This window comes from Lissotriton vulgaris, chromosome 9 (assembly GCF_964263255.1).
Source record: "Lissotriton vulgaris chromosome 9, aLisVul1.2, whole genome shotgun sequence".
Lineage (NCBI taxonomy): Eukaryota > Metazoa > Chordata > Amphibia > Caudata > Salamandridae > Lissotriton > Lissotriton vulgaris.
In genome coordinates this window covers 653,444,792-653,588,970 of record NC_141697.1, presented here as the reverse complement: position 1 = coordinate 653,588,970, position 144,179 = coordinate 653,444,792, and the positions used below count along the sequence as shown (strand labels likewise).

The following is a 144,179-nucleotide window of genomic DNA, read 5'->3' as shown; positions in this document are numbered from 1 at the left end:
ACGCTATGGTCCGATCTTTCCAGAGGTAAAAAGGGAGCAGCAGCCTGTGGTTTCCCCTGACCATTGAAGCAATTCTGTCGAAGATCTTTCATGCAATTGGCTGCTGCATTTAGGAAACTCTTAGGTAATGTTCTAAATGCAGCAGGGAATGCTGATCAGCATAGTATTATATCTATCAAGATGAGACAGTACCTGCACCTAGACGTTCATTCTGGCTTAGCTCTGTGGACATGGCACTAATGGTGTGTCTTGGAGTGAAGCCACACAAATTCATTTCTGACTGCTAGCCATTGGTATACTGGTTATTGTTTGGGATAATTAGACAAGAGAAATGCATATTTAATCTTGCTGGATGTATATGTGTAAAGCCATGGACATCTGTGCTTTAATGGTGTTAATGCAATGCTTCAGATGTCTGGTCCATTGAAGACCTTCAGTTAGAACGGGGTGTGGTGCGCATACCATTGCGTATCGATGTCCTTGTCGCCACGTGAGACTCAAGCCTTGATGGAAGCCGTAGGTTATAGAAATTATATTTAAAGTAGAGGAACTCCTTTGAACCTGGTTGCCTCTGTATTCCATGTATATGCAAACCAGTAAACACAAACTCAGTCAAAACCCTTACGGTGTGCATTGATGTGGATTTGAACGCAATTGTCCCCAGAGCTGAAGGTTGCCTAGGGATTGAGCATGAAAAGGAAACAAGGGTCACTTTTGTCCGATATTTGAAGTACTCCCACCTGGATGGTTCTCATCTGCACATTACACTGCGGTTGAAATCTGGGTGGCAGGCTTGCAGGAGGGCTCTGCTCTTGATCTTCTCATAAAGATGGTCAGAGACCGCTTTTGAACGATTTTCCTAGTAGTAGTAATTCTTGGTAATTTGGGAGGTCATCAGAGTCCAGGTCAGGTGCCCTCAGAAGGGGCAGCTCCGTCCAGTATTACTAACTACTAGGAAAAATGTGGAAAAGTGATCAGCTGACAATGTCGAGTGGAGGCGACTCAGATGGTTGATGCAGATGAGGGGAAAGAATCCAAAGTTGTTGAGTTGGTCCATTTCCCTACAGGGTATGGACTTTACGGTGGAACACCGCCCTGGCACAGAACAGGCCAATTCTGATGGTCTGTCCAGATTTTTCCGCCTTAGTGATGAGAACTTCAAAGTGGGTGGGTAGTTCTCCCCACATTTCAGCTGGAGGGGACATGTGTTAGACCTGGCACCATTGGCGTGGGTCTCCCTTCCATTTTTTCGCTTTTGTCTCCTCTGTGTTTGCTGGTGTTAGATGCTCTGGGCGCTGTGCCACTACCATTCAGTGCCACAGCACGAATGCTCCCTATTGTAAATTGACTGTATGAATTAGTATTATCCTAATTGACCCAAGGAACATGATAGGAGAGTCGAATTTAGTATGCCTGAGCTCCGAATATTAAATTGCATCTTTTAGTGATAATTATTTATATATTCTGTGATTGAAAATACCACTTTTGGGAAGTAGGTATTTTTCTTGCCTAAACCTTCCAAGGTGCTCAGCTGTTATATGTATTAGCTGTCTGGTTTTGGAGGGTCAGGGCAGGCTGAGCCCAACCTGGATTGAATAGAGACATCTGCAGTGGAGTATGGGGAGGGGTGACCCTTTGATCTGAGCAGGGCTGTGCCTGGCAAGGTGAATGATGGCTCCACCTCCCACGGTGCGTCTGATGGCAGACCCCCTCTTCCTGAAAGGCAGGATGCAGCCTTGTAAACAAAGTGCTCCAGGATGACATCAAACTGGTTCTGGCTGGGTTCAGTGATTTGTGACTTTTTGAGAACAAAGACTTTTGGGATATAAAGATCTGTGCTAAAACCCCTACACAGTGTGTTACTTCTAGATGTCAAGACAAACATCTGTCCGTGTAACTAGAGGGAAGGGCCTCTGAAACTTTCACCCTTCTTGCTGAAGCAAATACCCAAGGGCCTAATTTGAGCTTGCCTCCTGCTGAAGTCTCAGGGACATTAGACTTCACCCATCAGCCGTCCGGATTCCTATTTGAGGGGGATTCTACTCACAAGTGAGGCCTCTGTTGAGAATTCCAGAGCCTCTGGTTCTACTGCGGGGAACGCGGGCTGAAAGTCATTGCATCGCTATTGTGGGCCGCCGCAGCTGAGGAGCTGTTGCCGCTGAGAGCCCGCATTTGCCTGTGTTACCAAAGTCATCGTTATCGCCATTGTGGGCCGCCGCAGCTGAGGAACTGTTGCCGCTGAGAGCCCACATTTGCCCGTGTTACCAAAGTTATTGTTATCGCTATTGTGGGCCGCCGCAGCTGAGGAGCTGTTGCCGCTGAGAGCCCGCATTTGCCTGTATTACCAAAATCATTGCTATCGCTATTGTGGGCCGCTGCATCTGAGGAGCTGTGCCGCTGAGTGCCCGCATTTGCCGCCCTACGAGAATCATTGCTATCGCTATTGTGGGCCGCTACAGCCGAGGAGCTGTGCCGCTGAGTGCCGCATTTGCCGTCCTACGAGAATCATCGTTATCGCTATTGTGGGCCGCTACAGCTGAGGAGCTGTGTTGCTGAGTGCCCACATTTTCGGTCCTACGAGAATCATTGCAATCGCTATTGTGGGCTGCTGCAGCTGAGGAGCTCTGCCGCTGAGTGCCCACACTAGTCCCCACTTCGAGGATCTTGTCAACACCTGCATGTGCTGCTGGGTGCCCGCCTTTAAGCCCTGCCCCAGGATTATTGTGAGTGCACGCCACGGACCGCTATAGCTGGGAGTTGTGGCCCCATTTCTAACAGTATAGTTATGTTGACTGTGTGTTGTTGATTGCCGCGCATTGTGAATACATTAGTGGCAGATCCAGTGTAGGGCTTAATTGAATACCTCAAAAAGACTCCTTCTTCTTTCAGATTCTTTTTTAGTTATGTGATAAGCTACCTGCACGCGGCATAGAAACGTTTTCGGATTGTCAGTTCTTCTTGCATCTATGGTCTTCTCTACTTCTTCTCTGACTGAACATTTGCTAATAGTGAGCTCCCAGCTTTAAAGTGTGAGACAGGATCAAGGCATATGCAGCTGTTGTATTTGGAGGATGGAGTTGAAGTCTCCGAGAATGATAAGCATTTGTGGGTGCTTAATCATAAAATGTGGAACACTGGTTGGCCATAGCTGGACCTCCTCCAGCAAAGTTGGTGCAACCAAATGACACAAAAGCTACTCTGCTTCCCCAGGCCGGGCAACAGCCCCAACAACTACTAAGTAAATACTCTGTTAGGCATTAATCACCTCCACTGTAAACCTATACACAAATACACAGGTCATAACTGTGCTAGATGAAAGAAGTTGACTCACTCACTGCTGTCTAATTCATGTCATCCAAACACCCCAAAAACCAGGGGAAATGAGTGGATGAACATTTGTTTTTGAAACCTGCACAACCCCTCTTTGACAGAAAACAGGTTCTGTGCCTTTCCTTACTGACCTTTATGGTCACCATTTATTCCTTAATTGTATTCACTGTCTTCTGCCATGGTCTCTGAAAGGAGATGACACTCCGCTAACAGCGCAATTGCAATCTCTGCAAGTGTGATCAGTGTATAGTTTATTTAACCTGTGCTGTGTGGGTTGGGTTAGTGGCTCCCTGTCCTTGAGATGTCATTTGTTGTCTCCCTGTTGAGGGTCTTCTCTATGGTGTGGCTCAGTTTGTGGCACATCTTGCGTCCATTTACAAACCATTGACTTTCTGTTAATGGGAATGTATGTGCCGGTGCCTTGCTGCACTAAGTATGACTATTAATCTGCTGGTCGTAGGTTTTCTGTGAACATATGGACTCCAAAGATGAGACGTGTCTGCCACCTTCCATTAACTTGTGGTAGTTGAGTGGGTCTTGACTTTTCTTAGAAAGTACTTATACTGTAAATAATATGCATAGCTGCCTACTGATTGGGCGTCTTACAATAATTCTGTGGCTTCACTTGATGGACCAGTCATCTTTGTGACGAACCACTAACCTATGTGAGAGCTTTCAGCTGGTATTGTGTTATGGTGATGGTGTGCCGGCAGTGTTTGATTCCTTGGTATGCAGACTACTGTCCATGTTGCATCTGATCATTAATGCCTCTTATAAGTCTGCGCTCACTAACAACAAGCTCTATGAGACATCTCAACATCTGCCGGAATATGCTTTACCCCTTGTGTGGAGCATTCCCCACAAAGCTTCTCTACTGTGCTCAAGTACTACTCAACTTCACAGATGTACTGGAAGCAAACACAAGGCTAATGTAATGCATGCTATGGCCATAAGCAAGTCTTTTTACATTCTCCTAGTACCATTCCTATCACAGTATCAAATGGAGTCCATGCCACTGAACAGACCACTTGTTCAAGTTGTGGGGTGCAGCCTCATGAAGGTATCATGACCTATTCATTTGTCATCCTAACTGGTTTGAGGGTTTTCCTTTTGGGTTTACTGCAAAAGAAAAATCACGAATAAAGATTAATTCGTTATAAGGCTTTATGATAATATCATTCACAAAAAAATCATAAGCACTTAACCCACTGGCAATGGCATTATCACCAAGACTGAAAAGAGCTACATGCTTCCAGATTATCCCACTGTTTCTACCATATACATGTTACCTAAGATACATAAACCTCCTTTGAGACCACTGTTCAGGCCGATTGTATCTATACAGGGGTCTATCCACGAGAATACTGTCAAATTCATAGATCCTTATCTACAAAAGTCTGTGTAAAGAGGTTCCACTTACATACGAGACACCACTGACTTTTTTTTAAAACTATTTGGAGAAATTAACTGTAGAAACTCTTCAGGGTCAGCTGTTGTGTACAACTGATGTGAAGTCACTATATACATCCATTCCCCACAATGTGGGTTTATAGACCATTGAATGGGCTTTACTACATACAGATGGATTATGATGGAGACCTAAAAGTGTTTTTGTTGGAGTGGATGCGATTTACCTCATACCACAGCTTTTTCAAATGGGGCAACACTTTTGATCAATAACTGACTAAGACCAGCATAGGAAATTGTGCTGCCCTGGGCTATGCAAGTACCTTCATGATGAAGTTTGAGCAAGACCACATTTTATCTCAGTAACTTTGGATCAACCATTTATCTTTATTTTTAAGATACACTGATGACATCTTTTTGACATGGCAGGGATCCAGAGATACACTTGAGGAAGCCACACAGTTCTTAAACCAGGTGAACACAGGATTGCAGTTCACATATGAGATTAAAATAAAATATCATATTTGGATTATTAGTTGTAATGAACAATGGAAAAATTCATACTGAGGTGTATGTCAAGGAGACTGATTGGAATAATTTGTTACATTATCAAAGTTTTCATCAATCCTCCTTGCTATATCATCTACCATATTCTCAATTATTGAGGTTGAAAAGAATATGTTCAGACGCTGATGTCTTTAATCGACACAAAGAACAGATGATTGAGAAGTTTGTTCAAAGGGGATATCCCAGCAATACACTAAGAGAAGCAGAAGATAGAACATTGTCTAAGGACCTCAAAGCTTTACAAGAAAGTAAAAACATATGTACCAATACTCCCAAAAGATGTATGTTTGCTTCGAACCTCTCAACCAGCAGCTACACAATTAAATGGATCATACTGAAAAATGGTCTGCTTTTGAGCAAAGAACCAGAGTTGAACTACATTTTCAGCAACCCACTATTATTTGTCTATGAATGTTCATGAAACATTTATGAAATTTTGAAAACAAAGTCGATAATACAGTTTACAATACATTATGACAGCAAATCGTGTGGTAATTGTAACAGCATATTAAGAGGTACCAATATCTGACAACGATCGACTGGTAGCCAGATTAAAGTTACGTACTTGTTGAAATGCCCGTGAGGGCTAGCCTACGTAGGAATAATAGAAAGTAGAATTAAAACCAGGCGATTTGAACACAAAAGTGATATCAGAACTAAGAATCCTTCATCTACTGTAGCAGCACATTTTAATACAGCACGACATAACATCAGCCAATTGAAATATACCGTACTGGCGGTCATGTCATTGAAATCTGAGACTGACAATAGAAAATGACTGCTACGAAGAGAACTGTATTGGATCAGTAAACTGCAAACTGAGAAACAGAAAGGTCTAAATGACCACAATGAATACAGTTGTTTTCTATGATTTATTATGTGCCCGTGTTTAATCCTGGAATTATTTGTTTTCTGTTTGGCAATATGCAAACTATTCCTTTTAAAACAGGCACATTCATATCAGGATGTCTTGAACTCATTTACCTAGGGTTATCAACACCGTCAGTAGGTGTCTGTTTTGATACATTTTAGCAAAGTATAGAGAACACTCCAAAGCTGAGAACCCTATTTCTCCCCAGACACTCCATTCAAATATGACAACACTTTTTGATATGTCAGACAGATGAGGCAAGTCATGTTTCTATCTCCAAACAGGGAGCTATTAAGTAAGGGGGTCTCCTAGCAGGGAGTTTGTGTTTGGACACAGGAGTTTGGGAGATAAATTAAAGCCAACTTGTTGAGGGAAGTGAAATTAAGGGAATCTCTGTGGTTAGTTTCACCATCCCAGGAAAGGGAGAATTCACTGTTCGCCAGAATACATGTGCATATTTACCTCTAGGGTTGATACTGTATTATCCATTAGTCAAGACGCTGTTCTCACATCACCATGTTTCTCTATATGGGTTTACATCTTTTAGTTAGTCTTGTACTTGTAAAGGACAGACCAGGGTACTAACACGACATTTAGTCTGAGTCGGTGCATGAGTGTCTGTGAGTGGGTGTAAGAGTGTCTGAGTGGGTTTGCAAGTGCCTCTATGTGTGTGTGAGTCAGTCTGTGAGTGGGTGCGTGAGTCTCTTAGTGGGTCTGTGAGTGGGTGCTTGAGTCTGTGAGTGGGTCTGTGAGTGGGTGCGCAAGTGCCTAAGTGGGTCTGTGAGTGGGTGCATGTCTGAGTGGCTCTGTGAGTGGTTGTGTGAGTGTTTGAGTTCCCTCTGTTTTGCCATCTTTTGCTCTTTCGCCTTTTCTGTTTGTTTTTCTATGCTGTTTTGCCTTTCCTGCTCGTTTTTCTTCCCTCCATTTTGCCTATTCTGCTTGTTTTTCTGTCCTCTGTTTTGCCCTTTCTGCTCATTTTTCTGCCCTCTCTTTTGCCTTTTTCTGCTTATTTCTTCCCTCGTTCTACCGTTTCCTCAAGACCTTTTTTTTGACCGAGACCTCGGACCCCAGCGCCCAGATACTCTCAGGAGTGATAATGCCATGCTCTACAAATGCTGATTGATTTTGTTATATGGCCCTTGGGGGCATTGTCGACATTGCTAAGTTAGCATGAGTTTGCTGCCATGATGCTGCTTTTGCGCACGTTACTACAGACTCTGTTTATGCCTTTCAAATGAGAACCGTCTGCTTTTCACGTTCTCTGCTGCGTTCTTGGAGTTTAGTCTGAACATATTGTACAAGGTCGAAAAACAATGCCCCTTGTTATTCTGTTCTGGTCAGTCCCTAGCACCTAGACATAACATGCTAAATACAGCTGCAAAGCTGGAGACTCGTGCTTTGATATTACGGGGAGGCATGTTGTCTTTACACACACTTGGAGAAAGCCGTTCCATGGAGAAGAGCTACGCTGTTCCTATGATGTAAACCTTACATCCAGGCTCTAAGGTATGGGGTCTGCTGTCAAAGCCCAGCAATCTTTCTTAATATAAATAAACTTATTCCAGCCAAGGGGAAGGTGGTTAGGCCTTCTAGTCCATACTCCACTGTTTTTGTAAAATGACATCCCCCTTATTATTCTATGGAATTGTAACAATGCTAACCATTCTGAGTGTATGCATTTTGCTGCTGGTAGTGGCTCGTATACTGTATTGTAGAGAACAATAGTTAAAATAAACATTTTGAACTATTACCGTGACTCTGCCCATTCTTATTGTGGACAAGTGCGAGTGAGTGAGCAAAAGAGTATGTCTTGCTACCACGATTCCTGCGAGAGTCCAGAGTTTTGTGTTCTGGGTTGTCTAATCATTTGGAGCTTCGTGATTTTTAAAGAACGAATGAGACACTATAGCTAATCGGTTTGGGGATTTTGGGTACTAAGGTGATAGGTTGGTACACCCCTATACACCGAGGTCCTGTTTTCCTGTGTAAGAATCCCTGCAACAATTTATTGCACTAGTGTGTGCTGCACTTCAAGTTGTTGCTACACCTTGAGAGTGTAGATTTTGTGTAAGAGCACCAACTTTAACAGATTTGTTGCATCACCTCCAAGTAAGGCTGTTTTTTCAAGTTAATCAACTAAAATACAATATATTTTCACAACTTTAAATAGTCTATAACAATGAGCCAAACATATTCTTACCAAATAATAAAGGGTTTCATTTTGGAGCTTACTCATGTTTTAAGAAATAAACCTAATTCACAAAATGATGGCATTATGAGCTGAACTGGGTAGTTGACAACAAAGAATTTGATTAGTTGGATGGAATCGCAGGTAATTTTTTTCCTTCAAAGACACACCAGTACAAAGTCCAAATATTGTAGGAACGAATAGTGATTAGACTGTACAAAAACAAGGTATGGAATATAGAGATGGTGGCGTGTCAATACAGTTTTTGATGCAACTGGCATCCATCAGAAGAGTAAATATTAGGAGAGAATTCTCTTGGACATGCACAGAAATCTACCTTTAACTAAATATACAATCAACCAAGTTCGTAACCAAGTATACACTGTTGTATCACACATACAGATACATCCACATGGATAAAGACACAAAGCGGACCCCAAAAAGCAACCGTATATCACACAGAGATAGAAAACTCCAATGTATAACACAATCAGGGTTTATAAAAAATAATTTACACTACCAATAGATAAATGACAATAATTAAATACACAAATTCACACATTAAAAAACATTGAAAACATCATGAGAGACAAAGAAATATATGTGATTTCCTTTAGTTTCTCGACAACCAAATACCTGAAAGTGTGATCTGCTTAACCAAATCTACCTCTCTGCCAAATCCGGTGAAATTCCATCCTGCAGTTCCGGCTATTGTCCTGTTCAAATCTCCTATGGGAATTAACATGGGAAATGCACTTCTAATGACGCCCTACCCCCGCTTTTCTTATCCCCAGCTTGACAGATCACCCTGAACCTTTCCATGCGCAACAAGAATCACTACACACTTTTTTTCTTGAAGATTCGTCAAATTGCGCCAAAGATATAGGCAAGGAAAAAAATGCTTTTCCTATGTAAACAGGGTCCTAACTATAACTACCTACTGGCGACCACCAGTAGGTGATATGTATAATGTCCTGACATAATGGCTGGAATGAGAACAAGAGACATAGAGGTCCTGGCCCAACTATTTACCAGTAATCTTCATTACTCTTTGGCCAACGTATCCTCGTCCCAGTCATTATAGCCTGCCCACCCTCCCTGCTGCAGGTCTTTGACTTAGCTTGGCATAACAGAAATGGGGAATGCCCAGGTTTTTTTAGCACCTAGCTGAGGGTGGGTGGGTAGCATGAAGGACTTCTTGGTTTTTTTCTGTCTCTGAGAATAGACACAGATCCTCATAATGTAATGACTTGAATAAGGAAGAGTTGGACGGAGAGTAGTGAAGGTTACCGGTAAGTAATTTGGCCATTTCTAAAGATTTTAATAAGGTGTGAGGATTTACTAACCACATTTAACAGACTATAATGACTAACCTTTATCAATCAAAACTTCTCAATCATTTTACTATAGGCACCAGATTTGGTCATTAACCATGATTTGCAGGTCAAAGATAATCTCCTCAGATTTGACATTTTTCCGATAATGAAATCTCTATCTGGGGTCTATAGTTAGAGTTCAAAAGTCGTGTTGCATCCTTAGATTTACCACAAACAAATATGACTGGAAATGAGACCAACTCCACTGGCTCAGATGAGAGGAACGTGTTTTCCGACTATGCTGGTAAACAAATGAAACCCAAAAATGGATGTACGGTCAGCCAGTGGCCATGCATAATGGCTGAAAAGCACGGGGCAAAAAAAAACTGTGTGCTTCACTGAGATTCAGTCTCAAAAGGCTTCCACAGAGATAGAGAGTAGCCCTAAGGGAGCCCTGCCACTGTGAGCCTATGAAAAGCATGAATGTAGACCTATCATCCAATATGCAGTACCATATGTGTACGAGGCCACTCTTCTGATATGTCTGGCAGAATAAAAGTTACATTTACACACGGACATCATATGCACATTACATACCGCAAAGTATGTTTTTGAAAAGTGGTACACCCAGAAAAAGGCATCACTAGTTAATCTACAACCCTTTAAACTCATAGTTTCCTGATTGGAAGTTAGAAATTTTGGACAAAAATCATTGGACCACCTAAGTGTAGCCTTGCTCTTGGGTGCTGATGGAGTTCTCATCGGTGCGGTCCCGTGGTGGAGTGTGTCACCAGAGGTGGAGTCAGAGTGGGAGCCAATGGAGGCCCAGTGGTGGATTCAAAGGGCTCAGCTGGTGAAGAGGTGAACCCACCAGTGGTTCTCCAGATGGTACCTCGGCTCGCTGGGGACAGAAAATGTGCAAAAAGAAGTAGGTGATGATACGAAGAGTCAGAATGTGACCTCACGGTGCAGTTTGATCTGCCTAAGTGTTACAGAGGGCCCCAGAACCTCATGTCATGCCAGGACAAGTTGAGGGATAGGCTTAGACATCGATCAACTTTGGGAGCGAGATCGAGAGACATGATGATGCCCTTGCACCTTCTCAGGAGTGTGTGTGTGGCAGAATGTCCTGCTTGGTTTTTTCTTTGATTTAACGAAGACTTGGAGCATAAAGACAACTGACCTCGGGTATGACTCTTGAAACTTCAGGACAGAGAAAGGAACCAACCCTTCAACTTGGACTGGTCTCAACATGGAGTGTTCTGGTGCTTGATGGCAGATTTTTACCTTGCGTTCCCGTATGGCCTTTGGGTTCATCGATGTGCAGTCCCCAGAGGCCTTAGAGTCATGGCCTAATGAGGATCTGTCACAGACCTGTTTGTGACAGTCCTTACAAGGTTGTAGTCTTGCTGTCTTGGTTGGGAACATTTCCCTCCGATGCTGTAAATTGTTCAGTTGAAAACTGTCTCAAAGAGAAGAGAGGTAGCTCAGGATCTGCGCCTGGTGTCGCAGAAAGGAAGGTACTGACAGGGCGCAGGAGTGGTGCCTATATGGGCTTGTATGTCCCTTCTGGAGAGAACAGCATCAGTGGGGAGCCAGATGGCACCGCCTACAGGTAGAGCACAAACGTTTCTGGATCCAGTCTGAAGCCTGGGGAATATTCAAAAGGTGACGAATATGTGGTCAGAAGTCTCTACAGAAACGGTTTTTTGTTCCTCTGGTTCTCGAGCATCAACAGAGACCGCAAACATACAGACAATCAGTATCCACAGTGATGAGCCACAAATCTCCCATGTGACTATTCCCTGATTGCCCTTAAAATGCTCATACAAAGACTCACTGTGTTAGCTGCAATAGGAAGACAAATGGTGAACCAACCAGTCTGACTTGATCTAAGAGAAAATTATGCTGATTGTATATTCTCTCAACCCAGAGAGTTATTGGATACTCAATAACAACAGCTGGATGCAATCACTGAAACAGCTCACCGGCCAAGACCGCCAGCTCCAACCCGTCTATTAAGAGTTGGAGGCTATGATGAGATTGAACTCTCTAGTCTCTTCTTAGACCAGTAGCGGGTCATTCCTGGAAATAGCCACACAATTTCAAGGAGTGCATACCTCACAAGAACAAGGTCCTCTGCTAATATGTACAGGTGAGACCTCTTCCTCTGGTCGCCACTTCTACCCCAAGTACAAAGGCCATTACCACACCCCCGGCCTGCTTCTGTCTCAACCTTCACAGTCATTCTTAGAACAGCCTCCACAAATCCTTCAAGGCAAATGGTATTCTTGGAGGAGGCAGGAGCGCTGGGTGAGCGCAATATGTTTAACATCTAAAAGTCTAGTCTTCCCTGTAAAAGCAGTCATGCAAGAACTTACCACAAATGGCTCAAAGGTATTGTCTCTGGATAATAACATCTCAGAACTGACATCAGAGATGAAATCAGTTAGGGCGTACACATTCTCATTTCACAGCAACCACTCTGAAACTGAAACCTTGAACCTTGTAGATTGTCAAAAAACTGTGCTGGGCTGGAGTCAGAAGATCTGGTAGGTACAAAATAAAGATTATGGACTTGGAAGATTTGCCATAATGTACAAGTTATGCTTTAGAAGAATTACAGAGAAGATGAGGTAAAAGGGTTCCTGAAAGGGCTCATGCCTGAACTGTTGGGCATCCTGTTCTTGCTGCCACTTGAATCACAAGAAGTGAATTGGGCCAATATTCCCTGCAAAAGCTCAAAACCCATTACTGCCTACTTTATAAGGCATGAACAAGCCCAACAAGTAATATAGACAATAAGCAGAAATGGCCTTTTCACCATAGAAAGGCACGCTGTGACTATCACTGATGAGAAATGCCTTCATACCACTTCACCTGAAACTGCACAAATTGAACATAAAATATGGATGGGAGACAATGCGGTCTACTCACTCCGGGGCCTCCACAGAGCCCTGCCCCCACCACATCTACCGGAAAGCCGCAGACATCATCACCCCCAAACTTCAACGAATCATCAACTGCTCCTTCGAGACTGCCTCCTTCCCCGACAACTAGAAACGCGCTAAGATCAACCCTCTCCTGAAAAAACCTTCAGCGGACCCCATCGACCTCAAGAATTTCAGACCGATCTCCCTACTCCCTTATCCGGCCAAAGTCATGGAAAAAGCCATCAACCACCAACTGGCCGCCTTCATCGAAGAAAACAACATCCTCGACCCCTCTCAATCAGGCTTCAGGAAGAACCGCAGCACAGAAACCACACTCCTCGTAGCAACAGACGACATCGATGCCCTCCTCGACAAAGGAGAGACTGTGGCCCTCATCCTCCTTGACCTCTTCGCAGCCTTCGACACAGTCTCTCATCGCACCCTAGCCCAAGACTCCACGATGCAGATAAGGCCCTCAACTGGATCCTCTGTTTCCTCTGCGGCAAAACGCAACAAGTCAGACTCCGCCATTCCACTCAGAACCAAAAGCAACCACCTGCAGAGTCCCACAAGGATCCTCCATCAGCCCGACCCTGTTCAACATCTATATGGCCCCGCTCGCGGCCTTCATCAGATCCCACCGACTCAGCATCACATCATACCCAGACGAAATCCAACTCATCCTCTCCCTATCCATCAAACCCAACATCACCAAATGCAACTTTCAAGACGGAATGGACGCCGTCGCCAGATGGATGAAGAGCAGGTGCCTTCAACTCAACACGGAGAAAACAGAGATACTCATCATGGGGCCACACCCTGACACCTGGAACCACACCTGGTGCCCCCCTGCCCCCACGGACCACGCACGCAACCTAGGGCTCATCCCGGAATCTGAACTCAAAATGGACCGGTAGGTCAACTCCATCGCCTCTTCCTCCTATCACACCCTCCACCTACTCCGCAAGACCATCAAGTGGATCCCCACTGGACACAGGAAAATGGTCACACGCCCTCATCAGCAGCTGATTAGACTACAGCAAAGCACTCTATGCTGGGATCAAAAAGAACCTCACCTGCAAACTCCAGAACGTCCGGAACGCTGCCGCCAGACTAGTCCTCAACCTACCACGCTACTACCACATCAGCCAACACCTACAGACTTTGCACTGGCTTCCAGTCGAGAGGAAGATCACCTTTAAGCTTCTCACCCATGCACACAAGGCACTCCAGAACGCATGGCCCGCCAACCTGAACCCTGCCTTGTGTTCCACGCTCCCCAGCGCTCTCTCCGCTCGGCGCAAATCTCCCTCGCAACTGTACCTCGAATCAAGAAAATCAGAACAGGAGGGCGCTTTTTCTCCCTCCTCGCGGCCAAGGCATGGAACTCCCTCCCTCTCCACCTTCGACAAATTGCATCATTCCCCAAATTCCTAAAGGACCTCAAGACCTGGCTCTTCGATGAAACTCAGTGACCTTGCAGGTTCGGCGGAGCCGCCCCTACCCTCCCTCAGCGCCTTGAGAACCATTTTGGGGAACAGTAGCCTGCGCTATACAAACCTATGATTGATTGATTGACTAGAGAGGGCAGATCCTCTGGATACTGTGACCCCATAGAGCTGAAAGTTTTTTTGAATAGAGTGGAAATCACAGATATAGAAGTCTTCACAAATGGTCACCAGAATCTGTGCCGAAAAATAGCTCCCATGGATCGTATTTCTCATTACAAGTTCCAGCAGCAATGCACAGCACAGGGCAGACATCTAGGTATGGAGGGACTGAACAGAGTAGTAGAGGCACTGGTGAAAGGCAGAGAAACCTAGCTCCCCTCTGAAACAGAAAGAACTTGAGCCTTCATCATCCAACAAAAGTATTGAGCACATTTCTTGAACGGCTACTCCTCTCAGCTATCCCAAGTAAACTCACCCCGGCCTCGAAAAATGTTACAAGACCTGCAGGTCTAGTGACTTAAATAATCTACTCGACCTAATAATAATGCTCCTGACCCATAAATTGTTTTCAAATTATATGATCCTGGGCAAATATTTAGATTCACTGAGCTGCCATTTTCTTCTTTATCACATATGAGAGTTCCTTCAAATAAGCAAAAACCATTTTGTTTAATTTAATAGACCGTTTTTGCTGCATATATAATTCTAATTAACCACATATAGGATACATATGATTGCTGACTGGCCCCTTAGTTCATTAACAGCATTGCCATCAGAGCGGGGGCAGGCATGAAGTGGTAGCACACTCGTTTGCAATCAGCAGATTTTCCTTTGAAATAGCCACTAAATTTCCAGCTGACATGCTACCTACTGATACAACTGTATAATGTACAAACAATGTTTAGAAATCAAGTTTCTGTAAATATTTGTCATTTGCACCTCACCAAGTAAAGTGTTCTACTTTGTTTTGCTCCTATTTAAATCTTTGCTTGCGTCACACTTCTGAATTACAAAAGAAATATGCTTTCGTAATTCCGGATACATATTGAAATATTTGTACTATTAATTTAAAAGCTGTTTGAATGTCATGTGTGAAAATAAAACTGACATCGAATAGCCTTTTGTTTCAGAATGGTTGTCAGATCACTTGACAAAAACCTGACTGTTATAAGAGGAGAAAAAATAAGCACTATTTTCCAGGATAAGATAAGCAGCAATTAGTAAAAAGACAAACTGGCATTTTACCTCTGTCCTTGAACAGACAGCAAATGTGTCAAGATAAAAACAAGATCTAAAGGCGTGTTTATTGTGCATTATGTTTTTTAATGAACAGAATGCCTGTTCCTTTCCAGTTTAAGTTCACTCGCCAGAAAAGACGGGTAGGTCCTATAAATATCTCAACCTGATAATATCGGACTCGCCATAGCAAGAGGGCGAGTTGATTTTTCAAGGCCTGTCACCACTTTGTCTGACACATCATTGTAATATAATATTAAGAGAAATACTGTAGACTGCTGATAGAGGAACACCCGAATAAAGTACAGCTCAGCAAAAATAAGACCACAATTGTACTCAATATAATGGCCTCCTTTGGATTACTATCAACAGGACCCCCCTTTCTCCTCCCCCTGACAAAAATACAGTGTCTAATCATGTTGGTTGCAATCTGCACTTCCACAAATTCACTACTTTGCATTGACAACAGCCCTTCATGGACCATAGGACCCCAAAAATCAATCATGCCCTGTCCTGCATTCCCCTGCCGGTCCTGTTCCTACCTCCCCGTGCACCAAACCTAGCAAATACAAGATATCCGTGCCCAACTTCATTAACTTCATTAAGTACCCAGGATTCAGTCCCATGTAAGCAGAGTGCCATTCGTCTGTGTCAGCCAGGCGTCACTACCAGTTACCTAAAGATCTTGATCCAGAAGAACATTGTGACAGGTACCACTACCAAGGGAACGTATTTACACGCACTCAGGACCATTACTTCACCCCTTCAACCATCCATTTCCCAGAAACCCCACCCCATAAAATACCCTCAACCCAGATACTTCATTAGCTATTGTCATTTTCCTACTGACAGAGGCCAATCTCCCAAACACGCATACACTTTCGGTACTAACAATATTTGCAACACATAACCTTCAATAGTGGTCAAATTGCATCAGTGTTCATTACTGTTGTCAAGAGGTGTCCTCCAGCATTTTCTGTGTCAATCAGGGTGTCACATTATGTCAGAAGAAATGAGAGACCTTGAATCAAAGCACATCCATATACCGCTATTGAAGGAGATGCATCTATCCCCAACAGGAGCAGACAAACTGAAGAGAGGCCGTGTAGGCATAGTTGTACACAATAGCCAAGTGGCATATAATCCAGGATGCACTAAGATAGCCCCCATCATTTCCAAGAAGGGTGGATTTGTAATTCTACAAATGAAAATCACTGCCATACCAGATATTGACAAGCATTTGCAATGCAATAGGTCTCGCAGTTACGAGAGTTTCAGCTATTGGTATTGTAAATAACAATTACTTTTATTTATGTTTGTAAAACGAAAACAAAATAAAAGGCATTATTATTTGCAATGTCAATAGCTCAAACTCGCTTAACTCCTTAGCAGCGTCGAACGTTCAGCGCCCAGTGCTGAACGTTCGAATAACGGGTGCTGACCCGTCGGCCAACGGTCGTGCGCAGCACTGGCAAGGTAGTGCTCGCGACGACCGTTGGCCGACGGCAGCACTTAAAGGGTTAAATGAGAGACCTATTGCATGTCTGGCAGAGTTAACCCTTCGGTGGCCGGGCTGCCTGAGAGCCGGGAGGAGCCGAGCCCACTGGCTGGAGGCAAACGCGCAGGGAGGGGGTGGTGTTTGTAGCGTTCTGCACCCTCTTCTCCTACCAGGCACATTCCCTCCAAACCTGGGTGACCGGCACCTGTTCGAGGTGGGAGAAGCCGACTGCAGCAGCCAGAATAAAACGCGTGCCTCTAACTGTTTGTTGACTGTAGGAGAACACAGCGCATTTATTGGAGAACCGAGAATGAATGCGAGGCGCTGCAACCGGAGCTGGCCTGTGGGCACCCAGGAAGGCACACTGCTGGGTAAACTCAGGATAGCAAAGCAAAGAATGTAACGCTGAAACAAAACAGAACACGAACAACAGGAGGGTGGGGGTGCACATCTCCGGTCCGGCATGTGTCTGCCTTGTGTGAAGACGCAGCAAAACTGAAAGTTGAGATGGAGCATGCGCGAAAGTCAGAGCACGGTGGGAGCGCATTGCCATGAGCGTGCACATCTGGTGTCCCAGCACAAGCTGAGAACCCCAGAGAAGACACCCATCCTTGCCCGGGACATGGGCGGGGCATGGAGCATGCGGCCGGAAGTGTCCGGGGCTCCCCGTGAGCTGAGGGAGCCCCGAGTATTGCGGGCCGCGTGCAGGAGAAGCGAGGCGGGAGCCCACCCCGCACTGGCAAGCAGTAGAGGAAGTCCGGCAGGAGCCCACCCGCCTTCGTGAATGCCGCATGGTGAGGCCGGAGCAGGATTTCAGGCGGGGCTCGTGTGAACAAGACGGAGCCCCACGAGGAGACCAGCCGGGGAGCAGCGCAGAGTCCCCACAAGTGAGTGGGGTGAGGCATTCTGTACGTGGTAAGCGTGCCGCGCCTGGACAGGAGATGTGAACCCGTATGGTGTGAGCAGGAGTTGTGATAACGCAGCGAGTCGTAGGCGTGCACATCTCCTGTCTGTAAAGCTTCGGCGGACTTCTAAACCATTTACACTGTGCTAGTTGTACGTTGCTATACGCATGCCAGGAAGGAACTTAGGCCAGTTAATGCGCCGCAACCTGTACGCATACACCTTTTGACTCCTACCGTGCTCGTATGGGTAAAAATGTGTTATTTTAAGTGAGGTGAGCTGACTAATGTAAAGCAAAAGACATTGTGGAACTGCAACATAAAATATTTGCGAAGTAAGGAATTTTTGAGTTGCAGCACCAAATATAGGAAAAGCAGAACACAATGTTTAAATGCCGGAGGAATTTGTTTGCGAAAAACCATTAAAACAAAAATAGGGAAGGAAATATTTGTAGACTAATGGGTGAGTGACTTTAGGAAGCCACTAAGCAGAGCATACGATAACGGAATGCAGCAAAGGAGATGTTTTCATATGGCGTGCACTGTAAGCTGTTGCCTCCATATGTCCTGCCCTTGTTTAGCAAAGAAGCCCACACCATGACAACACTCCATAGGCTGTCGCATGCAAATGTAAAGTAACTTGGATTAATAGATCCATGTATGCTTATTAGCAAGAACGCGACATGTATGCCATAGGCTGTTACATGCATTTCTCCTATATATTAATTTGTTCATCAAGGAAGCAGTAGACGTTAACGCGCCGTAGCTGTTGACTACATATATGACGTGCTTTGACTTGTGTAGCAAAAAAACAGGAAAGAGGCGTATAACAACAGCACGTGGTTGAAGCTAGCCCGCATTTCCCCTGTCCTTGTCGACTAAGAAAGCCCACACCATGCCAACGCGTCATAGGCTATTGCATGCATATGTGAAATCCTCTTGCAGCGCTATGAGTTGTCCAGCAAAAAAACAAGAAGAAGTGTAATACAACAGCACGTGGTTGCATTTCTCCTATTTATTCATTTGTTGATCAAGGAAGCAGTAGGCGGTAACGCGCCGTAGCTGTTGACTACATTTATGCAGCGCTTTGAGTTGATTAGCAAAAAATAGGAAGGAGGCTTATTACAACAGCGCGTGGTTGAAGCTAGCCTGCATTTCTCCAATCTTTGTCGACTAAGCAAGCCCACACCGTGCCAACGCACCATAGGCTGTCGCATGCAAATGTGAAATCCTCTCCAATGTACAGCAATAAAACAGGAGCAGGAGATATATAAACATGCTGCACTGTGTAAGCTGGCGTGTGCATATCTCCTGTGTTTATTTAGCAATAAAGCCAGTCGTATACGCACCCATTTCCTGTCCTGGGAGTTGTTGCATAAGGAAGCAGGAGGAGCGTAAACACGGCACCAGCCATACACCTGCACATCCCCTGTCCTGCAAGTTAATCTAACGCCGTCGTATGCATTCACGGACGGCTTCACAATTGTAGTCCTTTGTGCGCGTGCACATGTCCAGTCCCCCTTCCAAAGCAAGTCAACAACAATAGATCTCGCTAGTGACAGCGCTTCGGGCTGCGTCGCTAGGCGAGACATAAATAGGTGGTCCAAATATGGATTACTCGCCTGCCTATCCAAAGTCATTATGGAGTTTGGGTCCACCCTTAAGCTGATAAGTGGGGGCTGATATATGGCCATTGAACCTACACTGGATAGAAAAGCCCCAATTGCCTCCAATAATGCAAATGGCGTGGTTTTCCTGTGGAATTTAATTTTATTGAAGATAATGGCCTAATAAATGTGTGGTGTTTAATAGACTTGACTGAGAAGAACTACTCCTTCCTTTCCTGTAACTGTGATACCCGCTTGAGAAGACTACTGTCTTGCTACATACAGTTGCTGCCCCATTTAGAAATATGTTATGCCTAGGAAACTTCTCTCTCGGGCCACTCCATGATCACAGTGGGCATCCCCTGTGGCCCTACTGTTCCCGCTAAAAAACTGTGGTAAATAAATGTTTGTTAGCCATTTTGAGTTACATGATGCTGATGAGATACAGCTATATACATAAAGAACTGCTAAATGGAGCAAACCAGACTAAAATCTATCAAAGATCTAGCAAGCACATACATTAAATAACTCAATAAATGATACAGCGGCATACTAGAACAAGAACAATTCTGCATAAGCCGAGAGTAACTAATAGCAAAAACATGGAAATTATAATTTCACCCGGTTAAATGCTGTTATAAATGACTGGTGATAATGGATAGCGAACTGAGGTTCCGATATATGGGCCGCCCTTTCGTGACCAGTTTGTCTGATTGTGATTCTAAGGAGGATATGTTTGCTAGTCAAAACAATAAGGTACAAGTTAGCAGTCAGAATGCACACTGCGATTCGGCGCAGATCCTGTGATCTGGCCACAGTTTGCATGGGGCGCGAGTGGACTTCAGCCTGTCATGGACAGATTTCAATGTTCAGCAGCTAACGCAACTGGTGCTATACCAAGCGCTCTCTGAAAATCTGATGTCAAATGTTCTTCATGTAAGACAACTAATGCTATGCTAGGCGTTTTTTAATTGGAATTTTTTAGTTCAATGTTCCTCACTTAATGGAACTAGTGATATGCTAGGCGCTCTCATTGATAGTTTTATTTCAATATTCCTCATGTGAATGCAACTGGTGCTATGGTAGGCGCTCTTAATTGGAAGTATGATTTCAATGTTTTTCACTTAATGCAACTGGCGCTATGCTAGGCGCTCTCATTGAAAGTCAGATTTCAATGTTCCTTATGTAAATGCAACTGGCGCTATGTTAGGAGCTCTCATTGAAAGTCAGATTTCAATGTTCCTTATGTAAATTCAACTGGCGCCATGCTAGGCGCTCTCATTGAAAGTCAGATTTCAATGTTCATAATGTAATACAACTGAGGCTAGGCTAAGCGGTCGGAATTTGAAAGTCTGTGATCAATGTAAAGTTTAAAAGCCCTGCTTCAGGTCAGCCAGCAAGGTATATATACGTTATATTACCCATTATCTCACTGTAGTTCCACAAACGAATTCTTACGGAAGCGAACATATCCTTGCTTGCTAAAGAGTGAGGCCAGCCTGGTTAGCTCGTTCTAAGTTCATGCCACATTTTGTCGTAGAACTTACTCGTGGAGTAAGAATGTGTCTGGTCATTCTGAGCGCAAAGAACACAATGCTACGTATCCATGGGGTGACCATTATTTGCCACAGAATGGTCAAACCATTGACGTTTTTCAGGTTGAAACATGACTGCTTAATATTGGCGTCACATCAAGACATTCCAAGCTGTGGTGAGGTCACATCAATATATTCCAAGTCTTTGAGGTCAGTCCTGCGAGGCACCTGCCTCTGTGAGGTCACTTACATACATTATCAGTACTTGTGTTGTAACATTAATACATCCCAGGCCTCATTGGCACAATTTTGAGAGTGCCATATGCACGTGTGTGCTGATACACACATGAATTTGGAGTCTGTTGTCAAAATAGCATCTATGCAACCATCGCAGGTACACGTATGCATTGGAAACTGGTTATGTCACACTCTACCTTTGCACCTGTGTGCTTGTACAGGTATGCGATATATGCCTGGGGATTGTCACACAGTTCCTATGCACTGTTGTGCTCGTACACATATAATAAGTTATGTATTGTATCACACAGTACCTCAGCACCCTTGTGCCTGAACGCTTATAAGTTGGATAGCCGTGTTGTCACACAGTAGCTATGCACCCTTGTGCTTGTGCAATCAAGCGTTATATGCCTGCGGTTCGTCACTGCCTTGGGTTCGTACTCTTATACTATTAATGTATTTTGTCACACAGTACCTAAGCACCCTTGTGCCTGAACACTTAGGCATTGGATGTCCGTGTTTGTGTCATGGTACCTATGCACCCTGGGACATGTTCAAATTAAACCGTATATTCCTGTGTTGTCACACTGTACCTCTTCCCTGTGTGCTTGGGCACAATTTGGCATTAGATGCCTAGGTCGTATCATACAGTACCTATGCACCTTGTGCTTGCACACTTTTGCACTAGATGCGTATGTTGATGGCACACAGTACCTAGGCATCGATTTCTTGCGCATTTGGTGGTCCGTGTTGTCACACCGTACCTATGCTCCCTGGGCTGAGGGTGTGGGTGGTAAAGGGGGGGTACAGGCTCATGATGTTGTCAATGGGTCACTCCTACTACATGGCGATGGGTCCCTCCTCACTATCTTTCAGTTCAAAACGAGTCATGGGTTTGGCCACCCAAGACGCAGGTCTGGATTCAGCTAACTTTGGCACCCACTCCTTTAGAACTAGGGCGGCCACAGAGGCAGGGGCAAGGGGTCTAGGGGAGGAGCAGGTCAAGAAGATCGATAGGTGGTCCTCTAACTGCTACAAGCGCTGTGTGCGGCTCCACATGCTTTAACCCATCGGCTCCGTTGCACACTTACCTGCAAGTTCTTCATTCTGCGACTCAGAGAGAAACTTGCGCAGGTACACTGTTACTTAGTGCTATGTGCTTTTGTGTATGTGTTAGCCTGCCAGTTGGGCAGTGCACTGACGATTGTTCTTTTCACGTTTTCCAGCAGTTTATTCACCCTGTGACTCGGGGGAGAAGTCTGCATCAGCCCATCATCGCAGCAGGAGGAAGTCACCATGTCACACAGATGGACGGCGATTAATAGTCCAAGAACGATTAGCTCAGGTGATGGCCCAAGTGCATTACTGGGCCCAGGACCAGCAGGAAATCTGGGTAGTGGGTCATTCATATGTCCATCGTTTAAAGAAAATGTCTTTTGAGAAGCCCTCGAGGCCAGGGTGCGTTAGTTAGGAGCAAAAAAAAATAGTGTGTAATGGATAGGGTGGATTGTGCGTGGGGCAATTCAGGGAGCTGGTGAACCGTGCTTTAAGAGAAAGTAAGGGACCACCAGCAATCTGGATCCTGCACCTAGGGGGGAATGACTCATCTAGATTACTGATCAGTGCGGGCGTTGAATCACGCGGTAAAGCGGATCAACAACAGGTTCGATAAGCTGTTCATGACCCAAAACTGAAGTCAATAGGGCATGGGTACATCGGGGGGAGCATTTTCTTTTTGCAAAACTGGGTTTCACTTATCATCCAAAGGGGATCAGGCATTTATGGAAGACATCTTAGCATGATTGGAGAGCACGAGATGCAGGGCATGACCTACTAGTGGGGAAGCCAGATAGTCAGGCAACTATGCTGGCCTGTGGCTGTAAGGTCATAATTGGTAAGCAATATGACCTCCATGAGCATTGTTTTGATCAGCTTAAGCTTCTCCTTTCTCTACCATGTCAGAAGGGAACCACTAAATTAAACGCCCCCCGTCAGAAATGGTACAATAAAAAGTGCAGGGAGGTCCACAGTCACCTTGTCAAAGCAGTTAAGTACCGGAACATGGGCGCTGTTAAGGCAGCTAGGGCGCAATACAAAAAAATCCAGTGGGAAGCCAAACGGGAGTGGGAGGATATGTACTGGTCCGATCTTTTGGATGCCTCTACTTCGAACAACCAGACTAAGTTTTGGGATTTAGTAAAATGGGGTAAGGACTCAGACTCCCGAACTCCCACAAATCATGTGCCCCCTGAAGCTTGGGTGAGCCATTACTCGGCCCAATTCAGTGTTGAGAACTCTGAACCCCCTTTTAGATTGGGTGAGGTGCCCTTGACACCTATTTGTGGGGAGAAACTTGCTTTCTCAAAAATTGAGGTAGAGCTAGCTCTTGGCTTGACTTGTTCAAAGCTAACCCCACCCTTTGGGTGCCTTACATAACTAAGATTGCAAATGCAATAGCTAAAGGGGCTAGAATCCCCAAGTCGTGGAAGGGGGCGGAGATACTCCCAATTTACAAAAAAGGCGACAGGTCCAATCCGGGCAACTATCGCCCGATTAGTCTTATTGACTCCCTCCAAAAAATTATTGCACGTATGGTTTTGGGAAGAGTCCAAGGTTGGATTGAACTAGAGAATATCCTATCTCCCATGCAAGCGGGCTTCAGATCGGGTACGAGCAGCATCGACCAGGTGTTCAGATTTTGTCTAATCTACTGGAAGGTGGTTTTGCTCGGCGGTGGAACCATCTTTGCAGCATTTATTGATCTGAAGTCCGCTTTCGATCTAGTGCCGAGGGATAAACTGTGGTGTGTCCTGAGGGATTTAGGATTACCAATGGAACTACTTGATCTAATAGTTAAAATGCATGAGGACAACTATGCAAGGGTGAGGTGGGGAGGCCAGGGACAAGTGACGGAATCCTTTGCCGTAACTCGAGGTGTCCGTCAGGGGTGCGTCCTGGCGCCAACACTCTTCCTGCTATTTATCGATCAAATAGTTAAATTCTTCGCACACACTCCCACTGATGCCCCTTCGCTGGAAGGGACAAGGTTCCCAATGCTCATCTTTGCCGATGACACCTTACTCCTCTCCAAAACACGTAGTGGTTTACAGCGGGCGCTGGACCGCTTTGAGGAGTTCTGTGTCATCAATGACCTTAAGGTAAATGTGGGTAAAACCAAGTTTATGGTCCTCACTAGGAGTCATTCTGTCCGGAGCTCTGTAAGTATGAGTGGAGTCAACTTGGAACAAGTTGAGACCATGACGTACTTGGGGGTTACCCTGGACCGTCGCTTGCGATGGAAAGACCAAGTAGGTGCTCAACAGCTTAAATTTGCCCGACTAACTGGATGCCTTTTGAACGAGCAAAAGAGATCAATCACAAAACGGGTTACCCCATCGCTAAAGATTTATGACACTAAGGTTAATACGGCCATCCCATATGGAGCAGATCTCTGGGGATACATGGATCTCTCAAGCCTATTCAAAATTCAGTGTAAGTTCCTACGGAGCTTGGTAGGGTTACCCCAATCATCCCCTTCTATACCCCTCTGCCAGGATCTGGGGTGCAACCCAATTAATGAGATGGCAAGATTTAGATTGGTGGCCTTTTGGAGGCGTATATGGACCTCCCCTGACCTTACCCTTTTTGCGAAGGAACTGGCTGAAGTTAGGTCAATTGGGGGTTCCGGGAGAATTCCATGGCTACAAACGGTAAAAACCATTCTGGTCGAAATGGGACTGGAACAGCTGTGGATATCTCCGAGTACCAATGCCTTTCCCTCTAAACAGGAAGTCAAGGCATTGTATTGGGCCACGGTCCGTCAATTATTAGTGACTGCTTCCAGCTCTGCCAGTCTAACGGGAAGGTTTCTGACTATTAAGTTGGATCCCTCCCGTGAGACCTACTGGGATATTATCACCAAACCGCTGGATAAGAAACTTTACCACCAGTTTCGGGTAGGAGCTCTGCCACTGAACTCCTTCACAAAAAATTGGGTTAATGGAGTAACGGAATTTTGCAGTTGGTGTCCAGGTCATAAGGAAACCGAGGGTCACTTTTTGTTTGCCTGTCCGATCTATATAGCGCCACAAACAAAATGGTTAAAGCCTCTGTTTCAGCACCTCCCTTTCAGAAGGTCCTCTGAGGCTATTTGGGTTTTAAAAACGAACACCTCAGAGGTGATCGTGGTAAGCATAGCCAAATTTTTACGGTGGGCTTGGGCCATTAGGGCAAAAAGCAGACAAAACCATTAACAGGGCTTCCCAATTTGTCCACTAAAGTATAACCGATTTTTCTAAACGTAGGATCATGTACATTGTAATAGGAATGGCTTTGCTTATTTTGTACCTTTTTAAACTTTTTTAATATCCTCTGGTCAGGTTGTCTTTGTATTTCTTGGATGTTTAATAACTTTCTTAACCTCAAAAGTGTTTTTAGCCTAGCTATAATGAATTATGTCAATGTTGCTGCTATTGTAAAATGCTATTACAAAAGAACATTGTCAAGCTGTTTAAAAGTCCAAAAGTCTTAAATATGTTTTAAATGTTGTCTTTTATGATTTTGATATCGAAATAAAGACTCTAAAACCTGAAACCTGGTAAGCATAGTCTTCGGCCATTAGCAGCCAGTACCATGAAACTCCAGGGGCAGTGACAGCTGGTCAGTAGGCTGTCGGGGTGCTGGGGCTAGGGGAGTCACTCTTTCCAGTAGGTCAGTGGCAACCCTCGCACGAGCATGCGCATAGGGCGCAAGTATGCAGAATTGCAGCCTCCGTTGAAGGAGTTTAAGGCTTAGGGCGTAGGGGGGCGGGGGAAAGTATCCATTCAATAAGCTGTACCCCCTACGCAAGCTTACTCTGTTGGAGTAGTATTGGTATTCCTACCGGGATCTGGGGCTGCCAGTGCCCCCGTTATGGAGTTTAAGGATTAGGGCATAGGGGGGGCCTAGGGGAAAGTATACGTCTGATAAGCTGTACCCCCTACGCAAGCTTACTCCGGTGAAGTAGTATTTGTAGTTTACCGGGATCTGGGGCTGCCAGTCATTGACCTTGCCATAGGCTCTAGAGGGGACACGCAGAAAGTAAAGTATCTACATTTGTAGATTACGTTAGGAGTGAAATTTGTATTAGAGCATGTTAAGGTTAGACAAGTGACATGTATCTATCAATTTATCTGGACTTTCTGCGTAAAGTGTACATAATAAAAATTAAATAATCAATGTTTTTAATATGTAATAAATACGGCCAGGGGGTCACTCCCCCTAATCCAAGAACAGTGTGCTTTGAAATGTTTGCCCTGGAGGGGAGTGGGTACCCATCCATCCAAGGGCGGATTTAGGAGTTTCTTCGTGGAAATGGGGTCTTAGATAAGTACCAGGCCATATTGCTTCTTGCAGAACTCAAGAAGACAGGAAGGCAGTTTGAATGTGTATTACAGTAATTAGTGTTGTGCTTAATTTTTTGTTGCAGGTATCTGTGATATGTTTCAAAGTAAATTGTGATGTGTTTGGCAATTTGGTAATAAAAGTGTGTTAAATGATGATTTTTTGTTGCAGGTAATTTTAGTGGAATGCGTTTGTTAATATGTAATGAAATATCAGTTCAATATCGTAGTAATATGTGAAGTTTATAGGTCTATGTTGCAAGTAATTTTGTCGTATTTTAGTAGTGTGTCCCTGGTCAGCGGTCAGGTCATGATTGGTAAGCCTAGTCTTCGGCCCTTAGCGGCCAGCACCCTGTAACTCCAGGAGCAGTGGCAGGCTGTTGGGATGCGGGGGCCAGGGGAGTCACTCTTTCCAGTAGGCAAGTGGCCACCCTCGCACGCGCATGCGCTTCAGGGCGCAACTATTTAAGGCTTAGGGCCTAGGGGGGGCAAGTATCTGTCCGATAAGCTGTACCCCCTACGCAAGCTTACTCCGGTGAAGTAGCATTTGTAGTTTACCAGGATCTGGGGCTGCCAGTCATTGACCTTGCCGTAGGCTCTAGAGGGGACACGCAGAAAGTAAAGTATCTACATTTGTAGATTACCTTAGGGGTGGAATTTGTATTAGAGCATGTTAAGGTTAGACAAGTGACATGTATCTATCAATGTATATGGACTTTCTGCGTAAAGTGTACATAATAAAAATTAATAATCAATGTTTTTAATATGTAATAAATACGGCCGGGAGGTCACTCCCCCTAATCCAAGAACAGTGTGGTTTGAAATGGTTGCCCTGGGGGGGATAGGGTACCCATCCATCCAAAAAAAAAATGTAAATTGATACTTGTATAGCGCACTACTCACCCGCAAGGGTCTCAAGGCGCTTGTACGAATACCGCTGTGGAACCCATCCTGGCTTTCCCTGTGTGGCGTCCACTCCTGAGCACCCCCAAGGTGGAGGCCAGGCATCCTTAGCGTTATGGGGGCCGTTGTGGAGATTAAGCAAGCTATTGCCCAGAGTTGCAGAGTGGGACTCCATGATTGGAATAGGCACCGAGGCGAGAATTATCAAGTCCGTGGAAATTTAGCCCAAGACTCGCCGAGGCGGGGATTTGAACCCTGGTCCCAGGCCAGACCTCTGCATCAGGGTCTGCCGCTCTAACCATTGAGCCATACTTCTCCACTCCACTCAAATCCAAGGGCGGATTTGGGGGTTTCTTAGTTGAAATGGGGTCTTAGGCAAGTACCAGGCCATATTGCTTCTTGCAGAACTCAAGAAGACAGGAAGGCAGTGCAGCCTATATGAAGGCTGCCAGGGGCCCTAATGCAAGCAAGGGAACAGCCCCCGCCCTCACAGTTAGGTGTAGGCCCGGGAAGATTAAGTGATTTGCCTATAATGACAGGATGTTGAGCTAATGGCTAGACTCAAAGATATGCAGGATGGCTCAGTGAGGTAATCACTTACTGCTGAAATATGCGATAATGCAAGAACATAAGTTCAAATTTCAGCAAAGCACACTGCCTTCAATTTAGTTCCATGGACGGTTATTTAAGCATCTTATATTACTTAACAATGACATCTGTTAGTCACAGTACTTCCACGCAACAGAGGAGCAGAATGAACTATTTAGTAGAATACAAATGCAGTTAACTAACTCACTCCCCCGTCACCCCTCTCCCTGTTTTTGATATTGTATCACTCTAACATTTGTCTCTGCTGCTGGCTCACTCCCATTATACGCAGCTGCTGGAGAACTCAAACCCGGCTGGGGAAAAGGAAGGGGGCAGGGATGTCTCTGACCTCCTGTAAAAAAGAAGATGGAGGTGGCCAGGGGGTTTGCTTTCCAAGGGCTCCAACAGCAACCCCAGAAATGAAATAGCAACACTTTTATCAGTGCACACATACACTTTATAAAATACTTAGAAAGTAAGCTATAGAAAAAAAGCATTGGCATAGCCAATAGGTCTAGCTTTTGGAACCTTATAAGTATTGTGATGCAGCACAATTTCCTTGGTGCAACAACATCAACTGTTGCATGGCTAAACACTTATAAGGTCCCAAAGGAGAGACCTATTGGCTATGCCAATGCTTGTTTTTAATCTAATGTCAGTAGATGACAGGGCTTTGTAACCAATGCGCCATGGATACATTAAATATCTGGATACTGAGAACACAAGATATTTCGTGTTTTCTGATCTAAAAATATGTATTTCCTCAGTAAAACGGTTCGTGCATATAAGCGGACAGATGGTATTATCCACCTTCTCCTGGTTTTTGCATCAGAAGGACAAAAAAGCAAAGCGTTCAACAGACTCCAGGGTGTGGTTACATACCAGACATCCTGGTGAAGTGGAACTATGTTTAGCTTTTACTGAGTTAACTGGTTAAACACTATATCTGACTTTTAAAAATAGCGTCCTAGCTACAGAAGGTTCTATACGATCCAGGAATTATAAATACATTTAATATCAATAAAGTAAATCGTCAAAGTGTCAAGTGCCATTGTAAACAACCAGCTGTGCAAGGTATGGGCCCAACATCTTTACTTCAATTTAGCCTACATGCCTTTGTCTGGTCTTCTGGGCAGACTCAAGCCTCTTCAAGGCCTAATTTAAGGAGCCTAGTCTTAACGTGTCTTAGCCATGGGATAAATGTCCTTGTATCCATTGTCAACCTTTGATACAGCTTGATAGCGTTCTGGGATTTCTCTGTCCAGATCCTTACCCAATACACCAAGGGCTTTAGTGTGGCAATATGTGTTATATTCTTTATACCCAAAGTAAGGCACATTAGTACAAGCGGAGCACTCTTCGGCATTGCTAATATAACCCTAATAAATGTGTTTTCTATTATTTCTAATCCTTTCATTTTGTCAATCCCCCAAAATTCTGCTCTGTAGATGGCAGCGCCAAGACCAATTAGCAATGTATATGTCTTGCAGAGGGGCTGTCGGATAATAATTATATCTATTTATTTTCTTCATAATTGCTGACTCAACATGCTGAAGAGCCATTTAATTCTTTTAAATCTCGGCTTTCCAAGAAAAATTACTTGACAGCCTTATTCTCAAGTAGTCAAATTCCTTGAGCTATTCAAGGATCCCTGGGCCAACCTTTATTTTCCCTTAAAAGGACTTATGGGGCAGAAGGTCATTAGTTTGTGTTTGGGCCAATTTAATTCCAATTCACATAATTCACACATCTTTGTAAACCGATTCATAGCATTTTGTAAACCCACAGGGATTTTTGAAATTAGCAGCGTATTATCAGCAAATAAAAGTGCAGGTATTTGTTGTCCTGCTAATTTCAGGTGAGTCAACCATTACACTTGTAAAGCATTTTTATTATCCCGTTCATATAAAGCGTAGACAGTGTAGGGGCTAAAACACATCCCTGGCGAAAGGATAGATCAATGCGTTCGGATAATTTGCCTTCACTGCAGCACCTTACTTGTGCAAAGTTCCTCTCATGCACATGAATTACTAGGCTTAACTACCATTGGCATTCCCATATCCTTCAATACAGTTAAGTTTTGCATGTGGTATCAAATCAAATGCAGATTTGAGATCCACGAATACAACATATATGTGACCTTTACCAATTAAAACCCACTTCCATAAAATCAATAAAAACCAGAACACTTGGCCTATGGTACTCATATGGGTCCTAAAACCTACTTGCAGGTGGGGGAAAATCTGTAACTCCTCCATCCATGCTTGTATTTTTGTTAACGCCTATTTGCAGAAAATGTTTTGTGCTGAATCTATTAAGCTAGTTGGTCTGTAGTTGGCTGTGTCCCCTTTATCTCCCTCCTTTTTGTATATGGGTATCATTTCTGACCCTTTCCACGTATCCGGAATTTCTGCCCCCCTTGCTATTGCATTTGAGATTCTGTTTAGTATATAGACCCTAATGGTTGGCTCTGAGCCATTTAGATCTCCCTGGATTTTCCCAGGATTTTATCTAAGCCTGGCGCCTTCCCTTTTTTAGGTCTCACCTAGGCATCTCCGCCTACTTCCCGCCTGTCCCTGTCCTTTGTAAATGGTGGCTTTTCATTGGTCATTAGGCTTTGTAGTCCCTCCTTGGTACCTCCTGGTCTCTTTTTGTAACCTCCCATGAGGACACCTCGATTACATGTGTTGTTACACCCTAGGTTTTAATTACAGGCTCAAGACACTATTTTCTTAAAGGCCTTCAAACAGGACACTCACTTGGTCCTCAGGGCCGGACTGGCCGTAGCGGGCACCAGGCATTTCCCCGGTGGGCCGCTAGGGTGGGGGCCGATTTTGGGCTCCTGGGGGCCGTTTTTGTTACAGGGCGGTTTTTGCAGCATAGCTGCAAAATCGGCCCTTGTAACAAAATCGTTCGAAACCAGCCCTGGCAAATAGCTCTGCCACTCCCAGGGGGGCCGGCCGAGCTCTTTGCCAGGGCCAGTTTTGGTTCCCAGTCCGGCCCTGTTGGTCCTAAACAAGGTTGGCAGCAGTTACTTTACTCGCTAGCACATCTCACAATTATATTAGACCTTCTATAAATTTCCCTTCGTCAGCTCCATACAACCTAATCCTGGTTTAATTTAATATAATTATTTTGTCACATTTCAAAGCTACTAACTGCATATATTGAGTGTACTATGGTACTGTCTTGCATGCAATGCATTATGGGTAGGGTGGATTTACCATATCTTCAAAGTTTATGATGATCACTAGGAACCTCTAGGCGCAACTTGCTGTACTGCAACTACACATCTCACATTTATATTAGACCTTCTGTGAATTTCCCTACATCAGCTCCACATAGTGTACAACCTAATCAGGAATTAATATAATTGTTTTGTCACATTTCAAAGCTATTAATTGTATATATGGACAAAGCTATTTGAATGTACTCTAGATACTGTCTTGCATGCAGTACATTATGGGAGTACCATATGTGACCAAAAGTTTGATGCTCACTAGGGATCTCTAGGCGCCGCTTGCGGTACTACACCTACACATCTCACATCTACATTAGACCTTCTATAAATTTCCCTTTGTCAGCTCCACATTGAGTACAGCCTAATCCGGAACTAACATTCAGATTAGCTTTATTCGATTTTGATACATAAAATCATAAAAGCAACATTCATTATATACACATCATTAAGAACCATTTAATTACAATAATTAATAATAAGTTAGGACATTATTAAATCAGTTTAAACGAATTGCTAATCACTGGATACCACTGCTAAAAACACTTCATGGAAAATAATTTGGGATGGGGTTGTTAAAACCATTCTGTATATACACACTCCGATCCGGCCGATAATTAATCTCTAAACTTGTTCTTTCTGGAAAATGGTGTTTTCTCTCTAGTCTTGTATTTAAGGGCCGAGGGTAGCGAGACCTAGGGTAGAAATCATGGAGTCCTGAGACAGAGATCGGGTCATCCCCTAATTGTGGAAGCCAAATTTGTAGATAAGGCACAACCCGATCAATCCAGAATCTAACTAACACCAGGTCGCCTGGGAGATCTTTTGGAAGGGGGCCGAGCCATCCCACCCTTCTAACACTTCGAATGGCACCATCAATGTTCACTGGCAAGGGTCGGTTCCTAGACAGCCAATAGATGACCTTGTGTTTTAGATCCTCTGATCTCTCGGTTTTTCCCTTTGTAATTGGTAAAACACCAGTGAGAATACAGACAAAGGGAGCGGCCATTGGAGGCAAATGTATATGTTTAGTATAATCTAGGTTAGTAGCTTTCTCCTCATAAGGTGTAGAAACGTTTGGCACCCCTACATCAGCGAAGATACTCTTGGTGGTAATTGGTTCAATGTCGGATGACGAGGAGATACATGGGCGGTTCTGTGGGACCGTAGGTCTGTTGAGAGGGATGCTACTTCTTTGAGGAGCTAACTTAGGAGCTAACTTAGAAACTACGGTAGTGGGTAAGGGCTGTGGTTGGCTAAGTCCTGCCAGGTTCTTATTAGGTTGAGTCGGTGCCGTAATTGAGGTCTCTATGTCCCTTAACCTATCCCCTAGGGAGTTGATTCTTGCAGTCAAAGGGGATATTAGAGAGGTGACCAGGCGTTCAATCAGGTCCAGAAGTGCTGCCTGGTAGGGGGGTGCAAAGAATTCAATGTTATCACAGGCCTGGGAAGCTGTAGGTAGGGTGCTGACGGACGGTGAGGAGCTTGTGCAAGGCTTTAGCAGTTTTGCTTCCCTCCCCATACAGTTATCCCCGGAACGCTTTCTTGTGGCCATAGGAGTTTTGGGATTCCCAGGTTTGCGTTCAATAATGAGCTAGACTGCAAATGTACGGGAGGTGTTGGGCTGGAAAGGGCTTGGGGTGGGTCTGCTGTGGTTTCGACTGGTGCATATCGAATGTGACATAGGGCGTTCAATTCCTCCAACCAGGACAAACTTAGTGCTGTGTCAGCTAGCTGCGCCTCGGGATGTTTGCAGGCTTCGCTATGTGAGGGCAAACGAGTTTCTAGATCCTCCAGAACATGAATAACGGGTAATAATACCCTGTCTACATAGCAGTCTAACCTACCCCTACTAGAGTCACTCGGGGGAATACTGGGTTTGGGAGCCCCCTTAGGAGGCATGGCGAACGTGCAGCAAACAGAGTCCCGCAAAAAGTCAATGAAAGTCCCAGTGTCTCGAGGCGACAGTAAGTGCAGAGATGTAGGACGGAGTTGCACTATACCTTGTTCAGTGGGAGCCAAGGGGGGGTGGCCTGTCCCGTCCTTCTCGGTCCTCTGAGGGCCACAGAGGGCCCGCCCTTTGCCCGGGCTTCGCCCGGCGTCCCGCCCGCGCCCCGCGAGGCGGGGGTCGCGCTGTTTTAATGCGCCTCCTGGCGCTGTTTCCCGATGGGAGGGACGCGCCGCCGCTCAGCCCGCCGGGAAATGCAGTCCCGGGGCCGCGGTGCACGTCTGACTGAAGATGGTGACTCTTGGCGGTGTTGGCATGTCTGCCCTCTCTCTCCTGGTTCCCGAGTCCTGGTAAGTGGCGACCCTCTGCTCTGCCGGGGTTGCGCTGTTTTAATGCGCCTCCTGGCGCTGTTTCCCGATGGGAGGGACGTGCCGCCGCTCAGCCCGCCGGGAAATGCAGTCCCGGGTCCGCGGTGCGCGTCTGACTGAAGATGGTGACTCTTGGCGGTGTCGGCGTGTCTGCCCTCTCTCCCGGTTCCCGAGTCCATAATAATTCTTTTGTCACATTTCAAAGCTACTAATTTAAAATATTGAACGTACTGTGATACTGTCTTGAATGCAATGCATTATTGGTAGTGTGGTTTTTTTTGCCCCTTGTCAAGGTGTTGTTTCTGGTTCAATCGTCACTGTGAGAAGGTGGCCTGATATGCAGTGCTCACTATTCTAGTGAACACTATGTATCAGTCCAGCAACCCTTATTGATGATTGGTTGTAAGTCAACCTTATAGACCAGCTATCCTAGTAGCGTGGATACGAGCAGTCTAAGGCTAAAGACTCGAGAGGGCGTGTTAAGCCAGCTGTTATACCACACATATACCCCTTGAACACCAAGTGAAAGGACACCACACAAGTGTTATGAAAATAAACAATATATTTATTAAGAATCACAACAGCCCTGTACTCTTTATGAGGACAGGGTACTAAGCACAAAACAAAACTCTTACGAAAATACTTAAGTTAGCACAGTATATACAAATGCCCGAGGGGCACGGAAAACCATATACTCTGGAAGTGGAATGCGAAATTACTAGCAGGTAAGTACAGTACTAATAGGCTTTGGAATCGCTAGATCTTGACTATAGAATCTTCAGATTACTTCTAGGAGACCCAGGGGACTCGGGTGCAGAGTGTGCCCTCTCACGCGTGATGCGGGACAAAGTCTATGGTAGCTAGATTTCACAGAGTTAGTGTTCTCGGGCGAACCCGACCTGGTAGGAGGAAAACAAAAGTGGATTCTGACCCTTGGATAGTGAGGCTATGCTGGGGCACCGAAATGCCGAAGTTACCTAGCCCAGGGGCTGCAGCTGCATAGGTCTCAAAAGACGTCGGGAATCCTCGGAGACGGACCAGGAGCCTGGAAGGAAGATGCTGGCAGGCGACCAGTGAAGAGAGTTCGAAGTGATCCGAGTCTGGATCTTGAAGATGGACGATACCTGAAAGCAGAGGGGACCAAGTTCGTGACTACTAGCCAGTAGTCAGGTGGCACCAGGAGGGCACCGGATGGTAGTCACCTCGACTAGGTGAGTGGGCGACGCTGGGCTCTGCAGATCTCACGGACCAGGAGGCGTTGTCGGCGACCAGGATGGAGGAGCGAGCTGTCCCACGATGGATGAAGCTGTCGGCGTCGCTGGACCCAGGATTGGGCAACAAAGCCTTGGCAAATTCAGGCCCACGCGGTGGACCTAAAATGGCGTCTTGAGTGGACCAGGAGGGTCCGGGGTGCTTCTCTTTTGGAAGGAAGCAAGGGCCAGTCTGGAGCAACCAGACCAGCAGCAGTGATGTCATCGGGCGTCGTTAAGAAGGCCACAAGCCAGCGGGCTAGTAGCCAAACAACGCGGTGAGTAGCAAAAAGCAGAAGGGCCCCACGCAGATCGTGGAGATGCTGGAGGGCTGATCTTCGGTGCTGGAGCTGCGCAGGGTCGGGGCTTCTCGGACCCCAAAGCACTCACCAGAGGGACACTCGGCGGGCTTGTTGTGAAGAAGTCGTGCAGTCTTGGCGATCGTCGGTCCCTCGAGGTCTTGTCGCACTCACGGTTCTCAGCTTGGCTGTAGAGGTGAGTAGAGGTCAGAGGTGCCAGGGAAGCCGGGTCTCGTCGAGCTGTGTCGTCGGATTCCTGAGGAAGGACTTGCAGCAGACCGCAGTGTTCTTGATGGTGCCTGCGGATGTAGGGTGACTACTCCTTAGCCACAAGGGAGAATCTTGAAGAAGAAATCTTGATGTCCTTTCGCAGAAAGTCGTGTCTTGATTCCAAAGATGGTCTAATTTGAACAGGGGGCCCGCTCCTATCTTTATACTAAGAAAAGGGGCTGACCCGGTGACTAGGTCCTGCCTATGGGTGGGTCTAGGAGGGGGGTGGTTACACCCCTCTCCCATGCCGGACTTTCCCCAGGCCAGGGGCTGGTGTGCCCCTGGAACTGGTTCTGACCGGCCTATGCGTAGTGAGCACCGGGGTGCCACTCAGCAGTCACCTTCCTATAAAGCCCTGCCTACCCAGGATACACAAAACCCTGTCTGGGATGGTGCTAGCACCGCCCCGGACAGGAAACCCTTTGTCCAGGCTCCCCTCGCTGGAAGGACTCCCAGCTGCAGGGGGTCAGACTCGTGTCTGTGGTGGCAGCATCCATTTTGTGGAGCTGAAGCTTCGTTTAACTTTAACCGGGGTTCACAGTTACATACATGTCGTGTCCCTCTAGAAGGGTGGAATGCTAACCCCGTCGCCAGAATTGGCGAGGGGTTAGTATTCCAATTCGTATGACACCTTACTCGACATGTTTTGATGAAGCAATACCAAAGATAGCATTTAACCGCGAGGATTATAATGCACTTAAGAGTATATGGTATGCGTTATCATGGAACAGCTATTAGGACAGGCTCAGCTCATGCCAGAGCACCATCTCACACGATTCCAAGCACTCTGCCTTCAGGATTGTCAAGGCCTGCCATAGGAGTGGCTGATAGGAATCTGTGTGTCCATTTTTAGGGTTAGATATAGGTATACTATATCTACAGCAAAGGGTGATTACACGACTTTGCCCCAGCTGTCATGCAGCCAGTTGTGTCAAATTTAGGAGGCCAGCCAGGGGTGGCATAATACATGTTTCAGCCCCTGGTACGCCCTGGGTACACCTATGCCCTGAGTTACAGGGTCTGATAAGGTGGCCCAGTACCAATTGGAAATGTACCTAAGGTACATGGAATCCATTTTACAGAGAGAGCAGTAGGCCTGGGGTCCTGATTGGCAGGGTCCCAGGTCGACTATGTCAAAAACCAGCTAAAACACAGGGTAAAAAGTTGGGGCAACCATAGTCAGGAGGTACCTTCCTACACAACCCCCCCCCCCCCCCAAACGAAAGGAGATAAGGCTATCCTTGTCCAGGTAAGCCTCTATTACCTAAGTGGCCATATAAGGAAGGACCAGCTCTGGCTTGGTTTCCCCCTGTGTCAAGGGCCACTAAGCAACCCCTCACCCTAAGGGTATCTGAGGGTCTCCACCATAGGGAATCTCTGTCTCTGGTGTGTCTTGGGAAAGTAAAAGGCTGATGCTGGGATGGAGTACTGAAGTGAGGCTCCTCTACCTTTGGGCTCAACTTCCTCCAATCACCATCCATCATGTGTGCCTTTCTTTCTTTAGCTGATATGCACTGAGCTCTCAGGGTCAACCTCTGGCTACCTAAAGCTGGAGGCTGAGTCCCTCTGTTTGGCTTACTGGAGGGACAGGTCAGGTCTGGGGTTTTTAGGCCCCATGTTTGGCTGTGCCCAACAGTGTCCAGCTGTGGGAGGTCCCTAACTACTTTTAAGGGGGATCCCTCAGGAGTCTGATTTATTTTCACTTGGCTAGGTTTACCAGCTTCAGTGATCCTAATCTGCTGATTAAGGAGTTCTTTTGGACAGGGGGCCCTTTGGGGTCCACCACTGGCCTCCCTGACCTCTTCAGCCCTGGGCTGACTGAGGCAGGGTAGAGAGGGGCAGGTTACCTGCTCCAGACTGGGTCCCACCTTGGAAGGGTCCACTGACATCAGGGGCTCTGCCAGGCTAGGCCTGACTACCTCTGGGGCAGTTCCTTCACAAGGGGTCAGATCAGTTCCCTGAGGAGGCTGATCCTTTCCTAGAGTCTGGTGGGAGGGAGATTTCTCTTCCTCCTCAATGCTCTCTGTCTGAGTGGAGTGATCCATAGTTTCAGGCTTCACAACACTGTTATCTGTCTGAGTAGAGGCTGAGACCATTACAGCCTTGCCAGCCTTTTCAGGGAGGCACTCAGTTTGTGTTTGGGCTGTGACTGTCACAGCCCTCCTATCCTGTTCTGGAAAGTCTGTCTGAGCCTGGGCAGTGGCTACCACTGCTCTTCCAACCTTTTCAGGGAGGAATGGTGCTTGGACTGGGGCTGTAGCTATTACTGCCCCACTAACCTTTCTGGGTAGGCCTATCATTCTGGAGTGAGTTTCTTGCTCCACCTCGGCCCATGCTGAGATTTCCAGGTCATTCCCCAGTAAGCAATCTACAGGTAGGGTGTCTGTCACTGCCACTCTCATGGGCCCTGTGACGTTACCCCAGCTGAGCTCAATTACTGCCATGGGATGCCTTCTTTTCACTCCATGAACGTCTGTCACCTGATAAGTGAAACCAGGGGTCAGTTGAGCAGAGGGGACCAGGTGGTCAATCACCATGGTGATGCTGGCCCCTGTGTCTCTGTATGCCTCAACTTTCTGACCATTGATAAGGGGCTCCTGTCTATACTTTCCCAAAATGTGGGAACCAGTAGTGAAGTTGGCAAACCCCAAGCCAGTCTCACAGACAAGAGTTGTTTCAGGGGACCTGGCTAGGCCATAGTCCACCTGGTTTCCCAAAGTAATGCCCACCACATTCTTGGGGGCACTCCCACCACCTGGGGGATTACCACTAGTGGTAACAGGAGGTCTGGGAGTATTACCTGGGGGTATGTTTTCCTTATTGCTATTTTTAGGGCAACTGACATCACTTTTGTAATGGCCCACCTGTTTACAGGTATGGCAATAAGGTTTCTTTTGGGTTTTGGGAGAAGTAGGGGACCCACCCTTGTCAGATGATTTTTGGGGCCCTGTTGTTTGATCAGCAGATTTATTTCCACCCTTCTCTTGAGGCTTGGTTGATTCCTTCTTTTGGTCACCACCCTGGTTCTTAGGCTTGACCCCGGTTCTGACCCATTTGTCTGCCCTCTTACCCAATTCCTGTGGAGAGGTCAGATCAGAGTCTACCAGGTGCTGGTGTAATAACTGGTTCTGACAATTACTTAAGATTTGCTCCCTCATAATTAGATTGTACAATCCTTTAAAATCAGTAACCTTACTACCCAGTAGCCAGCCTTCAAAAGCCTTAGTGGCACAATCAACAAAGTCAGTCCAATCCTGAGACTGAGTTTTCTGGGTGTCTCTGAACAGCATCCTGTATTGTTCAGTGGTTAAACCAAACCCATCAACCAGTGTATTCTTCAGGACTTGGTAATTGTTAGCATCCTCAACTCTAGTAGTGAGGAGCTTATCTCTACCTTTACTTTCAAAGGAGAGCCACAAGATAGCTGCCCACTGACTTTGGGGAACACCCTGCACAGTGCAGGCCCTCTCCAAAGCAGTTATCCATTTGTGGATATCATCCCCTTGTTTAAAGGGTGGCACATCTTATTCAGGTGCTTTGTATCAAAACTCCTTTCCCTATTGCTAGGTACAATGCTGCCACCAGTGGGGACTACCCCACTTAACTGTTGCTCTCTAGCAAAGGCAAGCCTCTCTTTGGCCAGGGCAAGTTCTTCCCTTTCAATCCTCAGATTGGCTGCCCTTTAGCTTCATACATTCTCCTCTGAGGGGAGGCCATCCTCCTCAGAGCAGAGTTCTGAGAGCCATTGGTTTGAATGGATCTGCCAGAGCCTCTTGATAGAGACCTAACTCGTCCACTCCCAATGTTAAGCTGGCCTGAAAGGGGTCCCAGGGTTCTCCTAGTACCATTCTCATGCCTGCTTAAGTTGTCCCTAGTTAGCTGACTAACTACTTCTGGACCTTTGTCTGCCTCATCCCCAGATGTCTCCTGATCATCATCCTCCTCACCTGAGAGATGGATGAGATCTGGGTTACCCCTGGTTCCTTCTAGGGCTGGCATGTCCCCTTCTGGATGAGAAGAGCTAAGAAGTTTCTCAGCTTTCTTGGCATCATAAGTCTCTAAGAGACCAATCAGAAATGGGATTGTGGGGTTAGACCCCTGTTTTAGCTTCCTGGTGGTACACACCTGTCTCATTTCATGGAAGCTAAGAGCTGCATATCTTGAAGAGGCCTGTGGAGGGTCCTCAACCACCAGAGGGGTCTCAGTAGACTCTCCGAGGTTAGACATGCTTCTAGTGTGGTGTAAGTGATGCACCTACCTACACTATGTGTTTGCCTACTGATCCCTTGCTAAGAGTTGTAGCCAAGGTGTGCTAAGCCTTGAGGAGCTACAACAGCTGGTTCAGTAGAACTCAGAGTATTCTAAGCTAAGTTATATGTACCTGAAGTACTTATGTGATCTTTCAACAAGATATTCTTAGGATGCGTGTGGTAGAACAACAGCAAGCTCAAATCCCAACCGCTGCTCACCAATGTGAGGAGGTGGCCTGATATGCAGTGCTCACTATTCTAGTGAACACTATGTATCAGTCCAGCAACCCTTATTGATGATTGGTTGTAAGTCAACCTTATAGACCAGCTATCCTAGTAGCGTGGATACAAGCAGTCTAAGGCTAAAGACTCGAGAGGGCGTGTTAAGCCAGCTGTTATACCACACATATACCCCTTGAACACCAAGTGAAAGGACACCACACAAGTGTTATGAAAATAAACAATATATTTATTAAGAATCACAACAGCCCTGTACTCTTTATGAGGACAGGGTACTAAGCACAAAACAAAACTCTTACGAAAATACTTAAGTTAGCACAGTATATACAAATGCCCGAGGGGCACGGAAAACCATATACTCTGGAAGTGGAATGCGAAATTACTAGCAGGTAAGTACAGTACTAATAGGCTTTGGAATCGCTAGATCTTGACTATAGAATCTTCAGATTACTTCTAGGAGACCCAGGGGACTCGGGTGCAGAGTGTGCCCTCTCACGCGTGATGCGGGACAAAGTCTATGGTAGCTAGATTTCACAGAGTTAGTGTTCTCGGGCGAACCCGACCTGGTAGGAGGAAAACGAAAGTGGATTCTGACCCTTGGATGGTGAGGCTATGCTGGGGCACCGAAATGCCGAAGTTACCTAGCCCAGGGGCTGCAGCTGCATAGGTCTCAAAAGACGTCGGGAATCCTCGGAGACGGACCAGGAGCCTGGAAGGAAGATGCTGGCAGGCGACCAGTGAAGAGAGTTCGAAGTGATCCGAGTCTGGATCTTGAAGATGGACGATACCTGAAAGCAGAGGGGACCAAGTTCGTGACTACTAGCCAGTAGTCAGGTGGCACCAGGAGGGCACCGGATGGTAGTCACCTCGACTAGGTGAGTGGGCGACGCTGGGCTCTGCAGATCTCACGGACCAGGAGGCGTTGTCGGCGACCAGGATGGAGGAGCGAGCTGTCCCACGATGGATGAAGCTGTCGGCGTCGCTGGACCCAGGATTGGGCAACAAAGCCTTGGCAAATTCAGGCCCACGCGGTGGACCTAAAATGGCGTCTTGAGTGGACCAGGAGGGTCCGGGGTGCTTCTCTTTTGGAAGGAAGCAAGGGCCAGTCTGGAGCAACCAGACCAGCAGCAGTGATGTCATCGGGCGTCGTTAAGAAGGCCACAAGCCAGCGGGCTAGTAGCCAAACAACGCGGTGAGTAGCAAAAAGCAGAAGGGCCCCACGCAGATCGTGGAGATGCTGGAGGGCTGATCTTCGGTGCTGGAGCTGCGCAGGGTCGGGGCTTCTCGGACCCCAAAGCACTCACCAGAGGGACACTCGGCGGGCTTGTTGTGAAGAAGTCGTGCAGTCTTGGCGATCGTCGGTCCCTCGAGGTCTCGTCGCACTCACGGTTCTCAGCTTGGCTGTAGAGGTGAGTAGAGGTCAGAGGTGCCAGGGAAGCCGGGTCTCGTCGAGCTGTGTCGTCGGATTCCTGAGGAAGGACTTGCAGCAGACCGCAGTGTTCTTGATGGTGCCTGCGGATGCAGGGTGACTACTCCTTAGCCACAAGGGAGAATCTTGAAGAAGAAATCTTGATGTCCTTTCGCAGAAAGTCGTGTCTTGATTCCAAAGATGGTCTAATTTGAACAGGGGGCCCGCTCCTATCTTTATACTAAGAAAAGGGGCTGACCCGGTGACTAGGTCCTGCCTATGGGTGGGTCTAGGAGGGGGGTGGTTACACCCCTCTCCCATGCCGGACTTTCCCCAGGCCAGGGGCTGGTGTGCCCCTGGAACTGGTTCTGACCGGCCTATGCGTAGTGAGCACCGGGGTGCCACTCAGCAGTCACCTTCCTATAAAGCCCTGCCTACCCAGGATACACAAAACCCTGTCTGGGATGGTGCTAGCACCGCCCCGGACAGGAAACCCTTTGTCCAGGCTCCCCTCGCTGGAAGGACTCCCAGCTGCAGGGGGTCAGACTCGTGTCTGTGGTGGCAGCATCCATTTTGTGGAGCTGAAGCTTCGTTTAACTTTAACCGGGGTTCACAGTTACATACATGTCGTGTCCCTCTAGAAGGGTGGAATGCTAACCCCGTCGCCAGAATTGGCGAGGGGTTAGTATTCCAATTCGTATGACACCTTACTCGACATGTTTTGATGAAGCAATACCAAAGATAGCATTTAACCGCGAGGATTATAATGCACTTAAGAGTATATGGTATGCGTTATCATGGAACAGCTATTAGGACAGGCTCAGCGCATGCCAGAGCACCATCTCACACGATTCCAAGCACTCTGCCTTCAGGATTGTCAAGGCCTGCCATAGGAGTGGCTGATAGGAATCTGTGTGTCCATTTTTAGGGTTAGATATAGGTATACTATATCTACAGCAAAGGGTGATTACACGACTTTGCCCCAGCTGTCATGCAGCCAGTTGTGTCAAATTTAGGAGGCCAGCCAGGGGTGGCATAATACATGTTTCAGCCCCTGGTAGGCCCTGGGTACACCTATGCCCTGAGTTACAGGGTCTGATAAGGTGGCCCAGTACCAATTGGAAATGTACCTAAGGTACATGGAATCCATTTTACAGAGAGAGCAGTAGGCCTGGGGTCCTGATTGGCAGGGTCCCAGGTCGACTATGTCAAAAACCAGCTAAAACACAGGGTAAAAAGTTGGGGCAACCATAGTCAGGAGGTACCTTCCTACACAACCCCCCCCCCCCCCCCCCCCCCCCAAACGAAAGGAGATAAGGCTATCCTTGTCCAGGTAAGCCTCTATTACCTAAGTGGCCATATAAGGAAGGACCAGCTCTGGCTTGGTTTCCCCCTGTGTCAAGGGCCACTAAGCAACCCCTCACCCTAAGGGTATCTGAGGGTCTCCACCATAGGGAATCTCTGTCTCTGGTGTGTCTTGGGAAAGTAAAAGGCTGATGCTGGGATGGAGTACTGAAGTGAGGCTCCTCTACCTTTGGGCTCAACTTCCTCCAATCACCATCCATCATGTGTGCCTTTCTTTCTTTAGCTGATATGCACTGAGCTCTCAGGGTCAACCTCTGGCTACCTAAAGCTGGAGGCTGAGTCCCTCTGTTTGGCTTACTGGAGGGACAGGTCAGGTCTGGGGTTTTTAGGCCCCATGTTTGGCTGTGCCCAACAGTGTCCAGCTGTGGGAGGTCCCTAACTACTTTTAAGGGGGATCCCTCAGGAGTCTGATTTATTTTCACTTGGCTAGGTTTACCAGCTTCAGTGATCCTAATCTGCTGATTAAGGAGTTCTTTTGGACAGGGGGCCCTTTGGGGTCCACCACTGGCCTCCCTGACCTCTTCAGCCCTGGGCTGACTGAGGCAGGGTAGAGAGGGGCAGGTTACCTGCTCCAGACTGGGTCCCACCTTGGAAGGGTCCACTGACATCAGGGGCTCTGCCAGGCTAGGCCTGACTACCTCTGGGGCAGTTCCTTCACAAGGGGTCAGATCAGTTCCCTGAGGAGGCTGATCCTTTCCTAGAGTCTGGTGGGAGGGAGATTTCTCTTCCTCCTCAATGCTCTCTGTCTGAGTGGAGTGATCCATAGTTTCAGGCTTCACAACACTGTTATCTGTCTGAGTAGAGGCTGAGACCATTACAGCCTTGCCAGCCTTTTCAGGGAGGCACTCAGTTTGTGTTTGGGCTGTGACTGTCACAGCCCTCCTATCCTGTTCTGGAAAGTCTGTCTGAGCCTGGGCAGTGGCTACCACTGCTCTTCCAACCTTTTCAGGGAGGAATGGTGCTTGGACTGGGGCTGTAGCTATTACTGCCCCACTAACCTTTCTGGGTAGGCCTATCATTCTGGAGTGAGTTTCTTGCTCCACCTCGGCCCATGCTGAGATTTCCAGGTCATTCCCCAGTAAGCAATCTACAGGTAGGGTGTCTGTCACTGCCACTCTCATGGGCCCTGTGACATTACCCCAGCTGAGCTCAATTACTGCCATGGGATGCCTTCTTTTCACTCCATGAACGTCTGTCACCTGATAAGTGAAACCAGGGGTCAGTTGAGCAGAGGGGACCAGGTGGTCAATCACCATGGTGATGCTGGCCCCTGTGTCTCTGTATGCCTCAACTTTCTGACCATTGATAAGGGGCTCCTGTCTATACTTTCCCAAAATGTGGGAACCAGTAGTGAAGTTGGCAAACCCCAAGCCAGTCTCACAGACAAGAGTTGTTTCAGGGGACCTGGCTAGGCCATAGTCCACCTGGTTTCCCAAAGTAATGCCCACCACATTCTTGGGGGCACTCCCACCACCTGGGGGATTACCACTAGTGGTAACAGGAGGTCTGGGAGTATTACCTGGGGGTATGTTTTCCTTATTGCTATTTTTAGGGCAACTGACATCACTTTTGTAATGGCCCACCTGTTTACAGGTATGGCAATAAGGTTTCTTTTGGGTTTTGGGAGAAGTAGGGGACCCACCCTTGTCAGATGATTTTTGGGGCCCTGTTGTTTGATCAGCAGATTTATTTCCACCCTTCTCTTGAGGCTTGGTTGATTCCTTCTTTTGGTCACCACCCTGGTTCTTAGGCTTGACCCCGGTTCTGACCCATTTGTCTGCCCTCTTACCCAATTCCTGTGGAGAGGTCAGATCAGAGTCTACCAGGTGCTGGTGTAATAACTGGTTCTGACAATTACTTAAGATTTGCTCCCTCATAATTAGATTGTACAATCCTTTAAAATCAGTAACCTTACTACCCAGTAGCCAGCCTTCAAAAGCCTTAGTGGCACAATCAACAAAGTCAGTCCAATCCTGAGACTGAGTTTTCTGGGTGTCTCTGAACAGCATCCTGTATTGTTCAGTGGTTAAACCAAACCCATCAACCAGTGTATTCTTCAGGACTTGGTAATTGTTAGCATCCTCAACTCTAGTAGTGAGGAGCTTATCTCTACCTTTACTTTCAAAGGAGAGCCACAAGATAGCTGCCCACTGACTTTGGGGAACACCCTGCACAGTGCAGGCCCTCTCCAAAGCAGTTATCCATTTGTGGATATCATCCCCTTGTTTAAAGGGTGGCACATCTTATTCAGGTGCTTTGTATCAAAACTCCTTTCCCTATTGCTAGGTACAATGCTGCCACCAGTGGGGACTACCCCACTTAACTGTTGCTCTCTAGCAAAGGCAAGCCTCTCTTTGGCCAGGGCAAGTTCTTCCCTTTCAATCCTCAGATTGGCTGCCCTTTAGCTTCATACATTCTCCTCTGAGGGGAGGCCATCCTCCTCAGAGCAGAGTTCTGAGAGCCATTGGTTTGAATGGATCTGCCAGAGCCTCTTGATAGAGACCTAACTCGTCCACTCCCAATGTTAAGCTGGCCTGAAAGGGGTCCCAGGGTTCTCCTAGTACCATTCTCATGCCTGCTTAAGTTGTCCCTAGTTAGCTGACTAACTACTTCTGGACCTTTGTCTGCCTCATCCCCAGATGTCTCCTGATCATCATCCTCCTCACCTGAGAGATGGATGAGATCTGGGTTACCCCTGGTTCCTTCTAGGGCTGGCATGTCCCCTTCTGGATGAGAAGAGCTAAGAAGTTTCTCAGCTTTCTTGGCATCATAAGTCTCTAAGAGACCAATCAGAAATGGGATTGTGGGGTTAGACCCCTGTTTTAGCTTCCTGGTGGTACACACCTGTCTCATTTCATGGAAGCTAAGAGCTGCATATCTTGAAGAGGCCTGTGGAGGGTCCTCAACCACCAGAGGGGTCTCAGTAGACTCTCCGAGGTTAGACATGCTTCTAGTGTGGTGTAAGTGATGCACCTACCTACACTATGTGTTTGCCTACTGATCCCTTGCTAAGAGTTGTAGCCAAGGTGTGCTAAGCCTTGAGGAGCTACAACAGCTGGTTCAGTAGAACTCAGAGTATTCTAAGCTAAGTTATATGTACCTGAAGTACTTATGTGATCTTTCAACAAGATATTCTTAGGATGCGTGTGGTAGAACAACAGCAAGCTCAAATCCCAACCGCTGCTCACCAATGTGAGGAGGTGGCCTGATATGCAGTGCTCACTATTCTAGTGAACACTATGTATCAGTCCAGCAACCCTTATTGATGATTGGTTGTAAGTCAACCTTATAGACCAGCTATCCTAGTAGCGTGGATACAAGCAGTCTAAGGCTAAAGACTCGAGAGGGCGTGTTAAGCCAGCTGTTATACCACACATATACCCCTTGAACACCAAGTGAAAGGACACCACACAAGTGTTATGAAAATAAACAATATATTTATTAAGAATCACAACAGCCCTGTACTCTTTATGAGGACAGGGTACTAAGCACAAAACAAAACTCTTACGAAAATACTTAAGTTAGCACAGTATATACAAATGCCCGAGGGGCACGGAAAACCATATACTCTGGAAGTGGAATGCGAAATTACTAGCAGGTAAGTACAGTACTAATAGGCTTTGGAATCGCTAGATCTTGACTATAGAATCTTCAGATTACTTCTAGGAGACCCAGGGGACTCGGGTGCAGAGTGTGCCCTCTCACGCGTGATGCGGGACAAAGTCTATGGTAGCTAGATTTCACAGAGTTAGTGTTCTCGGGCGAACCCGACCTGGTAGGAGGAAAACGAAAGTGGATTCTGACCCTTGGATAGTGAGGCTATGCTGGGGCACCGAAATGCCGAAGTTACCTAGCCCAGGGGCTGCAGCTGCATAGGTCTCAAAAGACGTCGGGAATCCTCGTAGACGGACCAGGAGCCTGGAAGGAAGATGCTGGCAGGCGACCAGTGAAGAGAGTTCGAAGTGATCCGAGCCTGGATCTTGAAGATGGACGATACCTGAAAGCAGAGGGGACCAAGTTCGTGACTACTAGCCAGTAGTCAGGTGGCACCAGGAGGGCACCGGATGGTAGTCACCTCGACTAGGTGAGTGGGCGACGCTGGGCTCTGCAGATCTCACGGACCAGGAGGCGTTGTCGGCGACCAGGATGGAGGAGCGAGCTGTCCCACGATGGATGAAGCTGTCGGCGTCGCTGGACCCAGGATTGGGCAACAAAGCCTTGGCAAATTCAGGCCCACGCGGTGGACCTAAAATGGCGTCTTGAGTGGACCAGGAGGGTCCGGGGTGCTTCTCTTTTGGAAGGAAGCAAGGGCCAGTCTGGAGCAACCAGACCAGCAGCAGTGATGTCATCGGGCGTCGTTAAGAAGGCCACAAGCCAGCGGGCTAGTAGCCAAACAACGCGGTGAGTAGCAAAAAGCAGAAGGGCCCCACGCAGATCGTGGAGATGCTGGAGGGCTGATCTTCGGTGCTGGAGCTGCGCAGGGTCGGGGCTTCTCGGACCCCAAAGCACTCACCAGAGGGACACTCGGCGGGCTTGTTGTGAAGAAGTCGTGCAGTCTTGGCGATCGTCGGTCCCTCGAGGTCTCGTCGCACTCACGGTTCTCAGCTTGGTTGTAGAGGTGAGTAGAGGTCAGAGGTGCCAGGGAAGCCGGGTCTCGTCGAGCTGTGTCGTCGGATTCCTGAGGAAGGACTTGCAGCAGACCGCAGTGTTCTTGATGGTGCCTGCGGATGCAGGGTGACTACTCCTTAGCCACAAGGGAGAATCTTGAAGAAGAAATCTTGATGTCCTTTCCCAGAAAGTCGTGTCTTGATTCCAAAGATGGTCTAATTTGAACAGGGGGCCCGCTCCTATCTTTATACTAAGAAAAGGGGCTGACCCGGTGACTAGGTCCTGCCTATGGGTGGGTCTAGGAGGGGGGTGGTTACACCCCTCTCCCATGCCGGACTTTCCCCAGGCCAGGGGCTGGTGTGCCCCTGGAACTGGTTCTGACCGGCCTATGCGTAGTGAGCACCGGGGTGCCACTCAGAAGTCACCTTCCTATAAAGCCCTGCCTACCCAGGATACACAAAACCCTGTCTGGGATGGTGCTAGCACCGCCCCGGACAGGAAACCCTTTGTCCAGGCTCCCCTCGCTGGAAGGACTCCCAGCTGCAGGGGGTCAGACTTGTGTCTGTGGTGGCAGCATCCATTTTGTGGAGCTGAAGCTTCGTTTAACTTTAACCGGGGTTCACAGTTACATACATGTCGTGTCCCTCTAGAAGGGTGGAATGCTAACTCCGTCGCCAGAATTGGCGAGGGGTTAGTATTCCAATTCGTATGACACCTTACTCGACATGTTTTGATGAAGCAATACCAAAGATAGCATTTAACCGCGAGGATTATAATGCACTTAAGAGTATATGGTATGCGTTATCATGGAACAGCTATTAGGACAGGCTCAGCTCATGCCAGAGCACCATCTCACACGATTCCAAGCACTCTGCCTTCAGGATTGTCAAGGCCTGCCATAGGAGTGGCTGATAGGAATCTGTGTGTCCATTTTTAGGGTTAGACATAGGTATACTATATCTACAGCAAAGGGTGATTACACGACTTTGCCCCAGCTGTCATGCAGCCAGTTGTGTCAAATTTAGGAGGCCAGCCAGGGGTGGCATAATACATGTTTCAGCCCCTGGTAGGCCCTGGGTACACCTATGCCCTGAGTTACAGGGTCTGATAAGGTGGCCCAGTACCAATTGGAAATGTTGGGGCAACCATAGTCAGGAGGTACCTTCCTACACAACCCCCCCCCCCCCCCAAACGAAAGGAGATAAGGCTATCCTTGTCCAGGTAAGCCTCTATTACCTAAGTGGCCATATAAGGAAGGACCAGCTCTGGCTTGGTTTCCCCCTGTATCATGGTCCACTAAGCAACCCCTCACCCTAAGGGTATCTGAGGGTCTCCACCATAGGGAATCTCTGTCTCTGGTGTGTCTTGGGAAAGTAAAAGGCTGATGCTGGGATGGAGTACTGAAGTGAGGCTCCTCTACCTTTGGGCTCAACTTCCTCCAATCACCATCCATCATGTGTGCCTTTCTTTCTTTAGCTGAGATGCACTGAGCTCTCAGGGTCAACCTCTGGCTACCTAAAGCTGGAGGCTGAGTCCCTCTGTTTGGCTTACTGGAGGGACAGGTCAGGTCTGGGGTTTTTAGGCCCCATGTTTGGCTGTGCCCAACAGTGTCCAGCTGTGGGAGGTCCCTAACTACTTTTAAGGGGGATCCCTCAGGAGTCTGATTTATTTTCACTTGGCTAGGTTTACCAGCTTCAGTGATCCTAATCTGCTGATTAAGGAGTTCTTTTGGACAGGGGGCCCTTTGGGGTCCACCACTGGCCTCCCTGACCTCTTCAGCCCTGGGCTGACTGAGGCAGGGTAGAGAGGGGCAGGTTACCTGCTCCAGACTGGGTCCCACCTTGGAAGGGTCCACTGACATCAGGGGCTCTGCCAGGCTAGGCCTGACTACCTCTGGGGCAGTTCCTTCACAAGGGGTCAGATCAGTTCCCTGAGGAGGCTGATCCTTTCCTAGAGTCTGGTGGGAGGGAGATTTCTCTTCCTCCTCAATGCTCTCTGTCTGAGTGGAGTGATCCATAGTTTCAGGCTTCACAACACTGTTATCTGTCTGAGTAGAGGCTGAGACCATTACAGCCTTGCCAGCCTTTTCAGGGAGGCACTCAGTTTGTGTTTGGGCTGTGACTGTCACAGCCCTCCTATCCTGTTCTGGAAAGTCTGTCTGAGCCTGGGCAGTGGCTACCACTGCTCTTCCAACCTTTTCAGGGAGGAATGGTGCTTGGACTGGGGCTGTAGCTATTACTGCCCCACTAACCTTTCTGGGTAGGCCTATCATTCTGGAGTGAGTTTCTTGCTCCACCTCGGCCCATGCTGAGATTTCCAGGTCATTCCCCAGTAAGCAATCTACAGGTAGGGTGTCTGTCACTGCCACTCTCATGGGCCCTGTGACATTACCCCAGCTGAGCTCAATTACTGCCATGGGATGCCTTCTTTTCACTCCATGAACGTCTGTCACCTGATAAGTGAAACCTGGGGTCAGTTGAGCAGAGGGGACCAGATGGTCAATCACCATGGTGATGCTGGCCCCTGTGTCTCTGTATGCCTCAACTTTCTGACCATTGATAAGGGGCTCCTGTCTATACTTTCCCAAAATGTGGGAACCAGTAGTGAAGTTGGCAAACCCCAAGCCAGTCTCACAGACAAGAGTTGTTTCAGGGGACCTGGCTAGGCCATAGTCCACCTGGTTTCCCAAAGTAATGCCCACCACATTCTTGGGGGCACTCCCACCACCTGGGGGATTACCACTAGTGGTAACAGGAGGTCTGGGAGTATTACCTGGGGGTATGTTTTCCTTATTGCTATTTTTAGGGCAACTGACATCACTTTTGTAATGGCCCACCTGTTTACAGGTATGGCAATAAGGTTTCTTTTGGGTTTTGGGAGAAGTAGGGGACCCACCCTTGTCAGAGGATTTTTGGGGCCCTGTGGTTTGATCAGCAGATTTATTTCCACCCTTCTCTTGAGGCTTGGTTGATTCCTTCTTTTGGTCACCACCCTGGTTCTTAGGCTTGACCCCGGTTCTGACCCATTTGTCTGCCCTCTTACCCAATTCCTGTGGAGAGGTCAGATCAGAGTCTACCAGGTGCTGGTGTAATAACTGGTTCTGACAATTACTTAAGATTTGCTCCCTCATAATTAGATTGTACAATCCTTTAAAATCAGTAACCTTACTACCCAGTAGCCAGCCTTCAAAAGCCTTAGTGGCACAATCAACAAAGTCAGTCCAATCCTGAGACTGAGTTTTCTGGGTGTCTCTGAACAGCATCCTGTATTGTTCAGTGGTTAAACCAAACCCATCAACCAGGACTTGGTAATTGTTAGCATCCTCAACTCTAGTAGTGAGGAGCTTATCTCTACCTTTACTTTCAAAGGAGAGCCACAAGATAGCTGCCCACTGACTTTGGGGAACACCCTGCACAGTGCAGGCCCTCTCCAAAGCAGTTATCCATTTGTGGATATCATCCCCTTGTTTAAAGGGTGGCACATCTTATTCAGGTGCTTTGTATCAAAACTCCTTTCCCTATTGCTAGGTACAATGCTGCCACCAGTGGGGACTACCCCACTTAACTGTTGCTCTCTAGCAAAGGCAAGCCTCTCTTTGGCCAGGGCAAGTTCTTCCCTTTCAATCCTCAGATTGGCTGCCCTTTAGCTTCATACATTCTCCTCTGAGGGGAGGCCATCCTCCTCAGAGCAGAGTTCTGAGAGCCATTGGTTTGAATGGATCTGCCAGAGCCTCTTGATAGAGACCTAACTCGTCCACTCCCAATGTTAAGCTGGCCTGAAAGGGGTCCCAGGGTTCTCCTAGTACCATTCTCATGCCTGCTTAAGTTGTCCCTAGTTAGCTGACTAACTACTTCTGGACCTTTGTCTGCCTCATCCCCAGATGTCTCCTGATCATCATCCTCCTCACCTGAGAGATGGATGAGATCTGGGTTACCCCTGGTTCCTTCTAGGGCTGGCATGTCCCCTTCTGGATGAGAAGAGCTAAGAAGTTTCTCAGCTTTCTTGGCATCATAAGTCTCTAAGAGACCAATCAGAAATGGGATTGTGGGGTTAGACCCCTGTTTAGCTTCCTGGTGGTACACACCTGTCTCATTTCATGGAAGCTAAGAGCTGCATATCTTGAAGAGGCCTGTGGAGGGTCCTCAACCACCAGAGGGGTCTCAGTAGACTCTCCGAGGTTAGACATGCTTCTAGTGTGGTGTAAGTGATGCACCTACCTACACTATGTGTTTGCCTACTGATCCCTTGCTAAGAGTTGTAGCCAAGGTGTGCTAAGCCTTGAGGAGCTACAACAGCTGGTTCAGTAGAACTCAGAGTATTCTAAGCTAAGTTATATGTACCTGAAGTACTTATGTGATCTTTCAACAAGATATTCTTAGGATGCGTGTGGTAGAACAACAGCAAGCTCAAATCCCAACCGCTGCTCACCAATGTGAGGAGGTGGCCTGATATGCAGTGCTCACTATTCTAGTGAACACTATGTATCAGCCCAGCAACCCTTATTGATGATTGGTTGTAAGTCAACCTTATAGACCAGCTATCCTAGTAGCGTGGATACAAGCAGTCTAAGGCTAAAGACTCGAGAGGGCGTGTTAAGCCAGCTGTTATACCACACATATACCCCTTGAACACCAAGTGAAAGGACACCACACAAGTGTTATGAAAATAAACAATATATTTATTAAGAATCACAACAGCCCTGTACTCTTTATGAGGACAGGGTACTAAGCACAAAACAAAACTCTTACGAAAATACTTAAGTTAGCACAGTATATACAAATGCCCGAGGGGCACGGAAAACCATATACTCTGGAAGTGGAATGCGAAATTACTAGCAGGTAAGTACAGTACTAATAGGCTTTGGAATCGCTAGATCTTGACTATAGAATCTTCAGATTACTTCTAGGAGACCCAGGGGACTCGGGTGCAGAGTGTGCCCTCTCACGCGTGATGCGGGACAAAGTCTATGGTAGCTAGATTTCACAGAGTTAGTGTTCTCGGGCGAACCCGACCTGGTAGGAGGAAAACGAAAGTGGATTCTGACCCTTGGATAGTGAGGCTATGCTGGGGCACCGAAATGCCGAAGTTACCTAGCCCAGGGGCTGCAGCTGCATAGGTCTCAAAAGACGTCGGGAATCCTCGTAGACGGACCAGGAGCCTGGAAGGAAGATGCTGGCAGGCGACCAGTGAAGAGAGTTCGAAGTGATCCGAGCCTGGATCTTGAAGATGGACGATACCTGAAAGCAGAGGGGACCAAGTTCGTGACTACTAGCCAGTAGTCAGGTGGCACCAGGAGGGCACCGGATGGTAGTCACCTCGACTAGGTGAGTGGGCGACGCTGGGCTCTGCAGATCTCACGGACCAGGAGGCGTTGTCGGCGACCAGGATGGAGGAGCGAGCTGTCCCACGATGGATGAAGCTGTCGGCGTCGCTGGATCCAGGATTGGGCAACAAAGCCTTGGCAAATTCAGGCCCACGCGGTGGACCTAAAATGGCGTCTTGAGTGGACCAGGAGGGTCCGGGGTGCTTCTCTTTTGGAAGGAAGCAAGGGCCAGTCTGGAGCAACCAGACCAGCAGCAGTGATGTCGTCGGGCGTCGTTAAGAAGGCCACAAGCCAGCGGGCTAGTAGCCAAACAACGCGGTGAGCAGCAAAAAGCAGAAGGGCCCCACGCAGATCGTGGAGATGCTGGAGGGCTGATCTTCGGTGCTGGAGCTGCGCAGGGTCGGGGCTTCTCGGACCCCAAAGCACTCACCAGAGGGACACTCGGCGGGCTTGTAGTGAAGAAGTTGTGCAGTCTTGGCGATCGTCGGTCCCTCGAGGTCTCGTCGCACTCACGGTTCTCAGCTTGGCTGTAGAGGTGAGTAGAGGTCAGAGGTGCCAGGGAAGCCGGGTCTCGTCGAGCTGTGTCGTCGGATTCCTGAGGAAGGACTTGCAGCAGACCGCAGTGTTCTTGATGGTGCCTGCGGATGCAGGGTGACTACTCCTTAGCCACAAGGGAGAATCTTGAAGAAGAAATCTTGATGTCCTTTCGCAGAAAGTCGTGTCTTAATTCCAAAGATGGTCTAATTTGAACAGGGGGCCCGCTCCTATCTTTATACTAAGAAAAGGGGCTGACCCGGTGACTAGGTCCTGCCTATGGGTGGGACTAGGAGGGGGGTGGTTACACCCCTCTCCCATGCCGGACTTTCCCCAGGCCAGGGGCTGGTGTGCCCCTGGAACTGGTTCTGACCGGCCTATGCGTAGTGAGCACCGGGGTGCCACTCAGCAGTCACCTTCCTGTAAAGCCCTGCCTACCCAGGATACACAAAACCCTGTCTGGGATGGTGCTAGCACCGCCCCGGACAGGAAACCCTTTGTCCAGGCTCCCCTCGCTGGAAGGACTCCCAGCTGCAGGGGGTCAGACTCGTGTCTGTGGTGGCAGCATCCATTTTGTGGAGCTGAAGCTTCGTTTAACTTTAACCGGGGTTCACAGTTACATACATGTCGTGTCCCTCTAGAAGGGTGGAATGCTAACCCCGTCGCCAGAATTGGCGAGGGGTTAGTATTCCAATTCGTATGACACCTTACTCGACATGTTTTGATGAAGCAATACCAAAGATAGCATTTAACCACGACGATTATAATGCACTTAAGAGTATATGGTATGCGTTATCATGGAACAGCTATTAGGACTTGGTTCCGCAAGCTGCAGACAGGCTCAGCTCATGCCAGAGCACCATCTCACACGATTCCAAGCACTCTGCCTTCAGGATTGTCAAGGCCTGCCATAGGAGTGGCTGATAGGAATCTGTGTGTCCATTTTTAGGGTTAGATATAGGTATGCTATATCTACAGCAAAGGGTGATTACACGACTTTGCCCCAGCTGTCATGCAGCCAGTTGTGTCAAATTTAGGAGGCCAGCCAGGGGTGGCATAATACATGCTTCAGCCCCTGGTAGGCCCTGGGTACACCTATGCCCTGAATTACAGGGTCTGATAAGGTGGCCCAGTACCAATTGGAAATGTACCTAAGGTACATGGAATCCATTTTACAGAGAGAGCAGTAGGCCTGGGGTCCTGATTGGCAGGGTCCCAGGTTGACTATGTCAAAAACCAGCTAAAACACAGGGCAAAAAGTTGGGGGCAACCATAGTCAGGAGGTACCTTCCTACAGTCACCTTCTACAACACCCTATTTATTCGTCAGTCGTTGATAACAAACTTGGCAACAAGTGTACAAGCTTTTACCTGTGAAAGGAAAAGGTCATGTTAGTCAGATATATATAGTAAATAACTACATTTACTGCACCTGTCTTTATCCGCCTTCTCTCCCGTCACCAATCCGTTCCTGGGTTAAAGAAATAAGGACAAAAACAGGTTATGGGCCCCTCCAGGGTCCCCCCTGTGCAAGGGTATAAGGGGACTCCTTTGGGTACTCAGTCATCATCGTCATCTGTTCCGTCCAGTGCATCGTAGTCACGCAGGAGGCTGTGGATCATCTTATGGCACACCAAGATCGATGTCTCCTTCTTCCCTTTTACCAGGCGGTTTCTGGAAAACAGAAGCACATCTTTAAAACAGCACAGGCGCTTTCAGCAGCCCTGGAGGTCACCTATTGCATGTGTCCGTCGGAACAAACCATACATCACAGAGTCCGCGGTGATGCCTGAAGTAGGTATCCAGGCCCTAAGCTCCGTGCCTAGGGCCTTCAGCAGGTCCTGTGCGTTTGTGCACTTCCAGAAGGGAGGGTATGTCATCTCGTCCATGGTGCATGCTCTCGGGCAGGACCTGTATCGGTTGAGTCCACTTGCTTGCATGAAGGCTCTCACAGGAAGTCCTCCTTGGATGGCCATCTAGGCGATGTCTTTGTGCTGGTTTGTCAGGTGCTTGAATGCGATGTTTCCCCACGCAGGGCGGCAGCCTCCAACTCGAACTTCTTAACAAACTTCTCCCTTTCTTTGTATAACTACGGGGTCTCCTAGTTGTACAGGACAGCACTCACCCACTCTGATAATAATTAATTATGTATTTGTATAGCGCACGACTACCCGGAGGCATCTCAGCGATTGTACGAATACCGCTAAGGAACCCTTCCTGGCCTTTCCCTGTGAAGTGCCCACTCCTGGGCACCCCCAAGGTGAGGCCAGGCATCCTAGCGTTGTTGGGGCCATTGTGGAGATTAAGCAAGCTATTGCCCAGAGTTGCAGAGTGGGACTCATGATTAGAATAGGCACCGAGGCGAGAATTATCAGGTCTGAGGAAATTGAGCCCAAGACCCGCCGAGGCGGGAATTGAACCCTGGTCCCGGGCCAGACTTCTGCATCAGGGTCTGCCGCTCTAACCACTAAGCCACACTTCTCCACTTCTCCCCATCGAGGCGCCTCCACAGTGGCAACAGAAAGAAGCGTGCCACCAGAAAGCCGACATGGCTTTCATTTTCAGTCCTAGGGGGCGTTCCTCACGCATTGGCACACAAAGATTCCCCTAAGGATGGTGGCGATGTCCGGCACTACCTTGAATCCCTTGTTGTGGGTCTTGAAGAACATCACTGCCCTCTTCACTCTGTCCATGTTCAAGCTCCAGATGAAGTAGAAGAACATTCTCATGATGGCCTTGGCCATTCGGGTCTGCACAGGCCACACTTGAGCGACGTACTAGAGCACTAGCAGGGTCTAGTTCTGTAGGACCGAGGACGTCCCTTCGATCGTCAGCATACGGGGGCTCCAGAGTCCAGGCTTCTGCCTCGTCTTCGCCAGTCTCTCTTCTCATGTCTTCTCCGCTGCACCTTCTCCGCCGAACCAGACTCCAAGGATCTTCAGAAAGTCCTGCTTGATGGGGAATGGCAGAGAGTCTCGGGTTGGGGTCCAGTGTCCGACTATTAGGGTGTCCAACTTGGTGCTGTTGATCTTTGCTCCTGACACTTTCCTTAACTCTATACAGGTCCTCTCCAGCTCTTTCACAGATGGTCCGTCCTTGCAGAAGACTGAGACTTCATCTATTTAGAGGGAGCACTTCACTTTGCCTTGTCCCCTGCTTCCTGGTGCCTTCACTCCTCTGATGTTCTTGTTCTGCCGAATGCGTTCGACAAGGTGCTCAATCACGCAGATGAACAGGAGGGGGGAAAGCGGGCAGTCCTGCCTCACCCCTGATAGGATGGGGAAGGGGTCAGTTCTCCAGCCATTTGCCAACACAGTGCTGGAGATGTCTCTATGTACTGTGGTAACTACGTCACGGAAGAAGTCCCCCAGTCCCAGTACTCTAAGTGTACGGCCCATTAACTCATGAGAAACGCAGTCAAACTCCTTTTCCTGATCCAGGCTTACCAAGGCCGTCAGGACCTTTCAGCCCTTGACGTACTTGATCGTGTCCCGTACCTGGGCCAGACTGTTCGTGATTTGCTAACCCAGTATCCACAGGACTGGCCAGGGTGAGCTAACTTCACTACTAGTTTCTTTAGGCGGTTGGCCATCACCTTCGTGAGCATCTTGAAGTCCACATTGAGGAGAGATATGGGCCTCCAGTTCTTGATGTCCTCTCTCTCTCCCTTCTGTTTGTACAAGAGTGTTATCATACCATCTCGCAGGGATTGTGGCATATTGCCCTTGCCCACCATTTCCTTGCAGAGATCCAGCAAGTGCCGCCCGATCAGGTTCCACAGTTTGACATCAAGTTCCACTGGGAGACCGTCATTCCCAGGTGTCTTGCTTCTCTTGGAGGTAGTGGCGGCAAAATGCAGCTCTTCCAGGGTGAAGTGCTTGTTCAGGCCCTCTCTCTCTTCTGGACCCAGTGTTTTTGAGATGCCCTCCAGGAAACTATCTGCCTGGGCTCTCTCCGACACCTTCAGTGAGTAGAGTTTGCCATAAAAGTCAGTTACGACTCTCATGACTTCCTCCTTCTCACTTTGGAGGTTGCCCTCCGAGTCCCGAAGCTCTATCAGCAGTGTGTGGGCTGAGTGAAGTTTCTTAAAGAAGAACGATTTGCATTTCTCGTCCTTCTGTAGGTTCTCGGTTCTGGTCCGGAAGATGATTTTCTTGGATTCCTCCCTAAAGTGGTCCGTGAGCCCTTTTTGGGTTTCCTCCAAGTTATCATTCACGTCCCATCCCCTTAGCTCGAGTTCATACAGTTGCTGCAGTTTGCTCTGCAGCTTCCTGAGCGCCCGCTTCTTTCCCCATGCAGCAGCTCTGCTTGTATCCTGGGGTGGATTTACCATATCTTCAAAGTTAATGATGCTCAATAGGGACCTCTAAGCACAGCTTGCTGCACTGCACCTACCTCATCTCACATTTATATTAGACTTTCTATAAATTTCCCTTCATCAGCTCCACAGAGTACAACCTAATCCGGAATTAATATAATAATTATTTTGTCACATTTCAAAGCTACTGATTGTATGTATGGACATGACTATTTGAATGTACTTGTGCTGTCTTGCATGTAATGCATTATGGGAGTACCATATGTGACCAAAGGTTTGATGTTCACTAGGGCCCTCTAGGAGCAGCTTGCGGTACTGCATCTAGACATGCAGTGCTGGTGTTTTGCTCACTAGGGACCACTAGGAGCAGCTTGCTGTACTGCAACAAGACAAGCAGTGCTGGTGCCTTGCTCACTTGGAAAATCTAAGAGCAGCTTAGGGTACTGGCAGTTCTGGTTCCTTGCTCAATAGGGATCTCTAGCAGCAGCTTGTGGTACTGCACCTACCACATCTCACATTTATATTAGACCTTCTATAAATTTCCCTTCATCGGCTCCATATAGAGTATAACCTAATCCGGAATTAATATAATAATTATTTTGTCACATTTCAAAGCAACTAATTGTATATATGGACATAGCTATTTGAATGTACTCTTAGTACTGTCTTGCATGCAATGCATTATGGGAGCTCCATATGTGACCAAAAGATTATGATGCTCACCAGGAACCTCTAGGAGCAGCTTGCGGTACTGGCAGTGCTGGTGCCTTGCTTAGTAGGGACCTCTCGGAGCAGCTTGCGGTTCTGGCTGTGCTGATGCCTTGCTCACTAGAGACCTCTAGGAGCACCTTGCGGTACTACACCTACCACATCTCATATTTATATGAGACCTTCCATAAATTTCCCTTCATCAGCTCCACATAGAGTACAACCTAACCTAATCCGGAATTCACTTAAATTATTTTGTCACATTTCAAAGCTACTAATTGTATGTATGGACATAGCTATGTGAAAGTGTTTGTGGTACTGTCTTGCATGCAATGCATTATGGGTAGGATGGATTTACCATATCTTCAAAGTTTATGATGCTCACTAGGGACCTCTAGGAGCAGCTTGAAGTGCTGGTGCCTTGCTCACTAGGGACCTCTGAAAACAGCTTGCAATACTGGACCTAGACATGCAGTGCTGGTGCCTTTGCTCACTAGGGAGCTCTAGGAGCAGCCTGCGGTACTGCACTGAGACATACAATGCTGGTTCCTGGCTCACTATGCAATCATTTGCAATGCACTAGGTCTCGCATTATTGAAAGTATGAGCTATTAATGTTGCATTATTATTTGCAACACCAGTACCTCAAACTATCAGTAATGTGAGACCTATTGCATTGCAAATGCTTGTTTACACTTGCAATTGCTGCCAGAGTTTCTTCCACTGTGAACGAAACAGAGGGGATCCTATCCTGAATTTGGGCTAGTCGTATTATCACTTATATTGTCTTGTAGTCCCTACTTGTACAGAGTACAATTTGTAAAAATGTTGCTCCCAGACATGTGAAAGTCGTCCTCGCTTATGGTATGTGGTATTCCTTCAGCAAGTAAATACCAGAAGGACCAACTATCTTTTAGAATTGCCACAGTAGCTAACTCATGCCATGTTTCCTCCTCCCATCTATTTTTTGCATATAATTGACTTTTAGTATATAATCTTCTCCCTTCAGCTATAGCCACTGCTCTATCCCCAGTTTTTACAACCAGCACTAATTTCCTTTTGGCAAGCTCAAAGTCCTCATTGAACCATTCGCCTTCTTTACCGTTCACTACGTTGAGCCTGAATGTTTGGTGAAAAATGTTCCTGACTGAAATGATCAAGTCAGTAAGTGTTTGCCTTAGAGCTTGCTCATTTTGCGCTGAATTCCAAATCAAATTGAGGGCATAAATGACTAGTGAATACAAACACAAAAGAAGTTCATTGTTCATTTATACTTGGGGCCATTTACCTGTCTTCCATCATTTGATATTATAATGGTTATGATTTTTAGGTTGATGAGGGGTATTTTTTAATGTAAGAACTCAAGCATTATGGTCACTATCGCTTCTTTCAAGGACCATCAGATCATGAAGTTAGGCCACAGATCTAAATCAATTAGTATATATTCAATTCTATTTTTATAATTTTTACTTTAATAAGTATACTTAGCCCCTCTCTCCGATTTGGTGTGCCTGTTACATGCGCGCAATCCACTAGTGAGGGAGAACACTGATCATTGCAGAGCTACCTCAAACTTTCTTTTCAGTAGTTTAGCAACACCCCTTTCTTCATCTTCTAACATTAGATCCTGTTTATACTCTATAGGTTCAAATGTAGTATTCATATCAGCAGTTATAACAAGATGATACTTTGTGTTATCCCTTCCTAAGAAATCTGCTAATTTTATCATTGTTTCTGAATCATAGTTCGAGTTCACACGGCGGTTATACAGGTTTATCAATCTTATTCCTAATTGCTCATTTATTGAGTTTATGTGTAAATCCAGAACGTCAGGACAAGTTATATTCAATATTTTTATATTACAGGCAGCAGCAGTCTTGCCCATATTAATAGGCCACCCTTTGGTTGCCCTTAAGCTGACGGTCTCGCTTCACCAATAAAGTTTGTGTATCTTACCATAAATAATGGGTTTAGGGCCCAGGACTCCTAGAACACATATATGTAACTTGTCTTTATAAGATCCCCATTCTGGGTCTATTATTTTGGATCTAATTCCCGCTATATTCCATAATACCATTCTAAAATGTATATTGTCGTTTTCCTGTGGTGCCTAGCAGTAATGGTGTTTGTTAACTCGTTTAAGGTGGCCCCCATTTTTCCTATGAACATCTGGGTTGGTATTAGCCTGATTTTTGGATAATATTGGGAACGTGTACTGAAGCTGTGGTGGAGTCTCCCTTATTAGCGCGGCACTATTGTTCCTGAGTCAATCATTTTCATTGCAGTCATCCCCATCTTGCTAATACCAGTAAGACTTGATGGGCTGCTAACTTGCTCCCGACACAGTGAATCCTTCACATTAGTGACACGAGTAATAGTAAAGTATATTTAAGCTGAATTCGGGAACCCTCTGGGGGCAGGTGCCTAGATCTAAGTTCACCAACCCTGCTGTATATACTCCTCTGCTCAAATCTACAATTATGTAGTCAAACTGCGTTTCACCTCCAGCAGAGCATGTCTAATGAAGGAGTAACTGTGTCGGAAACTCCTAAACCAGTGAATGACCGATTTTTGGGGATTCTCAATTCTCTTTAAATCACTTTTCTAATTTGAGAACGTTGACCATGCATATACGTTTTGGGGAACTCTAATTTGGTTTCGAGACAATTTCCCTCCTTCCGGTTATCCCGTTTCTCGTCATCCACCCTTGACCTTGGGGACCCATAGGTTGCAATATTTTCCTATGCCAGCTATGATAATTTCTTTGTGTATATTTACTCTCTGAGAGATGACTGGTGTGTCTGTAGGAAGGATTGTGGGAGGACTAGGTACCCCTATCTACCCCATTTCCTTCCCCTTTTTAAGTTCCATTCTGATGCCTTGTTGTGCAAGGTGTTTTTTTCCTTTCGTAGTTTAAGAGCCTTTGCAACCCTGCCGTCTCTTGTTGAACTAGTGTTGTACAATTTATGTCCTCATTACCTTGTGGAGAAGCTATACCCACCTTCTCAATCACAGAACGCAATTGTCCAATTTGTATTGGCAAACAACCAATTTCACCCATCATTTGCTCAATACGTTTCCTTAGTTAAAGTACTGAGTCTTCAACTTCCGCTGAACGCTTTTGGCTATCCATGTGGATTAATCCATCCTGATTGGTCAGTTTACTGCCAGCAGCAGACACACAAGCCAGAGGGCTATAGCAGTTAGTACAAGGCATTTCGATAATAAAATTAGCTCCACTCCAGTGCCACTGACATTTTGACCTTCTGCGCTGGCTGGCACCCGACTCTCCGTGTTATCTCGAGTCATGGACTAACCTAGGACGTTGGGGACTTCCTTCCCTTTGGTGGCCTCAGTTTTTTTTCCGGATATTGGGCTTTAGGTTTGTCTGAGATTCTGCCTTTTCAAAAATATTTCAGCGATTTATGGACTAGTAGCTACACACTCTGGTTTCTTCCCCCTATTCAGAATAACTTCATAGAAGAGGTTGAAACTATCAATCTCATCAATAACACAATTTCCTGCAGCTTGTTGTATCACTAATTTCCTTTTTGCAACTCCTTGTGGACTACACCACGCTTTTCTTTCCCCCAGAATTCTCGTAGTTTGGCAATAAAGGAAGAGCTTGTATTAAGTCTGTGTAAGGGGGTACATTTAGAATAAAGCATTTCATGATCCCCCCATTATTCCAGCAAATCACATAAAATAGAGAGTCAGCTTCCGGTTTAAAGCCAACGGACCAAAACTAAAACAAGGAAACACACTTCGAGATACAAATCGATGTGTTTACCAATGAAAATGTTAGCAGATCAATATTGGGGCTAAGGGCTGTGGCCCAGCCTCCTCAGGGCTCAGACAGGTCCGCCCTTGGCCCGGGTGCTGCCTGCGCGTGTCCTGTGGCACAGGAAGTCTCTAAGAGCTGTATAACGTGAAATGGCAGCAGCGGGAAAGCAGCTGGATCTAGCCCCTCCTCCTTGGGCTAGTGCAGTCTGGGGTATGGGGTCCCCTAGGCAGCAAACAGAGCGTCCCCCCACTGCTGGAAGACTATGCGCTTTATAGCGCATGAGGAGGCGGCAGCGGGAAAGCTGCTGAATCTAGCTCCTCCTCCTTGGGCTAGTGTAGCCTGGGGCATGAAGTCCACTTTAGGCAGCAAACACAGTACACATCATCCCCAAGAGAGATGTATAACTCATACCTAATTGCACAGACAAAACAAGCATTGGCATGGCCAACAGGTCTCGCTTGTGCGAGAACTATTGACTTTGGCAATAGTGGAGTAGCTTGGAAGGGAGTAGATTGGGGTAGATTGTTGAGAAATGGAGTGGGGTGGGGTTTATTGAGGTACACTCGAGTGGAGTGGGGTAGATTGCAGTGAGTGGGTTAAGTAGTGTAGAGGGGCGTCGATAGGAGAGACGTAGAGCAGAGTGTCATGTTGTACAGTGGAGTGTCACAGAATGGAATGGCATAGCGTGGAGTCTAGTGGCGTAGTGTGCCATATGCGTGGTATGTAGCGCACTGCCATTACAGACAACACATTTTCAACTGAATGACCATTACATTTGCACCAAAATATGGTTTTACTGCACACAAATTATGTGTGCAAATGTCATCACCTAGTGTATTGATGTCTTTTGATTGTATTCAAATATTTATTTCAACCAAATTTCAGAATTACAACACAAGGTGCCTCATTTCTACTAGTTCTGAAATATTCTGAAACATCAGCAGTTCTTTTTTTTGTTGTGTGCTAGAAAAATACACTACACCCTCTCCTCTTACATGAATACTCAGCAGGATTGTCACATAAATGTTCTCACTTTGAAGCCAGAGAAAGAAAAGTAAACACCAAGCCCCCGCATAAGAGACAGCTGGACATTTGACCTCTGTCTTTGAATGCACAGCAAATGTGACACAATGTGAACAAGATTTAAAGGCTTGTTTACAGAAAGTGAGTTAGTGGAAGATTATAGTAAACAAGGCTTGGGCAACAGGAGGGACAAACTAAAGCTGGACAGCCTAAAGCAAGTTAAGCCAGCAAATAAAAGCCAGATAATGTGAGTTACAAAGCCAATGGAAGCAAACAGCGGAATGCATTCCTAGGTTCAGCTTTCTGAATGTCCCCAGGATGTCTTGGTAAACCAGACAGCTGTGCTGTCTAGTAGGCTTCAACCTAAACATGATAATTCGAGGTACCCACATGCTCTGGATTATGTCAAATTATTGTAAAATGTTATATAACTAATCATTTGAACTACTATTGCATTATATGGTAAGATTTGAATTAATCACCAATAAGTTTTCTAAAATTATATTGAATCCAAAGTTTAAAAAACTGAATATAGTTAAACATATTTTTGATTCTGAAAAAGCCTCAGAAACAAAAGTCAAGTACTGTAAACCATACCAGAGAATTTTAGAAATAGTAATGGACTTACGCGGAGTAAAGAATAGTAATTAAACAAAACCGATTTATTTAATTTTATGCTAGCTTACAGTAATCGCGCTTTTAAAAAACAAATGAGCTCAGGGATGGATCAGCCAAATGGGAGTGACAAGCTGTCAGGAGAGGGGGCCTTTGGGAAGGATTTAACCATCTAATACCAATATATAATAAAGCAAAAACAGAAACGTGTTGCTTTTGGTGTGCAATATGTTTGGGCACAGCAACATTAATGAAATATATATGAATGTATACTCACATATGTCTTTTTAAATTGAAAATAAAGTGAACATAGAAAAGTTGCAAATGTCACCTACAGGAAAACAAAATATATCAAATGTCTGGAGAACCATAAGTAGCAAATTCCATAATAGCGGCCAGCATGTGGCGAAACTCTTCCATACTTGTGGATAATGTAGATTTTCCTAGGTATTATGACGGAAAGTCTAAATTATTTTTAAAGACACAGAGGTGAGTATTAAGCTTTCTTATCTTGCACTTATTAACACAGCAGCCAAGATAAGTGAAAAACTACAGTTCCCAGGGGCCCAGGTAAACAAACTGGCCAATGGGAATACAAGAAAAACGATACCTCATAACCAATCATAACATAGCAACCTATAAAACGTCATATCTGACTGCGTAACATCCTCTTTTTGCTGACGAGCAGTTCAGATAAAGTCACAAAACAGTGGAACAATTGCCAATATAACCGAAAGAGCCAAAGTCCAGGAGCAAAGTTCTTGAGCCACATTCATCCAGGGGAAACGAGGTACAGGATTCATCGTAGGAGACTCCAATCGAGACGGAGAAATGAACTGCCGTGGAGGAGACCAAATCCTTTGAGGAATAGAACCCTTACAAAGATGCAGACTTCAGGGCCGGATTCGCTGAAGGGAGGGAGAACACAGATTAGTAGTGTAGAGGTGGGATAATACTCTCCTCTGTCTTTTTTTTTTTTTTTTTTATATTTTGAAAACCTTTATTGAAATCAGAACACACAGCTATTCAGCCTGACATCCCGGAGGCAAGGCAGCAGGAATAACAGGAGAGAAATAGTGTCAAACAATTAAGACATAGTCGTCGAAGGTTGATTTTATATTAAGATGAATACAACAACAAGGCGCCCGCGGGCGCGAAAGTGGCAGTGTGAATAGTGTGACGCTGGGTGTCGGGGATGGGTAGGGGAAAAAGGCAGGGAAACGTGCATCAAGGATAGGTTGCAGAATGGGAAGGAGGAGGGAGGGGGAAGGTGACAGGAGAATACAGTACAATAGAGCTCAGTTGGCGTCACAGGCTAGGGAGACATATTATCATGCAGGCTGATTGATTCCGGTGGTAAACACACATCTCCCCTGTACTCATTCCTTGCTCCCCAAATTTTAGTCCAAGTTCGAGGTCTCCCTCTGGCCACATAGACTGTCTTCTCCCTGAACATGCACCAGTCCATGTTGGCCTTCCACTGTACCAGCAGGGGGGCCTCGGCCGCACCCCACTTCTGGGCTATGTCCCTCTTAGCTACCATGTTCCCAAGGGTGACCCACCTAGTCTGCGCAACGTTGTGATCGGAAGGCTCCCATACGTTTAGAAGGCATCGACGGGCCTCAGCGGTCACCTCCTCCATAACGTGGTGCACTCTTCTCCAGTAGGAGGCGATCACCGGGCAGTCCCAAAGGATGTGCAAGAAAGTGGCAAGAGCTCCACAACCCCTACGACAGAGACCGTCAGGCGAGAAACCCATGTGCATCAATCGGGGTCCTGTCATATACACCCGGTGCAGGATCTTAAATTGCACGAGGCGAAGACGGGAGGAAATGGCAACCTCCTTAGGGGAGGAAACTGCGCTCTGCCAATCCTCATCGTCCAATTCAAGGCCATCCGCCACCCACTGGTCTCTCAAACTAAGGAGGAGGTCCGTGCGCACATTGATCAATTTTTTATAGGAGAGGGAGATTGCGCTGTCCGGCATGTGCCCATCCAATATCCTGTCTTCCAGAGGGGAACTCTCGGGAATGACGCCGTCGGGCGGAGAGGCCGAGAGCAGCGCGTGTCGCAGTTGAGCGTAGCGAAAAAACTCCGTCGCGCCCAGCTGGTATTCGGTTTGTAACTGGGGGAAGGTCTTAATTGAGCCCTTGGAGAGCATATCATCAACCCTGCTGATGCCGATAAGGTCCCACTTATCAAATCCCTTGGTGTGCCATAGTCTACCCAGGATGTCCGAATCAAAGAGGGGAGTGAACCTCGTGAGTCTGCCCTGCCACCCTTGTGCCTTATTAACCGCCCGCCAAGTGCGGATCGCCGTACGGGTGGGGCCCGTCAACCGTCGGTCAAAAGACTTCGAGTATAGGGCCCGATAGTAGTTACCATCGCCCATCAGCCATCTATCCATGGCATAGCCGGGGCTCTCCACTGGGCCATAGAAGCCGTGGTTGAGGGCAGCTAGATGCGAAGACCAATAGTAACGGCGCACATCTGGGAGGGCGATGCCACCGTCGTACCAGGGGAGTGTGAGTTTGTGAAAGGCAACGCGGGGCCGACCCTCCCAGAGGAGGGTCCGGAGAAGGCCTTCAAGATCACGAAAGTAGCGCGCCGGGACCGGGTCCTGAGAGTTTTGGAGCGCGTATAGGAACCTGGGCAGGGCCATCATCTTGAATAGAGCGGCAGGGCCAAGGAGGGAGAGCGGCAGTTTACGCCAGCTGTCCACATCACGCCGTAACCGCTGAAGAGGAGGGAGTAGATTATTGTCATGCCTCAACTTGGGATTACCAGAGATGTAAATGCCCAGGTACTTGAAGCCGCGCGTGGCAATCTGAATCCTGCAGCCTCTAAGGGAGACGTGGAGTATCCCCTTTGAGGACATAGAGGGAGGACTTGGCCCAGTTGATAATCAGGCCAGAGTACCGCCCGAAAAGTCTGATCACATCACAGGCCACAATGAGGGACCTGCAGGGGGAAGTCAGATAAAGCAGGATATCATCGGCGTACAGGGAGACCCTGTCTTCGAAGCCAGGGGCCCATGTAATGCCTCGCAGGTCAGGATGCGCACGCAGTAAAGCCGCAAGCGGTTCAAGGGCCAAGGCAAACAGAAGGGGCGACAGGGGGCAACCCTGTCTAGTACCCCGACGTAGGGGGAATGGCGCCGACAGGCGACCATTGACCGTAACATTAGCCATCGGGTCCGCATACAAGAGCTTCACCCAGCGCACAAAGACAGGTCCGAACCCGAGTTTGGACAGCACTGCCCAGAGGTATGGCCATTCGAGCGAGTCGAAGGCCATAGTGGCGTCGAGAGACGCCAGGACAGCCGGTTCTTCGAGAGTGTGGGCCCTGGCCATGACACCATGGAGGCGTCGCAAATTGAGGGCAGTGTTTCGGTGGGGGATGAATCCCGACTGGTCGGGGTGCACGAGGTCGCTAATGACGCCAATCAAGCGGTTGGCGAGCAGCTTGGCGAGGACCTTGGGCTCCACGTTAAGGAGTGAGATAGGACGGTACGATCGACAGACGTCCCGTGGCTTACCCTCCTTGTGGATGACCACGATGGTAGCTAGTCGTTGATCCAGGGGGAGACAGCCTCTCTCAAAGGACTCCAAGAACATTTTACGGAGGTGCGGGGAGATCGCGTCCGAGCGGATTTTATACAGTTCCACCGGTATGCCGTTAGGCCCGGAGGCCTTTCCGGTCCGTAGGGAGCGGATCGCAAGGTCAATCTCGTCAGCGGTGATGTCTCTATCCAGGTCCGCTCTCTCTTCCTCGGAAAGGCAGGGTAGGTCAATATCAGAGAGGAAGGCCGACGAGTCCGCTTCCGAAAAGTCCGAGGCAGACTCGTAGACCCCCGGAAAGTAGCCAGCGAATGAGTCAACGATAGCACTAGGATCCGTAAGGACCAAACCGTCATCTCCGAGGAGCTCGGGTACCACACGGCTGGCCATCTCCCTTCTGTCTAACCAAGCCAGCAACTTCCCGGCCTTATCGCCCACGTCGTAAATGCGGCCTCGCTGTTCCTTGGCCAGAGCGAGGGCGGCATTAGTGGCCAAGGCATGGTACTCCGCTTGTTTCAGCGAGAGGGTATGCAGGACAGAGGGGTCCGGCTCGGGCCCCAGCTGGGCCTCGAGTCGCAGGACCTCCTGCTCAACAACCAGCATGTCAGAATCCCTAGTCCGGCGGGTCTCAGCGATGAGCGCCTGGGCCTCGCCACGGAGCACCGTCTTGAAGGCTTCCCAGAGTGTAAAGGCCGATCTCACCGAGCCCACGTTCTCGGAGAAGTAAAGATCAATTGCTTTGGCCAGGAGGGAGCGGGTTTTGAAGTCACGGAAATACCACGGATTGACCGCTGCCGGTCGTTCCGACAGGACCACCCAAAAGTCAAAGGAGACCCATAACGGGGAGTGATCAGAAATGCCCCGCGCCAGAAAGCGGGCTTCGGAAACGGCCAGTGTGTCCGAAGCCAATGTGAGGACATAGTCAATGCGAGAAAGACTCCCGTGTGCACCCGATAGGAAGGAAAATTGACGGAGCGTGGGATGCAGAAGTCGCCACCCGTCTACCAGACCCATGGACTCGAGAAAGGATGGCAGCCACATCTGCGGGCTACGTAGGTCGCGGGGCAGTTGGCGATCAAGCAGACCAGAGCAAACTGAATTAAGGTCACCCCCCACTATCAACCGGCCAGCCGGCATAGACAAGATGGCACCACCAAGGTCCTGAAAGGTACTAGATTGGAGCCCCGGGGGGACGTACACAGAGAACAACGTGAGGGAACGCCCTTCCCATCTACCAGCCACGGCGGCGTACCGCCCCCTGTCATCAATCAAGGTGGTCTCTATCTCCAGGGGAAGGGACGCGCGCACGAGGATGCCCGCCCCCCGGGAGCCGGAAGAGAACCCCGAGTGTGCCACCATTTTGTAACCCTTACGATTCAGAGCTTTACAAGCGTTGCCCACCAAGTGCGTCTCCTGAAGAAGGACAATATCTGGCATGTGCCGTTTAATCAGTTGTATCACCACCCCTCTCTTGATTCGGTCACCCAACCCGTTAACATTCCAACTGAGAATTCTTAACATCCTACCCCCCATCCCCCCACTGCCCGCCCCACCCAAAGCCCAAAGACACCCGCATCAAAAACAGTTCAGGAGCACCAATGTCCCATTGCCACACAAGAGAAAGAAAGGAAAAAACAACACACAAAATAACTGTACCCAACAAACCCCCCACCCTGCACCCCTGCAGTAGACTAAAAAGCCCCCCCAACCAGCAGTGTGCCTGTCGCCCCATTAACTACTCTACGAAAGACCCAGAGGAGTAAGGAATCCCCGTGAAATCGTCCCGCCACCCACCATGTAAATGAAGGAGAGATCATTAAGTAGCAAAACACCAGTCCAGCGGTCATTCGAGGCGGGGGTAGCATCAGCTCCTAGTTCAGTCTTGCCGCTCCGCTCCGCCGAGGCGCCTCCAACTTCATCTTCTTGCTCGTCACGAGCAGGCGAAACAGTGTCCAGCCATTCACTGACATTCTCAGGATAGTCAAAAAAGAGGGCACGTCCCTTGTGTTCAACACGGAGTTTCGCGGGGAACATCATGGAGTACTTGAGACCCAAGTCTCTGAGGCGTCTCTTCACCCCCGCGTAGCTCAGGCGCTGTCGCTGCACCATCCTGGTGAAGTCCGGATAAAAGTGCACCTCCGCATTTTGGTAGTGAAGTGGTCCATGCGATCTGGATGCTTGGAGGATCGCGTCTCGGTCTCTGAAGTTGAGGAGGCGCGCCACAATCGGTCGCGGCGACGCTCCCGTTTTCGGCGGGCCCCCCGGTACACGGTGGGCACGCTCCACTGAGAAAAAATTACTCAGTCCAGAGGGCGCCAAATGAGTCTTAACCAAGTCCTCCACAAATAGGTCAGCTGCGTCATTCTCGGATCCCTCCGGTACCCCTACTATGCGGACGTTCTGCCGCCTGGCTCGCCCCTCAAAGTCCTCCAGCCGCCTTGAGAATAGATCAGCGGTCGTCCGCAGGTTGCGGACCTCAGTCTGCAGCTCGGAAACGTCCGAGGTTAGGCTGGCGGTCTTGATGTCGAGAGCCTTCACACGCTCGGCCCTAGTGAGGGTGATATCAACAGCCATGGAGTCCACTTTATGAGTCAGGGTCTCGTGCTGCTGCTGCATGTCGGCACGGAGGCTAGTAATGGCACCCATGATGTCCACGAGGGTGGGGTCCGATCCATCCGGCGGGCTCGTCGATGGGGTCCCTTTAGAGACGGCCCCAGATGTAGGTGGCGACTTGAGATTCACATATCGCTCCATGCGATTGTTCTGCGTCTGCGACTTGCCCCGACCACCTTTATTCGATGCCCTGTCCGGATCACCTCTGCCCGCCATGATGGGTACGTGAGAACAAAGGCGAGGTGGCAACAGATATGGGTCCACAGCCGAGAGGCAGACGGATCAAGAAGGCAAGACCAGGGTGGCGAAGGCCCAAGCAGGAGCGCAGTTACTTCACCAACGAAGGCGGCAGGCGGGCACTACGCAGTCCGATCGTGCGAAGTGACGAAGTCCGGAGGGACAATGGCACCGTCACGGAGCGGAGTTCAGCTCGACGTAACTTCGCTCAGGATCCACCGATTCGGAAGCCGATTGCAGTCCCCACCTCAGTAGGCCACCAGCATTACAATTCCACCAATGTGGACCAGGATTTCAGGCAGGATGGTTGCGGTGGGTCGGACGGTCCACGGAGCTCCGAGCTTACGCGGCCATCTTGGTCGCCCGCGAAGCTCCTCCTCCTCTCCTCTGTGTCTTTAATAAAATTATGACTTACCGTCATAACTAGGAAAAACTGAGGCTCCTATTATGCTTGTTCAAAGCATATCATCCACCAAAGAAGCCACAGTATCAACAGGTTTGCAGTAAAACATTCAAAAAACACTGTCATTAGTCCAGACTGCTGATCTCAGAATGCCCTCAAGACGGGAGCCAGCCCAAAAGGCTTTAGAAGCCATGGCCCCTCTGGTGGGATGAGCTCCAAAAACGGAGCCGCCAATTCCCACAAGAGACATAATCCAACGCACCCACTGGGCCAGGGGTGCAGAAGAGGCAGGATGATGGGGTTTACCGAAAGAAATTAGGAGTTGGGAATGTGAGGGCGCTCTGAGATCAGAAGTCCGTTGTTCATAAACTTTTAGACATTGACCTATGCATAACTTGGGATGAGAGGGAAAATAAGGTTAAAACACAGTATTCAAATTAGTCTTAGTTCGTCTATGAACCTGGAACACAACCCCTGTAGGAGAAAATTGACTGGAGGAAATATCCAAAGCTTTAACATCAGACACACGTTTAATGGAAACCAAACATAAATGCATGGTAAGCTTGGCAGACAACATCTTTAAAGAAAATGCAGAATTATCTGGCCAATCAGTAAACAGTTGAGAACAACAGAAACACCCCATAAGCTAGAATACTTAACCAACGGAGGTTTGAAAAAATGAACCCCTTTCAGGAGACGACAGATTAAAGGGTGGACACCCACTGGCTTGCCATTGGATCGGGGAGTGATTAAGGGAAATGGCAGACCTGTACAAATTGACTGTCCTATACCTGGTGAAGCGATAAGTCACTCCCAACCATTGGAACTGAAGAAACTTGGAATGAGAAGGATGAATGGGAACGGTGAGATATATGTCCTGCAGATCCAGTCTGATCATCCAATAGTTTTGACGAAGGGTCTCTCTTAAGTGGATGATCGTCTCCATCTTGAAGTAGCGATACACCACAAACTGGTTGAACCATTTTAGATTTATGACTGGACACAGTTTTTGTTCTTTTTCTGAACTAGAAAAATTGAACTTGGGAAGCCTGACGGATCGAAGGGAGCAACTAGAATAGCTTGCTTTTGGAGTAGGGCTAGGACCTCCGAAGAGATTAATTGGGACATCTCGTTTGAAAAAAGCAGAGGAGAGGGAACACAGTCAGGGAAGGCGGAGCATAAAGCTCTATAAGATAACCTTGAACGGTATTTAGTACCCATGGGTCTGAACTAATAGTCTGCCACTTTGGAAGAAATAACTTTAAACGCCCGGCAACTGGAGGGAGAGTAGAAAGACGTACCTTGCTGATTGTTGTTCTTGGAGCAGTAGTTCTTTTGTCCCCGACCTCTGTATCCTCTGCCCCGTTACAGATAAAATTGGGGTTTGTAGTCCTGGGTTTTGGAATGGAATGAACCTCTGGAGCCTTGATTGATGTAGGGACGGCCGGAAGAGAGACCCCAACCTCTGTCGGCCCGGCCAAATACCCGGGGCGAGAAACAATCTTTATGGATTGTTGTGCTTTGTCTAGAGAGGCGAAGGTGGACACAAACCTGCTAAGGTCTTTGACCAGAGAATCTCCAAAGAGAAGACCACTAGCCTTATTGCCCAGAACTTGAGGAGCCAAGTTGGCTAACTTGGGGTCTAATTTAATAAGTAGCCCTTTACGGCATTCATGCGTGATGGCCGCATTGGCGTTGCCCAGAAGGCAAAAGGCTCGCTGGACCCACATTAAAACATCTTCCGTTGAAAGGTCAGAACCATCCAGCCAGGCAGATTGTGCCATATCAAAAATACGCGCCAATGGGCCTACCACATCAAGTAGCTTATTTTGACAAGTGGACTAAGCCTTGTCTACACCCTTACAAGGGTCCTTTCCAAATTTGGAGAAAAAAGTGAGGAGAGGTTGGTCTATAGAAGGAACCATGGCAATCTTCTCCGCCAAGGAGGGTTTAGGACATTCGGACTTTAGCCGTGCCTGACCCTGGACTCCAAGGGAAGACGTAGTCTGGCTGATATGTATTCGCCCACATGAGGGGCAGGAAATCACTGAGTGGAATTAGGGTGGCGTATGGAGGAGGGGTCAAACATCGGCACGCCCTCAAATCCATAACAGGGACAAAAGTAAAAAATCTGACCTGGATTTTTTTGACGGGGGAAGGAGGGTCTGAAATATCAAAAAGATCAAAAAGGTGATCTGCGCCATCCAGGTCGTCATCAGTGTCCATTATGGTGGAAGCAACCAATTTCTTTGGTAAATCTGTATGTTTAGATTTACATTTACGTTTGCCCTCGGAACCTAACAACCCCACCTCAGCAGGAGGCCTGGGATGCACATGGTCCTCAATCAAACGTGAGGGAACCTCGCTTGTCACAAAAGACGCAGTTATTTTAGCGTGAAAAAGAGCAGAGGAAACAGCCTTTCTTTTTCTGCTATCCCCCGCAGACTGGACCAGTGCTTTGGACAAGAGACTCAACATGGAGTTTTCCATGCCCTTAGACAAGTGCTTCATTGACACCTCCACAGCATTCTCAACAGAAGAATTGATAAATTTACTTAAATCGTGTCTGAAGGCTTTGCCTTCTTCATTCATTTGAATGCGCTCTGGAGAGCTATCTATTTCCGTGACAGAAGCCCAAAAAACGAGTGTGGGAGGAAAGAAGGGGTTAATAAATTAATCGGAGGGAGGGAACACCAGACAAATACTCCCAGAAAGGGCCTGCCTCAGCCAGAAGACGAGCAAATGCTCAGTGCGACGAGCGTGAGGACTGGGCAGGGAGCGCTGCAGCTACGTAGGGTAAAAGCCTGTGCAGCGCGCTGAAACAGAGAAGGAGCCTTCGCGCAACAGAGGATAACCAAGTACCGGCACCTAAGACGCTCAAAGAGCGCAGAACGGGAACTGCGCCACAGGGGCGAACCAACAACACTGCACACGCGGGGGGAAAAGCAGAGCGGGTCAGCGAAAACGCGGTAAACAACTGCATGAAGGCGGCAGAAACAACTCGCAGTAAGCAATTGAAACAGTATAAATTACACTGTAAAAACAAATATTCAGTTAACCATTAAAGAAAAACAATGGGAGCACAAATATAAACCACTTATCTGACAGCGAGCAGCAAGAAAAGAGGATGCTACGCAGTCAAATATGATGTTTTATAGGTTGCTAGGTTATGATTGGTTATGATGTTTTGTTTTTCTTGTATTCCCATTGGCCAGTTTGTTTACCTGGGCCACTGGGAACTGTAGTTTTTCACTTATCTTGGCTGCTGTGATAATAAATGCAAGATAAGAAAGCATATTAGGAGCCTCCGGTCTTGCCATAAAATGTAACAGTGATGCAGGCACTAGAAATGTACGGGACGTCAATGCACCGGAAAGGTAGCAACTCAGGCCATGGAAAGGTGTATTTTGTATTCAAAATGCCCTTCTGAATAGGTGGCAAAGAAACCATGTCTGCAGTGAGGTGCTGTAGACAAATCATTATGTACATTCAATCTTGCACCATTATATTCATGCTGAAGAAGCCTACAGAGATCCTTTTAAGTTCCAAGGCATATATTGTTGGAGTTTGTCCTTTTAGATTTTTTTAAGTAACATAGATGAGAGCCTAGTGCACTTAATACACTTGGGGTGATGCCAACAATTATAGGGAAGGCAGGAAGATTGTATGGTTAAATTAACTGCAAATGCTTTTAAAGGATTTTTAGAATTAGGGTAAGGATTCAATTTAGAAAAATGACAATAAACCCTTTTTGAAATTAAAATAAGCTTAACGATTAAATATTCCTACACTACAAGTACGATTCATAGGAAAATATATAATTACAGTTCACTACAACTATTCTTTAAGGGGCTCATTACAAAGGGCCTGGCATTAGGAGTATTAGTAAGGCACCCAATAAATACTGATATCGCAGGGTTCTGTTTCTCCCATTCTTAATTTTGCCACTCGGAACAGGGGATGATTCAGTTATACCAAATGTTCTCCTCCATTCTGAGTTACAAAAGTTAGAATGGTCAGGCTTTTTTTCCACATCACAAATTCTAGTATATTCACATTTCCCGCAATGGAAGATTACCGAGCAGTGAAAATTCAGCCCAAAGGATTGGATTCCAGCAATTGAAAGCACGGACACAAAAACAAAATTTTAACAGATATCTGATATATATGCTGTGAGGGGGGTATTTCCCAACATGATGAGCTTTCATACAGAATATCCCACATAGCAAACATATTGATAACATGGACTGAGTCATGCCACTATTGAAAAAATATATGCCCCCGTTTATTTATTGACACCTTTGGAAATGTGTATTCCATGTTGAATTAAAGAAGAAAAGATCATTGGACTATTCGGTTTTAGAGCTGTAGACGCCTGCAGCAGTGAAGTGTAAATGCCTCCTTCTGTGCCATGGAGACCTTAGCTAAGCCTTGGGAAATGCCTGGAAGTGTCTAGAACACCTCTCTATCAGACCACGCCTTTGGGATCCCAACAGTAATGCTTGTCGCAGTGCAATGCATCCAACTCCTCCAGATCTTGTAAGGACAGTTCAAAGTCAAAAAGTTGGAAGTTCTCAATGATGCGTTCAGGGTTGGTGGACTTGGGTATCACACCAATCTCCCGTTGCAGGGCCCAGCGCAAGAGGACCTGTGAGGCTGTCCGGTTGCACCTTGCTGCCACTGCCTGCACTTCTTGTCGCTGTATCAGATGCCCACTCCCCAGAGAAGTGTAGGCCTGTAGGTGTATGCCGGCTGACTGGCAGAAGCGCAATAGGTCCCACTGTGCCAGCTCTGGGTGGTACTCCACTTGAAGCACGGCTGGTCGCACCTGGCACACAGCGAGTAACTCCTTCAGGTGTTCCTCAGTGTAGTTGGACACGCCAATGCTACGGAGAAAACCAGCTGAGTTCAGCTTCTCTAAAGCTTCCCAGGATTGGCGCCGGGATTCTGGGTTACGCGGGTCATCACTTTTCCATCCCTGTTTGCCTGGCCAGTGAATCAGGTAAAGGTCTAAGTAGTCTAGGCCCAGGGCTTGCAAGCTACGCCGGGCTGCATCTTCTGCCTCTTCACCATGGTCTCGTGGTGCCAGCTTACTAGTCAGGAAGATGTCCTGACGGGTTAAGCCATGCAGGGGAAGGAGCTCCTTTAAAGCCCGCCCGATGTCTGCCTCATTACCATATACGGCTGCTGTATCAATGGAACGGTAGCCACATCCTAGGGCTGCATCCAATGTGCTGTAGATGGTGCTGTAACCCTGGATGCGGAAAGTGCCCAGTCCAACGAGGGGCATCCGGATGCCATTGTTAAGAGTGACACTCTCCATGACAGGCAGTGAACAGGCCAGCTATAAAGAAAGTAACATTTTAGACAAGTGGGTAAAGCATTAAGAAATACAATATATTTTTTTTTAACACAAGTAGGTCTGATCTAGAGATAGCTGTACTGACTTGCTTGCCTTACGTTTTCTGAAAAATTCATAATAAAAGATATATACATAGTTCAAGAATTCATTCCATCACAAGGTCTTGTTCCAAATACTTCTTTTTGTTCTTCGAAGTCTGATATCACATCAACAGCCAACATGTGTTTCAAGACAAAGACCCTTCTTCAGGGCTATGCTTTTGGAATGAATCCTTCCCAGCGTCTAGCAATACAAAGTAGTCAAATAAACTAATCTTTCCAGTACTCAGTCCAGGGATGCTCCCTCTCATACCAACCCATAAAAAGGTTGGTATAAGAGGGAACAAACCTGCACCCCATCACTGTAACCCTTTGCTGGTGATACAAATCATTTTGGTATAGGAACAAATTGTTATTAGTAGAGTCTCCACCATGTCAAGAGGCATCTGTGGATGTAGAAGAACACGGACTGACTTGGTAATAGAAAGTATCTGATAGCTTTCAGTCCAAATTTGGTGTTCTATACTAGTGTATAAGCTGTTTGCATCCATGGTCACCATATAGAAATCAGGATCCCATGCAATGTCATTTATTTGTTTTAGAAAATCATGTGTGTCTTTATGTATGATGGCAATGTTCTAACAGAGAAAACTAGGAACTGTCAATGTATTCAGAGATATGCTCTGACAGTCCACCAATACCTTCAATAATTGGGCACCCTGGAGGTATGGTGCCACCTTTGTGGATGACTAGCAAAAAATATCTTACGGGTGTATTAGCATTCTCAATCAATAGTTATATTCTTCAGTATCAATTGGCTGCTGATCAATATAGCTTCTCAATTAATTTTTGATCAGAACTTTAGATTTTTACAGCTCTACTACTTCTACCCTGGCAAAGCTGGATCTGGCGGTGTGGCTCAAGGTCATAACCTTTGCAATTCATTATCATAACATTTCTGCCTTTACCGGCTTCTTTGATAATAGTAGACTTGTCACTCCTTAGATCATACAGTGCTTTCAGCTCATATTAATTTAAATTGGAATTGTTAAACAGTCATTTTATGCCTATTAAAGTTATTGATAACAAGGTTCTGAAAAACATTAATTAGATTATCAACCTTAGTTGAAGGAATAAAATTAGATCTGGGCTTCAAGGAACTAGATTCATAACGTCAGTGTCAATTTACGATTGTAACGCCAAATCCTTAATATTACATTCCTGTTTATCTTCCAAAAACTCCTAATTACTGCAATGTTAAACAGATGATTGATTGAAATAGGACTAACATCTTTTTCAATAGGTACATCCTCTTTTTTTTTTTTTTTAGGTTTTTCAAGAAAGTTTTTGTTAAGTTGAGTTGACAAATTTCACCAGATTCACCTTAGCCAAGAGATCATTATATCTGTTAGAAGGAGCAAAACGTAATCCCCAATTTAGAGCAGATTTGTTTTGTTTTGGTCAGTATTCTATCAGAAAGATTCACAAGTATGCTCTCTATTTTTTGGTTTTTCTTATTTTCTGGGCCCTGGTCCGGACTCCTCCTTTTTCCTTGTTTTCTATGTTGGTTTCCTGATCTTCCCCCTTCTGTCCTCTAGTTCTTTAAGTTTCTCTTTCTAGATACCTCCCTTCCGTTTGGATTTGAAGCATCCTTTACCATCGGAGTTCCCTTAAAAAAAGAGGATGATCTAGATTTATTGGGTTGCCTGGACGTAGATGGGTTCGCCATATTTGATTCACTGCTACTAAGTACTACTCTAGAAGCACTACATACACAAGAGACCCACCTCAGCCGATGGGATGGTCTTCACTGTGAGTGACAGCATTTTGATCTTGCACATAGGTCAATCTCAGCTTTAATTTCTACTGCCATTTAATTTTTTTTATGTATTTCTGCTCTGGGTCATTCTAACTTACCCTTTCTTTTAGTGCAAAACAGATGCACACTACCTTAATATGTTGGCATTTTTTTATTAACATTTTATTTATTTTACACATAAAGGGCCTCATTACGATGAGACTTAGAATGCCCTTCTGAGTCAGACCGTGAGTTTCACTTCTGACCGGCGCATTCCAATGGACAGTGGAAAGTGGAAAGTGAAACTGGACGGTCATTCTAGCTGGATTCCGACAGGCTCAAGGGGCCAGTCGGAGGCCTGACCATAATTCCAATGGACGGCGTTTCTGCCGTCGGGATTACGATACTGATTTCATACAGGCTTTCTATGTCGGGCTTCCCGACATGGAAGGTCTGTCAGAAAGCGACTTTAGGGGCCTCTAGCAGGGCTCTCTATTCTCTGCAGCCTCTGGTTGGGGGCGGAGGGGTGTTAATCCGTGCACCGTGTGGCAAGCACCTTGAGGTGCCTGCCACACGGTGCAGGGATGAACAGATTTTCACATTTCTCTATGAGAGCTAGTACTAAGGCCGGTTTACAACCGCACATTTCTACAAAAACGTAATCAATTAAAAAAAACACAATAGGCCTACCAATATTTGTTCAATAGCTCAATGTTACTATCAGGCACTAACGTGACGATTTACGTAAAACAGAAGTAGGACCATAAGCAAAACTTTTTTGTTTTTTTTTTACATATGAAAAAAATGTAACCTTACACCTTAAACATTCCAAAATAGTGAGCATGAAATAGCTGGAGAAGGAAATGTAGGGACATAAAATAGATATACAAAATGAGACTGGAATTAGATCATGTGAACGCGGATTAGGTGTGTTTACAGCATTTTCCCAAAAATAAAGGCAATTTGGCTGGAACCTTAGAACTGGAAGGAGGGAGTTTCCGAAGATGGTTGCACCACCAGAGAAGGTCTATTTCACCATGAACAGGGACACTGGAATTATGCAATAGTGTGACTGCGGTATTATTTGCTTAATTATAGATTTGCTGCATTTGATACATTAACCATCATCTGCTGCATATTCTGCAGGTTTTAACGAAAAAATGTGTTTCTAGCTGAAATGGTTCAAAAGTACTAAAATGCAGTGACACTTGTTGTTGCAGAGTGGAAGGCCCATTACAAATATTGACTGGTCACCTTTCTGTTATTAATGGGTGTTAAATTGGTACTAAGGAGGCACAACCAATACCCAGACAGTGTAAAAATTACTCATCATCATCATCATCATGGTTTATTGTTCGATTAATTAAAATCTTTACAATGTATACAGATAATAAAAGCAATGCTGCAACAAATTTTAATATACGAGTTAAAAAATGTTGTAGAGTTTAAAAATTGTCTGTCAATTGTCTTTACGGTTGTCACGGTCCTTTGGCCACAGCGTGTTTAGTCTATTGGTATCGGTTTAATCATTATGTGTTCATTGAGGCTGTTCCTTTTCTAGTATCAGCTTTGTTGCCATGGACATGAATTTGATTCCCCGGCATGAGAGTATGGGGGAGGCGCCGCTTAGCCACCGTATGACCGCCTGTCTGCATGTGCGGATATTCAGTGTGTTGAAGATTGTCCGCAAATGTCTCCTTCTTAAGACTTGCAGCGCAGGGCATACACATAATATGTGCGGCACTGTTTCGTTCTTGTATCCGCATAGTCTGCAGTTTGCACTTTCTGTTTTTCGTTTCCAAGAGGGCATTAGATCTTTTGTAAAGTGCATCCCCAGACGGTACGCTATTAGAGTTTTTTTAGGTGTTGACTGAAGTGTTGGGCTAAGTAAACCTGCGGTTTTTGGTTGGAATAGGTGTTTAGTACTGTCCAGGCATGTCTTCGTTTACTTAGGGTTTTGTTGTCTTTGAGCACAGAGATCTTTTTTGCCGAACCATTTGCTATTTTTCAAAACTGCCTGTGGTCAATGTTTTTTTTCCACGTTTCGTGTAGTCCAAGTGTTGACAAACTCTGGTTCAGGAATTCCCCCTAGTGGGTGATGTTCAGCTTGTCTAATGAAAAATGTATTTCTTCCCAGCACATGCTGTCCAAGGAGTCCCTGGGTGCGTGTCGGATCTTGTGGCAAAATTTTACAAATGTGGAGTTTGACCGAATGTCTTGATTTTGTAAGCCGAATTCTAGTCTAACTTGGTCTGCCGATGCTGCTTTTGGCAACCCAAACACCACTTTGTATATTTTGTTTTGAAGGCTGTTTAATGTTGCTGATTCGCTCCCAAGCCATCCAATTAGTCCATAAAACAAGGTCGGGATTATTTGGGCGGCCATGACTTTTAGTAGGTGGGAGTAGTTTGGACCGTCCACTGTCTTTTGCAGTTGTTTAAATGCGTATATTAGCGATTGCGCTTTTCCTCTTAGCACTTGAATGTACTTCTTTTTTGTGTTACCGCACTCAATGGTCATCCCCAGGTATTTATACGAGTCCTGTTCTTCGAGGAGAGAGTTGTTAATTGTCCATGTGTATTTCAGTTTCTTACACTCCGTGATTCGAAGCACTTTGGTTTTGTTTTTGTTCAGCTCCAGATTTTCCTCGGTTAAGTACGAAACCAGCGTGTTCACTAGGCGTTGCAGTCCGACTGGTGTTTTACTTAGTAAAACTATATCGTCGGCGTACTGCATTATTGGTACAGGAATGTTGCCTAGTTTCGGTGCGTGGCTTTCTATTACGTCTATTTTTCTTCCAATGTCGGCAAGGTATAGGATGAAGAGACTGGGTGCAAGGACGCAGCCTTGTTTTAGTCCGTCCTGTGTTTTAATTTTGTTGGTAAGGGTGCTACCGTTCCCTTGTTTGACCTTGGCCCATGTCTCACTGTATAGTATTGACATTGCCTTTATTAGGTATTCCGGCGTGCCCCACTCTCTTAGTTTCCTCCACAGCCTGGGCCTGCTTACATGGTCGAATGCTGATTTTATCTCAACGAAGCAAGCATATAGATGTTGTTTTCTTTTTTTGGCGTTGTCGGATAGTGAGCACAGGGTAGCCAGGTTGGCAGTTGTCCCCATACCCACTCTGAATCCGATTTGAAACTTGGGTATTATTTTTGTTGAGGTTTCCCAATCCTGCAGCTCTTTCAGCAGGATTGAGGTGTACATCTTTGCTTCTACGTCTATTAATGAAATTAGATGATAGTTTCCAGGCTCTTTCCGGTCCCCTTTCTTATAGATTGGGTGGATGATGTTTCCTCTCCAAGTTTTCGGAATAGTTCCTTTTTTTAGGATGCCATTAAATAGTATGGTTAAGGGGTCAGCCCAGAAGTCCGTGTCTGTTTTATAGACTGCGGTTGGAATTCCATTTGGCCCCGGGGCCCCTTCTGATCTTAACTTCTGAATTAGCCTTTTTACTTGGGCATGTGTGATCCTTGGTTCTTCCTGGATAAAGTTTGATTCTGTGATGACACTATCGGGTCGGTTTGTACTCCCTCTCCCTTGTTCTTTTTTTTCGATTCTTTTAGTGTCCTTTGTTAGGTACAGATTCTCCACGTAGGTCTCCCATTTCGTGTTGCTAATCCCGGGATCCTGTTGTAGTGTCTGTCCCAGGTTTAGTTCATTAATAATTACCCAGAACTCTCTGGAAGATGATTTTTTTTGTTGAAATCAGTAGCCTTGTCCATACCAGTTCTTTATGTTGACATTTTGCCGCCCATAGTTTTTTTTCGGTAATCCTTTCTCATTTTTCTGAGATCTGCTCTGTTTGTGTGTTGGCTCTTTGCTGCCATTCGCTGGGCCCTTGCTAGTTTTTTTTTTCTTGATTTAGTTCCTTATTGAACCAGGGCGCTGGTTTTCTTGTTTGGTTTCTGTTACCTCTTGATTGAGCTGAGTGGTTTTCAATTAAAACCTCCAGCAGATTTTCCCAGATTTTTATTGGATCACCATTGTCAAGGCTCCCATGTTCCAGCATGAAATTGGAGGCCGTAGTCATGATTTCTTTTGTGTCCTTGTCCCTCCATTTTATTTTTCGTAGATTGAATTTTTCTGTTTCTTGGTTTAGTGATCTCGTTCTCTCCACTGTGGGTGCAATAATGTCCAACCTGAGGATTTGCGGGGTAATGGTCACTTTCCAGACGCTGGACTATTGTGTATTCCGCGATTGAGTTTGTAAGGTTCTTTGTTACTAGTGTGAAGTCCAGTGCTGATTTCACGTTGCTACTCACATAGGTGATGCACGGTTGTGTCAGACCTTCCTTTTTATTATTGTTAGGCCCATTTTTTCTATTTTCCTCTGATTAGTTTGAGTGTCCGCTACTACTGACCTGTTGTCTCTGTTTGTTCTACTCGTTTTGGTGTTGAGTAAATTTTGATTGAAATCTCCTGAGAAAATCATAGAGCATGGTTTGTTGGTTTTTTGTAAGGTTTTGACTAGGGTTAGCAATGTTTCCGTTTTTTCCTTTTTTGTTTTCTGATCTGGATGTATGTAAATATTTAGTATTAGCAGTTGTTGCCGGGGCTGTATAGTGATTTTTATAGCTTGAACCCAGTTTAGTCCGACATCCATTATTTCTTGGGTCCAATTATATTTCTGAGTGATGAGGATTGATAAACCTCCCCGTGGATGACCATATTTTGCATGTTTTTCTGCTAGTATGCGGTGGTCCGTGAAACCTGGAATTCCTAGTTGTGTTAAGTTCCATGTTTCTTGTAAAAGTATTATGTCCGACTTGTCAAAAAATGTTAGAGTTTCATGGTCCTGCTCCATGGAATTAAATCTGTGCACATTCCAAGAGCATAGTTTGATTTGCTCCCTTGTTATCTTGTCATTTTGTCTACAGGTTACTTGTTTTCTGTTTCTGAGTGCGGTTGTTTTGTCGGTTCTAGGAGCCCTTTTTGCTTAGTACGGTTGGGATCCAAGACCAGTCTTGTTTACCACCTTGGTACCGGTATGTAGGTGACTGACTTTTCAATCTGTCTTTTGTGTCTGTTCCTTTTTCTGGGGAGGTTGCTCTGGCTGCCTGTAAACATGATTTAGTTTGGGGCCTTTTGGGCTCCTTGTCCTTTTGATAATCAGAACCGTTATGTAGTGGATAAGGATATTTCGGTTGCTTGTGTTGAAGTATTTTAATTCCCAGTTCTCAAATATTTCTTTGTGTGCGTAGATTTGTGCTGCTAACTCTTTCGATTTCCAAGTGGTAACTGAGTTTTCTGTTCCTGGCCTTGCCCTATTTTGATGGAACTCTACTGCTTCCAGGTCCTGTGAAACAATTCCCTTAAGGGCTGGTATTTCCTTAAGCAATTTTAAGATGTTTCCTCTGTTGAGGGTATCATGTTTTCCCTGTTTCAAATTGTGGCATAAATCTTACTACTGGATCGATTTCCTCTGATGTTGATCTCAAGTTGTCTGATTGAGAATTTGTGGTGTTTTTTTTTTTGTATTTGAAAGCCCTAAGTTAGCGTCACTTTCGGTTTCGTGGCCGATTAGTGGCTCCCTACTAATTTTTTTTCGCTTCATAAATCTAATTCCTGTAGACTGAGCTAATTCCACAGGTTCAGCAGATCTTGTTTTATTATGACACTCCTGCCTGTTGCGTTAGGCGTAATTTTTAAAGCTCTCTGTTCGTGGTCGTATTGTAAGTTTTTTTGTTCTCTTGTGACCGTGCTTACATTTTTGTCCAGTTTACTCATTTCCTCCACCTCTTTTGTTTCGGATACGAACAAAATGGGGTGTAAGTTACTAGTGAGGGTGTAAATGTCCTTATCTTTAGCCCCAGCATTTGGACCGTGGTCAGCATTTGAACTTTTTCGAGGAGTTTCTTTGGTGTTACGTCTGGGTTTTGTTTTGTCTTCGGTTGGTTGTTTGGTTTTTGTTAGCCCGTTGCTAGCGATGGCTTGGCTGTCTTTGTCTTTATCCCCACAATGTGGACCGTAGTCAACATAAGATCTTGTTCGGGGAGATTCTTTGATGTTACGACTGGGTTTGATTTTGTCATCGCTTGATTGTTTGGGTCTTGTTGGCCCGTTGGGGGTGTTTGGTTCTGTTTTATGTATTTCTTCCGTCTGTACAGAATTCTCAAAAAGAAAAACTTACCCTCTCCAGGTTTTGTTGATCCTGAGTACTGTCCATGTTTCTACGCCTGTATTTATGTTCGTCAGGATCTTGGCTTAGACTCTTTCTGAACATTGGAAAGATCTGGTCCGGATCACAGATAGGTTTTTTGTTTTGTTTGGGCCGGGCCTTCCTTGCTCTTTTTCTTTGACGTTTTGTTAGTTTGTCCTTGTGTTCGGTCAGAAGGGTGGGCAAGCCTTCGTTAACTTGCTCTTCTTGGCTTTCCAACAGCCCTTTCTCTTGGCCGTTAACATTTTTCTTCTCTACCGTGTTAAGGGGTTGATCCTGTGTTCTTCTTCTGGATTGACCGTTTGAAGTTCTTTCCTGGTTTGTGGAGTTCGTTTGTTCCCAGTTTTTGTTTAGTTCGCCACTAGATTTGACTACACCCAGTATATCGGTTAGAATCTCTGGAAGGGTGGCCAGTTTTTCGATTATACTGCCACAATTGCATCCACTAGGTTTTGTTTGATTTTTTGGTTGAGGTCCGATACCTGAGTTTGTGCGGTTCCTACTTTTGTTTACGATGCTAACCCCATTTTCCTTATTCGGTAGTGAGGTTAATATTGTGTCAACTTTAGAGCTTATTTTGGAAATGTGCTCAGCGATAATGTTTATCAGATCTATTTGTACTTCCATTTTGTGTGATTGGAAGTTTAATGCCTTTATTGCCTGGTCCAGTGTGCTTATTAGGGATTTCCCCCAGTTTTGACTGTGCTGCGGTTCGGCTCGATTTCCTATAATCTCACTGGACTGTTCGATCCTGCTTGTCGATGAAATTAGAATATGATCCGTCTGGACGTGGTTTGTAACTTCGTTACTGGCAGTACTGATTTCATCAATCAAAATTATTCGGCTTATGTCGTGGGTTTTTGTGTTTCGTGGTGTGGAGGCCTTCTGTTCACGTGTGCTTCCCTTTGTGGCGGGGGATACGGTTGTCGGTTGTTCAAAGTCTAATGATCTTTTTGTTTTTTTCTTATTTGTATAGGTCGGCTTTGGTGTTTGTTTTGATGAAGCGGGCTTTTCAGACTCTTTCTCCCGGATGAGTTTCTGGCTTGGTATTCCTCCCATGTCCGCTCCTTCTGCTGGGTTCTTGTTGGTGTGGTCTTTATGGCTTGTATTTTGTAAGCTTGATTTGGCGAAAAGGTTTTCTAGCGATTCTTGTTCTTGCGTTGTTCACAAGTACGTTTTGGAGTTCTTTTAGGCCTTTATTTCTTGAACATGTGAGCTAGTTGTAGGTTTGTAGTCGCCTTGTTGATTGAGGTCCGTTTTCTCAGAAGGACTGAAAGCGTTGTGTACTTGAACCTGGAATGTTTCTGTCTGTTTTTTCATGATATTGTTTTTCCCTGTGTTTACGGGATTACCTTGCAAGTTTTCTTGTGTACTTTGATTTGTTAGCGCTCTTTCATTATTTGGACCCCTTAATGCTGTAAACGATTTAGTTGGCTCTGGAAGTATTGGGCTCGGGAGATTTTGCGACTCTGCCGTAGCAGAGAAGATTGCTGAAACTGGATCTTTCAAGAAGAAAAATGTGTTAATTTTTTGCTGCCCTTGCTTGCGTGTCGCTGAACCAGGGTTCTCCGGTATTTCCACCAACTTTCCCGGGTCTTGCCTCTCTTACTCTTCGTCTGATGGCGAAGTTAAGGACTCATTGAGGGTTGTTTTCGCGTTAAGATTTTTTTTTGCTTTTTGCTGGGATTAGTTTGCCTTTTAGTGCCGGATCTAATTTTATTTCCTGATTGCCGCGGTCCTAACCTGTCGGACCGCTTGTTGCTGGACTTGATTCTTGAAGTCGGAGTCCTTACCTCCCTTGGTCGACTGTGTATTTGATGAGAGCCGATGCTCTTCCAGCGCTCACACCTGGCCACCCGACCGCTTGAGCGTGCTTGGCTGGATCCTGATCTCGGTTCCTTGCTCCTCTTTGCCGGTTTTGTCGGTTTTAGTCGGTGTCTACTTTGTGAGGGATTTAGTACGCTCTTAAGTGGTCTTAGGTGGACTTAAGTGCTCAAATTGCTTCTCTTATCTGTGGCTCGTGGCTGGTCCTCAGTCTGTATCCCTGTGATCGACAGGAATTGTTTATGCCCAAAGCTACCCTAACTTGACCCCTCGGAACTTGATGGCTCTCCCTCTTCCTTCCTTGGCAAGTGGGTGTGTTGGTGTCTGGTGGGTATCCGGTGGGTCGGTGGGACGGTAGGACGGTGGGTGCGATAGGTGTGCTGTGAGGGGCACTGTTGTAGCTGTCGTACAGCACTCGGTGATCGCACGCTCCCACACTCCCCTTCCTCTCCCCCTCCTCTCCTCCTTCCCTCGCTCCTCTGCTTGCTGCCCCACCTCTGTCGTCGTTTGGTGGCCAGAAGTGGCTGGGTTTAGAGGAAAGTTCTTAATAAGAGTGGTTTTGTTGCCTGTTTTTTTGTTGTTGTTGTTGTTTGCTTCTTCCTGCGCCGGGCTGCCCAGGGCACAGGGCTGCCTAGTGCTCTACTCTTATGCCTTTTTCTACAGTTTTCTGCCGTTGTCGTTGGAGGGTCGCGAGTGGCATGGTTTGGTTGGCAGGAGCGGGCGGCGTTGTTGTCGCAGCGCTACTGCAGCGCTCACACCGCCCACCTGCTCACTCGCTTCCCCCTTCTGTCTGCCCGCCCTGCAGATAAGTATTTCGTCCCGGCTCACGGGCACACAGGGATTGTGGCACCGGCGGCGGGTGGGGGGGGGCAGAGCGGCGCTGGTTTCACAGCGTTACCGAAGCGCTCACACTGCCCGCCTGCCCGCTCGCTTCCCCTGTCAGCCCGTCTACCTGCCGGTCCCCCTGTATCTCCTTACCGGCTGAGTTCTGGCTAAGTCCCGATCCGGTCCGGGTCTTGCCTCCGGTCCGTGACTTTCAGCTTACGGGGGCGGGCAGCAGGGCTCTCAGCACCGAGGATGGCTGCTCGTCGGTGCGTTCACGGTTGGGGTCAGAGGTCGCGGTCGCTTGGTCCGCAGCGCGAAAGCTGAAACAAACTTCACATGATTAGTTGAACGTTTCTCATTTCGTTCATGATAGCTTCATGAACGAAATGAGAAACGTTCAACTAATCATGTGCACAGTGGACGTGTGTTCACTCTACACCTCCATCCCTCATGATGGAGGAATTGAAGCCATCGAACAAGTATTAGCTTCATCCGATTTGGATCCGGATTTAAAAGTGTTTTTGATGCAACTCACTATTTTCACCCTCTATCACAGCTATTTCACGGAGCTGGACAAATGGATATTGCAATTGAATGGCACGGCCATGGGAAATTCGGCAGCTCCTTGCTACGCCAACATTTACATGAAACAATTTGAGGAGTCACACATTTTATGCCAAAACAGCTGGCGGGAACATGGAAAACTATACCTTCGTTACATAGACGATATTTTTAAACTATGGGATGGAACCATAGATACCCTCATCACCTTCCTTGGAACTTGGAATAACATCAACCAGAGAATCCAATTCACCTGGGAATACAGTGACAAATGTGTCCATTATCTGGACGTTGAAATACACAGAGGATTGGAAGATTGGTCTACCTCAATCTTCCGTAAACCCACGGATAGAAACTCCACCTTACATTACAAAAGCTTCCACCGCGTTGGCTTAAAGAACAACTTACCTTATGCCCAACTCCTCCGAGTCAAACGCATTGTCTCCAATAAAGAAGAAAGTAAGAAAGAGATCATGATCACATTGGATCGATTAAAGGCACGGGGATACCCTACCCCCATACTTGACCTGGCAGTTGAGAAATGTGAGAAGAGTATTAGGACTGCTTTACTGCAACCCAAACCCAAGAAACATTCTGACCGCATGGTTGTGGTCTCCAAATACTCCAAGACATCTAATCGCTTTCAACATATCATTCGCAAACACTGGCCCATGTTGACCATGGAACCTGACTTCAAGGGACTGTTTAACCAACCTCCCATGTTTGCTTTCACCAGAGGCAGGAATTTGAAAGAAATCTTAAGCCAACCCAGTAAACTTGACACACAGATCACCTACATGGGTTTAAAACCTTGTTTCAACTGCAGTAACTGCAACAATTGTATTCTTGGTAACACCACAAATCACCCGATGAAAGGACATCCGATCAAACTTCGGGTGAATGCAACCTGCAACAGTAGCAATGTCATCTATTTATTGAAATGTCCCTGCGGCAAATGTTACATCGGCCACACTGAAAGAAAGATCTGTGTCAGGATCTTAGAACATAAGAGTAACATTCGTACCCAAAACCTCAAATCCACTGTAGCTACTCATTTCCTTGAGAACAGACACACTGTGGCACAGTTAAAATACCAAATATTGGAGCAAGTCAAAGTTACTTCCAACAACAAGAACACCCTATTAAAAAGAGAGAACTTTTGGATCCGTTTCATGTCCACGATGGTGCCCAATGGGCTCAATGACCGCATGGAATTTCTTTGCTACCTGTAACCATTATCATGATTTTCCTTTCTCATTCTTTCATGTATCTTGCCTTCACTACTTTTTTCATTACCATGTTTTGAAAACGTTTGTCTCTCTGTTTCCTTCTGCATGAACTTTGCCTCCTTTTGACCCACTCCAATATGGCGAACCATTACTCGGCTTACTCACCCTCCACTCTTTCTATGAGCATTTACCTTTTAGTCCTCTTTCCATGTCTACTCTCGCTGGACGCTTTTAACCCTGTCGACCAGCGGTTCACTTGGTTGATCTTTTCCCGCTCGGAACTCCGCGGAGTTTGAGTGTAGTCACGCTGATGTAAGTACCCTACCTGGGGACGCTTTTTGAATCCGTTATCTGTGCATGTTTTACCTCGTCTTTGCCCTCACTTCCGTCACGCCACCGTCATTTTAATGTGTAAACGCTCCTACTCATTTTTCATTTTTCTGTTACCGCTTGTATATCACGGAACTTTGTTTCTGTCTCACGATGGCTGCATACACTGGGTGATTCCGGGCTAACTCGCGATACAGCTGATTTCATTGACTCTACCCGCACTTCTCTCTTCTGCTCATTCCTTATGATCTTATGTTGATTTTTGTCCTGTTTATCATGTTAATTTAAAAATGCTTACAGATTTAGCATGTTACTAGCAGCCCATCCCGACCTTCTCTGGGAGCAATCAGGCTTCCCTGACCCCGGCCCGCCCCGACATTGTCCAGAAGCCCGGGCCCCGCCCGGCCCGTCCCCCACCTGCCCCGACCCCCACCTGCCCCGACATTGTCCGTGGGTCCCCTTACCTCAGCCGCCGTTCCTCAGTTTACCGGTCCGCCGCCCCTCGCTCCTCACTGCCGCTGGGCACCGCTCCTCCCGCCTGTCCGCTGCTCGTCACCTCACCGCTCCTCCCGCCTGTCCGCTGCTTGTCACCTCACCGCCGCTGGTCACCGCTCCTCCGGCCTGTCCGCTGCTCCTCACGTCACTGCTCCTCCCCCGCGCCATGACCGCCGCTTCTCGTCACGCTCCTGGACGCCGCTCCTCCCCGCGCTCCTGACGTGAGCACGCACTTGGCGGCCGGTGCTACTTCGGAGGGACAACTTTTTTTTTTAATGTACATTTTTTAAATAACTTTTTAAAATTTTATTTATATAGCCTATAACCATCTGCACACCCTGACGATTACAACGGTGTATCAGGTGTGCGGATTGGCGCTGTCGTTCCCGAGTTTACCCGCCTCAAAGCCTCAAAGTTCTTCCTTTATTATAGTAGTATAGATTAGCCGTTTGTCACAGGAACAGTTAGTGAGTGATTTTTTCTGATTTTCTTGTAGAGTAATCCCCTGACGAAGGGCGGAGCCCGAAATGCATCGGGATGTGTGATTTATTTGTTACAACATGTCAATGACCAAGACATTCTATGAACTCAGTTAATTCAATGATTTAAATGAAAGTATGCACTGAATACCAACCTAATAAATCTTGAAAGATGGATGAATAATTTTGTCGCTGTCGCATGAACTTTTGATCAATCTTCATGTTATGGAATAAGACCTGTTGGTCCCCCCTTGTTGTGCTCAGAGGTGCTCTCTCCCCAGAAGGGGGAGCTTTGTATTAGTTCCTTTGGATGTTTCACTGCCAGGCCAGACAGTGATTTCCTCTTGGCAGCACACTACACTCCTTTACAACCCTTTACCTTTGGACAATCAGCTGTGCGAGTTCCCTCCCACTTCAGTTAAACAGACTTTTCACCAATATTCACAGCCCTTTAAGACCTTACCTATACACTAACTACTCACCTGCAGTGACTGTCCCGTGATTACTACTCCGTATGCAGACTAACTACCTTGAGAAAACTCACCTTTGGTGATTGCAACGAGACCATTCATTTACATGGTTGCTACTTTGTGACTTTTCATTTAGAGTGACTACTCAGTGATGGATGGATGTCACTACTTCATTGACTGACAAATCGGGAGTAATTGCATAAGAAGTATCATTACATAGTATTTTCATAGGTAAGTGTAAACATTTTTTCAATGTTTAATAATATGTGTTTGGTTGTGCACTCACAAACACCCATGTGCTATTTATATTTCTTTGCAAATTAATAAAATCTTTTTCAAATCCTCACACACACTTTTTTCAAAACAATATCCTTTCAGGCCTAGACAGCCACATAACTTAAGCAAGAAAGGAAGGAAGAAACTATGGGTAGTTCCCAAGTTTAGGTGGTGTGTAGTTGCTATTGAGAGCATCCTACAACACAAGTGATGCTTTGAATCTGCTCACCTCAAATGTCAGTTTTAGCAGCAACGTTTTAGGCATAGGATTAGTGTAGTGCCAGCCACGCCAAGCTAGTAAGGGGCAAAGTCTTTTGCCACTTGTACAGCAATATTTCAGAATTGTATTAGCTAGTGCCATCCATGCTGAGCTGAAAAATGACAAAAGCTTTTTCCAGGCATATCACAGCTTTGGATTGGTAAAATACTCCATGGTAAAAGGTTTTGGTAATTTTTCAGCTCTGCACGGACAGCACTAGCTACACTCATGGCCTCTTTGACGCTTTTGAAGTCTACGGACGAGCACTGCCATCAGTTGGTAACGGTCACAATTTAACACACATATGCTTTTATATTGTTAAATCAATGGAAGGATAATCCTACCAACAGTATTAACCCATTTGAATGGTTTTAATGAACTATCCAATAAAGGTTTATAAATGAAAAAAACTACCTTCATCTGACCTCCCACTTATATATTGAAAACCTGTGACATCACTCAAAGTGGCTTACATGACCTCATCTGTACAGAAAAATGCCCTCTGACATCTTTAAAAAATATGTATTCTTTATTGATTTTCACAGGATTTGAACACTGTATCATGACTGAGAGTAGCAGCATTCATACAATGTTATAATACCAATAATAGATACCTTATAAACGATATCCCCACCTCTCCCCACCCCTCATAGCTGCTCATATTTTAGGACAAAGACTTCAGTTGTCACTAATGTCAATCCCTAGAGTTCACGTATCTATATGTTCGGCCTTTTGCCCATTCTACTGAGGTCCTTCAAAAAGACACTTTCTTCCAGTCTAACAAGTCTTCAATCATCCTTCCTTACTCACAGCATTTATCTATGTCCTATACTCCTGAGTCACTTTCAACAACTGCTGTGTCCTGTAGGTTAGACGACATCTGTGCCCAGGCTGCCAAGTCATACCCCAGATGTTCATCCCTCCTCACATGCTGCAATCTGACTTCTTCTGCCACCGCTCATTCAGACATGTCACACAGCCAATCAGCTCAATCGGGAACTTACGGTCTCTTCCACTTCATAGCAATTTGCCGCTTTACAAGCAGTAAAACCCAGCATCAAGTACTTACTGCTACATTTCTTTAGCGACAGGTACAAAACCAGTCCTAATAGTATCGCCCGTGGGGTGTGTTTGGCCTCCCAACCCCATTTAATCTTTGCAACACAACTTCCCAGGAAAGCTCCATCAAAGGGCAACTCCACACCACATGCCCGAAGTCCACGGCAGGGCACACCAGTCTGCAAGCGTGGCATATATTCTATGTAAAGTCTTGGGTGTGTGATACACCTGATGTGTTTAATTATATTGCATTAGTTTAAAGCACTCGTTGGAGCTCACTATGCGAGGGTTTCACCCAGCATCTCTTCCCAGACGCCAGGAATCCTGCATCTATGCCCCCAGAGTTAGGCCTCTTATTAAGGAAACATTATGATAGTAATACTTTAAGAAAGTTTAGGACTAGTTGTTTGCACTGTTCCCCTCAGCCTTTGCTTTGTCGGGAAGGGCCATTTTCTTGCTATAAATGCAAATTCTCTAGCTCCAGTGGAAAAGCAACCCTGCCCCAGCGCTGTGTGCTGTCCCTGCGCTGCCTCCTGCCCCTGCGCTGCCTGCACCAGAACCACTGCCAGGACCACAAATGGAGGCTGCAGCACAACCATGCAGTGGACATTCAAAGCGGGTGCACTGCCAATGCACCGCAGGTTGTACAATTTCCAGTGCTAGAACCCCTAGGTCACCCGACGGTACACTGCCAAGGAACTCCGAATGTCGAAACAGCTGTATTTCATCCTCCCCGTAATCTACCCAAGGACCATTCACCTGCCAACACTGCCACTTCCCCGTGACACAACTTACGAAAGATCCCACACCTCTCTGGCCCACAAGATCAAGACCACTCCGGGACACCATCACCACCCTCTCCATGGACAATGCCTTCGGCCCAGAAACATGGCTCAACCCATCCTCGAACCCCGACATCACCACTGCCACACCTGAAGGCTACAAGATGATACACTGTGATCGCACCAACAAACAAGGCATAGGCATCGCCATCATCTTCAAGGAAACCATCAGATGCACCATCACGAATGATGATCCCACACATCTCATGGAACACCTCAACTTCCTACTACAGACTGATTCAAAGTCCACAATAAGAGGCATCCTCGCCTACAGACCAGAGACCCTGAGCAACATTCTTCGACACCATGCCCAACCTCATCGCACCCTTAGCAATCGGCTTGCACCCCTACCTCCTCTGCGACCTCAACTTCCACATCGACAAACCCTACAACACCAACTCCATCATCCACCTGGAGAACTTGAACAACATCTGCCTCACCCAACTGGTCACGAACCCATGCCCAAAGCCGGACACAGACTCGACCCCATCTTCACCTGTAGTAGCAGAATCAAATTCAGCCACACCATAGAACTCACCTGGACTGACCACACCCTCGTACACTTCACCATCACCGACGCCCAACAGACCATTACCAGGCAGCAGATCTCCAACCACAGTTGGAGCAAGGTCAACGAAACTCAGTGGCCACAGACCCTCACCGCCTCGCGTCTTGACGCCTCAACAGACCTCAACCAGGTCATCCAGAACTTCGCTGCCTGGATCACCGAAAGAGTCGCCCTGCTGAAACCTACAAAAACCAACAAGAGCCCCAAACATGCCAGCTGGTACACCCCAGATCAGGAGCACCAAGTGCAACATGGACCAACTGGAGAAACAATGGTACGCCACCAAGAACCACCCCTACAGGCCGCTCACAAAACAGCCCTCATCAACTATCATGTGCACATGAAAGAAGCCAAGGAACCTGCCATCACCACCGCTATTGTTACTCGGACACCCTCCAGGGACCCATGAAGTTTACATTTCGAAAATCTGAGAGTATAACTCGAGAGTAAATCCTCCTCTTACAGTTAGAGCACCTTAGCAAGTGCTACACATTGGAACACATATACGTCATATGTAGCTCCTTTTTAAATCACATTTGCACATAGGTCCTGAATAAAGCCAGAGGGAGGGCCAGACAGATAAGAAACAAGCCTTCTTGCCAGGGTGCCTGCTTCCCAAAAAAAATGCAAATGTGCCCAACTTGCAAATTTGCAAATGTAAAGACTAACTGGAAGCTGATATAGGAATTAATTGATGGTGTCACTTGAAGCTTCCTGATGACAGATATATTTTCTTTTTGAGTGGCACTGTAAGGGTGTTTCACGTTGAGCTGTGGAGTGCTGCTTTTAATGGACAGTTATAAAAAATGTGTGCACTAGGTACAATCCGCATTTTACTAAAATCTTTACTTTAGATGCACATTTCATCTTTAACCTAAATGCACATTTTGTGGTAGCCTATATTATGCTGTGTTTAAAACAATGACTTCTACATTCACAGTGCTTTCAGGGACCTCGTAGCACTAAAAATACACAAGTCACTTTTCCCTGCTGCATCAAACAGGATTCAATTCAATGGGCCTCTGATAGCGCACATTGACATTTGAAGTGATTGTGTTGACCAGTATAGGTTTCATAACAGACAATAGTGCATTTCCCACTGATTAGTTTACCTTTTATATATTTTTCATTCAAGGTGTGTGTTATTTTTAGGCTATCATGTCTACTTAGGTTTAAACCTGTAATAACTGATATAACCCCACCGAAAGGGAAATAGCCCTCACCAGTGTAATCATATAAACACTGATAGGCACGTACACAAGCACAAACTAAAGGCCATTCAAAGAAAGGAAAAGGAGAGTGAAAGTCATTTTCTTTTCTTCCTGAAGGGGCCAATACAATGCAACTTTGTTACACAAGGTGACAGCAAGAAAGACTGGACTAACATCATTCCATACTCTACTCCGGCATCACCCAGAAACAGCTACAAAAAACTACAAAACGTCGCAACCAGACTGGTCCTCGACATCCCCTGCCACAGCCACATCACGCAACACCTCCAACAAGTCCACTGGCTCCCAGTCAACAAGATTATCACCTTCAAGCTCCTGACACACGCCTATAAAGTTCTCCATGACGAAGGACCAGCATACCTAAACAACTGCCTCGCACTCCACGTACCAACCAGACAACTCCGCTCAGCCCAATTCACCATAGCCTTTGTCCCCAGGTTCCACAAGACCAAAACCGGTAGAAGTTCATTCTCTTACCTAGCCACCAAGACCTGGAACACCCTGCCCCTCCACCTCGGGCAATCCACTTCGCTGACCCAATTCAGGAAGGACCTCAAGACCTGACTCTTCGAATAATCCTACTCCCAGAGGGACCAGCAGCCCCCACCCCACCTCCTTGAGACCCCCACAGGTGAGTTGCAACAAATTACAAGCTATTGATTGATTGATCAGGGATGTGGCATTCATAGCCCAAAGCCCAGGACATATTGCTTGGGGTCAAGGGCAACACGTTTTCATGTGTATTTTGTCCTTGGGACAAGTAGGCGCAACCTCCTACAGCACAAATCCTTAGGCTGCCAGTTCACAGTACCACATTATGGATCAGGGAAGGGCATAGTGTGCAGTTAAGGTAATATTGTGTCCATGTGCTAATGCTGATCAAACTTGTATTTATGGTTCATGAATGCATATCCATTATTATTAGGGTGAGCACTATTACTAAATGTTGTAAGCTCGGACTGCACTACTGACATTGGCTCCAGTATAAAAATGTGTACACACTTTTTCAAAGTTTAGCAATATGAGGCTATGTATAATGCTCCCAGAACGCTCTCTGATTAGATGCAACTATTTGCAGAAGCTTGAAAGCAATTGGAAAAAAAACATTTATCTAAACTACTGTAAACTTTTAGGTACCATTTCTTTGCAGCATTGTTTAGTGAAATGTGTTGATGTGTGCTAGGAGTTCTGAAAAATATTCATAATGGAAAATCAGTGTAACCAGTTCCAATGAGATTAAGGGAAACAAAAATAAATAATCACTGGCAAAGTCCGTAGGTCTGAAATTAGTGGTCAATCTTTTGGTTTTGTAAATGTGTGTCTTGTTCTGGCATGATTTTTGTAATACATTATTGGTGAGGGAGCTGCGCGCGCCCTCACCTTTATAACAAACATTGGCAAAAGCAAAAATAGTTTTTGGTCTCAAAAAGCACACATTGCCATAGTAGTTTCTTGCACTGAACATAACTACTTTGTGTGCCAGTATGCTCCTTGTGAAAGATCAGAATACTGTCACTCACAGTAAAGCCAGCCAATAGACAGAGAGACCAAATGCTAATAAACACAAAAGGTCATGGTTATGCCAGACTAAATTAGGGGCCCAATTATTAAAGTCTCAAAAGTGCACTCATGGTATAGTAGTATGGTTTTATTGTTTCAATTAATAAAAATTGTTACAAGAGACCATTCGTAATGTGTTTTTCCAAAATCCTTCTTCGACCATTAATAAAAACATCATTTCAATTAATTTCAAACATTTCAGAGCCGTATTGAAAGTTAATAAAAACAATGCCATTTCAATACATTTCGTGCATTTCAGAGCCATATCGAAAATAAAAATAGAGGCCCACGGATAACGATATATGCTCACGGATTTTGGACTTCGAGTCTTATGTTAAGCCAAGACATCTTTACTTAAAAACTCTGAGTTTTCGTGCAAATGTAGCTAATCTGGCCAGTTCCATGGGGATCTCTAAATTAAAAAGCTTCATGGCGTGGGGCGTGGCCAAGATGACGGCGGAGTAGGACGTGCTTTTGAGTCCCTCCGGCGCCGGGCGTTGTATAGCACCCTGCTCCGGGCTAGTTTGTGACTCTCAGGGACCCCCTGCATCTCCTGGGGGCCGTGTCCAACTATCGACCCCAAGCTGCCTGCGGAGGCACCCCGGGAACGGCGACAGGACCGGAACGGGCGAGCCGCGCAGACGAGAAGTAGCGCTGTGCGTTCCCCGGAGGTCGCAGCCTGATCAGAGGGAGTTGGGGACCGGGGCTGCCCTAGCAGTGTCGATCGGGGCCGCCCGGAGAGGAGAGGAGTCTCCGGGACACGTCTGCGGACCCTGAACGAAGTGCGGTGACAGGGATCGGGCGCGAGGGGGACTGCGCCTTCCGGCCCTACTACTTACGCGAACCCGAGGCTTGCGGCCTGGATACAGCGGCGGCACGGAGCGTGCCATGGGGCCGGCAGGAGACGATTCCGACCGCCCAGTGAAGCGGAGGTCTACCCAAGATACTTCGACGGACCCTGGCGGGAGTGAGGTGACACGGCCCAGCGTGAGGGGGACTGCGCCACCCGGCCTCACGGACTACGCGAGCCCGAGGCCTGTGGCCTAGTTGCCGCGACGGACAAGATCGTGCAGTGCGGCCCACCCTGCTGCTGAACTTCCTAAGTTCTCGGAGGGACTGGAGGTGGTGAAAATGCACGGAGCAGCGCTAAGCGCAGTGCGGTGAGACGGCCCGGAGAAGCGGGTGACCGCCGAAGAGCCCCTGGGCCACGTGGCGGACTGCTGGCGGACCGGTCGGCCCTCTTGGGGTGACCCTCGTTCCCCCGCCGCTGTGGAAGGAGGGACGGCTGAATGAACTGGGGGAACAGTGCTTTGGCCCAGTAACGGGGTGGAGCTCGACACAGGAGGCAACTGCTCAGAAATCGAGCCCGGGGCCTACGGGCCTACTGCGACAAGGGACCGATTTGTGGCATCACGAGGTGTGGAGGGCCCCTGAACATTGTGCTTCTCCCTGCACTAAAGTATTGCCACCACTCGAGCGAATGTGCGGCTGAGGCCCTTGGGACTTCCACTGTTGGCCCAGGACCGCCCTATCCAGGGTTTTGCACGACCGAACGAAGAAAAAGCAAGGTGGTGGGCGCCATATACCACGTGGGACTCCAGAACCTGCCGAGGGGCCGTTTGGGTAGACTGTGAGCTCTTGGGCCGTGACCTGGACAGGGAAGGTGAGCAGTCGGATCGACGGAGCTGCATACTGGTGAAGGGTGATCCCCCGCCCTGCATACCCGAATGAGCAGAGGTGCCGCGATGTCTTCCACACAGCGCAAAGGGAAGCCCGGCAAGGATGCCCCCCGAAAGGATCCCAGCAGCTGGCATCAGCCTGACCCAGCGCATCGCCCAGGCAGAAAGATGATGAGGCCCCCGCGACCAAGGCCTTTATGACTGAACTTTTCGCCTCTATTAAGTAGGATATTTCTGAGCTCCGCTCTCAGCTGGCGTCGGACCTTCGCGAGGTGCGGAGGGACGTGGATGGTATCGGAGAGCGGGTGGCAACTCTGGAGGATCACGATTTAAGCATGGCGAACGATGCCCACCAATTGCAGCAGGATGTAATTCGGCTCACGGAGCAGAATTTAGACCACCATGCACATGCAGAGGATTTGGAGAATCGTTCCCGCCGGAACAACATCCGCATACGCGCGGTGCCGTGGGACGGTGAAGCAGGCGACCTACGAGGCTATGTGCAGGCGCTTTTCTTGCAGATCCTGGGCGAGGAGGATCTACATGACATTAGGATGGACAGGGTCCACAGGGTCGGTCTGCCTAAACGGGGAGGAGGGCCACCTCCTGACATCTTAGTCTGCGTGCATGACTTCCAGCTAAAGGAGCGTATCCTGCGGAAAGCTCAGGACATTCCATCACTGCAATTCCGGGAGCACCGTCCCCAACTTTACCAGGACTTAGCGGCGACGACGCTCCAGAAGAGACGCGAGTTCTGCCCGGTGACCACCTTTCTGCGAGAACGTAACATTTCCTACTCGTGGGGACACCCCTTTCGCATCATCTTTAGGTGGCAAAATAGACTAGCGCAAATCCGTTCTCTCCAGGTGGCGAAGGAACTTCTGGGCCTTGATGACACGACTCCTTCGCCGGAGGGTGGCAGTTCACCATCGCGGAGGCGACGGCGGTCCTCCTCGTGGCACAGAGTGGGTCCAGAGACGGATCAAAGAAGACCTGATTGTACAACTAGCCTAAAGGAGAGGGGAGAGGCGGTGGAATCTGTGGCCTCAGCGACATTGGCGTCTTCCCAGCAGAGCTCCGGAGCGGCCTGAACTTTGAGCTGATGGCCGTATGGTGCCGGAGGGGCCCGTGAACTCCGGTACCGTGGGTATATTTGTACTTTTTGAGAAGACACCCCGGACTGTGGCCCTGGGGGACCCATCAGTGGTGCCCCGTCCCCAGCCCAGGAGGAACTCTACGAAGTACTATCCACTGGGACTGTTAGGTACATTGTTCTTGTTTGTTTGTTGGGGGGTGGGAACTGGAGGGCTCTGGGGGAGGATTGGGGTGGGGGGGTAGTAGGGGACCGGGTTGGGGCTGGGCATGGTGGTGGTGGCGACCGATGTGTGCTTGCTGTGAGTTTTTATCCCCTCTGGAGGTATGACACATGGGCCTCTGGATACCGGGTTCTTGAGCGAAGGCGACCACTGGTTTTGTACTGTGGCTGAAAATACTCTCTTGCTGATGTGGGATCGGGCTTTGAGGGGCCTTGGGGCTTGGTGCGGGGAGTGGGGTGGTGGGGGGGGAGGGGCTTGATGGTGGGGTACGGGGTGTGGGCGGGGAACGAGGGGACGCCTGCTTACCTTTAGCGGGGAGGAGGCAAGGGCATGTTGACAAAGAGAGAGCAAAGCGGTGGGTCCTAATGTTTCTTCATGCCACTTAGTATCCGCACATGGAATGTGAAAGGCCTCAACTCTCCACAGAAAAGCCCAAAACTTTGGAAGTACTTGTCTGACCATCACTTAGATGTAGTGGGTCTCCAGGAGACCCACCTGGCGCGTAGAGATGAGCTCCGGCTCCGACACAAACACTTCCCCCTTATCTACAGGTCTTCTGCCTCCACCAAACACAGGGGGGTGGCTCGTCTCTTTCAGGCATCCCTTCACTTCCAGCCTATGGGGGTGTGTTGTGATAAGGAGGGTCGCTGGTTGATGGTCAAGGGGTTGCTACACAGCAGATTATGCACTTTCGTGGTGGTATACGTTCCCAATACTAGGCAGAATGGCTTTCTCCAGGGCTTGCTGGATAAAGTGGGGAATTTTGTGGAGGGGTGCCTGTTTTTAATGGGAGATTTCAACATGGTATGGGACAAGGACCTAGACAGCTCCCGAGCCCAAAGGGCGGACACCGGTGTGTTCTCCGCTGAAACGCAACGCCTTTGTAGGTGACTTGGGATTGATTGACAGCTGGCGCTCTTTGCATCCCCAGGCCCAAGACTATACCTTCTTTTCCCACGCCCACCATTCCTATTCTCGCCTAGACCATATCCTGTTGGCTTGACATTGCTCATGATTCATGCCCCCAGGTAGTTATATTTAGTTAATGTTTTCAGGTTGCCCATTTTCCATAGATGTTCAAGTTTGTTGGAGTATTTTCCAAAGATGACTACCTTTGTTTTGCTGGCATTTGCTGTCAATTAATTGTCTTCGTTGTAAATGCTGAGGGTGTCCAATGTTCTCCTCAGGCCTGTTTTTGTGTGGTCCACTAAGACCATGTCGTCTACGTATTGCATTAGGAATAGTCTGGTCGACCCAATTTTGGCTGCTAACGAGTTGGCTTTTGATATTGTTTTGCTAATATCTGCAGTGTATAATTTAAAAAAGTGAATACGCAGCCTTGTTTCAGCCCTCGTCCATATATATCTTCTTTGTGGCGCTGTTCCCAGTGAATTTGACGTGCACCCAGGTTCTGGTGTAGAGAGCTGTAATGGTGTTCAGCTCAGCAGACTGTTTGGAATCCCTACATTTTTTCGTTTTCGCCAAAGTAGACTTCTATTGACACAGTCAAACGCCGCCGAGTAGTCAACAAATCAGGCAAAGAGGGGACGCTGGTTTTCCCGAATTTAATGATCTACCAGATAGGCTAGGGCTAGAATGTCGCCCAGTGTTGATGCTCCTGTCCTAAAGCCAGATTGATAGTCTGGTAGTATTCCGTTCTCTTTATCCCAGCTTTGTAGATCTTGTAGATGCAAGACTGCATATGACTTTGCCTCAATGTCCGGGAGGGCTATCATCCTGTAGTTAGTTGGATCTGCGGTTTCGTCCTTTTTTATGTATTGGATGGAGCAGGGATCCTTTCCAGGCTTCAGGTGAGTTGGTCATGCAGAACTTGCATAATGGGGTGAGGATTGTTGCCCAGAATACAGCGTCCTCTTTGAACAGTTGTCCAGGGAGGGCATTGGGCCCCAAGGATGCGTTACTTCTCATCTTATTTAGTATTTTTAACACGTGATTGTACACGTTCGGGGATTCATATGCTTCCTCCGTGTTTGTTTGATTTACCCGTTTTTTAGTGTCAGTGGCTTTATGCGGGCTAATGCAAATAACTGTTGTTGGTGGTTGGGGAGGTTATGAGAGGGGTCACCGTAGAGTGTTTTCACGTGGTTTACCCATGTGTGCCCTGGAACTCTGTTTCGCCTATCGTGACCATGTCCAGACAGCCTGTTGATGCATAACCAGAAATCTGCTTAGAGTTAGAAGACTATGGATGTACAGCCATTGGGAGTCTTTTTGTTGCCTTTTGAAATTCCATATATTTCTCCTGTGCGTGTCCCTGGCTATCAGCCATATTTGGCAAGTGTTTTCGCCCCTCGCTCGCTTGTAATTGCGGTTGGCTAGCCTCAGTGCTGTTTTACTTTGTTGGATTATTTTGCACCGTGGATTGGGTTGGCAGCACGCCCTTGCTTTGTGTTTGGGCTGAATCTTAAATTTTATGCCTGGCAATAGACGGTGGAGTTCTGCAACCAGTTTCGTTGGTATATTCCCTTCAGTATAGTCACTGTTCAGTGAAGGCCAATTGTTTTTCCAAGCTGACAGGCCGGATGTGTTGATTTTATTCCATTTCAGTCAGCTTAGGAGCGTGTGGGTTTCCTCTCCATTAGGTGCGACCAGAGGTGTCGTGTACCTAAAAGTAACCGTTTGCATGGATGTAACCGTAAACAGTGGTGGTGGTGGTAACTGGTTAATTGTACTGGCTTTTGAAAGTCCACCACTTGTTCGTGGAGGCAATGGCTCAAAAAATATAGTCTATGGTCGGTTTGGGTTTTCTCTGGCGGTCTCTGGGCATGTCGTGATTTGCTAGTTGTGCCTCTTGTATGGACCTTAGACTGTGAGTGTTTAGAAATCTATTGAGCAAGTTGCCTGCACAGTCCCTGGTGCAAGAGGCATCCGTTTCCACTCCCAGATTAAGCGTGTTGCAGACGCTGGCCATTATTGTCCCGCATCTTGAATGATTGCAGGGCAGTGCCTCCAGTGTGTTGACCAGTTCTCTCATCTTGCCATGTCTCTGGCTGTCTTTGCAGTTAAAGTAGATGTTCAAGAGTAGGATCTTTATGGGGATCCGTTGTACTCATGGTATATGTACTTTAAGTGCAGATTTACAGCTTTCATAAATTTACAGATGTAGGACAAGCAATAGTACTTCTAGAAAATATCGGTCAACTGCATTTAAAGCTGAGAAAATATGCATGTGTAGATTTTCTCATGCGGAAATCTGTTGAGTGTTTGGAAGTCCACTTTCCCTCCAAGCACGTTTTTCCCAGCCTTGGAAGACCTTTTACATCTGCCATTGTCAGAAATGAATTGTCAACTTTTCTTAGTAAAGGAAAAGATTAAAGAAGAGTTGGTGAAAACCCTTGAAACATGCAAGTTAAAAGGATTGTATAGATTCAACAGGGCATTTAAACTCTGGCACTATTGCTTACCCTACCTTCAGCCCCAGTATGTAGATCTGCGGAAACATGGCAAAATAAGGGAATTGATAGTATTCAAACTCTACTATGGTATGAGTACTGGCATACTCAGACAGGCTATATCAGAGCTCTTGTATACTGAGATTGCTGTTTACTGAGATTGCTGTTATAATTTGTTGTCGCATTACATGGCACAAAATGGACAAGTGGGTTTTGTTATAGTACAAGTAGATTTATGAAGCAACTTGCCCCATGGACAAGTAGCTATTTTATTAAACTCCACACCCCAGACTGATTGATTCTGCATGAGTTTTGTGGTTTAGAAAGGTCACCAAAATATTGTTTCTTCTACCTTTTGCTTTTTTCAGTTTTGTGGTCTTTGTTCTACAAATGCAGGGTATTAGGTCTTATTTAATTATTCTAAAAATTGTACAGAATAAGGAAATATCAAAATCATATTTGATATGTTTGCTACATTTTGTTCTTTTCTGATAGGTAAAATGGCTGGTTTCATAACAATCTTTCCCAATATGTACCATCACATTTACCCACAGACAGAGAATCTGTCCCCTTTTCTAGCATGTCAGTATTGATAGTAGGTGAATAGCCAAACACCTAAGGCTTTAAAACGTTCAATGCAAAGTGAAGTGATAGGTATATGTGAAAACAGTGCGGTCATCAAGCATCTGAGATAGTGTTGAAACACGACACCAGACTTTTGGAAAACATGTAGCGCAGTCTCACCAAGTTCAACACAGATTGGAGTGATATTGTTTGTATTTGCAGTGATTCAGCTAAGTATATGAAAATGTCGTGTGATAACCTGTCAAAATCAATACCTGAGCTAAAGTGCTACCCTGTAAGAGATCCTTGTCACTTGCTAGATAGTATGCTGAAAGCATCTTGACTGACTGACTGAAACATTTATAAAGCGCTCGAATGCCGCGGCGTCTTTACAATCTTCAGAGTTAATGAAGAATGCTATTGACTTTGTAGTCCATTCTAGTGCACTGTTTAGTTATGCGCAGGAACTAATATGCAAATATTCTCATTTTGTCCTTTGTGTGGCATCAAAGAAAGATGTGTCATTTAGCTGGTGGTTCTCAATCCTAGAGGTCGTGAATGCTATATTATCCATGTGGCAAATATTTAGAGAAGTTTTGCTTAGTGATGATGCCAAAGGCAAGAACTGTGAGGATCTTCGGTCGCATATTGATAGTGTTGTGAAAAAAGTACACTCTACAGCATACTTACAATAGTCACATATAAACATCAGCGCAATACTCACTGCTGGTTTGCTACTATGGCAAACAGCATAGAAGGCATTCATATTTGCGAGCATGTACACCTCTGTAATGTTACCATATTCCTTAAACACCGGTCAACTGACCTTTTGTTTTACCACCGAATTAAGGCTTAGACGTGGATGCCAGGCTCCTGCACTCCATACTGAGACTGGCACCGATGTTCTAAGCCTAAATGTTGAACAACACTATTCAAATTTTTTGCATTACGTTGCAGACACCCGTACATTGGATCAGATGCTGTATATTTATGGGTACTGCCTTAGATACATCACTACCATGCATTATGGGTTTGTGTCGTAGTGACAACGTTCTCTGCGGACATCACTGCCACAGCACAATATGTATGTTACAATTGTGTGTTTTGTTTGAGTCTATCTTGTTTCCTGGTAACTTGCTGACAGCGAGCTCCTTAATTCCTCAGCCTTGTCTACCGGGGTGGCAGATACCCTATCACACCAGAGACTTAGTATCCCTTCTTCCCGTTCCTTGTATTACATACTGTTTTTTAAAGTGTTTCGTTTAAATACCCCATATCTCTTTGTTATATTTCTACAGGTTGGATCTCGAGCCATACACTAAGTAGGTAGCACTGTTAGGGGCACCATAGTTGTGTGGGGGAGTTTATCGCTATATGTTTTGCTGTCCTGACGAAGCGCCATGGATCCTTATGACCACATGAAAGGCGCAAAAACATGTTGTCAAATTACTGAGCACGCGACCAAAGTTAGGTCTCTTGCTCTCAACTAGAGGGACATTTCCCTTCCTAGTCTTTACATACTGACTACCCCGGTTTATTTAAATAACCTTGAGGGAGCAACTGCCTGTTGTAGGCCCTTTTAACCCTGACACGGCAGCCCATTTATTAACAGATAACCCACGACCTCCCTGATCAGTTTTAATCCGCAACCACATTCACTCCTCCATTCACACCTCACTTGCACTTATCATATGGCATTTTTATTAAAAAGATCTCTGCCAAAGAGGACCCTTCGGGGGACCCGTAGGGCACTGCAGCGCCCTATGATGAAGCATGACATCTCCTTGGGGGTGTGTGAAGGCCACATGAGACAATCACACTGACTGTCTCTGTCTTGGTCTGACTATACCTGTATAGAAATTGTCTTTCTTCTTTCTTAGGAACAGCAGCCCCATTTGGTTGAGTTTTCCAGTACGAAGGGAAGCCCCAACGTGGTCTCCATGTTGCAGGAAAGCACTGCACACCCATCTTACAGTTTCCCACCAGTCCCTACGGTGTAGAGCATTTGGCTCACCTCATGTGAGGCTTGTGTTGGGTGGAGTACATGAAACTGGGCATTTAATGATTGTTTAAGGTGTTCGTAAGTAAGAAGCAGACTCAGGTGAAGATTGTAGTCTGTCATAAGAGTTTGGAAATCAAGTATGTCACCGTTAACAAATCCCCCAATTTTGAGAGGCCTGCAGCATGCCTCTGACTGAGTAACCCTGGGCTAAGCTCCTGTGCACGTGGGAAGGCATAGCAAAGGTAATGCAGGAGTATAGGGATTCCTCATGTTAGTGAATTTATAGGTTCTAGTAAGGCAAAGGAAAGCTGATTGGAATAACCCTGGGTGGCGTTTGGTAGAATGGTGAGTAGGAAACATTGAGTAATGGTTTGAACTCTCCTTACAGTGTTTACAGGTAACCCCCATTTCATGCAGGGGGCATCCAGAAAGTCACCCATTGGAGCTGTCCAGCTAAATAATAGCGTTCTATGTCCAGAAGGGCTAACCCACCCACAATCACATGTAACTTTATAGAGGAGAAAGAGCTGCCCAGCAGCACCCTAGACCCCCAAATCTGATGTGGGACGTATCTGAAAAAGAAACTAATGATGAGCAGTGGAAGGTTTGAAAATACAAAAACGGTAAAGCACTACCATCTTAACTACTGCCATGTGGCCCATTACTGAAATCGGAAGAGAAGACCAACATTTGGCTTGGAGGGACTGATCCTACAAATCAGTGAAGAGAAAGTAGATATTAATCCCCAAGTATAGAAAGGTAACTGATTCCCAGTTCAATCTGGGGTCTAATTGTTTATAATGGCGAACACTACTATATATTAAAGACTTACATTTTAAAATCTTTATCAAGTTCTTACATTTTATTTATGTAAATACATTCCAAGTAGTTTGAAGATTCTATGTGTACTTTGAAACTTAGGGATAAGTCAGAACACTGGTTTTGCCTTGGCTCGACAGCAAAACAATTTTAAGACATGGACAGAGTGGATAATTATCCAATACAACCTTCTAAGGGGTCTGGCCTCTGCTCACCATTCACAAGCATGACCGGAGGACCATTGCACTTCTGGTGCAGGGTGGGTAGGTGCTGCTTGTCCAAACGTTTGGCAATGCCCCTTCTGTTTCTCTGATCTCTGCTGAGACAACTCGATACGCAATACTTTCTGATACTCATAGCGGACCGATCTTGTCTGATTTTAGGAATTGTCCCACTTTGTTCTTCTCTTCCTTATGTATCCAATTATGAGCAACAACCCTTTGATTCGGCTGCTGTGGAGCTCCCATCTGATCTTAACCTCATCCTCTGGTTTAATTCTTTGATTGTTAGTCTGGGCTCCACAGTTCTGAGATAAATGTAGAGTCCTGAATGCACACTCTAGTGCTGTGAGACTAAAGACAAGTTGTGGATACCTCATATCCTGACATTAGGAGTGAGACTGTCACCCACACCATCTGCTCTGCTTAATTAATTTGTTTTAGGTTTAAAGTCCACTTGAGGTAGTGGTGAGCGAAATATTTTTGTTCAACATGTTTAAGCTAGCAGAATGTCACTTATCTTAATGTTCCCCAAACTGTTTACCATGGGATTTAAAATGTTTAGAAAAAGAATCAAAAGTTGCTGATGCTTTCTTTTTAAGAAACATTGGGCACATATGGGTAGAGGTGATGGCCTTGGCACCATGCTCAAGGGCATTAGTTTACCATTGAACAAGGACGTAATGTACCACCTGAATGTAGCATACCTAGATGCAATCACAAAAAGACCATAGTGAATAAATAATGCTATGTAGTAAATAGTACACAAATGCCCTAATAAAGTAGTGGAGTATAGCCTTTCTGTGGATGTGTCCGTAAAACGGACTTTGTCCTGACTTTTGACCTTTTGTCCTGAATTTTAGTCCGGAATTTTGATCCCTTGTCCAGAATTTCTTTTACAGCCCGGTCCAGAATTGCCTCAATGACAGGTGGTCACCCTACACGTTGATATTGATTGCTCTTCAGCAGGGTTTTACATGGACCGTGTCTTATACCTTGTAGTAATGTAGATTTTCTTAGTAATTTATGAAGGAAAGACTTAATTTTATTAAAGACATGGAGGAGAGTATTATGCTTTCTAATCTTGCTTTTTTTTCTATAGCAGCAGTCAAGAATGTTAAAACTACAAATCGCAAAAGGCTTAGCAACAGGCTAGCCAATGGGAACAAAAAACGTAATCCTCATTATAACCTATAGTATCACAGTACTATGTATAATGTCACACTTGACTGCGAACATCCCTCCTTTCTTGTGCGAGAAGTTAAATAGAACCAGAAAATGAAGGAAAAATGAACAACACAATAGAAAATGGCTACGTTAACGTATAAAGTTCCTGGCAAAATTTCATAAAAGTTACGTTCCAGGACGGATCCAACGAAAACAGGGAAATATCCATGTCAATGCACTGAAGCAGAAGACGAAGTGGAAGATCATCTTGAACCATGACATCCTTAAGAGGAAGCAGGTGGCAACGCTGATGTCGATGTCAGGGAGGGAAACAAACACAAATGACCAAGTGTTGACGTGGGATGATACTCGCCTCTGTGTCTTTCACAAAATTAAGATTTTCCATAATAAATTACTAGGAAAATCTACATTTTATGACATGACCAGAGGCTCCTATTATGATTGTTCAAAGCACATTAACTACCATTGAAGTTGCAGTATGAAGAGGTTTACAATAAAATGTCCAGAAGACATTATTGTTCCTCCAGTCGGCCGATCTCAGAATGACTTCTAGTCTGGAACCTGCCCAAGAAGCTTTAGAAGCCATGGCACCCTAGGAGGAATCAGCTCCGAACACAGAGGTATCAATGCTTGCCAAAGACATAATCCATCTAAGTCAACAAGCCAGGGTGGCAGCAGAAACTGGACTGTGGGTTTTCTGAAAGGAAAAAAGGAGTTGGGAAAAAGAGGACGTTCTGAGATCAAGCGTCTGCTGTTTGTATACTTAAAGCACTGGCTAACACAAAGTGTGGGTGGATACAGAAAATAAGGGTAGAAAAACAAGTTTAAATTAGCCTTAGTACATTTGTCAACAGTGAACATAACCCCAGTAGCAGTGTACTGGTGATAAAAAACATCCAAATCCTTCATATCTGACAACTGTTTGAGAGAGACAAGGCATAACAAGCATTGGAAATGCAATAGGGCTCGCATTAGGAAAGTTTGAGCTATTGGTGTTATAAATGAATTATTTTTATTTGTGTTTTTTTTAAAATAGCTAAATTAATAGCTTTATCATTTACAATGCCAATAGTTATAACTTTCGCAAATGTGACACCTATAGCATTTGCAATGCAACATGTTTTGTATTTACGTGACTTAGATGTATTGATATTACAAATAACAATGGCTTTTAATTTTTTTAAATAATTAATACTTAAATAATTTATTTAATTTGTAATGGCAATAGCTTAAACTTTTGTAAATAACATTTGTGAAGATTATGTTCAGTGTTTTTTATTGTGACGAAAATCCAAGAACAGAAGTGAAATATTAATTTTTTTTTGTGATTTGTAATAAAGCGTGAAAGCTTGAAAAATTGAAAGAACATATTTGAACCAGTGATGCTGTGGTTGCGCTGAGTGGTGTGTGCATCGGTGTAGCTGTTTGGTGGGTGCATTGGTGGAGCTTAGTTGGAGCATCGGTGGAGCTGTATGGTGGGTGCCAGGGCTGAGCTGTGTGGTGGGTGCATTGGTGGAGCTGTGTGGTGGGTGCATTGGTGGAGCTTAGTTGGAGCATCGGCAGAGCTGTGTGGTGGGTGCCTCGGCGGAGCTGTGTGGTGGGTGCCTCGGCGGAGCTGTGTGGTGGGTGCCTCGGCGGAGCTGTGTGGTGGGTGCCTCGGCGGAGCTGTGTGGTGGGTGCATCGGCGGAGCTGTGTGGTGGGTGCCTCGGCGGAGCTGTGTGGTGGGTGCATCGGCGGAGCTGTGTGGTGGGTGCATCGGCGGAGCTGTGTGGTGGGTGCATCGGCGGAGCTGTGTGGTGGGTGCATCGGTGGAGCTTTGTCGGTGGAGCTGTGTGGTGGCTGCATCGCTGGAGCTGTGTGATGGGTGCATCGCTGGAGCTGTGTAGGTGGAGCTGTGTGGTGGGTGCATCGGTTGAGCTGTGTCGGTGGAGCTGTGTGGTGGGTGCATTAGTGGAGCTGTGTCGGTGGAGCTGTGTGGTGGGTGCATCAGTGGAGCTGTGTGGTGGGTGCATCGGTGGAGCTGTGTAGGTGGAGCTGTGTGGTGGGTGCATCAGTGGAGCTGTGTCGGAGGAGCTGTGTGGTGGGTGCATCGGTGGAGTTGGGTGGAGGGTGCATCGCTGGAGCTGTGTAGGTGGAGCTGTGTGGTGGGTGCATCGGTGGAGCTGTGTGGTGGGTGCATCGGTGGAGCTGTGTAGTTGGAGCTGTATGGTGGGTGCATCGGTGGAGCTGTGTGGTGGGTGCATCGGTGGAGCTGTGTAGGTGGAGCTGTGTGGTGGGTGCATCGGTGGAGCTGTGTGGTGGGTGCATCGGTGGAGCTGTGTGGTGAGTGCATCGGTGGAGCTGTGTGGTGGGTGCATCGGTGGAGCTGTGTGGTGGGTGCATCGGTGGAGCTGTGTGGTGGGTGCATCGGTGGAGCTGTGTGGTGGGTGCATCGGTGGAGCTGTGTGGTGGGGGCATCGGTGGAGGTGTGTGGTGGGTGCATCGGTGGAGCTGTGTGGTGGGTGCATCGGTGGAGCTGTGTGGTGGGTGCATCGGTGGAGCTGTGTGGTGGGTGCATCGGTGGAGCTGTGTGGTGGGTGCATCGGTGGAGCTGTGTGGTGGGTGCATCGGTGGAGCTGTGTGGTGGGTGCATCGGTGGAGCTGTGTGGTGGGTGCATCAGTGGAGCTGTGTGGTGGGTGCAGCTGTGGAGCGGTGTGGTGGGTGCATCTGTGGAGCTGTGTGGTGGGTGCCTCGGTAGAGCTGTGTGGTGGGTGCCTCGGTAGAGCTGTGTGGTGGGTGCCTCGGTAGAGCTGTGTGGTGGGTGCCTCGGTGGAGCTGTGTGGTGGTTGCATCGGTGGAGCTGTGTGGTGGTTGCATCGGTGGAGCTGTGTGGTGGTTGCATCGGTGGAGCTGTGTGGTGGTTGCATCGGTGGAGCTGTGTGGTGGTTGCATCGGTGGAGCTGTGTGGTGGTTGCATCGGTGGAGCTGTGTGGTGGTTGCATCAGTGGAGCTGTGTAGGTAGATCTGTGTGGTGGGTGCATCGGTGTAGCTGTGTCGGTGGAGCTGTGTTGTGGGTGCATCAGTGGAGCTGTGTGGTGGGTGCCTCAGTGGAGCTGTGTAGGTGAAGCTGTGTGGTGGGTGCATCGGTGGAGCTGTGTCGGTGGAGCTGAGTGGTGGCTGCATCGGTGGAGTTGGGTGGTGGGTGCATCGGTGGAGCTGTGTCGGAGGAGCTGTGTGGTGGCTGCATCGGTGGAGCTGTGTGGTGGCTGCATCGGTGGAGCTGTGTGGTGGCTGCATCGGTGGAGCTGTGTGGTGGGTGCATCGGTGGAGCTGTGTCGGTGGAGCTGTGTGGTGGCTGCATCGCTGGAGCTGTGTGATGGGTGCATCGCTGCAGCTGTGTAGGTGGAGCTGTGTGGTGGGTGCATCGGTGGAGCTGTGTGGTGGGTGCATCGGTGGAGCTGTGTGGTGGGTGCATCGGTGGAGCTGTGTCGGTGGAGCTGTGTGGTGGGTGCATCGGTGGAGCTGTGTCGGTGGAGCTGTGTGGTGGGTGCATCAGTGGAGCTGTGTGGTGGGTGCATCGGTGGAGCTGTGTTGATGGAGCTGTGTGGTGGGTGCGTCGGTGGAGCTGTGGCGGTGGAGCTGTGTGGTGGGTGCATCGGTGGAGTTGGGTGGTGGGTGCATCGGTGGAGCTGTGTGGTGGATGCATCGGTGGAGCTGTGTGGTGGATGCATCGGTGGAGCTGTGTGGTGGATGCATCGGTGGAGCTGTGTGGTGGATGCATCGGTGGAGCTGTGTGGTGGGTGCATCGGTGGAGCTGTGTGGTGGGTGCATCGGTGGAGCTGTGTGGTGGGTGCATCGGTGAAGCTTAGTGGATGCATTGGTGGAGCTGTGTGGTGGGTGCATTGGTGGAGCATCGATGGAGCTGGGTGGTGGGTGCATCTGTGGAGCTGGGTGGTGGGTGCATCTGTGGAGCTGGGTGGTGGGTGCATCTGTGGAGCTGTGTGGTGGCTGCATCGGTGGAGCTGTGTGGTGGCTGCATCGGTGGAGCTGTGTGGTGGGTGCATCGGTGGAGCTGTGTCGGTGGAGCTGTGTGGTGGCTGCATCGCTGGATCTGTGTGATGGGTGCATCGCTGCAGCTGTGTAGGTGGAGCTGTGTGGTGGGTGCATCGGTGGAGCTGTGTGGTGGGTGCATCGGTGGAGCTGTGTGGTGGGTGCATCGGTGGAGCTGTGTCGGTGGAGCTGTGCGGTGGGTGCATCGGTGGAGCTGTGTCGGTGGAGCTGTGTGGTGGGTGCATCAGTGGAGCTGTGTGGTGGGTGCATCGGTGGAGCTGTGTTGATGGAGCTGTGTGGTGGGTGCGTCGGTGGAGCTGTGGCGGTGGAGCTGTGTGGTGGGTGCATCGGTGGAGTTGGGTGGTGGGTGCATCGGTGGAGCTGTGTGGTGGATGCATCGGTGGAGCTGTGTGGTGGATGCATCGGTGGAGCTGTGTGGTGGATGCATCGGTGGAGCTGTGTGGTGGATGCATCGGTGGAGCTGTGTGGTGGATGCATCGGTGGAGCTGTGTGGTGGGTGCATCGGTGGAGCTGTGTGGTGGGTGCATCGGTGGAGCTGTGTGGTGGGTGCATCGGTGGAGCTGTGTGGTGGGTGCATCGGTGAAGCTTAGTGGATGCATTGGTGGAGCTGTGTGGTGGGTGCATTGGTGGAGCATCGATGGAGCTGGGTGGTGGGTGCATCTGTGGAGCTGGGTGGTGGGTGCATCTGTGGAGCTGGGTGGTGGGTGCATCTGTGGAGCTGGGTGGTGGGTGCCTCGGCGGAGCTGTGTGGTGGGTTCCTCGGCGAAGTTGTGTGGAAGGTGCCTCGGCGGAGCTGTGTGGTGGGTGCATCGGCGGAGCTGTGTGGTGGGTGCATCGGTGGAGCTGTTTGGTGGGTGCATCGGTGGAGCATCGATGGAGCTGGGTGGTGGGTGCATCTGTGGAGCTGGGTGGTGGGTGCATCTGTGGAGCTGGGTGGTGGGTGCATCTGTGGAGCTGGGTGGTGGATGCATCTGTGGAGCTGGGTGGTGGATGCATCTGTGGAGCTGGGTGGTGGGAGCATCTGTGGAGCTGGGTGGTGGGTGCATCTGTGGAGGTGGGTGCATCCGTGGAGCTGTGTGGTGGGTGCATCGGCGGAGCTGTGTGGTGGGTGCCTCGGCGGAGCTGTGTGGTGGGTGCCTCGGCGGAGCTGTGTGGTGGGTGCCTCGGCGGAGCTGTGTGGTGGGTGCCTCGGCGGAGCTGTGTGGTGGGTGCCTCGGCGGAGCTGTGTGGTGGGTGCCTCGGCGGAGCTGTGTGGTGGGTGGAACGGTGGAGCTGTATGGTGGGTGGAACGGTGGAGCTGTATGGTGGGTGGAACGGTGGAGCTGTATGGTGGGTGCATCTGTGGAGCTGTGTGGTGGGTGCATCGGTGGAGCTGTGTGGTGGGTGCATCGGTGGAGCTGTGTGGTGGGTGCATCGGTGGAGCTGTGTGGTGGGTGCATCGGTGGAGCTGTGTGGTGGGTGCATCGGTGGAGCTGTGTGGTGGGTGCATCGGTGGAGCTGTGTCGGTGGAGCTGTGTGGTGGGTGCATTAGTGGAGCTGTGTCGGTGGAGCTGTGTGGTGGGTGCATCAGTGGAGCTGTGTGGTGGGTGCATCGGTGGAGCTGTGTAGGTGGAGCTGTGTGGTGGGTGCATCAGTGGAGCTGTGTCGGAGGAGCTGTGTGGTGGGTGCATCGGTGGAGTTGGGTGGAGGGTGCATCGCTGGAGCTGTGTAGGTGGAGCTGTGTGGTGGGTGCATCGGTGGAGCTGTGTGGTGGGTGCATCGGTGGAGCTGTGTAGTTGGAGCTGTATGGTGGGTGCATCGGTGGAGCTGTGTGGTGGGTGCATCGGTGGAGCTGTGTAGGTGGAGCTGTGTGGTGGGTGCATCGGTGGAGCTGTGTGGTGGGTGCATCGGTGGAGCTGTGTGGTGAGTGCATCGGTGGAGCTGTGTGGTGGGTGCATCGGTGGAGCTGTGTGGTGGGTGCATCGGTGGAGCTGTGTGGTGGGTGCATCGGTGGAGCTGTGTGGTGGGTGCATCGGTGGAGCTGTGTGGTGGGGGCATCGGTGGAGGTGTGTGGTGGGTGCATCGGTGGAGCTGTGTGGTGGGTGCATCGGTGGAGCTGTGTGGTGGGTGCATCGGTGGAGCTGTGTGGTGGGTGCATCGGTGGAGCTGTGTGGTGGGTGCATCGGTGGAGCTGTGTGGTGGGTGCATCGGTGGAGCTGTGTGGTGGGTGCATCGGTGGAGCTGTGTGGTGGGTGCAGCTGTGGAGCGGTGTGGTGGGTGCCTCTGTGGAGCTGTGTGGTGGGTGCCTCGGTAGAGCTGTGTGGTGGGTGCCTCGGTAGAGCTGTGTGGTGGGTGCCTCGGTAGAGCTGTGTGGTGGGTGCCTCGGTGGAGCTGTGTGGTGGTTGCATCGGTGGAGCTGTGTGGTGGTTGCATCGGTGGAGCTGTGTGGTGGTTGCATCGGTGGAGCTGTGTGGTGGTTGCATCGGTGGAGCTGTGTGGTGGTTGCATCGGTGGAGCTGTGTGGTGGTTGCATCAGTGGAGCTGTGTAGGTAGATCTGTGTGGTGGGTGCATCGGTGTAGCTGTGTCGGTGGAGCTGTGTTGTGGGTGCATCAGTGGAGCTGTGTGGTGGGTGCCTCAGTGGAGCTGTGTAGGTGAAGCTGTGTGGTGGGTGCATCGGTGGAGCTGTGTCGGTGGAGCTGAGTGGTGGCTGCATCGGTGGAGTTGGGTGGTGGGTGCATCGGTGGAGCTGTGTCGGAGGAGCTGTGTGGTGGCTGCATCGGTGGAGCTGTGTGGTGGCTGCATCGGTGGAGCTGTGTGGTGGGTGCATCGGTGGAGCTGTGTCGGTGGAGCTGTGTGGTGGCTGCATCGCTGGAGCTGTGTGATGGGTGCATCGCTGCAGCTGTGTAGGTGGAGCTGTGTGGTGGGTGCATCGGTGGAGCTGTGTGGTGGGTGCATCGGTGGAGCTGTGTGGTGGGTGCATCGGTGGAGCTGTGTCGGTGGAGCTGTGTGGTGGGTGCATCGGTGGAGCTGTGTCGGTGGAGCTGTGTGGTGGGTGCATCAGTGGAGCTGTGTGGTGGGTGCATCGGTGGAGCTGTGTTGATGGAGCTGTGGTGGGTGCGTCGGTGGAGCTGTGGCGGTGGAGCTGTGTGGTGGGTGCATCGGTGGAGTTGGGTGGTGGGTGCATCGGTGGAGCTGTGTGGTGGATGCATCGGTGGAGCTGTGTGGTGGATGCATCGGTGGAGCTGTGTGGTGGATGCATCGGTGGAGCTGTGTGGTGGATGCATCGGTGGAGCTGTGTGGTGGGTGCATCGGTGGAGCTGTGTGGTGGGTGCATCGGTGGAGCTGTGTGGTGGGTGCATCGGTGAAGCTTAGTGGATGCATTGGTGGAGCTGTGTGGTGGGTGCATTGGTGGAGCATCGATGGAGCTGGGTGGTGGGTGCATCTGTGGAGCTGGGTGGTGGGTGCATCTGTGGAGCTGGGTGGTGGGTGCATCTGTGGAGCTGTGTGGTGGCTGCATCGGTGGAGCTGTGTGGTGGCTGCATCGGTGGAGCTGTGTGGTGGGTGCATCGGTGGAGCTGTGTCGGTGGAGCTGTGTGGTGGCTGCATCGCTGGAGCTGTGTGATGGGTGCATCGCTGCAGCTGTGTAGGTGGAGCTGTGTGGTGGGTGCATCGGTGGAGCTGTGTGGTGGGTGCATCGGTGGAGCTGTGTGGTGGGTGCATCGGTGGAGCTGTGTCGGTGGAGCTGTGCGGTGGGTGCATCGGTGGAGCTGTGTCGGTGGAGCTGTGTGGTGGGTGCATCAGTGGAGCTGTGTGGTGGGTGCATCGGTGGAGCTGTGTTGATGGAGCTGTGTGGTGGGTGCGTCGGTGGAGCTGTGGCGGTGGAGCTGTGTGGTGGGTGCATCGGTGGAGTTGGGTGGTGGGTGCATCGGTGGAGCTGTGTGGTGGATGCATCGGTGGAGCTGTGTGGTGGATGCATCGGCGGAGCTGTGTGGTGGATGCATCGGTGGAGCTGTGTGGTGGGTGCATCGGTGGAGCTGTGTGGTGGGTGCATCGGTGGAGCTGTGTGGTGGGTGCATCGGTGGAGCTGTGTGGTGGGTGCATCGGTGAAGCTTAGTGGATGCATTGGTGGAGCTGTGTGGTGGGTGCATTGGTGGAGCATCGATGGAGCTGGGTGGTGGGTGCATCTGTGGAGCTGGGTGGTGGGTGCATCTGTGGAGCTGGGTGGTGGGTGCATCTGTGGAGCTGTGTGGTGGGTGCCTCGGCGGAGCTGTGTGGTAGGTGCCTCGGCGGAGCTGTGTGGTGGGTGCATCGGCGGAGCTGTGTGGTGGGTGCATCGGCGGAGCTGTGTGGTGGGTGCATCGGTGGAGCTGTTTGGTGGGTGCATCGGTGGAGCATCGATGGAGCTGGGTGGTGGGTGCATCTGTGGAGCTGGGTGGTGGGTGCATCTGTGGAGCTGGGTGGTGGGTGCATCTGAGGAGCTGGGTGGTGGGTGCATCTGTGGAGCTGGGTGGTGGATGCATCTGTGGAGCTGGGTGGTGGATGCATCTGTGGAGCTGGGTGGTGGGTGCATCTGTGGAGCTGGGTGGTGGGTGCATCTGTGGAGGTGGGTGCATCCGTGGAGCTGTGTGGTGGGTGCATCGGCGGAGCTGTGTGGTGGGTGCCTCGGCGGAGCTGTGTGGTGGGTGCCTCGGCGGAGCTGTGTGGTGGGTGCCTCGGCGGAGCTGTGTGGTGGGTGCCTCGGCGGAGCTGTGTGGTGGGTGCCTCGGCGGAGCTGTGTGGTGGGTGGAACGGTGGAGCTGTATGGTGGGTGGAACGGTGGAGCTGTATGGTGGGTGGAACGGTGGAGCTGTATGGTGGGTGCATCTGTGGAGCTGTGTGGTGGGTGCATCGGTGGAGCTGTGTGGTGGGTGCATCGGTGGAGCTGTGTGGTGGGTGCATCGGTGGAGCTGTGTGGTGGGTGCATCGGTGGAGCTGTGTGGTGGGTGCATCGGTGGAGCTGTGTGGTGGGTGCATCGATGGAGCTGTGTGGTGGGTGCATCGGTGGAGCTGTGTGGTGGGGGCATCTGTGGAGCTGTGTGGTGGGGGCATGTGTAGTGGGGGCATGTGTGGTGGGTGCATCGGTGGAGGTGTGTGGTGGGTGCATCGGTGGAGGTGTGTGGGGGGTGCATCGGTGGAGCTGTGTGGGGGGTGCATCGGTGGAGCTGTGTGGTGGGTGCCTCGGTGGAGCTGTGTGGTGGGTGCCTCGGTGGAGCTGTGTGGTGGGTGCCTCGGTGGAGCTGTGTGGTGGGTGCATCTGTGGAGCTGTGTGGTGGGTGCATCTGTGGAGCTGTGTGGTGGGTGCATCTGTGGACCTGGGTGCATCGGTGGAGCTGGGTGGTGGGTGCATTGGTGGAGCTGTGTGGTGGGTGCATCGGTGGAGCTGTGTAGGTGGAGCTGTGTGGTGGGTGCATCTGTGAAGCTGTGTGGTGGGTGCATCGGTGGAGCTTAGTGGGTGCATTGGTGGAGCTGTGTGGTGGGTGCATTGCTGGAGCTTAGTTGGAGCATCGGTGGAGCTGTGCGGTGGGTGCATCAGTGGAGCTGTGTGGTGGGTGCATCAGTGGAGCTGTGTGGTGGGTGCATCAGTGGAGCTGTGTGCTGGGTGCATCTGTGGAGCTGTGTGGTGGGTGCATCAGTGGAGCTGTGTGGTGGGTGCATCTGTGGAGCTGTGTGCTGGTTGCATCTGTGGAACTGTGTAGTGGGTGCATCGGTGGAGCTGTGTGGTGGGTGCATCGGTGGAGCTGTGTGGTGGGTGCATCGGTGGAGCTGTGTAGGTGGAGCTGTGTGGTGGGTGCATCTGTTGAGCTGTGTGGTGGGAGCATCTGTGGAGCTGTGTGGTGGGAGCATCTGTGGAGCTGTGTGGTGGGTCGTTCGGTGGAGCTGTGTGGTGGGTGCCTCGGTGGAGCTTTGTGGTGGGTGCATCGGTGGAGCTGTGTGGTGGGTGCATCAGTGGAGCTGTGTGGTGGGTGCATCAGTGGAGCTGTGTGGTGGGTGCATCGGTGGAGCTGTGTCGGTGGAGCTTTGTGGTGGGTGCATCAGTGGAGCTGTGTGGTGGGTGCATCAGTGGAGCTGTGTGGTGGGTGCATCGGTGGAGCTGTGTCGTTGGAGCTGTGTGCTGGGTGCATCGGTGGAGCTGTGTAGGTGGAGCTGTGTGGTGGGTGCATCGGTGGAGCTGTGTCGTTGGAGCTGTGTGCTGGGTGCATCGGTGGAGCTGTGTCGTTGGAGCTGTGTGCTGGGTGCATCGGTGGAGCTGGGTGGTGGGTGCATCTGTTGAGCTGTGTGGTGGGTGCATCTGTTGAGCTGTGTGGTGGGTGCATCTGTGGAGCTGTGTGGTGGGTGCCTCGGTGGAGCTGTGTGGTGGGTGCCTCGGTGGAGCTGTGTGCTGGGTGCATCTGTGGAGCTGGGTGGTGGGTGCATTGGTGGAGCTGTGTGGTGGGTGCATCGGTGGAGCTGTGTAGGTGGAGTTTTGTGGTGGGTGCATCGGGGGAGCTGGGTGGTGGGTGCATCATTGGAGCTGTGTGGTGGGTGCATCGTTGGAGCTGGGTGGTGGGTGCCTCGGTGGAGCTGTGTGGTGGGTGCATTGGTGAAGCTGTATGATGGGTGCCTCGGTGGAGCTGTGTGGTGGGTGCATTGGTGGAGCTGTATGATGGGTGCCTCGGTGGAGCTGGATTCAATGGTCTTATTACGAGGAGGCCCTGGTGTCAGAACACTCATGTTGTAATAAAACAACGGATAGTACATTATCTAGAGATGTATTTGAAATAAACTTCAAGAAATTTGTTTAGCAATATTAGAATCTGAGTGCTTACTCACTCAGCATCAGAGTGGTTAAACTGCTGACCATGGAACGACTAGTTTCGTTCTAATTGTGCAGTACGGTACAAATAAATCAGTTTTGTGGCGTTCATTTCTTCATGCATGCCAGGTCACGTGCTTTAAACCACAGCCATATTACGTAGGCCATGCATCTTAGAAAGGATTTCTAGTTACACTTTTTTTGGTCATTCCCTTTAGAGAACACACCTCAACTTTCACGAAAGTTACAGCACATTAACAATGAGAGCTGCATTAGTGAGCGCAGGACCCATGATCTTCAAATTGCACACAGTTCGCTACAACATGCACATTAACCCACTTAGCTATGACACCGCTCAGAAAAAAATGCCTTGATAGGGGAGGGTGACACAGAAATGAGCTGCAGGTGTGCTTCGTGCAAATTATGATGCGATATGTTTGGGGAGCACACTCACACACAACTCTACTCCACACTCCGAGCTCGTGCTAAAACCCGAATCTCGAGGGAGTTGTGTGTCTGTGACATCGTAACCTGGTAGCTTTTCCATCTTCCTTCCTTGTGTGCATCGTAATCGTCACACCGAAAATATCTGCAAATACACTCGTTCGAGAGATTGGAGCTGTCACTAGGGCGCTGGAGTCACAGCTGAGTTTGGAATGAAAGAGGCGGATGCGTGCACTCAGCATTCAAAGACCCTCGGACGCCTTAATCTACAACATGCACATTAACCCACTTAGCTATGACACCGCTCAGAAAACAAGCATTTACAATGCAATGGTCTCGGCATCATTAAAGGTGGAGCTATTGGCATTGCTCATGACATTTCTTTTTTTTCTTTAAATCATAAATAGATGGCATTGTCATTTACATTGCCAATACACACCACTCTGCACCTGCACTCACTGCTCTGCACACTCACTCTGCACTCACTGCTCTGCACTCACTGCTCTGCACTCACTGCTCTGCACTCACTGCTCTGCACTCACTGCTCTGCACTCACTACTCACTACTGTGCACTCACTGCTCTGCACTCACTGCTCACTACTCTGCACTCACTGCTCACTACTCTGCACTCACTACTCTGCACTCACTACTCTGCACTCACTACTCTGCACTCACTACTCTGCACTCACTACTCTGCACTCACTACTCTGCACTCACTACTCTGCACTCACTACTCTGCACTCACTACTCTGCACTCACTACTCTGCACTCACTACTCACTACTCTGCACTCACTACTCTGCACTCACTACTCTGCACTCACTACTCACTACTCTGCACTCACTACTCTGCACTCACTACTCTGCACTCACTACTCACTACTCTGCACTCACTACTCACTACTCTGCACTCACTACTCTGCACTCACTACTCTGCACTCACTACTCTGCACTCACTACTCTGCACTCACTACTCTGCACTCACTACTCTGCACTCACTACTCTGCACTCACTACTCTGCACTCACTACTCTGCACTCACTACTCTGCACTCACTACTCTGCACTCACTACTCACTACTCTGCACTCACTACTCTGCACTCACTACTCACTACTCTGCACTCACTACTCTGCACTCACTACTCACTACTCTGCACTCACTACTCACTACTCTGCACTCACTACTCACTACTCTGCACTCACTACTCACTACTCTGCACTCACTACTCTGCACTCACTACTCTGCACTCACTACTCTGCACTCACTACTCTGCACTCACTACTCTGCACTCACTACTCACTACTCTGCACTCACTACTCTGCACTCACTACTCACTACTCTGCACTCACTACTCACTACTCTGCACTCACTACTCTGCACTCACTACTCTGCACTCACTACTCTGCACTCACTACTCTGCACTCACTACTCTGCACTCACTACTCTGCACTCACTACTCTGCACTCACTACTCTGCACTCACTACTCTGCACTCACTACTCTGCACTCACTACTCTGCACTCACTACTCTGCACTCACTACTCACTACTCTGCACTCACTACTCACTACTCTGCACTCACTACTCACTACTCTGCACTCACTACTCACTACTCTGCACTCACTACTCACTACTCTGCACTCACTACTCCCTACTCTGCACTCACTACTCCCTACTCTGCACTCACTACTCTGCACTCACTACTCTGCACTCACTACTCTGCACTCACCACTCTGCACTCACCACTCTGCACTCACCACTCTGCACTCACCACTCTGCACTCACCACTCTGCACTCACCACTCTGCACTCACCACTCTGCACTCACCACTCTGCACTCACCACTCTGCACTCACCACTCTGCACTCACCACTCTGCACTCACCACTCTGCACTCACTACTCACTACTCACTACTCACTACTCTGCACTCACTACTCTGCACTCACTACTCTGCACTCACTACTCTGCACTCACTACTCTGCACTCACTACTCTGCACTCACTACTCTGCACTCACTACTCTGCACTCACTACTCACTACTCTGCACTCACTACTCTGCACTCACTACTCACTACTCTGCACTCACTACTCTGCACTCACTACTCTGCACTCACTACTCACTACTCTGCACTCACTACTCTGCACGCACTACTCTGCACGCACTACTCACTACTCTGCACGCACTACTCTGCACTCACTACTCACTACTCTGCACTCACTACTCACTACTCTGCACGCACTACTCTGCACTCACTACTCACTACTCTGCACGCACTACTCTGCACTCACTACTCACTACTCTGCACTCACTACTCTGCACTCACTACTCTGCACTCACTACTCTGCACTCACTACTCTGCACTCACTACTCACTACTCTGCACTCACTACTCACTACTCTGCACTCACTACTCACTACTCTGCACTCACTACTCACTACTCTGCACTCACTACTCCCTACTCTGCACTCACTACTCCCTACTCTGCACTCCCTACTCTGCACTCACTACTCTGCACTCACTACTCTGCACTCACTACTCTGCACTCACTACTCTGCACTCACTACTCTACACTCACTACTCTACACTCACTACTCTACACTCACTACTCTGCACTCACTACTCTGCACTCACTACTCTGCACTCACTACTCTGCACTCACTACTCACTACTCTGCACTCACTACTCCCTACTCTGCACTCACTACTCTGCACTCACTACTCTGCAATCTGCACTCACTACTCTGCACTCACTACTCCCTACTCTGCACTCACTACTCCCTACTCTGCACTCACTACTCCCTACTCTGCACTCACTACTCCCTACTCTGCACTCCCTACTCTGCACTCACTACTCTGCACTCACTACTCTGCACTCACTACTCTGCACTCACTACTCTGCACTCACTACTCTGCACTCACTACTCTGCACTCACTACTCTGCACTCACTACTCTGCACTCACTACTCACTACTCTGCAATCTGCACTCACTACTCTGCACTCACTACTCACTACTCTGCACTCACCACTCACTACTCTGCACTCACCACTCTGCACTCACCACTCTGCACTCACCACTCTGCACTCACCACTCTGCACTCACCACTCTGCACTCACCACTCTGCACTCACCACTCTGCACTCACCACTCTGCACTCACCACTCTGCACTCACCACTCTGCACTCACCACTCTGCACTCACTACTCTGCACTCACTACTCTGCACTCACTACTCTGCACTCACTACTCTGCACTCACTACTCACTACTCTGCACTCACTACTCTGCACTCACTACTCACTACTCTGCACTCACTACTCTGCACTCACTACTCTGCACTCACTACTCACTACTCTGCACTCACTACTCTGCAATTTGCACTCACTACTCTGCAACCACTACTCACTACTCTGCACTCACTACTCACTACTCTGCACTCACTACTCTGCACTCACTACTCACTACTCACTACTCTGCACTCTGCACTCACTACTCTGCACTCTGCACTCACTACTCACTACTCTGCACTCACTCACTACTCTGCACTCACTACTCACTACTCTGCACTCACTACTCTGCACTCACTACTCACTACTCTGCACTCACTACTCTGCACTCACTACTCTGCACTCACTACTCTGCACTCACTACTCACTACTCACTACTCTGCACTCACTACTCTGCACTCACTACTCACTACTCTGCACTCACTACTCTGCAATTTGCACTCACTACTCTGCAACCACTACTCACTACTCACTACTCTGCACTCACTACTCACTACTCTGCACTCACTACTCTGCACTCACTACTCACTACTCACTACTCACTACTCTGCACTCTGCACTCACTACTCTGCACTCTGCACTCACTACTCACTACTCTGCACTCACTACTCTGCAATTTGCACTCACTACTCTGCAACCACTACTCACTACTCACTACTCTGCACTCACTACTCACTACTCTGCACTCACTACTCTGCACTCACTACTCACTACTCACTACTCTGCACTCTGCACTCACTACTCACTACTCTGCACTCACTACTCACTACTCTGCACTCACTCACTACTCTGCACTCACTACTCACTACTCTGCACTCACTACTCTGCACTCACTACTCACTACTCTGCACTCACTACTCACTACTCTGCACTCACTACTCACTACTCTGCACTCACTACTCACTACTCTGCACTCACTACTCCGCACTCACTACTCTGCAATGTGCACTCACTACTCTGCAACCACTACTCACTACTCTGCACTCACTACTCTGCACTCACTACTCTGCACTCACTACTCTGCACTCACTACTCTGCACTCACTACTCACTACTCTGCAATGTGCACTCACTACTCACTACTCTGCACTCACTACTCTGCACTGACTACTCTGCACTCACTACTCACTACTCTGCACTCACTACTCACTACTCTGCACTCACTACTCACTACTCTGCACTCACTACTCTGCACTCTGCACTCACTACTCTGCACTCACTACTCTGCACTCACTACTCTGCACTCACTACTCTGCACTCACTACTCACACTCTGCACTCACTACTCACACTCTGCACTCACTACTCACACTCTGCACTCACTACTCTGCACTCACTACTCTGCACTCTGCACTCACACTTACACTCTGCACTCACACTCTGCACTCAACTCTGCATGCTGCATTCACACTCTGCACACTCACTCTGCACTCACTACTTCACACTCTGCACTCACACTCTGCTCACTCACTCTGCACTCACTACTACTCACTCTGCACTCACTACTTCACACTCTGCACTCACACTCTGCACTCACTACTTCACACTCTGCACTCTGCGCACTCTGAACTGTGCGCACTCTGCACTCACACTATAATAATCCTTATGCAGAATTCCTCTAAAGTATAAGCAGCTTGGGTTTTTCCTATAGGCGCCAAAGAGTCAATGATAGGAAAAGAGGGCAGAGAGTGCTAACCCCATCTCCCCACCCACAGACAACAAAAAATTATCTTCTGCGTTGCTTTGTTCTAATAATATGAATAAGGAATTTAAAGTATATGTATGGGCGAGTGGAAGGTGATCTATCGTATTCAATATATTTTAACACAATTGGTGTTCATGGTTACCTTTACAAACGTGAGATGAAGATGATGCTCACTTTTTAGTTATAGAAGGATATTTTGTCGAGTACATTCAAGTTCAACCCACTGGCTGTAAGCAACAAGCTGAGGATCAACGGGCGCGAAACAGCGTGGTGGGCGCGCACGAGACGCAGCGTGGGCGTGCACATCACCTGAAGATCCCTGGAGAAGACACCGAGTCTGCCTGCTGCCATGACTGACCCGCTGCGAGGGAAAGAGCCCGGTGAGTGGGGGTCGAGGGGGGGCGGCAGAGAGGGAGTCGGCAGAGAGGGAGGGTGTGTGTGTGTGTGTGTGCATGCGTGCGTGCGTGTGTGCTTCCGTGAGTGTGAAGCACTCACGGAAGGGTGAAGAGCAAGAGATGTGCACGGCTCCAGGAGGCTCGGCGTGCGCGTCCACGAGATGCAATCGGCGCTCGTTCACCGCTCTGGCTCCGTTGCGAGTGAACTCAGTCACAATAGGTCTCGAAGCCGAGACCTAAAAATGCCTTGATACGGGAGGGTGACACAGAAATTGAGCTGCAGGTGTGCTTCGTGCAAATTATGATGCAATATGTTTGGGGAGCACACTCACACACAACTCTACTCCACACTCCGAGCTCGTGCTAAAACCCGAATCTCGAGGGAGTTGTGTGTCTTTGACATTGTAACCTGGTAGCTTTTCCATCTTCCTTCCTTGTGTGCAGATATTTTCGGTGTGACGATTACGATGCAAATACACTCGTTCGAGAGATTGGAGCTGTCACTAGGGCGCTGGAGTCACAGCTGAGTTTGGAATGAAAGAGGCGGATGCGTGCACTCAGCATTCAAAGACCCTCGGACGCCTTAATGGCACATGGAATACTTTACAGCCTTCTAATGGCAGGCGGCGGTTATTGACTGGGAAGAACAAACAGAAAGCACCAGAAACGAGGCGGAAATGCAAGACACATGGCAAGCTGGAGGGAAAACGTGCGGTATCGGCCTCTGCTTTTAAGGGATCTGAGATTTAATGAAAGGTTGGTGCATTTCAAAGGCATGGTGTTTGACGTCTGTGCCCCTTCACATGCGCGGGAAAGGCGGGAAGACATAGCCCTACTTGGCTTTCTCTGCCCTGCTCTCTACAGAGAAATCTCCCGAATAGCCCCTGCATTCTGTTGGTTAGAGATGCTGATTTATCAATTGTTAAGGTAGGTGGAAAATAGAAATGGAACTGTCCCCGGAATGGGTAATCAGCATGCATGAAAGTCTACAATCCCTAAATAAAACGCCTGTCTCTAATTTCTTTATACCTCAAAGAAACAAGTTAAACAGGTTTTAAAAGGAGACACGGCCTCCGGCCGTGAAACTGAAAGTACGGCCGGCCGGCCGTGAATAATTAGGTGGTGACAAATGCGCTTGGAGGGCTGCCTTTGATGTGGTAATGCGAGGCAGGCAGGCAGGCGGCTGGTGGCATTGTGCACGCGCTTTTTAGGGCTCGCCTAGGGCTTGCGCTTGCGCAATGACCTAAAAAGCACATGCACTCAAAGGAATCGCCAGTGGAATCGCCAGTGGTGGTTAAACACTGGATAAGCCCCTATAGAGCTTCCAGCTGTGCACATGCGCACAGCAGGCGAGCCCTAAAAACATAGTACGTTTTGCAGAAAGCACTTTTAGAGGAAGGTTTGCATTGTCAGGCCAGGAAATAAACAAATTCAAAACAACATTAACATCCAACAATTTGTTATACTTTGGTAGAGTACTAATAGAAAAATATTCTCCTTCAAAATGAAACAAATGAGTAGCTGTGATCCCACCTGTTTACCATTAATATAGGGATGGTTCATGGAGATTGCTGCTCTGTACAAGTTGATGGTTCTGTATGATTTACCTCCACTGGCTTCAGCTGATAAGAAATCGACAATGTAAATTATATAGGCTAAAAAGGGATTGATACGTTTTCCCAGCTGGACCATAAAGCCCAAGCGGACTTGTAAGCTTTAGTGGTGCCTGGGGACCAGGACTTGCTAATGAATACTGCAGCTTCTGGCAAAATGAAATTGATAGATAGGTTGGGCCTGCAATTTTCCATGTAGAGAGAGTGAGGGAGTTGTCGAGCTCTGGGTTGTAAGGGTTGCCCAAAGGATCCAGAGGAAGACTGGGAAAGGACGGGAGAAAGACAGGAAAGTCTACTGATAGTTTGAGAAGGGGAGGAAACCATACCTGAGATTACCAGAACGGGACCACTGTCACCAGGGGAACATCCTTTACAACAAAACTTTTTCCACGCAGTACCTTTACAACGCAGGATTTACAATGCAAGTCGTTACAACGACTTGCGCTGGAGGGCGCTGTAAGATAGGGAATAGTTTAATTAACAATCCAAAACCTTCCCAACTATCCACAGGGACTGGAGTTGGAATAGTAAATTAAACTATTCACTATCCAGCGCCCCCCAACGCAAGTCGTAACGACTTGCGTTGTAAAACCTGCGTTGTAAAGGCATGCGTGGAAAAAGCATGCGTTGTAACGACATACATCCCACACCAGAGTATCTTTCTGCTGTCTATCCTGAGCCAGAACTCTAACTCTATTGATCATAAGGAAAGGAGGAATTGTACAAGTCTTGTAAAAAGTCAACTGTAGCTAAAGGTAGAGAGTCCAGACGCCAACAGAAGAAACAAGGTAACTTGGAGTTGAGCAGGGAAGAAAAAAGATTGAAAAAAAGATTGGTCCTCGGACCTGATAATTCTCACCTCGGTGCCTATTCTAATCATGAGTCCCACTCTGCACCTATGGGCAATAGCTTGCTTAATCTCTACAACGGCCCCAACAACGCTGAGGATGCCTGACTTCACCTTGGGGGTGCCCAGGAGTGGGCTCCTCACAGAGAAAGGTCAGGAAGGGTTCCTCGGCGGTATTCGTAAAAGCGCCAAGATGCCTACGGGTAGTCGTGCGCTACACAAGTGCGTAATCATTTCATTTCATTTCAAGTCTCCAATTGCTGGAATCCTGTAAATGACAGGAGTGCAAGACTGATATCGAATTTCGAGCGCCTGGTAAGTATTCTGCTCAAACCGAGATTTTGTTGAGTAGGCAGATTTTCTGAAAACATTTTGCCAGTCGGCTAATGGTCTGGATTTGGTGCCTCCAAAATGATTGATATAACGTACTGCGGAGATTTGTCAATGCCGAAAAGAATGGAGCACTGTACCCTGTCTTTTACGATACTTGGGATTGCAAAGGAGCCTGCCAGCATCTCTAAATTGTTGATGTGCAATTTGGACTCCTCGAGCGGCAATATACCTCCAGTCGATATTGAACCACAGCGGTCGCCCCAGCTCGCTCGACCTGCATGTGATTTTAATACAAGATCAGAGCTGATGCGAAGATACTCCAGCCCTTCCAGGGGTCTAAATGATCGATCTACCATTAAAGTTCTAGACGGGGCTCTGCATCGATGCTGATAGAATCAGAATAAGCAAGGACGTTTCTCAGGTGATGAATCTTGAGACATAGAAGGGCCGGGTAAAGAAGTGGACCCGTAAAGATGGCCTGGATGGAAGATGACAGGAAACCTACCACCCTCACTAATGATCTGAGGGACATTTGGGAACTGCAAAGTATGTGAAGAAGGTCGCTTTTGACAGCTTTTACTTTTTGTTGAGGAAGGTGAAGAGTAGAACTTGAAGAGCTCACAAGCAAACCTAGAAACTCTATCTGCTGAGTGGGAATCATTATAGATTTTTCTGTGTTTACCAAAAACCCAACAATTATAGCAGAGAACAAGTGAGATGAAGATAGGAATGAAGAATCTGAATATTTTGATTCATGAGCAGTATATCGTCCAGGTAAATTATCAGTCTGATCTCTAGAGACCTGAGGTACGCAACCACTGTTCTATTACTTTTATAAAGCCGCATGGCGCAGAAGAAAGACCAAAGTGAAGTGAAGAGAGTTGGTAAGTTTGTCCCTGCCACTGAAATTGAAGAAATTTACTGTGAGAAAATACTTTTTTCAGAGATTGTTGGGCCTTATCAATAGATGAAAACGAAGTAACATAACGGCTAAGGTCCTTGATAAAGGAGTCCCCAAAAAGAAGACCATCTTCCTTGTTACCTGGATCAAGAGTTATCAGATTCACTAGCTTTGGGTCCAGTTTTATTAGGAGACCTTATGTTTTGCACTTAACCCCTTCCAGGCTCATGACGAGCTGGACTCGTCAAGGTGTAGCCTCCTCGCACACTGATGACGAGCCCAGCTCGTCATGAATAATGGGATTTATGGAATGGCAGCACAGGAGGGGAATTCAACTAGCGCGGATGTGGTTAAAATAAGTTTTGGAATTCCCCTCCTTCGTAGGAAGCCTAGGAGGAATGATGTCCACGTTTTGGTGAGAGGAAACATCACTGCTCATAAGTACAATTTCAGGAAGTGGAATAGATGTGTGTTTCTTTTTTTATAGTTAAAGACAGCATATTGCACACAAAAAAAAGACAGCATTTTGCGTTTTCGGCTTTACCCCGCAGAACGGGCCACCAGTGTCTTTGACATAATTGTCATTACAGAGTTTCAATATTTTTTGTCACCTGGTCAATAAAGGCCACAGCGGCTTGTTCAACTGAGGAATTAATAAAATAATTTAATTTGTTTTCAAATGCTTACCCTTCATCATTTTCCTCATTAACTAATGGAAAGCTGTCTAACTCCATAGTGAATACTCAATTTTCACAAACTTCAGGCTCAAAAAAGGTTAAAATTGCCAAAGAAACCCAAGGGCGGAGTGAAGCACCAAAACACTGCCTCAGAGGGTGAACGCGCCAAAAAAAGGCAGCAATAGCGATGAGGGAAGGCGGGCCATAAAGCCTTTCCCTTTGTTGTGACGTTGCGTGTTGAAACGGCGAAGGAAACCATCTCTGCTGAGAAGAGAAGCTGAAGGAAAGTTCCTTTGCCCAAATTAAAGCCTCAAATAAAGCCAAGACTGGCACAGCACTCAGCACGGAGAGAGGTAGAAGGGCAATAGAAAATGGAAGACGAGGAGCCGGTAAGATGCAGAGAGCAGCACAGCGCACGCAGTCGCATCGAGCACTCGACCCAGAACAAGGTACCATAGCCTACCAATAAACAATGTGTGCTAATGACAACTACAGAAAAAGCATTTTCAATGCAATAGGTCTCTCAATTGCGAGATTGTAAGCTATTGGCATTGTAAATGATAATGCTTTTATTTATGTGTTTTTCAAAGCAACACATTGTTAAAAGGCATTGTCATTTCTAATGCTAATAGCTCAAACTCTCGCAAATGCGAGGCCACTTTATTGGTGGCCACGCCCCTTTCTTTAGACAGTGCTCGTAGTATTCAGGTTACAAAGAACAGCGTCTAGTGAAAAGTGCGCAGTCAACATTAATGTGAAAGCGCGTATTGGACGCGTTTACACAATGTGTAAAAATAAATAAGGCTTTTGTAGCGCAGACGCTAAAGTGAAAGCGGTCACGCTGTAAATTAAAGAAATAAATAAGCGCAGCCGCTATAGTGAAAGCGGACCGTGCTGGAAATGAAAAAACACATGACTAATAGCAATATAAAAGGTGGCGGCGTGCTGCGAGGTCGGGGAAAATATAGGAAAGATCATTAAAGAAAATAATGCTCATCAACTAGCTAAAGTGGACTGTGTAAAACAAGTAAAAAGTCCAGTCATTGTGGGAGGTTACAAATGCAGGCAAGGCGGTTCCAAGGAGGGATTACTAAGCCTATTCACAAACACAAAGCAACGATTTTGAAAAGGACAGTAACAGGAACCAATTGAAAAGATGGGGGGAGCTTCTACGCCATACCTCAATGCCTCACAGAGTAGCGCATGCGCTGCCCATGCTCGAAGTAAATACCATAAAGGGAATAAATAATGTACTTATTTCGACTGTGAGCAGCAAAAAAAGAGGACTGTTTGCAGACAAGTGTGGTATTATACATAGTATAGGGTGACCAGGCGTCCCGGATTTGCCAGGACGGCCCCGGTTTTTCACCAGCTGTCCGGGTAGATTTCGAGAAATGTATCTCATGTCCCGGTTTTTGGAGAGGGTCGACTAAAAACGGGGGGAGTTTTTTTAATGTTTTACTAAGTGGGGATAGTTAGCAGTTGTTCCAAGAAAGCCATTTAATTCACAGGCAAGCTACTGGGTTTAAAAATTGCATCTAATATATGTTCTTACTGCCTATTTTGTAATTTTCTGCGGAGGTGCGCTGTCATTCTGTGCGTTCGCTTGATGTAAAATTATAGTTTTTTGCTTTAAAATTCTGTCACCCTAACATAGTATTGTGATACTTTTGGTTATGGTAATGATTCCGTTTTTTGTTCCCATAGTCTAGACTGTTGCTAAGCCTCTTGGGATTTGTAGTTTCAACGTTCTTGACTGCTGCTATAGAAATAAAAGAAAGATTAGAAATTATAATAGGAGCTTCGAGTCTTGACATAAAATTAAGAACAGACATTGATATGGAGCATTGCCCTGTATTCATGTCCTTAACCATAACAGCAAATTTGTTTGAAACACGCACCTAGTTACACGGGCCACGCCTCTTTTAGAGGGCCCCTCCTATTTCTTTAGCTCACTTAAAGCCCTGCTGTGCGGCATCTTACAAGCAAAGTAACTTTCCGATTACTTTTCATCTAAGCAGGAAGTAGCATTACCCTCTGATCCGTCCTATACCGTTGCTGCCCAGTGGCATCGCACCAATAGCATGGCTGCCCTCTGCCAAATCACATGTGCAGTGACAGTCGTATCGGTGCAGAGTGCGGTTGGAAACCTTATAACTGTCCTGCTTCCTCTCACCTGTACACTGATTACTTATCATAGCCATAGCACGCTCTCACCTGTACAGTAATCTCACCACAGCGCCAAAACGTCCGCGTCTCTTCTTCTTTAGTGTACTTATTTCAGTTTTTTAATAGAAAGTGAGAAAGGACTACACCACAGCCACCACAACTGACGTAGGACTGCGCTCCTAATCACAGGGTGACGGCCCTGTAGGCTAGCGACCTCGTATAGATTGCTAAATTACTTTATGTTGTGCATTGTTGCGGGGGTATGGTTCTAGCACTTAGATCGGCTGTCACATTTGAAGCCTCCCCACCCCAGTACAGACATAGCCTGCAACTGTGTACCGATGGCCTCCATGTCACGTAGGAAACGCTAGACATTGAAATCACTAGACCACATATCTAATCAAAGCTAGCAGTCTGACTCCACCATAGCGGACATATTGGGAGAAGAAAGTTACGAAAATCCATGTATGGTTTTAAATGTAAAAAAAATACCAACTTGTCATAAATCACACTACATGGAGCATTTACACCATTAGGCATTAAGTGAGTCTTTTTAAAAAACAAAACTGCAGGTTACATAATAAAAACCCGTCGCATCTTTCTAGGTCGTTAACTAAGAGGAGTGTGAATTGCTACCAACAAGGTAAGGTCCATGAGAGAAAAGCCTTGCAAAAGCGGCCACATTGCAAAAAATTTCAGAGGGCTTTTAATGGAACTCGCTGCTATTAGAATAGCTTGGCATGATTTTGTCAGCCGTGCCCAGTCGAACAGGCAAGCATTTACAATGCAATGGTCTCGTCTTTGTTAAAGTTAGAGCTATTGGCATTGCAAATGGCATTTTTTGTTTTAAAAAAAAAACATAAATAAATGGTATTGTCATTTACAATGGCAATAGGTGAGCATTAGAGAGTAGTAGAGAGTATTAGCAGACACAGAGCCCCACACACAGAGCCCCCCCCACACACACACAGAGCCCCCCCCCCCCACACACACACAGAGATGTGAAGCCGTATTACTAATATAGTGTGGAAATGCTATAATTTAATGAAAAGCTATGCATGTATGCTTCCTAGATGTATTATTGTGGCAGAAATTATGGAGAATGGTAAGAAAACAATGCATAATTGTTGCTTAAAAGGCTAGGTAACCACTAACAGGGTGAATATAGAATGGGGGGAGGTAAGCAGAAGGGCTATACTTAACAAGCATTGGAAATGCAATAGGTCTCGCAGCATTAGAGTTAGTGCTTTTAGAATTGTTTATGTTTTTTTTTGTAAATCTTTAGCATTTTTGTTTCCTGTAGCCAATGCTAAAGAATTAAAAAAAAAAGCCATAAACATTTCTAAAAGCTCTAACTCAAATGCTTCGAGACCTATTGCACTGTGTGAGGGTGAGGGGTTGAGGGTGAGTGAGGGTGAGGGTGGGTGAGGGTGAGTGAGGGGTTGAGGGTGAGTGAGGGTGAGGGGTTGAGGGTGAGTGAGAGTGAGGGTGAGTGAGGGTGAGTGAGGGTGAGTGAGGGTGAGTGAGGGTGAGTGAGGGTGAGGGTGAGTGAGAGTGAGGGTGAGTGAGAGTGAGGGTGAGTGAGGGTGAGGTATTGAGGGTGAGTGAGGGTAGAGGGTGAGAGAGGGTGAGGGTGAGTGAGTGTGAGGTGTTGAGGGTGAGTGAGGGTGAGGCATTGAGGGTGAGTGAGGGGGAGTGTGAGTGTGTAGTCATGCATTGAATAAGGGATGTGCAAAACCAAAATGTCTCTCTAGTAAACTTTTCGTAATACTTGCGAATGCATAATTGCTACCTGGAGTTAGCAGAGTTTTTTACATTTGTGTTTTCAAATTAAAATCAGGACTTTTGCTTCCCTTTTAAAATGTCGTGAGAAAATAAAGATCTCCAACATCCATCAAATTCGCGAGGCAAGTGGTGTTGAAATAAAATTGCGAGAAAGGAGTTCAACCACTTTCAGTGCCAACTTGCACTGAGAAATAATAATGTCATTTTGCAGGGAAAACTGCGAACTGACAAACATGAGGAAATGAAGAAAAAAAGTCGGGGAACATATGAAGGGCAATAATCGGGCGCCGTGTTAGACTTTCCTCACGTATTAAAATCTATGCAGGCAACATTAACCGTTTGTATCCTGCCTCCTAGAGGATGTTTGGAAGAAAGTGGTGGGAAATACTATATATGGCTTCTAGGTGCAGCACTTTCAGTTTAACTATAAATGAATGAATTAGTCTGCTCTAGGTTTCTGGCCAGAGTACCCAACCTCTACTGTTTAATTTGCACGTGATCTTTTCCTCAAGTCCCATGGACATGGTAGGACCTTTGATAAACCCGAGACTGGAAACTGTATTTCAAGTAAAATTTCCTATTGAAGGATCCGTCTGTACCCGTTCAGGCTGGTATCACTTGGCTATAACAAGCCTTTTTCAAGAGATTATTATATACACAATGTGAAACTATTTCATAGTGAAAAACGCAAGGACAAGGGGGAGACGATCAGAAGCTAAAAAGAAAGTCAAGCACAAGAAAAACAAACTATCAACGGAGGGAGAGGCAGGACTAATTATGTTAGAGTTGGAAGGACAACACCTCATTCTGCACTTGTAAAAAAACCATCAAAGGTAAAAACAAACAAGCAAAAGAAAGACAATCCAGCATCAACAGTCCGGAAAATATTAGAGAGGTACACCAGCAAGGGCAAGCGCAGACATAACATCTATGTCATGTCTTGTAAACCCACTCATGCATCTTTGAGCACAATACATACCTTGCATAAGCAGTACAGGAGAAGCAGACGCCGGAAATGCTGCAGTCAAGTGCACACTACTCTACTCCATCCGTGAGTGTGCGAGCACGTCAGCCATCACTGGAAGCTCGACTGCTCTTTCCTTTCCCCAGCCAAACAGGAAATTGCCTCTTGGGGGTGTGAGAGGACTGTGCCAATTGGAGGTGGTGGTGGTGGGGGGGGGGGGAGTGTTAGATTGTGCAGGCAGCTGCCTAGGCGCAGGGCACGGTAGCAATAACAGAAATATTAGAATAAAACCAGCAGGACAATTTTAATAACTATTCCATCTTCTCCCATTCATTGTTAGTGTAACTCATCTCAAATGTACTAAAGAATACTGAGCCGCCCGTGACTGGGTTTTAATCTTGTATTGTAGTATAGCTGTTTCTATGGTCAGGTGTTCTGTTGATTGTCATCGGATGCGTGGTTTGTGTTACGGTATTCAGTGTGAACGCAAGGAAGTTGCGTCACCTCAGGTTCCGGCGAGGTGGGAGCATGTCTCCAACCCATCATTCTTCTGTGAAGGCCGGCGGCTGTTAGTGGACTTGTCAGATCAGCGGACTGAGGTCAGCAACATGACAGCTCCCCGAGAAGCGCCTGCTAAAGGTAATGGAAAGAACTGCACCCCCGCCGCCATCATTACCAGTGGACGACCTCCATACAACAACGGGGCTCCTCCCTCCTAAACAACCTTCCCTCAAATGTACTATATTTAATCCGTTCCAAAGCAGGTGATTTACCCTTAAACATCGGTTGAGTACAAAGAACTGAAAACAACACTGCACACAACAGGAAGTAGCACAAGGAAAGAACACTGAAGGGTTGAGTAATCCAAATGCATCGGTGACTAAGAGGAGGATGGTTCGATCATGAGTAATCGTGAACCACCTTAATTCTACGCTGCAATTGACGTAATCAGGCTAGCCAGCCCTTTCATGCGAAGGTGTTTTCTCTGCTTGTCGGCACGACAGAGGTTACAGCAGTGCACCAGGTGGGTTGGGCCCTGTAGATTCTTTTTGTTCGTATTGTTTCAGACGCCCACTGACAGAACTTGGCTTGGTGGAAAAAATGCATGTAAAAGGCCTCAATCTCCGATTGAGTTCAGGTTTTTTTTTCTCTTTGAGATTATTACAAAATGTGTGCTCTGCACATGCATTAGAATAATTCTTCGACACCTTATGCATGGTGACAAAAGCCCCGTAGGGATGATTCCTCTGCTATTCATGTTCACAATCGCTGTATATAAAAAAATATATAAAAACAAGAAAAGAAACAAAAAGACGGGTAGGGAGAGGCGGCGGGAAGGGGAGGGGGCGGAGCGGGTTAAATTAAACAAACGAGACGGAGGGAAGAGAGGGGAGGGGGGAGGAGAAATGCGGCAGGCAGGCAGGGGAGGAGAGGAGGAGGGGGGAGGAGAGTAGGGGAGGCACGGCCTAGCGGCCGTGCAATCAAGTAGTGAGGGGGCGGAGCTGGGGGAGGCTGTGAGAGAGAGTAGGCGGCTGGGGGCATGTGCACGCGCATTTAAGCTCAATGCGCATGCGCATTGAGCTTAAATTTCTCGTGCACTGCAAGGAATCGCCACGATTCCTTGCAGTGTGGATAAAGAGCGGATAAGTGCCAATACTCTCGCCTTGCTCGATGCGCATGCGCATCGACAGGCGAGACCTAAAAATCAAACGTTTAATTGTGTTTGTTTCTATAATAGTTCCTGTTATGGCCCATGCGGCCTAAATAAAAATCAAGGGTTTGCGAGACTCCGAGACAATGATTTTCTACGTATGCACAACTATGCTCGAGAGATGTGCAAGCAGTCTGTGCTTGTGCAGCGTGGGTCAAGGTCAGCGTGGCCTGAAGAGCAGAATGGTGCCAAGATTGAGATGTACGAGTCATGAGCCTGGGAGAGTTTGGTGAAGTGACAAATTAAAGGACACAAGTGAAAAAAATGTAATAATAAACGATCAGAACTGTTATTAAGATTAGAACTATGACTTGGCAGAAGTATGGACAATGAGGAGATGAGGTGATCCTCATCCACCCCTTTAATGGACCAGTAAGAATCGAGCGTTGACCCTAAAAGTTTCAAATTTTAGATAGATAGTTAGGATAAAAGGGTATAAAAGATGTCGTTTGGAGAAAAGAAGAGAGTGTGCTTTTGAATTTATTTTTGCACCTCGGCATGCTGTCGGACTGATTGATTTTTCCATGGTGCAAACACTTTGAAATTTTCTTGACTTTAACTTTTGATGGGGACGGAGTCCTGATGGGAGGTGAATATCGAGAAAGAATAGAGAGGCTGTATTTGGGAACCATTCAACGTTAACTCTGATTTCCATTGCCGATATCATTGGTAATATGTCTTTGACTTATTTTTCTGAACTATTCTGCTATAAATGTAAACGGTTTGAATTTAATCTTCTTTTTCTTTAGGTGAATTTAAATTTTTAATGGTGGTCAAATTAGGGTTAAATAAAATAATGTCTTGCTAGGAGATAAAATCTTTAATAAAATTTAAATAAATTGAGAATTAAGCTGGTCTTGTTGTCCATTAGTTAACTTTTACTAGCTGATCCATTGACCAAACAGTGGGGTGTTTAAATGTTTCTTAAGAGTAAAACCATGGTAAGATCTAATAAACTGCAGATGTATATAGTGTATAAAATTCAGATTAAATAGATGAAGTAAGACACTCCACTAATCCAGCGTCTCCTCCTCTGGTTCTTCACTGATCTTGGGAGCAGGGTGATGTGCGTGAATGAATGACTCGCGATGTTATGGGCCCCATCGACGAGTAAAGTGTGATAGCTCCTAGGATATATAGTGATCTTTTGAAGGTTTGGTTTGGAGCAGCGCTGGATCAGTTTTTCCTGGTAGCAGGAGTCTGGTTGCTATAGGTTAACTTGGAGAAGTAATGTATAGAATTAGTAGTAGTATATAGGAGTTTTTATATACAGAAATTATGACTAACATTATATGTTGAGTCTGTATTACGTTATGTGTAGTCGGAATGTTGAGGCTTCTGGGAAGCAGGAAGCTGGTTACTCTGCCCAGGAAGAGGAAAGTGTGGCAAGTAAGTCGCACATCACATATTCTGTTTCAAAGTAGTAACAACGTTGTGTGGTACAAAGTTAGGGACATTTTATGTGTAAAAGTGGTGACTGTATAGTGAAGGACACCTGGAAAATTTTGGCTCTAAGCACAGGAGTCAAATGTACTCTGCATAAAACTTAGCCCTAGGAGAGTAACAGAGTTGATACCGGAGCTTGAGAGAAGGGTAAGGTAGAGGGAAGTGCTATTTTATCGGCAAAACTGAAATTCTGTGGTAGAGAAGAGGTAAGCGCTGTCTACTGGAAATACAGAATACTTGTGAGTTTGAGGAAACTATCACTTTGGTTTTAGCGAAACAGACAAATGCAGATGTTTTATGTGGTTACTAACTGGTTTTAGTTGTATAAAGGTGTAAATACAGTGTGCCGATAATTGTGGTAAAGGAGGGGTCAGCCGAAGCTGCAGAAGCTGGAGCAGGGCTAACGTCAGAAGTGTCGCACTGGGATTGGTCCGTGTTACTAGAACGGAGTGAGCGCTGATTGGTGCACTAGCAAAGGCTGTGTAAGCATCGGTGATTGGAACGTATTCTATTCTGGTTGATGCGTTAGTGTGAACCGCGCTGTGATACATTAGTGCAGCGAAGCATCCTGCGGAAGAGTGCGCAATTGTTTGAAAGTCAGGAAACCGTCAAAAAATTGAGTTTTATTATGGAGAAGAAAGGGAAAACCCTACATGGTTTAAGAAATCAAAGAATGTGTTTAAGAATGATAAGGAAATAGTGACAAGAGTGGGAAAATTGCTTCCTCCACCTAAAATGCCTGCATTTACATGATGACAAAATATGGCTATCATACATGTATATGGTTCGAAAATTGGGCTAGATACACTAAGAATGACGGTGTATTAGCATTCCCAGAAGTAGGCTCTTTTAGCTCTGCTGTACTACGAAATTTAAGAGAAAAGATGACTAAGCTTTAACCAAGACCTAGACCAACTCAATTTGAGGTATTGACCGAGTGGGAAGATGAGATGCATGAACTGGAGTGAGAAAGGTTTGAGGAGTTCAGAGGACCTAGGAGTAGATTGCAAGGTTTATGGGGAATAACTCATGAGAGTAGAATGCGGAGATGGAGAAACGCTGATATTTGTAATGGAATGTATCCAGTAAGGACAGTTTTTTTTTTAAAACAGATTTTTATTAACTTTTCTTCAGTCATCTTACAATCATACAGTTCAGTCAGGACCATCACTGTGATGGGCCTATCTTCAGAATGCAAATCAACAGTACTCAATATCCAGTATCTCTTACCTAACTCCCCCTCCCACCTCCCCCTCTACCCCCAACCCCCCTTGTCAGTGTGCCCTCCTCCATCCCCCCAATGTGATGGCATAAACCCCTTGTGCTCCGGTACTTAACTCCCTTCTGAGGTTATGTGTAACGACATCCAAATCGGGAGTCTGGTGAAATATTGAACAAATTGAAACCTGACATTGCGCGTGCCCTTCCAAGCCCTCCGCACTAGCTGCGGCAAGGTCGTCTCTGGTATCGGCCAGCCGAGGTCCTCTTCCCAGTGCCCCTTTAACCTATCCAGGGGCGGTAGTCCCTCCAGCGCCAATCTCCTGTATAAGCAGGTGATAGCCTTGAAGGTGCCGGCAGCCATCGTGACATATTGACAGCCCAATGACGTGGGGGGTTCCACCAGGCCCATTCTCCACTGTTTCTGGATTTCCGACACTAGGGCAGCATGCAGAAAAAAGTCTCCCCTTGGTAGATCAAAGGCACTCTGCAGCTCTCGGAATGGCAACAAGGCACCATCCCTATATAAGTCCCCTATCACGTGGACTCCACACTCTTCCCAGCCCTTTAGTGCCGACCAATCCCCGCCATGCGGAATGGCGGTGCACATGCCCAGAGGGATCTCCGGCGCGTACGGAACGGGGATTCCCGCTCGTCTTTGGCTACGCAGCCAGCATTGTCGGATAGTACGCTCTTCGAGAGTGAGTTGATCCAGCCTGAGTTTCTGCTTGAGCACTATAAAGGACAGGACGTGGCGAGGAATAATTCTGCCCTGTGGTCTGTCAGGACCTCTAAACTCGCGCGCCACCGCCTGTGTCAGCCATTGCAGCTGTGCCACCAGATAATACCATTCAAAGCCTGGCACCGCCAGTCCCCCTTCCTCCTGTGGTCGTAGCAGGGTGGTCAATGCCGCTCGCCTCCTGCCAGAACCCCAGATGAACCCTATCCCCATCGATCGCAGCGTCCTGAAAAAGGAAGTCGGAATCCACACCGGTAGCGTGCGGAAGAAATATAGCAACCGCGGGAGAAACACCATCTTTAGCAACGCTATCTGTCCAGCTACCGACAGCGGGAGGGTGCGCCAAAACCCCATGCTGCCTCTAATTCCCCTCAACGCTCCGACAATGTTTCCCTCGTAGAGATCCGAGTGGGTATGATAGATGCGGACACCTAGATATGGCTGGCACTCCGATTCCCAGCGCAGGCCCTCCAGTGTCGAGGGCCGGAAGCAATCCGGAGTCAATGGGAATAGACAGGTCTTAGTCCAATTAACCTTCAGCCCCGATAGCCAGCCAAACTCCCGGAGGAGGGGTTGTGCCCCTCGCACTGAGTACTCCATGTCAGCCAGGTATAGCAAGAGGCCATCGGCATACAAGGAGATATAATGCATTTCACCACGCAGCTGCACCCCCTCGTAGTGTCGTGCCTGCCGGGCCCGTGCCGCTAATGGTTCGATCGCCAGTGCAAATAAGAGCGGGGACAGGGAACAGCCCTGTCGAGTACCCCTCTCCATCGGGCACGCCGCCGACACAGAACGGCCTGTACGAACCCTGGCCGTAGCGGAGCTGTACAGCAGTTGCGTCCAATGGATGAAATTATCCCCAGTCCGAAGCTGCAAAGCACATGGAACAGGTATGACTACTCCACACTACCGAACGCTTTTTCGATATCTACCGATAGCACCGCCGCACCCGATGGACCTTCTCCTTCCAACCCCATGACCCGCACCAGCCTTCGTATACACGTCGCCGTGTTCCGCGTGGGGATGAAACCCGACTGATCTGGGTGCACTAGTGTACTCATGTGGTCCGAGAGCTGAGTGGCCAAGATTCTGATTAGCACCTTATAATCCAATGTGAGCATTGAGAGCTGTCCGTGCAGTGGGCGACCCGCCCTTCTTCAGTAGCGGCACTATAATCGCCTCTCTGGCTGATGGTGGCAACCTGCCCAGTTCCCAAGCCTCTCCATACACCAGGTGTAACTGCGGAGCAAGAAGGTCAATATACGGGGCGTAAAATTCCACCGGTAAACCGTCCGCCCCCGGTGTCTTTTTCCTGGCCATGTGCTTAATCGCCGCTCTAATCTCCTCCAGAGAAATAACAGCACCCAACGCATCTCTGCTCCGATTCTAACCGCGGTAACTGTGCCTCCTCCAGGAAAGTATCTAGACCATCAGGCGGCACCTTCAACCTGCTCTGATAGAGTGTTGTGTAATAATCCAGGAATTGGTCATTGATCTCTCTCTGTGAGTGGACCAGATCTCCCGTGGGCGTAGCCAGTGATACTATTGGATTGCCCCTGACAGTTGGGTTGGCCAGCCAGGCCAGCAGCGTCCCCACCCTGTCCCTTTCCGCATGTGCACGAACCATGTATTCTCTGTAATCAAAACAGCGGAGCCTCTCAACCTGAGTTGCCACCCGCTCCCTCGCCGCCAGCACCTCCTCCTGACTGCCGGCAGTGACATGACTATCTCTCTCCGCTTGGCGCAGGCTGGTCTCCTCCCGCTCTATGTCGCGTAACAAGGTCCGACACGCCCCCGCTGTGGACGAGATACACACGCCCCGTATCACAACCTTGAAGGCATCCCACTCATGTGCCCTAGATGTCGCTGTGTCCCAGTTCTCCTGAAAGTAGTGTTCGATGCCTTCCCTGACCTCCGCACGAAACACCGGGTCCCCCAGTGCCATCGGGTTCAGTCGCCATGTGGGAACCGCCTGCTGCTGTTGCGACCAGAGGACCGTGATCAAGCAAGGGTTATGATCCGAGATGGTTCTCGCCAGGTATTCACTGTGATGTGTGAGTTCCTGGGCCCCAGGCGTGCAAAGAACCGTATCGAGGTGAACGTGAAGGTCGTGAGGGGCGGAATAGAACGAATATTCCCTATCTGTGGGATGGTGCGTCCGCCAGGCGTCCATGAGGCCCCACTCCTCCTGCTAATCCCGTCGCACCTTAGCTACTCTGCAGACCACTTTGTGCCAGCGGAGGATGGGAACGATGTAACTCCACATCTACAACTGAATTGAAGTCCCCCCCCATAAACACTGCACCCACCAAGAAGGACGCCAACCTCCCAGAAGCCTCGAAAAGAACGCGGCCTGGTCGGAATTCGGAGCATAGACGCTGCAAAGCGTGACATCTCGGCCGTCCAGATGTCCTAACACTGCCACAAACCTTCCTTCCGAGTCTACCACCGTGGTCATGGGCTGAAAGGGAACCCCAGCACGCACTCAAATCAAGGTCCCCCTGGCGTAAGCAGAGTAAGTGGTATAAAAGAGTTGCCCCCTCCATCTCCGCTGCAGCGCCTGCCCTTCAGCCTGATTAATGTGTGTTTCCTGTAAGAAAGCCACCTGGACCCCCCTACGGACCAAATATGCATGCACTTTATATCGTTTGCTCATTGAGTTAAGTCCTCGCACATTCAAAGTAATACATTTTAGTACAAGTCTGGTCGCCATATGTAAGTATACGGCTGGACCCAACCTGCACAACCTAGCGGGCACACTGACAAACCCCCTTAACTTGAAACAACCCCAACAAGCCTTCCACCCACCCTCCCCCAGAACAGGCGTCAAACAGATGTTACCCATCCAAACGCAAACCCCGCTAACGGGGACACTCTGGTAACAACCAGAGACTCACAATTTATGTGAGGTAGAGGGGGTGACCCTACACCAGTCGAGCCGGACAGCAATTAGCCTACCTCAACGTGTCAGTCCAATCTCGTACATGTTAATCTCCTCACCCCGGCAGTGTCCACCCCATGTGCTCCCCCTCCCCCCAGCCCCCCCCCCTCTCCAGCGTGCCCCCCTATCTCAGGAGAAAGCGCTCCTCCCACCTGTCCAATAAATGTTACCCCAGGAGCTCCCACTGGCCCTGTGTCATAGATCAAGCATGCCCCCTTACTGTACACCACGCAACATCCAGGAGGTTCACTTATCCAGCAAGCCATCAGCTGTCTGTGGAGTAACTTGAGGCAGGTCTCCTGGGTCCCCTTCAGAGCCCCCAGATCCCGCTTCATCCGACCCCTGTTGGGAGCCTGAGTCCACCAGTGGAGCCTCCGTCGCTACTCCAGAAATAACAGACACCGCTTGCAGGGCAGCCTGTCTCTCCAGCTCTGTTTGCGACACAGATGGAGATCGTTTGTTCAATGTACGCTTCCGGTTGCGCCTACTCCTGCGTGGTTTCGTTTGCGCCTCAGCTGTTTTATCCCAGTTGCTTGCGCCGTCCGCGCCCGCCCGGTATCGTTCCAGCCACTGCCAGGCGTCCTCCGGAGTGTCACAAAAGGTTGCTGTCCCGTCTACCATCACCTTTAAGCGTGCCGGAAACAGCAGAGTACTGCATTCCCTCATCGAGAAGGGCCCTCTTGACCGCTAGGAAGGAAAAGCGGTTCCGTTGAACCTCCTGGGAATAGTCGGGGAAAAGAGAGACTGAAGCATTGTCCACCTTATACGGGCCAGACACCCTCGCATGTCGCAGAATGATATCTCGGTCTCTAAAATGCAGCAGGCGCGCAACCACAGGCCGGGGGGGGGGTGGCCCGGGGCCGGAGGCCAGGCCGGCACTCGGTGAACTCTCTCCAGTGTGTAAAAGCGTGTCAAGACCTCAGGGACAACCACATCCCGCAGCCAGGTTTCCATATATGATACCATGCCACTCCCCTTGACTTTTTCAGGCAATCCTTCCACCCGAATGTTATTGCGCCTGTTGCGCCCTTCCACATCCTCAGCCCTCTTCTCCAGTTGGTGTACTCTACGCAGTAGGTCATCCATCGCAGCATCTGTCACCTTTTGGGCTGGCTCCAGCTTTTCCAGCACCAGTTCAGTGTTCTTGACACGATCAGCGAGCTTGTCGTGGTCCACCCTCAGCAATCCCAGGCCGGTCGACACCTGCTTGATGTCTTGATGCAGCGCGTCCCTCGTGTTCATTATGGCCTTGAGGATCTGATCCATCTGCTGCTGTTGTAGCCCTGGGCTCGGGCCCCTGGTTAAGCCCTGTTCCTGGGTCTCCGGCACGTCTTCGGCTTGCTCGACCGGGGCCATTCCAGGCGCCTTGCGCGGTTTCCTCATGCTGCAGCCCCGGACCCCGTCGTCCGTACTGACTGCAGAGGCCCAGCTCCTCCAGGCGCCCTCCACAGGTATAAGGGCCGCACACTTTACACCCCAGCTGCGTCCGCCTGGGCAGTCAGTCAAAAATGGGGTCTCGCCAGTCTCCTGTTCAGGATGTCCCGGGAGCCAGCTCCCCCCTCAATGATGGTACCTCAGTTTCCGCAGTTTCCCACTGGTCTGCAAGGGAACACCACCTGTTGGCTACACTGTCTTCCAACCAGCCCCGCCTCAGTCATGCGATGGCCAAATCTCCTCCCTGCTGGTAGAATGAGTTCGCGCTCTGGCCAGTGTCACCGCAGCTCGTGCAGGGAAATCCCGACCTCCAGGACCTCTCTCACCTTCGTGGCTCAGCCGTCCACCGGGTCCCCACCACCAGCCTGCAGCGGGAGGTCACGATAGGTGGTGTCGATCTATGATGGCCTTTAATCTCCTCTCTTTGCTAAATAGCAGAAGCTCGGGTGTGCACAGCCCAGCAACCAGGTCGATTCCTCCAGGTGACACCCTCCAGCCAGATACCGTAATTGGCGATCCACCATGTCTCTTCGTGCCGCTGCCAATCGCCTCCTCAGGTCCGAGTTCAGCTGCCCGTGGCACACCGCTTCCCCTTCCAACTAAGGGGGTCAGCACCAAAGCTCCGCCTGTCATGCAGCGGCGTCCGCTCCCGACCACCTGGCCGATCGCCCCCTGGTATTGCGCCTCCTGAAGCACGCTGCGCTTCCTGCCGTCCCGTGGTCGTCTGGTGATCTCCCCCTAGAGGGCTGCCGGTCGCACCGCTCCGCTCTCCCCCACCAGGTCCGCCACCGTCTGCATGTGCAGCATCCTCGCCTCAATCCGGCGCCGTCCAGGTCATTGGCAAGTCTCTCCCCTTCCCCGAGAGCCTCACCGCTATTACGGGCCGGTGGGCCGGGTTCCGCCACACGCCAGGGCGAGGATGTCGAGGCCCCCCACAGTTGTCCTTTCTTTATACTTCTGCCGACGCCGTAAAGTCCACTGGGCCGTCCCCGCTGGTAAATCGCTGTGAGAGTGGGTAGCCTCCGCCTCCTGTCCCAGCGCTGCGCCTCTCGGAATCCCGGACGCTCTCCTGTCGCACAGGCCCTGGTGTCACTCGAGGCCGGGGATGAGGGGCCCACCGTAGGCCGCAGCAAGATGGCCGGGTCCTCCAGGTGAATCTCCGCCTTCCGTCTTTCCAGCCGTCGTCGGAGCCGTCCGGATACACCAGAAAGCCGCTCGGGCACCTCGCGGTTCAGGGGCGCTCACTCGGGACCACAACACCGCCCAGGGAGTCCCGCTTTACAGGATAATTGTCGAGATCGGGCCGGAGCTCACAGCTCAGGCGTCCATACTCGACGACGTTCAAGCCACGCCCCATCCAGTAAGGACAGTTGATGAAATGGTAGGATGGAAGTGAATGGAAAAGAGAAATAATGTAGAACCAGAAAGGAAGAGTTATGGGGATTGTGAGACAGAGGATGAAGTACTGGATGAGATATTAAATAGAAGACCCCCAGCATATCAACCGTGTTCAGTAACAGTGACTCCAAATGTTCCGCCAATGGAGACCAGATGTACTGGTACCCCAAGACGTTTTTCTGAAATTAAAGACAGTACTGAGAGAGAGGAATTGAGATATGATTCTAATGCCCCATTAATGGAAACCAGACTTATGGTACTCCCAGACAGAATTATGAAATTAGAGGTAGCATGGATAGAGCAGAGAGATTTTAAGAAAATCCAAGAACGTCCGAATATGTGCGATCTACTAATGAATTGACTGAAAAGATACAGGAACTCACTAAAAATATAGAAGCTGTGTCTGTCCCAGTAACAATAGGTCCTGTGATTCCAG

At 47.9% G+C, this 144,179-nt stretch overlaps 1 protein-coding gene across 1 annotated transcript; it reads right to left on the bottom strand.

The window, feature by feature from the left end:
• Nucleotides 1-74,571: 74,571 nt before the first annotated feature.
• Nucleotides 74,572-130,254, bottom strand: LOC147692048 (uncharacterized). Its single transcript, XM_086938356.1, has 2 exons — nt 130,153-130,254; nt 74,572-75,654 (listed from the first exon to the last, which is right to left on the bottom strand). The coding sequence occupies exon 2, from the start codon at nt 75,631-75,633 to the stop codon at nt 74,779-74,781; it is 855 nt and encodes a 284-aa protein (XP_086794482.1). The 5' UTR covers nt 75,634-75,654; nt 130,153-130,254; the 3' UTR covers nt 74,572-74,778.
• Nucleotides 130,255-144,179: the final 13,925 nt, after the last annotated feature.

Coding starts and splice junctions, on each gene's coding strand:
- LOC147692048 (XM_086938356.1), bottom strand. CDS start 75,633: ATGGAGAGTGTCACTCTTAACAATGGCATCCGGATGCCCCTCGTTGGA.